This window comes from Candoia aspera, chromosome 1 (assembly GCF_035149785.1).
Source record: "Candoia aspera isolate rCanAsp1 chromosome 1, rCanAsp1.hap2, whole genome shotgun sequence".
In the NCBI taxonomy this organism is placed as follows: Eukaryota; Metazoa; Chordata; class Lepidosauria; order Squamata; family Boidae; genus Candoia; species Candoia aspera.
Genome location: NC_086153.1, coordinates 263,722,929 through 263,867,107, shown reverse-complemented (window position 1 = coordinate 263,867,107; position 144,179 = coordinate 263,722,929). Strand labels below are relative to the sequence as shown.

General features: G+C 39.9%; 2 protein-coding genes across 2 annotated transcripts; one reads left to right on the top strand and one right to left on the bottom strand.

Annotated features, from left to right (window-relative positions):
* Window positions 1-8,148: 8,148 nt before the first annotated feature.
* On the bottom strand, window positions 8,149-11,221 carry FJX1 (four-jointed box kinase 1). Its single transcript, XM_063289610.1, has one exon. It carries the CDS (start codon window positions 10,955-10,957, stop codon window positions 9,617-9,619), a length of 1,341 nt encoding a protein of 446 aa, XP_063145680.1. The 5' UTR covers window positions 10,958-11,221; the 3' UTR covers window positions 8,149-9,616.
* A 52,830-nt stretch (window positions 11,222-64,051) lies between these two features.
* On the top strand, window positions 64,052-143,604 carry PAMR1 (peptidase domain containing associated with muscle regeneration 1). The gene is made up of 12 exons (XM_063289609.1): window positions 64,052-64,210; window positions 80,514-80,690; window positions 85,920-86,048; window positions 93,220-93,334; window positions 94,304-94,521; window positions 101,152-101,259; window positions 132,150-132,320; window positions 133,315-133,527; window positions 136,079-136,145; window positions 138,186-138,418; window positions 140,321-140,613; window positions 141,927-143,604. Exons 1-12 carry the CDS (start codon window positions 64,135-64,137, stop codon window positions 142,458-142,460), a joined length of 2,334 nt encoding a protein of 777 aa, XP_063145679.1. The 5' UTR covers window positions 64,052-64,134; the 3' UTR covers window positions 142,461-143,604.
* Window positions 143,605-144,179: the final 575 nt, after the last annotated feature.

Genomic DNA, 144,179 nt, shown 5'->3' with positions numbered 1-144,179 from the left:
ATAAGCTTGGCTTAACCCACTTGGGTTTTTTTCCCCCCATCTTGAAGCCATCCCACTTCCTTTTATCACCCACTTTAGGCACTGGTCAGGGACAGAACATAGAGACAGAGAGAATGACATCATTTTATTCCTCAGAAAAGCAACAACAGAAAAGAACAGTTTTTCATGCCAGGGATAGATTTTTCAGTTGAAATCAGAGCAAGGGTGTGGATTAACTCATCTATGTCAGAGGCTCACAAGATTTGGGGGGCATTGGCCCTTTTTATATTATTTCAGTCCCCCTATTTTAACATCTCTTGGATGTCATTATCAGTGCAAGAGATGTAAATCTACTACTAATCTCAATTATCTGTTCCTCTTGCACTCTATTACTAAATTAATTATCTGCTGAGGCTCATTACATTCCTTTTATAAGCTGTCACTTCTAGCAACATGTGTAGTGTACTGAAGAGTGAGAGACTCTAGCTTCATGCAAGTAATCAGTCTTCTCTCCCTAGATTATCTTAAGTTGAAAGTGACTATTCAGGAGCTCCATGTTGAATGAGACCCGTCTTCCATTCAGTTTTTAAAAAATAAAGAATTCCTTGTATGGCAAAAGAAAAGGAACATAGGAAGATTAACTTCTTTTCATCTCTTCTGCATCACTTTTGTTTTCCTTACTGGGACAGACCTCTATGAATACATTGTTTTATCATTTAATTTAATTTAGTTAAATTTAATTCTTAATTTAATTTTTAAAAGTGAAAACTCCATAGGACTCTGGGTGGCTTAAAACTTTAAAAACAAGAAACAATAATAAAGGAACATAAGACCATAGATATTCAGAAAAAAGCAATCTGATAAAAAAAAATCCCACAAGGATTCAACACCAACCCTATCCCAAGGCTTGGGAATTGCTGCCTAAGGCTTGGAAACCAGATTTTCAGAGATTTCCAAAACATCATTAGGGTGGGAGCCATACAGATATCTGGGGAGATGCTGTTCCTGAGGCCTGGGGATGCAACTGAGAAGGCACGCTTTCTAGGTCCCATTAGATGACATTGTTTAATTGAAGGGATCTGGATCATGCCCACTCTGCCTGATATTACAGGACCAGCAGAAATTATCAGAGGTAGGTAGTCCAGCAAATAATCAAGTCCTACGCCATGAATGGCTTTGTAGGTGGTAATCAGCATCTTAAACTGCACCTGGAAGACTCCTAGGCTTGAGGCTCCTGCTCAAAGAGCAGGTGGTAGCCAGGCTTAGAAGGGCCTTTGCACAGATTCAACTTGTGCATCAGTTGTGCCTGTTTCTGGATAAGGAGGACCTACTCAAAAGCTGGGGAAACCACCCTCTCCTTCAGAGAGACTGACACCACTGTATGGGCCCAACTGCATGTCACCTCCTGTGCTGGTATAACAATCCAGAAGAATCATGGATCTAAAAATAGGTAGCCAAACTCACAGTTTGAAGGACTCTTCACCAGAAGCCACAGGCTCAAACTCAGTCCAGATAACCCCTCAAGACTGTGCCCTAGGCACCTCAACTAGACTTGCCAAGTCAGAATCCAACATCAAGCAGGTCTGCTGTTCTTGTGATTCATCCTTATCCAGCAAGGGTGAATCACCTTGAACACCTGGGCAGCTATCATTTGAGGGGAGAAATAACATTTCACCAGCCTTATCAAAATGATGTAATCCCAAGTATGGGCTCATAAATTACTCATGCTTGATTATATTCATTCATTGTCTTCCTCCAATGGTGGCCAGGCATCTCTCCTAGCATTTCATCTCCTTGAGCAACTCAGAAAACCAAGCAGCACTGCAGGATCAGCACACAGGGAAAAGCTGGATAGAGGTAATGCATCCAAGGCCTCCATCACCAGTTCATTCCTGGCTGTGGCTAAGGAATGGGCTCATCATGCCCTCAGGGAAAACCCCAAATTCTGTGTGGAACCCAACAGGGTCAGTAAGTTGCCTGGGGTAGACTTATGGATCTAATAGGCCCTGTTTCCCTGTAGGTCAATCCAATAGATCTTCCCATGGTTTGTTGTAACACCCACAATGACTGTGTTCACACAATATGCTAAACCAAAACCAAAACCACCATGACATAATGGTTAAAGTGGTGGATGAGAACCCAAGAAAGATAAGGACCACCTTCACCCAGAAGAAGCTCAGTGGGTAACTCAGAGACAGTCATGATTTCTCAACCCAACCCATCTCACAGAGCGAGAGGAATTACTACATCACCCGGGCTTTAGGAAGAAAAATAGGATATAAACAAAGGAAAACAAATCAACCATTTTAGCTTATCATGAAGTGTGAACCTAGACTATAAGATAAAGAACTGGAAGGGGACATTTAGGCCACAGAGTCCAACCCAGACAGATGGTTGTTTAGCCTTGAATTGAACACAAAAAATGAACACAATGAAGATAAGCTCACCACTTCGCTGGGTAATATACTTCTGCCTTTCCTTTGTTAACCACATAACAAGGAAGTTCTTGCCTGCTCCCTCTCCATGTTTTCTTAGTGCCCCTTGTCTCACATTAGGAACCCACTATGCTGCTGTTCAGTCTAAATAGTAGCTCACATACCAGACATACATGAGTGATTTAGCTCTCTTCCAGCTCCCGAAATCCATTTTCATACCACTATAGGAACAGCCCTGACAGGCCACAGATAACAAAAGAAGTACATGGCAGTTGTCCATGTACAGTTTTTTACAGGATGCAATAGCACTGAAGTGAGCTTCTGGGTGTTTCTTCATGATTAAAAAAGCTTCAAACTTTAACCATATGGCCTTCAGTAGAACTCTATACCTCATCTCTATCCTTTCAGGACAATAATGCCTTCTTACTTTCATAGTAACAGTCATAAGCATGACTGAATTAATACAAGTACAGGTAAAGTGCTTTGAGCAGTCATTGACTGGTGATGCAAACACCAAGTAGAGGGTTATGATGGCAATTCTACTTGATCATTGTGCATTGCTATACCTTTTTGTCAATTTACTTTGAAGACTTGTAAAACTGAAATCAAGGAAGAACAGAGCACTGCTGGTAACAATTCTGGTTGTCTGTCTGGGGTCTAGGATGGTAGCTGGCTGCCTGTAACCACCAGCTTCTAATGACCAAACACTGGATCATGTTATGAAGGCAGACAACTCTTTAGCCATGAATGCTAGCAAATTCAGGATAAAAAGCTTTTTGGGAGTCAGAAAGAGAGAGACGTCAGATGCTGATTAACATGCTATACTCTGTTGTAGCTGGAGATATTTATACAAGATGTAGTTTCTAAAGCGAAGCTAATTTTTAATAATATGATTCTAAGGTGTCAGAGAAATATAACAGGAAAAATTAAGCCTGAATGTCATCTCAAAGTCAAGTGGGGCCTGACCACCAAACATGCAACTGGAAAATAACAGTGGAAGGGACAACATTCAAAAGAAAACTTTTTTTTTTTGGTCCAAGTGAAAAGTCAAGTAAGCTATAATAAGATTATTGGATTGGGGTGCTAAAATTCAGACAACCACTAGATGACAGCAAGGGGAGAATGAGATCTTTCTCTCTCATCCCAAGGTCTTTAAAAAAAAAATAATAAAGTCAACAATTCAAAAATGACTTTTGCTTACATCATGGAGTATGGAAAAAGATCTTTAAATTCATGTTAGAAACATTTCCCAATGAAAATTAAAAACAACTTTAACAATCAGGGTGTAAGTTGTATGCGCTGGCTGGGTTCCTACATCACCTTAACCGTAATGTGGTTTGCATGGTTTGTTGTAGCATTTTGTGCAAGTACTGGCTATTGTGGTTTGTAAACTATGATTTATGGTATGGCGTGGTGTGTGAAACAAGCTACTACAATTTAATAGACTAGAGTTATAGAACTTGCAGCTTAGCACAAGTGCATGTATTCAGCCATTGTTACAAAATGATTTCATTAAAAAGTTGGTGGATGATTTCACAACACTTCATTTTTATATAATTATTTCAATGATCACAGAATATTTTTAAAGATTTTATCTGCACACAAGCAAAGGTGTGAATACAGCAAACTGTGGTTTATTTAAGAAGCTATAGTTAAGCAAATGATGTCTTAAACAATGTGTATGTCCTGCCCCATTGTGCTAAGCCATAAATTTTGTTCAACCACACACTAGAGGCAAAACTATTAGCCTTTTTGCTTCAGCCCTCCGTGAACATCCTCCAGTTCTGAGGAAGTTAAGACTGGAAAATTTAGGCTTTTAAAAAAAACACAATAGAACAGATATATTGCTCTTGCTTTACTTGTGAAAAAAGGTAAAAAAAATCCTGTACCTGATATGCTCTGCCATTTGTGCTCAAAGTAATTACTGACTTTACTAAAATGAATCCACTTGTCTTCTTGGTTTGGGTTAAAACTGGGTATAAAAAAGGAGCTGGAATGCAAGAAATGTAGCCAACAAAAGAATTATTTTGAAGTATTTAGTTTTAATGAAAAAAAACAAAAGAGTGGTCCTTAACTTGATAGCAATGCAAGGATTCATCTCTTAAGAGACACAGGATCCCTGGAATAGGCAGAAATATTATGCAGGAAATTTATGGTATTTTTCTGTAGCATTCAACGAGCCCATTTTAAACATGGCAATACCACTTGCAATAACCTTAATTTCATCAACTGGTTCAGAATGTATTTCTATACAGTTTTAACCATAAGACTATTAATGAATCTAGTCCCAAACATGATGTTTCATTTTTGACTTTCTGCTGCTGAATAATTTTGCGAAACCACAGCAACAACTAACTAACTAGGATCTAGTCTTACAAAAGAAAGCAGAATGCAATGCAACTCTTGTTTAAAACGTGTATTTTGGCCTTTGCAGAACTAAGAGTGTTTCCAGTTCCATGTCAAGATAGATTCAAATATAAGCAAGGCTAATCCTACCTGTCCTGTGTTGCCTGCCTGTTCCCTAAAAGTTGCAGAAAACAGTTGAATTATGCCCATTGTCACTAAGTCTCTCGAAAGCCTTTGTCCATCAAGAAACACTTCTGTTGTTCAAGGTGTTCTCTGAGCCTGAAACTGTATAAGCTAAGCTCATTAGTTACCTTAGAGTATCTTAGGCTGTGAAATCAGAGGAACCAAGCCAAGAGCAGGCAGTTTACTCAAACCTGCAGTCAGCTTGTAAGTGATACAGAGCATTAAGCTAGAACCATTTTTTCCTTCTAGTTTTCCAAGTAGAGATAATTTGGGGAGGCAGGAATATTCGGATACGTGAGAGTTCCACTGAAATCAGATGACAGAACACAAATACGCCTCACCAAGACCCAGGTTTCAACTGAAAGAGCAATTAAGGCTAAATGAAACATTAAGCAAAGGCCAAGCCAAATGGGACCAACAGAGAGAACAGGAACAGAGGGGGACAAAATGCACATCACTCCATGTTCTTTAGGTTTTGGCTCCGTATGCCACGATGGTTGTAACTGATGATTTATAGCTTCATGTTATGAGTATACCAGGGTACTATTTCTTATTCAATAACTCATGGTTAAAAGCAGAATTTTAACATGATGTCTGAACCAAGCCACTCATACTTCTGGCTGTAATAAAATCTTGGAATCCATACTCCAATCCTTATTCTCCCTTCTGAAACCATTTTTCCACAACGTGCAACTTTCTCCCTCTTTCTTCTCTGCTTTCCAAGTAGCCCCTCATTTCTGAACCTACTGTTGGTATATCATTTGAGATCATTACCAGTCATCAAAGCAGAAGCCCAGATTCTTTTGGGAAGGTGCAATTACCTGAGACTTAGCTTTGACACTGTGGCAAGGAGGATGTATCATCTGTTAAGCAGCCAAAGCCGTGAGCCGGCTGAGATTTCCAGAATGCTGAAGCAGAAATCTTAAGAATGTTTGCAGCACTGCTATTTTCCTTTACAGGTGGCTTTAAATTTATGCCACTGCTATATTATTTAAACGTATTTTGATTATGTGAATGCGTCTGAAGCGCTGCATCCGAGTGAGCTACAAAACTCATGCTGACATACACGCTAAAAAAATTACACAGCTAAATTCTATATTATCATGTAAATGGCCAAAGAAGCCACATGGGAGCCTGTGCTTTGTGCTGAGTGATAAAAAGCTGTGAGCTATAAATAAGAGTTAAATAAAGAACCTTGTCAGTTGAAGCAGTGGAGTGAAAGAGCCTTCTAGGGCAGTTGTAACGTTTGAGAAAAATAGTTAAGCATTCAAAGGTCCAATATCTAACTAAGGCTACCATAGCTGGGCTGCAAAAACATGGATTTCCACTAGAATAGCAGGAGACACATTAAACTCTTAACACTTTGCTACCATCTAGTGATGGTCCAGGATTTTGAAGTTCAGATGTAGTGCAATCATGTTCTTGATCTCTGAGGAAATTAAGATCACAAGGGTTCAAACAGATCCCACCATGGAAAAACTGTTTCCTGAAAGGCTGCAATTGACTAGAAGCTGTAGAACCCTTTTTATTCTTTTCAGCCAATGAAATATTGCACAGAAATTATGTAAAGGAGCTCAGGATTCTGTCCATCATTCAGTCAGCAAGATTAACTCTGAAAATGGAGCAAAACAGCAGCACATTTGGTGTGGAGGAAAAAGCTGGCAAAAGAAAGTCAAGTTCAAAAATGGGTAAGATCTGGCTGGGGGCTTCAAAGAAAAATGTTCCAGAAAAAACATGCCACTCAGTGCATCCCTACAGGAGAAGCACTGACTCAGAGTGTTGGTGACTGGTCCATTCTAAGTTCTCCACTCTTCTCTTCTTGGTCAACAGAGAAAAAACTTGAATTGGGAAATTCAAGTTTGGGAAAAGTTTACCATGCAAATGAGCATGTTTCCAATTAGCATATTCATCCCAATATCCATAGGCTGCAATATTTGATGTGAGGGAAAACAATGAAATTCCTGCTTCCCAATTTTTTAAAAACCATCTGTTGTTTTTTTCTGCAGAAAATTTTGACACCAGAAATTTTTCTGGCTCACATCTCTCCTGGTCACATGACCTAGATCAGCATATATACAGCCTGCCTTGTGCTTCTCAGGGTACACATACATACACAATCACACACAGCTGCCATACAAGAGGAAAACAGAAATTCTTTTATACCCCCTGCATGGTACCATTACACAGACAAAAATAAACATGCCAACTATGGCCACTGCAGGTAAGGGACTAGAATTCCAAAACCCATGTTCTGCATACTTTTTCTACCTTGTTACAGAATTCTCTCTGCCTCTAATCTATAACACTATATATGCTCTAGATGTGATAAAGATTATATTCAATCTGGTAAGCACCTAAAGTTGGTAGGGAATTAAAACTGTATTTATTTCCCCCTTCGCTTCCTCTTGTACAGAACTGGTTCTTCAAAACTGTCAAAAGATTTCAGCCTCAATACTATTTCTGACATACAGCATAAGTTAACAGTCCACCCCAGCATATGCATTATCAAAGATTTCTAAGAAATGCCATCAGCTAATTCATTGAAACTCAGAGGACTGTCACAAAAAAGATGGGAGATTCCATTTATAAGTCTCTTTTGCTGGATTGAAACACTGAACCTTAGCAAAAGTCATGATACTTTTAATTTCAGCTTCTGTACATACTACCATCACAGTCAAAAAAGAGGCTGAGCTAACATGAAGTCCTAAATTATTCTTGGCAGAAACAGCAGCTTAGGGTTTTTCATTTGTTACTGGTTTGCCAGAAACCAAAATGGAAAAGAAATTAACAGCTGTTGAAAACTGCTCAGATCAGAAGTATTCTGAGTTTTGATATTTCTGAAGGAAGACTTTTACACCAGTGAGAGAAACAGTCAAGAGTAGTCTGTGCTGAAATTTGAACTGACAGAATCAAATCAAACCAGAATAATTATTTGCTTGGAAATACACAGCCCAGTAAAATCTACAAGGTGTATATGTTATATAGCTGTGGTACTCATCTGATTTTGAATAAGATAATGCAGAAAGTCCATCTTCAAAAATTAAGTTTATATGCCAGATTCATCTCCCTATTGGGTGGAATAACTCTATCACAAACTCTATTGGGTGAAGAAAGAAAAATATCCATTCAAATTATGAAAAAAAAAGAAAAAAGAACTAGTGATTACTTCATAGAACAATGAAATCCAAAACCTGTATACAAAAGAGGCAAAACATTAACACATCTTTACTGAAATATCCAGTTCTTTAGTATATTACAGAAGGGCTTAAGAACATATATCATGTACCTAAAATGCAGACTTTTTTTAAATAACAAGATTTTTACATATATGTATATATAAAAAGAAAGTAAAGTGCAAGAAACTGATTTTTCCCTCCTCCAAATTAATGCATCAAAAATTTACTACACTGACAATACTATAAACCCGGAATTTTTTTCTCCCCCTCCCCCCACCCCCATTGCACTGTACAGTAGTGGGTTACATATAAAACAGAAATGCTGCGAAACCACGGTGTTTTGCCAAATGCTTCTCACCATTAAGGAATAAAAAGTATTAACAACAGTGACTTTTCTGCACAGTTCTTACTGTTGACTTTGTGGCTGTCCATGCTGGCTGGAGATTCACTAGAAAACGCAGTTCTGTAAGTGGGGCTACAGTACCTAAATATTAAATTAACAGTGTGTTATGTATTTTTTTTTAAGAGGGTGTGACAAAGAAACACGTGTACCTCTTGATGCCCACTGGAAGGACAAGGGAGGTGGTCTATTCAAACTCTGGCAATGGCTTTTGTCCAGGACCTTTTAACTTGAATTGTTAAGAGAAGCTCTTAACATCTGGTCAGGAAACTGGACAGAGCAAGCTAATTTTTATGTATAGATTATATCCAAGGAATGAATCATCTCTTAAACTCAGCAATGCTTTTAACTCCCAGCTACACTCAGCATCTTCACAGCAATTCTGACAAAAACTGCAGACTGGAAAGATATTTTTGGCCTTTTTTTGTAATAGATAATAGTGCAGAACAGGTGTAGCAGGGTCATAGTTACATCTAATACCGAAAAATGGGGGGGGGGATGTGACATTTTAATCCAGCTTTCATATGGCATCCTCCAGTTAAGTAGGATTACAACTCCTATCATCCTCAGCCAACATGCCAGCTGGGGCAGGATGCCAGTTGCAGTTCAAAACGTCCAGGACATGCCCAGGGTGCAGAAGGCTCTGTGAGTGCATCCCTCCCAAATATCCAAGCCTCTCCAGCTGTCACTGTTATTAGGGGGCAAAATTGGCAGCAAGGCGCTTTTTCTTCAGGAACTGGGAACTTGCACTAGGAGTGTCAGATAAAGAAGGCCCACATTCTGCAGATAGATTCCAGGAACAAAGCGTCTGGGAGCCAAGAACTAATTCAGCTACTGCTATTCACTCCTCACAAAAAAACTGAATCTTGTTCGTGTTTAGCTGGGCTTGCCACATATTCCTCTGTGAAATCTTGGTAACATTCTGTACCAAGAGGCTCCTGTCAAGCCCCAAGTGGGTTCCAGCCTTGATTTCCTTTAGGGATACTGATCGATAGGGCTTTTAATAGGGGGAAAGATCCCCTCCAGGCCCCCTTCTCTCCAATCTTGGATCTCTTCTACGTCCCATAAATCCAGGCAGTTTAGCCAGCCAAAGAGGATCACGGAGCGGCGGCCTTGGCTTTGCAGTGCAAAATGTGCTTGTGGACAAAGTCGATACGCTCCTGGAGCATCTGGGCTTGCTGGTCGGAGAGGAAGCCGAGAATCTCGGCCAGGGGCTCCCGAGTCCGGTAGAGCCTGAGGAGCTCGGACGCCGCGTTGCGCAGGCGGTGCAACTCCCGCACTCTCTGGGCGGTGGCCTCGCGGAAGACGCAGACGGAGCGCAGCAAAGGCTCGTTGTACTTGTCCCACATGGCCAGCAGCCGGTAGCCGTGCACCAGGCCGGCCTCGTTGTCGAGGAAAACCAGTCCCCCGCTCGGGGCCCGGTGCAGGTTGCTGGTGGCCCGATGCATGACGCGCGGGTCCCATTGCAGGCTAAACAGGTTGCTAACCAGCCGGTCGAAGTTGGCCGTGAGATAGTCGAAGAGAATCAAGTCGCTCCACTGCACCAGCTCCACCAGCTGCGCCTGGCTGAGGCCTCTCAGCTCCCCCGCCGCGAGGGGCTGCAACCTCCGGCCAGCCGCCGGCGCCCCCGCCTCAGCTCGCCAGGGGGCGGGAGCCACCACGTCGGTCAGATTGTCCACCCACCGCGCGAGGCTCACCACGGCCCCCTCGGCCCAATGGGAGCCGCGCAGCTCGTCGCGCACTTCCGCCCACTGCCCGCCGCGGGCTTCCACCCGGGAGAGCGCCAGCGGCGGCAGGCGCTCTTGAATGCCCAGCAGTCCGGCCAGGTAGTAGGAGAGCGCCTCGCCCTGGATCTGCTCCGGGTTGATGCCGTAGCGCACGCAGGCGCGGCTCCCGTCCGATAACCGGGCCAGCCGGTTGGAGCTGCGGCCGCAGCCGCCGCGCTCGAGCGACACAACGCGCGCCTCCCGGGCCGCCCGCAGCCACGAAGCGGTCTCCTCCGCCGAAAAGCCCGGCGGCACCTGAGCTTCCAGGGTCTGGCTCCAGAAAACCCCGCCACGCACCGGCAAGAAGGGAAACTGCTCCTCGGCGCCCATGGCTCCTTGCCTCTCCCGCCGAGGGTGAGCCGAAGGAAGCGGCGGCTCCTGCCCGCTTTCACCCGGCCCCTCCTGGAGCTCCGTGGACTGTCCTGGCAGCGTGAGCAGCGCTCGGAAAGTTTTCTGGGCGGCTTGGAGACGACTTGTCTGGAGGAGACGGCTTGGCGCTGCCGGCGCTCCTTGGATGCCGCCGAACGCCGAGACGGCTCGCTCCTGCGGGAACTTCGCTTCGATCGTTCTCGGGTCCCCGATCCGTCCACTCCACAGCCCCACCAAGGAAGCCAAACCGAGCAGCCAGAGCACGGCCACAGAGCCCAGCCCGGCCAGACCCGCTCGTTGCATTCTCCTCCCGCGGCTGGTGCTGAGCTTGGAGGCTGCCGCTATCTCAGTCCGCTGCTCCGGGACTCGGCAGCCGAGCTACCCCGCGGCTCGCCCGAGCGGGGCTGCCTTGGCTCATGGTGGCTGCGGATGGCCGGTTCCAGATCCCGGCAGGAGCCTGCCTAAAAGCCGGCAGAGAGGATCCCGTACGGCGAAGCACCCTGATTCCGGACGGACGCCCCAGCCTCAGCTGCGGGGCCGGTGTCTGTACCCAGACCCTCTAGCGATTGAAATTCACAAGAACCGAGACCACGTGGGGGAGCGAGGGGGAGCGCAGGGACCCAACCCACCGCCCAGCATGGTCTTCCGCTTAAAGCGGCAATGGCTCGTGAGAAGGTGGGCCCTTCACTGGCCGATGGCTCTCCGTGGCGGCACCTCCAAGAAACTGGGAGATCCTTCGGCTCCCCCCGAATGCTGGAAGTGCCCTTTGTGACGCCGGTTTTGGGGTCGTAGCCACGATGAGCGGCCTGCGCGGAGGGATGGGATGGGCGGCCGGCCATCTCCGAGCGCTCCTCCCTCCTCCCACCCGGCTTGGAAAGCACAAAGGATTCGGCCCGTTTAGAATAAAAGATGGGAGAAAGGCACATTGTGCTCCGGATTTCAAAGAGCTCTTTCTTTGAGCGGGAACGGAGTAGGAGGTAGCAGCACGGAATGGTGGGAGAGAAATTAGTCTCGGCGGCGATCTGGGGTTAGTTCATTCGTAATGAGCAAAGATACCTGAAGGTTGCTGCGGAGCGCTTAACCCCCGAGAGGGGAATAAAAATCCCGTGCGGCTCAAAAGACGTAGCTGGCATTTCTTTCCTCCCTTTTATCCGTGCAAATAGACACGTTTGAACTCTGCTTAGCATAACCGGCGTGCAGTGGGTGAATGTGGGTTACTTTATGCAGGAACACCTCGATTTAGGATTGCAGTGAAATCGGTAGAACAATCTAATCTCCCTCGGATTTTCTCCACTGTTGAGTTGAAGAGCTATCTAGCCGTCCTTCGGTGGGCGGAAAATAATGCCTGCGTGAAATTTGCTGCTTACAGTTGCCAATCCCTGTCCTAACCCAGTTCTGTTACTCTCTACTTCAAATCACTGGCATTCTGCCAGGGTTAGGTGACAAATGACAAAAACAACAGATTTTACATAGCTGGAGGCTGTCCTTGGATGGTGCCAAAATATGGGGGAAAGTACTGCTGTGTTACCAGTAAAAAGACAGACTTAAGACTATCTCATTCTTAGAGTGGGAAGCAGATGAAGGCAACAACAAGGGGACGGTGCAGAAAAAAGGTTGCAGTGGTTGGTTTGTATTGTGATCAGATACAAGTGGGGAGTGGCCCCTTTTCAGCAGGAAAAGATAAGCTCCAGTGGGAAGGTGGATCCACCCTGGAGCCCCTTCTAGGCAGAGTGAGGAGTTGATCCAGAGGGCTGGCCAGGACAGAAGCAGCACATCTGCTCTGCTCACCCCCCCCCCTCAAAAGACGACAGTCTGTTCCCTTCTGGTGTGGAAGAATCAGCCAACGTGGAAGCAAGATTTGACTAGTCTGGTTAGTTTCTGCAACATGAAATTGGGAAATGTTTCGTCCTTTGTCTCTAGCAGCAGCAGCAGCACCTTTGAGCCACTCATATTCCCTATATAATAAGAAAGCTCCACTATATAAAATTTACTGCTAGGAGTGCTCCCATTAGTTTAGGAGCCCCAAATGGAATGGGATGGGTCAGACGTGGCTTCAGAGCCCCTCCATTCTTTGAGGTAAGCTAAAGGTTCCCTTTCTTTTCCATCCCTGGTTGGCATGAACTTGTAGGATTTTGGAGGTGACTGAGGAGTGAAGCCACCCCAATTGCCTCCCTGTAGGGAATACAGAAGGGTAGTGTAGTTACAGGAACCGAAGGCCCAGTGAAAGGTCCAACAGGAGAAGAATGGTTATGCTGTATTCATCCAAGCCTACCGGAGGTTATTAATGGGAACAACTAATGTGCTTTCAGTCGTTTCATATGAAGGCCTGAATCCAGACTGAAATGGGTCCAGATAATCTGTATCCTCCAGAGGTTTTTATAGTTGTTGCCCCACCACTTTCTCAACAACCTTCCCAAGAATGGGAGATAGAGCAGTAGTTGTCCATTACCATTGATCGAGGACTGGCCTTTTGAACAAATGGAGCAATGCCTCCAAAGCCACTAAAACTTCTTCCTCCCTCAAAGTGGCATTGGCCATCACCTGGACCCAACTCCCAGTCCCATCCCTGGCTGTTTTCAGGAGACCCATGTGGTGGAGCTAAGATCACAAAAATCCTTCTCCACTTCCTCAAGATCCACGGGTTCCCAGGTAACATCACAAGACATCACCTTAGTCATACTGCAGTAGTTAAATTATAATTAAAAATGCAAATCTTTTTTAAAATACTGAAATGTGGGATATATGTGATAAATAAATATATATTAATAAACTAGGTAAGTATCATCTAACGTTAATGTTTCCTTCTCATCCTGCAGCCAGAGAAGCAGGTCCGTTCAGAAACCATGCCAGAGCATAAGAATTCCAAGACATTCAAAGTAACTTACATGCAAATTATGCTAGTGTATACATTCAATTGAGACTGGAGATGTGTGGATCTGGAGAGGTAGATTTTAGGTTCAAGCTCTTTTCTATGCTTCTAAGTCCAAACCTCGAGGTTACACATTAAACATCACAGTCATAGGTAAAACCATCATTCTGGCACTGTTGCTTCACAGGTATGGAGATATGAATGAAGAGTGCCCAGATGCAGATATTCTAATGTATGGATGTGCAAGGAGGGGAAATAAGCAACAATTATGATTGTGAATGATAGGTAAGTAACAATATCCAGGGGTTAAGTAAAGAACCTTCCAAGCATTGATCAATTTGCATGGACTTCTCTCTTTTGCCTTATCATATTACTCCTAAATCATGGGCATACCATGAGTGTCATAAAAAACACTACATTGCTTTGTAGTACTGATGAGCAAGTTCCAAAGATTATATCAACTGGAACCCAGAATCAAAAGATATTAACATAGAATTCAGAAATTTTGAGTCTAGGAATGGAGTTCACAGTCTTTCCTAAAAGAAAATGCTCTGGATTCTAGCAACCTTAATTTTACTTTTATTATTTAAGATAGGCTAGACAGTTATATTTTTGCTGGTACTGCTGTTAAATAGTTGGGCACGAGAAACCTTGCTTCTGTCTTGGATATCACCCAAAGTTCTAGTATCTCCTGTCTGTAGGGCTGTAATTCTTTGCTTAGTTTCTGGGCACCATGTTCCTCCGAACTTGTGAAACCTGGTTCTGAATAGATGGACTGTATACTGACAGCTCTAAAAGAAGGCACACGAACTGTCTAGATTATTCCTCCATCTCTTCTCCAACATAAGCCTTTTCTCATTTTTTAATATCCTGGTTCTCCTGTCATACTGTACTTCTGAATTTTTATATCAATATCCCTCTTGACCAGGGCAAGCTAAACTAAATATATTATTCCAAAATCAAATTGTAGTACAGCTGCATATAACAGTAATGCCTTTTCTCAAATCAAAGAAAAATGTATAGTAGGTGTTTATTAATGGGCCAAGTTCAATATATTACTGTATATTGAAGAACATCCTTGTTTGGGGCATTTCCACAGTGTTCAACAGTATACGTTTGCTAGGAAAATGCTATTAATTTCCCATTAGCAGTGCTATGCAAGGTAGTTACAAAATGACAGCCATATCTATGAGTGCACTAATTATTAGCAGTCCAAGTCTCCTTCAGCTTACTTTGTTCACTGATGAGGTTTTCAATTTTTTTAAAAAGAGTTAATCACTTTGTCCACAAAGCTTATAAATCAGTGATATATCATGGCAACCTTGCAGTGTTCCAGCCGGCCTTCAGCTCATCTGAACTGACATGCCAGAATTAGCCAATTTTCACATGGGAAATTTACAAGGGCTACAACATAAATTCCTGGGATCAGTTCAATTGCATATGAGTAAACACACATATTATTGTGCTGAACATCATTGAAGTATCAGGCCTTTCATGCTGTTTGTCACTAGCATGTCTGAATACAGAAGCAGGTTTGCATCATCCTGCCCTGAAATCAAGGTAATGCCAAAATTTGGAATCTAACTCAAGCTTAATCCAGTTGCTGTTACCAGTAAAAAATGGTCCTCAATTTGTTTAGAAAGTTTCATCCGTCTATATGAATATTCAAGAGTACAGACTATCTGCAGTTTAATTTCCTTCATCACTGATATTAAAATTGCATTATTGCTTCTCCCTGTCATATATTAAATGTATTAATCCACTAAACCTAATTCATTATTTACACAACTAATAAAAGTGTTTGGTATTTTTAATATAAAATGACAAGCTTTACAAGTCATTGGACATTGATATTATCTTGCCAGCATTGAGGGCTCCGCCAAGTGGAGAAAAGTGGGACTATATATAGGTTGACAGAATTAATCATACATAGGATATCTTTAATGTTTGAAGCTTCACACATATTATTAACATAATCTTTACAACACTCTGTTTAGGTAGATTATTATCCCCATGGAGGGGGGAGGGAAGAGCAGAAGGCAGAACTGATCTTGAGGTGGTAGATAGCTTGCTTATCACAAAGTTTTGGGAAAGATAGAGGTTGATTCAGTTTCATACTAAAAATCAGGAAGGGGAACCTGTAGCCATTTAGATGTTCTGAACTACAGCTCCCAGCATCCCTCACCTCTGGATATGTGGGATGACTTCAACTCATTCAGAAAATTGCAGGTTCCACCATTGCAGTACATGTTTCAAGTCTGAGTTGGACTTCTTGTGACCATGTAGATGTGTCCATGTTGTTTTCTTGGGAACTCTAGGGAAGTGGTTTTGACTTCCCAGATTAGTTTACAATTCCTAGGATTGTCTGGTAGTCTTCCATCCAAGTATTAACCAGGTTGATGCTGTTTAGTTTTCTGAGATCAGCACTGAAACTCTCAGGATAGGCTTTCTTTCAGAAAAGAATACAGAGGGTTGCAGGCTGAGTAATTATATTGTACCAGTATAGTGAATGCTGTACAATTCTTTTATTTAGTAAATGATTAAATCCTATATTTCCAATATAAATAGTGTCCAGGGGAATAACATCACTAAAATGCACGATAAAATTTAAAATCATGATTAAAACTTAAAATTGAAGGAAATAAAAACACATCTATAAAATAAGAAATTAACAACATTCACCGGATAAAAAATAGCTTCAGTAGTACCAGTCATCAAATGCTCTATTATAATGCAATGCTATTTTAAATGCTTTAGCATAATGTAATGTGAAATCTTTAAAAATGCATACCTTCCAATTTGATATTGGAAGGACAAGAGAAGAAAGAACCTCACATTTCTGCCATGTTAAGATGCAAAGAAACACTCCCTCTGTATGTAGAGTTCATGAGCAATGGCATATTTCTAACCAGCATAACTGATTTTTTTTTTCCTTCCAACTTCATAATTATCAGCAGAGGCAGTATTTTAGTTTAATTGCAGCACAAAACTGAGCCTCTAACAATGTCATGCTTACTCCACCTGCAGGCCAACAGTAACTTTACCATTAATTTCTGTGTGAGCACAAAATAAATTAAAAGTAATAATAAATAATAAAAGAATTTTAAAAGCCAGGATGGGGACATTAAACAGTGCCATTGAGAGCTTGATTTTTTCTTAATATGGACCTGCCTTTTTCCTGACAAAAGTGGAACAGACAGAAGGAGGCAAGAAGTCTAGTCTATGATCAGTAGAATAGCAGAGACACCCTGCCATGAAGTATTTCCTTTTTGTAAGGTGGCACGTTGAATCACCGCTGTGTTCCTTGGGGCAGGGGTTACCCCTGGCAAGTCGGCAGATATTTCAAATCACATATTTTTTCTTTTTGGCCAGGTCAAGACAGATGCCCTGTAAGTAGTGAATGAGCTGCATTTCAAAAGTCATGCCTCCTTGGAGCTGAGCTAACTCCTGATGACTTCATATATGCACTTTTCTTGTTTCTCACATTTGAACAAAGATTTCTACTTCTCCTGTTAATAGTCACAGTTCTTTTCATATTCTTTTCTACTTTGCAGATGTGCTATTATTTCTTTAGCACTATCAGCATACTAAGTGCTGGTAGTTATGAATTACGTACTCATTCCTGTTCGTCTCCAAACCTTTGTTTTCCTCTGGGTGATGATTATTTTCCAAAATCCAGGGTTTTTGTATCCAGCCCCTTATGATTTGGGTTGCCACTGACAGTACTGATCACAATTCACAATATTTGATAGTCATGCCATCACTAGGCTGAGTGGCTTATTACTGACTCCTAAAATGCCCTGTTTTTTAAAACTCATGTAATGATGCAGAACTGTCTTTATGCCAGACAAGACGGTAAAGAATGTAAGTTTTGAGACTGTAGTCTTACCAGTAATAGATCAAAGAGAAAGTCTGCCTCCTTTTGCAGAAGAATTATGTTCATAAATGATCAAATAAATAAAGCTCAGAAGTCCTGCTGGAAAAGAATTCTTGCCATTAATAAGTACAACAAATTAAATCTAAAGGTTGGTCCATTGTTATTTTCAACATAAACTTGTAGAAGCTGTTATACAAAAAGGAACAGAAAAGAACTTCCTATTTGTCACTGTGACTGGCAGTGTCTTTCATGTCAAGGGCAGGTGTTATTACTTGTCCTTGATTATTATTATTAATAATAATAATAATAATAATAATAACACTTATTTCCATGCTTGTTTACCCAGGAATAAATTGTACTGGGTTTCATGAGCATCCTTCTCAAATAAAGAGGCGTAAGCCTGCCCATTTACAGATTTGATCCTATGTTTATTTAGAAATGATCCTTACTGAATTCAGTGGGACTTACTCCCAAATAAAGAGGTATAAGATAGTATTTTTATATTTAATAACTAACTTGGCCACTGGACTAATAATTTGCACCAAGTTATGGTTTGTTTAACTATAGTATATTAAATAAACATCCTTGGCTGGGTTCACAATAAAGCAACTTCTTGCCACCCAGAAAATCTTAAAACATGTCACCTGACTTTTGAACGAGATACATTTTACAGCTCTACACCAGCTTGGTTGACCAGGAACTTTTGAAAACGGATCAGTCACTTTCTTTGTCATGTCATGCCTGTCATTTTAAATTGCTGTGCCTTGTTGCTGTTATTTCTCAGAATCTCTAAACTGCATTCTGATAAATTTCTCAGAAGTCTGTCATGGATCCTGAGTCGTCCTCTGGGAATGGCTGGGTGCGAACCATCTGTTTTAGGCCTCTTGCTGTTTCTAGATGCCAAATATTTAAGCACACATTTCCTTTCTCTGCTTCCTGCACTTAGTGTCAGTTTTCCAGATGGAACAAAGAATGACTGGATCTTCCAGTTACTGTAATATCTGTGATTTCTTAGGACTCCCCAAAGCATAAAGCAGCTGCTGTCATGCACTGAATGAAACATCTGACATATTATTCATTCTACAAATAAACTGTAGTAGCAGATATGGCTTAGACGATTAGCAATAATTTTGCCTGAAATAAAACAGAAATACAGATGTTAGATTTAGGTCATATAGTGTACTATCTAGTTCTTGCTGAACAAAATACTTTTAAGGAAGATTATCAATATGCTTAGATTAACGTCATAAACAGACACTACTCCTGAATGATTTGGTCCCACCTTTGCAAACCAACACAATTAATCAAGAGGAGGGGAGTGAACTGTTTCTTTCTCTTAGATTCATATTGAATCCCCCATCAATATTAATATTTTCATGTCAGATCAGAATCATATTTGTAGCAGAACAATTAAGATATAGCCATGAAAATCAACACCTCCAGGATGGTTTAAAGCAGCCAGGAAGCTTGTTCCCCCACATCTCTTATGAAACAGAAAAAAATATGGAGACAAGAATATGATTCTTTTTGAGATTCAAACAATGATCTCTTGCTGCTACTAACTTTATAAGAGTTGAAAGCTTTTTTGCTTACTTACTTTACTTCCATAAAATTGTCCAACCAATTGATGGACCTAGTTTGCACGTCATACTGTCATTCTGGTTAATGGATACCACTTTCTTACCCCAACCTGCATGGCTCTTTAACCATGATCAGTAGCTTTCAATTGGTCAAGTGTGTCTTCTAAACCCAAAGACTGAAAAATAACTGGTTTCTAGTGCTAGTTATGCTATAACTAGAAATGGTATCATTCCAATTTCAGGTAACACATTTAACCATTCACACACACACAAAATCACCAGTGATGGTGATTAAGGAGCTTCATGGGACAGGATAAGGATGCCATACATGAATGCATATTAATAAGCCAGAGTAGTTTAAAATGTTTGAACATGCTCATAATATGATCCTAGTTTTCTCTGAGTTGCTAAAGTGTTTCAGGCAAAATACAATAAGCACCTACAACCTATAGAAAGTACTTGTTTCCCAGATTTAAATGGCTACTCTTGAGGACTACAAGCTCTCATTTTTTGTACCTGAAATGCTTCATTGTTATAATAATAATAGGTAAAGGTAAAGGTTTCCCTTGACGTAAAGTCCAGTCGTGTCCGACTCTAGGGGGCGGTGCTCATCTCCGTTTCTAAGCCTTGGAGCCGGCATTGTCCATAGGACACTTCCGGGTCATGTGGCCAGCATGACGACTCGGAACGCCGTTACCTTCCCGCCGAAGCGGTATCTATTGATCTACTCACATTTGCATGCTTTCGAACTGCTAGGTGAGCAGGAGCTGGGACAAGCAACGGGAGCTCACCCCGCCGCGCGGTTTCGAACCGCCGACCTTCCGATCGGCAGCTCAGCGGTTTAACCCGCAGTGCCACCGCGTCCCCATAATAATAATAATGAGTCATTATTATCTGGAAACTCCAGTAGAATACCATAAATTTATTTCTAAAGCAATGGAAACATGGGAACTTCTTCAGTCACAGAAGCAGTTTAGTAGTAACTGCAACATTTGCAGGAAATAAATTATTTTTGGCATATCTCAGCATTATAGAGCATCTGGGTTTGTTACCTCTTAGGATGAAATCTGTTTAAATCTGTAAATGATGCTTGTATTCCACACTGGCAGAGACTAAAAGTATTTCCAAACAAGGTCTTTATGCCAGTTCAGAACTGGCTCTGGACCTATGCAATTAAAATATTCCCTGTTTTTGAGAGCTGAATTGTTATTTTTCAGCCTCTACTGTATTTTATTTGAAACTGGACATTGCTGGCATTTTCTTTGCAATGGAACAGTATATTTTCTTGCCCCAACTTGCCTTCCAGGCTTCAGCTGCTCTAGCAGGACCTTCAAGGAAAAGAATGTGTAACGGCTTTGCAGCTCCCTTACATAGGAACTGCTCAGATTTTAGTTATTTTCTGCATGAAACTGGAGAATTGTACAAGCATGACATAATGATATAGATGGAGTGTGTGTGTGTGTGTGTGTGTGTGTGTGTGTGTGTGTGTGTATTTCCCTGTACGGAGATGAGAGAATTTTTATTTCTCCAGATCCTGTATTACCTATAAGCAGATGTAAAAAAATTAATTCTTTACTGCTGCTGATCTCTCAGTGTTAAGTAAAAGGAACAAATTCTTTGTTCCTTTTACTTAACACTGTGAGATCAGCAGCAATAAAGATGATTGTAGCTCAGTTTCAAATTACTTGTGAATAATCTGGGGAGTGGAAATTATGGTGCTGTAGATATACAGGAGGTATAGTACATCCTTGACGAGACTGAGGAGGCTTTTGTAATTTTAATACATGTTTAGTTAAGAGATGAATAAAAAGTTAAACCAAAACTGTACAGTTAAAGAAAGTTAGCAGTTTTCAAGGTTTGTCTTTAATCAAAAAGGCATTCCGTAGAACATTAGACTGAACAGCGAGTTTGAGATATTTAGATCCTTCTTCCTTATATATGAAATTTCTATTTTAGAGAATAGAAACTCTAACCCTAAAACAACCTAAATGACTGTGCCAACTTATGATGGCAGTTGCGGCAGACCCAGTTGTCATCATTAGGTGAATCTTACAAGGTCACAGCTTCCCGTGATCACATGATCACCATTTGTGACCTCCTGCCAGCTTCCCCGCTGACTTTGCTTGTCAGAAGCTGGAAGTGAAGGTCTCAAATGGCAGTCACATGACCGTCGGATGCTGCAACATTGTAACTGTGAGCCAGTTGCCAAGCACCTGAATCGTGATCATGTTACTGCAGAGACACTGTAACGGCCACAACTATGAGGACCTGTCGTAAGTCCCCCTCAACACCATTATAACTTTGAATGGTTGCCATACAAGTAGTAATTCAATGAGGACTACCTGTACTATGTCATTATCTGGTAAAAATATAATGTTAAACGCAAAGCCAGTTTGGTCTAGTGGTTAAGGTGCTGGGCTAGAAATCAGAGACTGAGAGTTCTAGTCCCACCTTAGGCATGAAAGCCAGCTGGGTGACCTTGGGCCAGTCACTCTCTCTCAGCCCAACTCACCTCACAGGGTTGCTGTTTTGGGGAGAATAGGAGGAGGAAGGAGTATTAAGTATGTTCACCGCCTTGAGTTATTTTAAAAAAATAAAGGTGGGATAAAAATTAAACAAATAAATAATAATAAAAATAAAAACACACATAAACATCTGGGTTAGTTTTCCTTTTCCTGTACTCTCAGTTAAAAGAAGTCTCACAGTAGGTGACATCTATGGTATACTCTATAGCAATGTATTGAATCTCATTTCATGGCAATCCTCTGCCTATGTTCTACTTCTAAAATTGCCTTAGCTCTTTCTGTATATGATATATAATTTGCTATAAATTGGCAAAAGTACTAGCAGAACTGAGTGGCGCTGCGGGTTAAACCGCTGAGCTGTCGATCGGAAGGTCGGCGGTTCGAAACTGCGCGGCGGGGTGAGCTCCCGTTGTTAATCCCAGCTCCTGCTCACCTAGCAGTTCGAAAACATGCAAATGTGAGTAGATCAATAGGTACCGCTTCGACGGGAAGGTAACGGCGTTCCGAGTCGTCATGCTGGCCACATGACCCGGAAGTGTCTATGACAACGCCGGCTCCAAGGCTTAGAAACGGAGATGAGCACCGCCCCCTAGAGTCGGATTCGACTGGACTTTATGTCAAGGGAAACCTTTACCTTTACCTTACTAGCAGAACTGAGGTATCGCAAGATTCTTGAGAAACCCATTCAGAGGACTAGGTGATATCCTGTAAGAAGAAGCTCCTACCAAGCATTGTCCTTTGAGGCCCATTGGTATCTGCAAGTGCAAATGATGTCACTTGTGTGATGATGTCATGACATATATGATGTCACTGTGGCTGCCACAATGCCTGTAAACTTAATTCTTGGTGCACACCAGGCTATCTATTTTTTTACATCTTTAAAAATTATTTAAATTAAACCAATGGGATGCTAGTATCCTTAAGTTAAGAAATCTTCTTTCTAACCAATGATTAGCCATTGGTTAGGGAGGTGTAGTAAAGGAATTCAGGCTATTAGGTTTACAACACTTCTTACTATTGCCACTTCATATCTTCTTCCAAAGCAGCTTCAGTAGCTGTGTCCTGAAAAACCTGAGTTCGGTTTTCTGGTAAAGTCTATCAGAGAAAAAGGAAGGGAAGACTTCTGGGGGAGATATAGCAAACTGAAGACAGCTCTGCGAAAGCATAGCTGACGACCACAGCAAAGACCAAGGAACTGGTGTGTAGACTGATTCCTTGGAACCTTCTTGGATAAGGAGATGACAGGAGATTGCCCTCATGTGCTCTGGATGGCTGCTCCTCATGAGGAGACTGCAGGTCAGCAGTTTTCTGTGGGTTTGAATACCAGGAGACAACAGGATCAGTCATCTTGCTCACAATTATGGCAGAGCCTTTTAAAGGACACTAAGTTCACAAACCTCACTTTCTAATCACTTTTGGAATTTGCCAATTAACTATCTTAAAGCTATTAGAGACCTATGAAATGACAAGTTTGAAAAGTCTTTATGGGGTGAGTTAGAAAAATTAATTATAAGCTTAAGAACTTAAAGAATTTGAAATAAACAGCAAAAAGATAAATAAGATTTTGATCTAAGAAAGTTATAAATGAATTAAGGATCCAGATAAATTTGGAATATTGACTTTTATTATAAGATTTTGGAATTAATTTGAAAGAATAAACAGCTTCTCATGGGAAACAGGTTTGTTTTGGTTATTGCAAGATGAGAAAGATAAGTAATTTTATTATTTTAGAAATTGGATACTAGCAGGGACTAAAGTTCCTAAGCAGAGGAGAGGGAGGGAGAGAGAGAGAGAGATCTTGCTTTTGTTTTCTGGGACTTACAAAATGATGCAAGACACTATAACATTGAAAATATTAAAGGAGACTTTTGAAGAATGGAGCCAGAAATCAGTAGCCACAATATCTTCAGTGCCAGCAATATAGATAGATTATGTGCAAAAGATATTACTGAAGAAATGACAAAAATGACAGATGTTGAACAAATTTTGTCTGACAAGATGGAGATACAGCCAGTTTGGTCTAGTGATTAAGGTGCTGGGCTAGAAACCAGGCGACTGTAAGTTCTAGTCCCACCTTAGGCATGGAAGCCAGCTGGGTGACCTTGGGCCAGTCACCCTCTCTCTCTCAGCCCAACTCACCTCACAGGGTTGCTGTTGTGGGGAGAATAGGAGTAGGAAGGAGTATTAGGTACGTTCCTTGCCTTGAGTTATTTATAAAAAATAATAAAGGTGGGATATAAATAAATAAATAAATAAAGATGGTGCCAAAAGTGGATTTACAAATGAAAGACCAAGAGAACGATTTGGAAAAAAGATGCTTTACTGGATATACAAAAGAAACTGGCTGATGTTTTAAAAATCAAAAGGGAAATACAAATGACAAATTAAGAGAGTGACCTGGATGATTTTTTCTTACTGGATTTACAAAAGAGGCTTGTTAAAGCCTTGGAAGAAATTTGTGCAACGGGACAAAGAAGAATTGGAAAGAAATCAAATCCTACAACAATATTTGAATGAACTAAAGATTAAGACTGTTAGAAGTAAAAGGAAAGGATATAAAGTTGGCCTATTGGATCAAGGTTAAAATAAGATAAGTTGTTACAAACCTGGCACCCTTTATGGATTCTATGCTGATGAAAAGTTGATGCTTTATGGATTTGTCTATAGATAAAGGATGGGATATGGGAGGAAGAGATTTCTGTTTGTAACCTTATAGGGGGTGGAGAGCCACAAATTTGTGTATACTTGTGATGAAGGTTGGAAGTCACTTCTTTATATATTTCTTTTCTCTTTCTTTATTATATTCTCACTTTTTCCTTTTTCCTTGCATTTTTTATTCTTGTTTCCTATTCTCTTCTCTTTTTTAAAGTTTAGTTTATATTAGTTTTTACTATTATAATCATTTTTTTAATAAAAATTATGAAAAAAAAATAAAAAGGAAGGGAAGGATGAATAAAGGTAAGAGAAGGGAAACTGAAAAGGCAAAATGTAAAAGAAATAAAAATGATTATATCGAACACACAGCAACTCTTCTGTATATCCCAAGTTTACTAATTAGTAGTAAAAGATTACAAATAGTACTAGCTATCACAATTTTGTGAGTCATCTGAGTTCACATTAGTAACAGGTACCCACAGTTCAGGAATCATCTGGGCTGACCCTTTTGGTCTCTGGTGTTCTCAGTTTTGATCATTATATCCTGTCATTATACGCCAGGTGCTGTTAGAGACCAGTTTCCATTGATGAGAAGTTTTCAGAGTCAGGCCTTTATTTTGGATCACATATTTGAGGTGTCAGCATTTGCTTTATTGGCTTCTGAACCTCTCATTTCCCACAATGTCCTGTTTGTAATGTCTGAGAACCATACTGGAAATTTCACTGAAGTGATACACCATTGCTTGCTATCACATCTGTAGACACAATCCTTTTAGAATGCCATCTGAGAAAGATTCATGCATTGCTTTTCCCAAGCTGGATTATTAAAGTTTATGAATATTTGAAATACACGAGGCTTTACAGAATAGTATCAGAAGCAAAATTTTAAAAAATGTCCATATCCTGAAATGTTTAATATTCGACCTGCTTCTTTCATATATTAGTTTTTTATGGTGCTTCTCTCTATCTCAATACATTATCCTCAACCAATACCTTAATTGGCTTCTCAATATTGTTTTAGCAGCTCCCAATCCTGATGAAAAAATTGAATTGATTTGAATGTTTCTGATGACAATGAGCGAACTTTTGTCTTTCTGAAGTTACTCTAATATGGAGATCCTCTAAGATGCTCTTAGGGTGTTTTGTTTTGTTTTTTGTCTGTATGGCCTACAAATTTTTCTCCACTAGGGACCTAGAATGCTTTCCACGTCGTATATATGGGGTGTGGGTGTATGTGTATATATATACACACACACATATAGGAAACAAATGTCTTTTTAATCAAGAAATCTAAGCTCCAGATGTAAGACACCACAGCTCTATGATTTATGTACAAGAGAGTTTCATGTTACACAACATTTCATAGGTAACCATGGCCAGGAGCCATCTCTAACTTCAAACCAATTCACATGCTTGGTGCTTGGCAGGATTTCATATTCATCAGCTGGTTTGATGAGACACAGTTGCTTAAGAGGTTTATGCTCATTTCTCTTAAAGATTATCCACAAAGGTAAAAGAATATTTATATTTAGTCTAGTAGGAGGCACCAAAGGGTCTGCCATGTGTGATTGATTTGGCACAATGAAAAAATACATGGGGGTAATTCATTTGCATGTAAAATATAGTCTGGAATCCCAATCTAAAATTTATTTCTTTGGAGGCAAGTGCTCTGGATTTTTGCAGACCATATTTCCATGTTAAGTCTTTAGCCAACTTATGTAACCCATTTGGAATAGCAAGAATGCACATCATATGTGGATCTGGGTAGTGTTAATCCCATGGCTGGGTGATTAGGCAGTTGCTTCAGATACACTCATCTTGAAACTGAGCCATAATTATTCCATCACATTCCTGCAAATTTACTAAAAATGAAATAAGCTTTTTTGCAGTTAAGTATGGTTTGTAAAGTAAATCAGCGAGACTATCAATTCACCACATGCCTAGCTATATAATGCAACTTTCCTGATGTCTGGCCCATTGTATGATGGGGTGAGCAACAGGCTTGGGCCACAGGAGGTCCTCAGTCTAATTTCAGAAGCCCTTTGCTAGCAATCAGTTTTCTCGCAAGAGCAATGTCCCTTTTCCTTATTGCCTGCTGTGTGCAGCGGAATGAGAGAGAGCTGAAAGAGAATTTTAAGAAGCAGGGTGATAGGGAGGAAGAGAAGGAGAGAAAAATAGGTTCCAGAATGACAAAGAATTAATAATTACCCACACTGTTGCATGTGGCCCTATCTTCTCTCAGTATATCATGCAGCTTCCAAAAATTTACTCCTGTAGGAAAAAAGATTGCCCACCCTTGTAGTATGACTTGTCTCTAAAATCCTGAACTGGCCCTAGTAAGAGAATTAAAGGAAGCGGGTGTGTGTGTGTGTGTTTAAATATTAAAATATGGGTAAATAACCAAACACTTCAAATAACCAGCAGATCTAAAGTATCACATGGCTAATATAATCTAATACACCATTAACAACACAGAGTATTATAAGACATTTTGTCCTGACTAAGCAAGAACAACGCTGAGACAAGGAATAGGTCTCTAGTGCTTTATTAATGCTATAGTAGACAGAAAATCCTACCAAACTGAAGAAGCATGAGAAAACCCAGACAGATAAACCCCCAAAAGTCAAGGCGGGTCTGTTCTGTGTCTCTTTGAATGACAGCTTAAACTCTCTAAACTATGCATGCGTTTTTGCCCCTGAATAGGGGCCCCCTCCTGCTCACTATCAGTACTCATAACACATTTCATATTCAATTTCTAGTTGAAACACGTTCCTGTTGAACTTTCAAAATACTTAGTAAGCACAATTGAAATCAATTAAGAGGAAAATGAAAAGCAATTTATAATAAACAATACATTAAAGAATATTGTAGATATCATGTAGGCTATCTATCAGGTTGAAATATAAAATCTAGAACCCAAATTTGGGGAGTGGCACAATTCCATGTATAGAATTACAGTCCAAAAATGGTTTCCAAGTAAGACTGAATTGACAAAAAGACTTATTTTTTAGATACGAAGTTATTCTAGACATCAAAGCATACTCCCACAGTTTAATTAACCATTCTTCCATAAAGAGCAACAGAGATCTTTTCCAGTAAAAAGGATATAAAATTCTTGCAGCTGTTATCATATACAATGCCAGTTCAATATATTTTGAAGGAATGCGTGGTTTGGTGAAATATTGGTTAATAGAAATACAGTATATCAGGTTGGAATGGAATTATGGACTTTCAAAATTTGTTCCATCCTATGATGAATTATTATATTCATCCTCATTGTCCCTCTCTGTACTGTCCTGGATTCTCTGAATCTCTGTTCATGTGATGCCAAGAACTGGACATGGTATTCAAAATAAGGCCTGACCAGGGCAGAGTATAATATTAGTATTCCTTCATGTGCTTTGAAAACTATACTCCTAAAATTATATTTCACTTTTTAGCAGTCATATGATACTTCTCACTTGTAATTCAATTTGCTGCCAACTACACTTTCAAGATCCCTTTCAAACATATTATTTCCAAGGCAAAAATTTGTCTTCTGTAGGATTTCAGGGCCTATAATGCATACCCTGCATTCTTTTTGGTCATGCTGGTTGTGGACAATAAGATCTGAAATCTAGCACATCTGGAGGGCACTTGGTTGGGTGGATTCAACTTACTTTCTTTAAGCCAGTATAACATTTGAGAGTCTTTGGCAAGCCAGAGCCTAGGACTTTCTTGACAGGATGACATATGACTTTCTTGACAGGATGTTTCTTGGTTGGAAATTATCTCTGCAAATCTGTAAGTGGATGCCTCAGGTATGATATCAGGGGGTTGCTGTTACTTTTTCCAAATCATGTGATATTTTTGCCATTTCTTTCAAGAAGTAAACTGCATGCATGGTTTTTTTTTCTTTTCTTTGCATGACCACCCAGTTCCTCACTAAGAAATTCAAAATTTTGTGTTTTACTGTCTAAGCAGTTGCAAAGGTCTTTTATGCCAAGCAAGAAGCATGAAATATTCAAATTGATCGACAAAAGAGAGCTTATTGTAATGCATTAAGTTAATTTAAGTTACACACATTAAGTTACACACAGGAAATGGGCATGATCGTGAATGGAAAATCCATATCTGTGAGTTGCATTCCTGAAAAAAGTTATTTTTTCTGTGGGGAATTTTGAATGTGCAAAGTGACCTATGATGTCATTGAACTGGATAAACATTATTTGCCTGAATGTGTGGAGAGGGGTGCTTCCTGTACAGGCTGGTGAATGGTGAAGTTCTTCAGACAAGGGGAATTTTGTGAGACTTCCAAAACTGTAATTTACAGGTTTACCCAAAACTCAGTGAAACTTTTAGAGATGGTAACTTAATTCCACTAATGTTAAAAATGGTAATGCCCCATTAATACAGTGCACCTCTGTTATGAAAGGAAGTGATCTGAAAGTTCAAGTGTTCCTCTTTCCTTTGTTTCTCTTCCCAAACAGCATGCTTTTGTTCTCTTTGTTTCTACCTGTATGTGATCCTGAGTCCTTTTGAGAGAGCAGATATATAAATCAAATGAAATCAAATCAAATCAAATCAAATCAAATCAAATCATGGGACCCGCACCAATTCTTTAGCCCAGGAAGATCATTGCATTTTGTTCAATTTACAATAAATAAACAATGAGTCAGGGAGATAAATGCTACACAAATAATACCCTGGTTGGAAGCTGAGCAATCATTTTTGTTTTGAATTTGTGCATTTTATTTTGCAAATGGCTTTGAGCTGGTCCCTCAAGCATTCTGTAAACACTTTATTTAGAGTCATAAAATAAATCCCTGCAGAAGAAAAAAAAAAGGGAGGCAATAACCCTACATAGCATGCATAGCACAGACATGTGCTATGAATAATATGAGTTATAGTAACAGCTTTGTGATCACTATCACTAAAACCAACTATCCTCTGAGTCATAAAGAAGACAAACTGGGAGATTTTTTTGAAAAAAAGCAGCAGAAAGCAAGGCAGAACATTAGGCAGTCACCGAGAGAGAGGAAATATTTTCTAACCAGCTGATAGGGATTATAAGAAGAGTCATCCCAAATGAGAGGTGTCACTTTTAGAGCAAGCACATGCATTTAGCAAAAATGAAGCACTGCAGGAACAGGAAGAACTGCTTCAGTGTAGAGTGTACCTTTCATAGAGCATCTTCTCTTGTTTTCTTAGAGAAGCCTGTTACTGTAGTGGTCAAGCAGAGTTTGATGATGGGCCCTGAAGAACAAAAGGACTTAGGTAATCACATGCTGATAATCCCAACCATGTTGTTTTGGGCAGGAAGAGAGGACAGATTGCATGAAAGTGGGGATGGTAAGAACAGATTGGAAGAGGTAAAGAATAGATGGGAAGAGAGGGGGAAAACCCTGGAGTAAACCCTGAAATGGATGGAGGACAGGAAAGGCGGAAAGAGAGAATCTCTGCATGCTATCTGTTTACATTTCTGACAAGAGTAGGGATAGTGGGAAGTGCTTCCACATCATTGTTTCTGAGCTATGGAAGAAACCTCTGCAAAGAACTGCTTATAATCCTAGCAAAAGCAATCTGTCATTCCCACTAGTATCTTCCCAGCCCTATAACCCTATTGAAACAAAAAGCAAGGCAGAAGAAATAGTCTGTTTACCACCATCATGGTGCTCTCAGTAAAGTCCCACTAAGCCAACGAGGTCCTTGGTCAAAACCAGGTTTATCCTCTTTGATTTGGGGAGAACCAAATTTTCCATGGAAGTAATGTTGACATCATTTGCTATGACAATACGCTGGGGGAAGGCTCAAATTTGCAAGACTTCAATATGCCTGTGGAGGAGAGACAGCAGGACCTCTCAGAATGGACAGTCAGCAAACTGTCAGAGTATTTTGCCAAAATATTTCATTGCATCAATCACTGGATTAATTCATAGTTGTGTGCTATATTTTTTTTGCTAAAGATTCTCTATGCGTGTAGTCATCCCCTGCCCTGCCCTGCCCTGCCCTGCCCAATCTCTGTAGATGGACTGGGTTCACACATTGTAATAATCCCAAATGTGGCTTGATTCTGGCTCAACTTCTGTGGACCCAACCTGCTGAACCAGAATTAAACCACATTTTATAATTTGGTAATTGTAGCATTATGCAACCTCAGCCAATTATGGCGTTTAAACACACCATGATTAAACTAACTGTAGTTGAACACCATGTGAGTGCCCAGCCTCAGGTCTGTGAAATAGAAATTGTTTACCACAAAGAAAGATATTGGAAATAGTGCTATAATGTCATATGCTCCCAGAAACATGCTACTGGTTTATATAAAAAGATTGGACTTTTTATTTTGGATTGAGATCAGCATCACTCCCCATGTCCCTGTGAATCTGTGAGGTTTGCAAGCAGCTGGAGCTGCAGGGTGGGGGGGTTCCCCTGGCAAAACTCCCATTTCATCCTGCCCCCTGGCTCTGGGGATTTCCTCTTTCTCTCCTGTAGCCAAAATGCCATGATGCCTTGCCACCATCCCCTTACACTGTAGCTGGTTCCTGGGGGGTGGGGGGTGGGGTTTAAAGCATTTTTTGTCCTTGCTGCAAAAAGCTGAAGGGGGACTGTGCTTGGCTGCTATTCTTAGTCCTCTCATTAGCCAGCAACACAGGAGTACAGTGTGGGAGAATAACTAGGCTGGTGGCCAAGGGGAAGTGCCCAGAGTCTGAAAAAGAAAGCCTTTCAGCTGTTGGATCATTAATAGCTCTTTGTTCTTAGGTACCATTTTATCTTTGCTCCAAGCCTTCAACATTGGAAGGGCAGGCACCTGAGAACTGAAGACCTTAAGAGGCAGAAGGCCAGAGAGTCACTGGACTATACAAAAAGAAAGCAATACTCTGGAAAAAAATTGATTAAAACATGGAATTCTGTTTTAAATCCTCATTCGGCCATGAATTTAATATGTTCTCTTGGGCTTATTGTCATCCCTCAGCTTAGGGTAGTTGAGAATGGGATAATCATGTCTATTGTCTACAACTGCTAAAAGGAAGAACAAGATAACTGTTTAAAACATTACAATAAATACAATCTTGAAATTCAAAAAATTATGGGATGCATACAGGCAGCAGCAAAAAGCACTTTGCAAGGTTGTTTATAGTGTTTCTGGCCACTCATGCAAAATTTTCCCTAATCAAACCAACCATATGTTTTGTTTTCAAAACCTGCCTTGGTTGTAAACATGGTAGAGCAGCTCTATTCCTTTAGAAAGTTAGAATGTGACGCCCCAGACATTAATCTCATGACAATGCATGAACATGTGGAAAGGAAAATATACTCAACTGTCCTTTGAGCTCATTATGTAAGATCAGCAGCATGTTTAATTTGTTGTACTCAATTTAATTCTCAGCAGGAAAAGTACTGAAGGAAACATCAGTGGAATCTCTGAGCTGAACAAGATGCTCAAGAAAAGAAGGCAGATAAATGCCTCTTTAGGATGAAGCCCAAGACATTTTGCCAGGAAGCCTATCTAAAGCCAGGGACCACTTAAGAAGCTTCTTAAGGCTTCTTCTTAGAAAATGTTGTTATTGTTTGGTATATCTCTCTCCATCACCCTGTGGTCTCCCTGATTCCTTTTGGTATTTTCTTTGGGATCTAAAAGCCAGGGGAAGCCAAAGGGGCTGCAGAGCACAGGAAGGATGGGAGAAGGTGTTCACATACAATTTTGGCTACCTTGTAACTAAGGTAAGAGCAAAAACTACAAATTTCATCCATGAGAATTTCCCTAAACCATTTTATTCTTTGAAAATGAATTCCAAAGATTTTTTTCCCTATCAGATGGAATGAAAATGTTTTTAAATATGCAAGTGAAGCATCTGTATAGCACTAATTCTAATACTGATGCTTCACTCGTTCATACTAATCTTAATTATTACCACTCCCTTCTCTTGGCTGTAGTAGACTGAAAGGTGTTCCTCCAGATTATAGATGCACAGTGCTATAGATAAGCAGCACAATGAACTTTAAAGAAGCTGATGGTTTCTCTATACTTTTGCTTTTGTTCTGCCTTGTCTCATAATGCAAGTTATTTACATCACCCCCACAGATGGGATTCCATTATGTTCTGGAAATAAAGCAACCATCATGAGATTCCCACCTACTGCTCCTAGTTGTTTTATTAGTTTAAACTGTCAAGGTGGAAGCTGGCTATTATCATTTTAAAATTGGATATGCAGTATAATAGCAGTAAAAAGTGAAACACAATAGCATACCATTATGAGAAGGATAAGTGCATCTTCATATTGATTCTAATATCGCATATTCATCTGCTAACACAGCCAAGGCATTATTTTCTCAAATGAAACCCTGTTGAATAATCATCTTTTGTTATATAAACAGTTTTGATTTCCACTTCTGCGAAGTTGAATTTTGCTGTGGGTGTTGATTTTCTTTGTAAAGGCAACACATGAAATTACCTGTAATGCAAATTGAAATAAATCTGTAATAGCAAGTCTTAAAACTGTGGTAAATCTTGATCATAACAACCTCAGTTGCATTCTGTGAATAGTTAACACTGCTAAATATTTCCTCAGTTTTCAAAGCCACACCACTTTCTTACATGTGTCACACAACACATAAAAATGGAGTGGGGTTTGATTCCACAGTTGAAGCTACCATCTTGACTTTTTTGAGCTGAGCTCCCCAGCATCCTCCTTGCTGCCAAAATTTCAGTTTTGGATATTCACATTTATCTTGGAGTTTACTAGATGTTCGGCTTCAGTGCCCTAAGAAGCAAAAAAGCCTGAAAAGGGTAGGGTCAATACTTTGAGTGAGTGTTAATTCTGGGAATATTTTGTGCCATCAGCGCAAGGGGCATTACCCACTTCCATAAAGAAAGCTTTATGTTCCAAGGAACAACCTGTATTTTAACTGACCGTTGATTGATTATGTGCCAACAAATTGGTGTTGACTATCGGCAACCACGTAGATTTTCTCCAGGACAATCTATCCCTAACCTGGTCTTTCAGGTCTTCCAATGGTGCACCCATCACCACTGTAACTGATTCCATCCATAGCTGCTGGTCGTCCTCTTCTTCTCTTCCTTCCACCTTTCTCCAGAGAGCTGGGTCTTTGCATAATGTGTCCAAAGTAGGATAATTTGAGCCTGGTCATTTGTGACTCCAATGAGAACACTGGGTTGATTTGTTTGATGATCCCTTTGGTCTTTTTCTTGGCTGGCTATCTATGGTATTCTCATGAGTCTTTTCAATGCCAAAGACCATGGTCATACATCTGTAAAAAAAGGAGCCAGGAAAGCAATTGGAAGCAGAATACTGGCTTGTTGGCAGATTGCTGGGAAAGCCTTTGGCCCAGGAGAGATCAGAAGAATCACACACCAGGCATTTCTATAAAAATAATTTATTTACAGAAAGCAAAACGAAAGCAAAACATATTTAAAGGACTTGGCTCTCAATGAGAGCAGCCTGGCTCACTACATGCCTGCACAAAAAGAAAAGAGGAACTGAAACAAGTCTGGGCAGGTTCCTCCCCCCAGGTGCAATAATTAACATTCGAAAAGGGGGCAGTTGAATTCAACCTCTGCACCGGCCAAAATGATTAGATACAATAGCACCTTAATCTGTTAGTAGGAAAACCATTAACATGGCTAACTATTCAACTGCCTTCCCAAAATAGCAGTCATTACTGGGCTAGTAGTCTCCTGTAATTTACTTGGGAACAGATGCTGCTACTTGCTCTATGTCTACTAAGTTCCCCACAGTGTGCAAAAATCTTGAAAACAAAGCCCTGAAAAAAGTCACTTTTAAATATAAGGGTCTTTCTGAGCTGAATTACTGCTGTGATGCAAGAAATGGAGCGGCTTTGACAAGCCTGCACAGCAACTAAAGAATTCAAATTGAACACTGACATTTTTTGTCATTCAGATAGTCTGATGCCCTTTTTTCTAGAATGCAGCAATAAGTGAGAGCATGTCCTTAATTGGAGAGACGTACAGTCTATCTCAGGCAGACCTCTGAACATGCCAGCTCTGAATAAAATCAATTCTATTGCCAATTGCAATCTTGTTTTTCTTCCTAGGAGTCTTCTTACTTCCAACAGGGTTGGAAATACATAATTAAATGGCTCTTGCTGCCTGCTCCCAATCCAAGGAGATGCTCCTAATCCAAAGAGAAAATGAATGTAAATAAACAGCACCATGTTGTAAAAGAGTTACTTAGCAGTAAGTCTGTGTGTATTCAGTGGGGCTAACTTATAAATAATTGTCCATAATATTGCAGCTAGAAAACTAAATTATTTTTCAAAGAGAGTTTTCAGAAATATAAGGAAAAGTATAAATGAAGTTAGAATGAGAACAGAAATTGGCAACAGAATTTAGCATTTTGAAAGTGTTTTAATGAGTCGGGTTACTTCAGATACATTTATTGGTTGAATAATTGATGAGGGGCCTTTGCCCACTTTATTTAGACCTTGGGCCACCAGGGCAAGCTAGCTGCGTCCTTTGGAGCCAAGGGGAGCCTAGAGATATTCCCTGCCTACCAATGGATCAGCACAATGTCATTGGGAAATCGTGTGATGGTCTTCCAATGCTAAGGCAGTAGGAAACCAATGATCTGCTCTGTGCCAATCAAATGATCTACCAGAAATTTTAGCTCATGGAGAAAATACCCTTCTGCTTTTCCTATAAGCTGGTCGAACAGCCTGATAGGATGAATAGTGGGATTCCAGTTGTCTGGGCTTGGCCCCCAAATCTGCAGTGAACAGTAACTATTATGAAAAATCTACTGCATTTGTGTCAGCCCCACTAGGTAAACCCAACCAGGAAATCAACTCTACTGGAAGGTTAAAATTACTTTTATTGAGATTGGTTATAATAACAGAATCTTCCAAGTCTGACTGTGCTGTACCACCTCCCCTTTCTTATACTTCTGTGAATTAGGGAAGCATCTGCCTGAGCCACTTCTGAATCTTATTTTGTAGTTCTGGACTTTGAAAAATGCTTCAGCCCCTTTTGTCTAGGCAATGAATCTTGCATGTCTTCATCAAGGTCATCTTCCTTACTCTCTACAGTTTATTCCACCATAGTTACAACTCTTCAAGGAAAATGGAAACTGCACAGTAGTGCAGGCTTGTAATTGTGCATGCACTACTACAATCCACTTGTACATTTTCTGTGTATATGGACTGCTGTGCATGTGTTTATATTAACAAACATTATTTTTATGGTTAAATTCTATTTCCTTATGGTTTGTAATCTATTTAGGATAGGACAAAATTCTCAGAATATGAAGAAAGAAATGTTCAAATTTGGTACATTGGGGATCAAACTGACTATAGACTGTGATGGTACTTTGGTTTTAATAAGACCCATGTAAGAGTGTGACACTGGATATTTATTTATTCATTTATTTATTCGTTCCATTTATATGTTGACTGTCATGTTAAAATGGTGGGGGGGCTAATCCTTGGTGAAGACTTTGTAAACTGAGAGTAAACTGAGGGTGAGGTCTTGGGCAGAAAAAACCATACACTTGCTCAGGATGCACAGTCCTTAGAGAAGCCCAATTTAATACCCTTTTTCATAATACTATCATTTTCCTTCATCTAGCAGAATACCAAATTCACATGGCTTCAGGTTTCCTATTACACAGATGTTCTTTTGGAACTGCACTTCGCACCCTCAAAAAGCATATATTGTATGTCCTTGCGTATTAAAAGAACTATGGAGCAAAATTCAAAGAACTAATATGTATAAGTGGCAAAACATTTGAATTGATTGAAGTGTTCATCATAACTAATTGCACTACTGAATAGGCTAGTTACTTTGGATGACCTCTTCACATGTGATGAAAATGCTAACAATTACTATTTCCTTCTATTCATTTTCCCTTTATGATTTTCATTAGAACTGAACAGCTACATGTAAGTAAATGTAGTAATAAACCCACAGAGTTCTGGACCAGTTTAAGAAAGCAGTGTTTGGGAATCTTTTCAATTGTTGTTTTACAGAGAACCTTGGTTGAACCTGCATTCAATCAAATAGACTTTTTTCCCAAAAAAAAAAAATTATTGAAAGCAATTTTAACTTCCCCCAAACCCATTTCTTTTTTCTCAGTTTTAGTAGCAAGCTATTACTCCATTTTCCCATATGTGGATTTCTCTAATACTTGGAGATCCCAGGGCAGACTTATTGCTGCTGTGCATTCAATCATCATTAGCTCCTGGATAGGCTGCTTGCAAACCTGAAGCAAACACCATTACTTCCCTGAGACATGACACAAAATATTTTTGCTTAACCAAATCAGATTCTATGATCTGAGATATCCATATGGGTTTTATTTAAATAGAATCTGGCAGAATTATTTGTTGCTCCTTATCAGTGTAATAAGGAAAGCATTATTTCTAGAATTAAGTGAAGATTGCCCTGAACAAGCAGCCAAGGGGTTTATGGAAGTTCAGCTGATAAAAGCAAGCAAACAAGGAACTGGACACAAAAATACCTTCTTTCATAGATGTTGAAATATGAGCTAAAGTTCTTTATTTTCTCTGTTAAATATAGTAGAAGGAGAGCCAAAAAGTAATGCCTTTTCAGACTAAGAAATTTTATTAACAGGCATAAGCTTTCATGAGCTACAGCTCACTTCATGAGATGAGAAGCTCAGAGATAATGTCTTACCAAGAAAGGTTGAAGAAGCTGGGTCTGTTTAGTCTGCAGAATATACAATTAAAAGGTAATATGATCTCCCGTTTCATATACCTGGAGAGCTATTGCATAAATGGTGGAACAAATTTATTTTCTTTGCAGGCTTGTTACCATCAGTCTTGGACTATAGCCCCTATAAATTTCCATTATTGTCTATGCTAGTTGACATTAATAGAATCCATAGTCCACAACTGCTCAGTGCCACTAGGATGGCTACATTGCTCCAGAAGGATCTGTAAACAGGCCTTCATTACACTGAATGAAACCTCAACTGAAGACTAACTTCCTTAAGGCATGAGCTATTCAGCTGCAGAAACTGCATTGAGCATGGGCTAGAATACTCAGTGTATGATACCATTATTCTAACTACTAACTGTTCTTCAGGGACAGAAAAACAATGTAATATCCATTATGCAGGATATATAAATACAATCTTTATTTTCAGATAATTTTAGCAAGTAAGCAGACACTTGTGCGCTCTTGAAATTCAAGTTGTTCTTGGCTTTGAGATACTAAGAAACTGCATGGAAAGCACGAGAATCGGACTTGCACCTTTCCTTCTTTGATGACAGCCTCCACAGGTGCAAGCGGGTGCAACTCTTCGTTTTCCATACATTCAGCAAAACAGGTTGCAATGATGAAACTCAGGACATAATTATTTATCACACAGACCGTTTACAGAATACGGTATACTTAACTGTGTCAGTGGGGGAAGGGATTTGTGTCTCACGAGAATATGAAAAAGAGGTCAACAAACTGCCAGTCTTTCCATGGAGTTCAACAAACTCAACCCAATCTGTTGGATCATAAGCTATATAACTGATATACTCAGTCGTTCAATTAAAAAAAATGGAAAGAACACAGCTGAAAAATTAAGCCTTTTCATTACAAGACTCACTGCCAAAGTCTGGCAGCACAGGGCACACTCTTTTTTTGACATGGTTAATTGGTTTATTTATTCATTGATTACATTGATTTATATGGTCAACCATCTTGGAGATGTGACTCTGGGCAACTAGCAACTTCAGAAACAATACAAAAGCCGAAATCGATGAAACATAACCTACAACGATCGCCGAGAACCAACCCAATAAACTCTCAACAATATAATAATATCTCATCCCATCTAACCTCTCATTTGGCTGCCATGGCTGTCCTAACAACCAGGAAACACACTGAGACAAGGAACTGGTCTCTAATATTTATTGCTAGTACTTAACAGGAATCCTAACAAACTGAAGAAGCGTGGGAAAACCCAGACATATAACCCCCAAGGGTTAAGGCGGTCCCGATCTGTGTCTCTTTGAATGGCTGAACAATTCATCAGTGCTACGCATGCGCTTGACAGTCTGGATGGGAGCCCCCTGCTCGCCATCCTTACTCATGACAATGGCTGAACCAAGCCTAGCGCTGCCCCCTGGCCAATAGGGAATGAGGTAGTGGTGTCATTAACCCTTGCCAATACTCCCCTGGGAATGGTTCACACCCATCTCATTCATGGAAATTCTTGGCCTCTGATGACATACACACATAACTGTGTCATGAGCACAGTTAGTATGGCAAGTGACCATCTAAAGTCCAGCCACCTGTGGAGTTACAGAGGTTTAGTTTTCATAGGAGTAGTACCACTAGTAGTAAATTGATTTAGCAAATGCCTATAAGGGCAGTACAGACCCAGGATAAAGACAGCAAGTAATGCTATAGCACACTGTGAACAGTTGTAAATGTGTACGGCCTTCCCTCAGTCAAACTGCTGATAGACATTCCTCCTTCAAACATTTACAACCCACAGCATCTCCAAAAGAGGGAGAGGAGGATCAGCAGAGCTTCTCATGCCTAAGCTCTAAAAATATTCACATTTACTCCCACAGGCTCCCAAATGAGCATAAACAACACGTTGGAGCCTGCTGTCACATTGTCCAGGGTCTGACACTCCTTGCTGGATGTGGTGGGTTATTTACAGCCCTGGAAGTTAGAAAAGACTATTTCTGCTCTCAAGCCCAACCCCCAGCTTAGGGAAAGAATCCCAGACAGCAGCTCTCCGGCTTCTGCTTAAATATGTCTGATGAAAGGGAGTCCACCACCTGTCTGGTTATGGTATCTGCAGTCTTGCTTTTACTCTTCAGAAATTTTTTCTGGCCTTCACCTTATGTGAGTTCCTCTCACCCATTTTCCTCCCCTTATCTTCTGTCCCAGGGAGAAAGCCATGTTAAAGCCTTGTTTTCTTTGCATGGTGTGTCATCATTTTCCCTCTTAGAGGCCAGCTTGGAAAGAAAGAGTTCCTCTGGCAGCTCATCTTCTGCCCACCAGAGATGTGTTGGGGAGGAGGAGGAAATATGTTAGGCTAGCCAGGGGCTGATGATGCCCCTGGGTGAGGGAACTGGAGGAGAAGGGAGTTGTTGGAAGGTGGGATGACAGCATGGATAGGCAGCCAAAGTGAGTGGGAGAGGTTGTGTTAATGGGGGCTTGGAATGCTGCCAGTCCTGGTTTTTCCCCTTCCTTTTCCTTCCATATGCATTGCTGTCTGCCTGATCTGTACAGAAGGGGCTGGTGATGTCATGAAACTGGGTCAATACTCTCCTGGCACCAGAGCCTGTGGATATCAGGCATTTCCTGGAGGAAGTGGCAGGTGTTCTGCCTTTCTCAGATGATTGTTTTTGATCCAGTATGCAGCCTGAACCTGAAAGGACATTTGACTGGGTTACTGGCTGCCTGGCTTAAACAAGTGGTGGGAGCTGCCTCAGGACATGATAGCTGGTTTTCCAGATAAAAGCATCTTTGAAAATAGGGTATCATTGAACAGAAAAACAGCCAGGAGAGGGAAGGGCCTTAGTGTGTTTTTTCCACTACTTTTCTACTTCCAAAATACTTTCCCACCCTGTTAGATTCAAACATCTGATTGAGTCATGCCTGAAAGTGCCTGGTAAGAAAAATGAAGAACCAGCTGGTGACAATTTCGACTACAGATGTTAAGAAAAGGATTAAACAGCCTTCCTCTCTGCCAGGTCTCCACTAAATTCACTCTTGATGTTGTTTTTGCCTGGCAAAAAAGTACTGCCAAACTTTTGTTGCACAATATAAATACATGCCAATTCTATCTTAAAGAAATTCTGTTAGGGCAACATAAATTTTGGGCATGGCAGAACAATCTCTGAGTGATTCTGGATAGAGAAATGTTTCCCTGAAAGGACTTGGTTTTAAGTTAACATCAGAAGGCACCAAAGTTCTAAGTCTGCTGTTTAATCTATGAGGGCTCAGGCATACACAGCAATAGTCAATGATAGTACAGTGAGTATGAGACAAATAAATGAATATTAATATATACATATATAATCCATGGATTGCTCCCCCCACCTTTCTACATTTTTATCCACTTCATGGCATTTATATGGCAGCATATAAATGCCATAATAAATAAATACATTGTTAGCAATTCAGCAGGAAAGTTGTTCAAAATAGGGTGGAATCCTGGGAAGGAATTCCAGCCCCCTTTTTCTGGGGAGGCACCTGCTCAACGTCCTGCTGAAAATTGCCCTTTTCACTGAGTTTCATTAGAAGGCACAAACACTCAAGATGCCATAAAACCTGGGCCTGGGACCAAGGAAATACTAGTCTATGTACCCTCAGTGACTCTAATAGGGCAGCCTTCCCCAGCCTGATGCCCATCAAAAAATATGAGGACTACAACTCCTAGAATGTCTGGCCCTCAAAACATTTGGCTGTCTGGGAATTCTGGGTTTCATAGTCCCAGTTTATCTGGATGGAAACAGGTTGAGAACAGCTATTCCAGAAGGACAAAGGGACATCTGGACTGTGTCTTGATGACTAATAGAGCTTTTTCTGCGGCATGAGTCAAAGGGGAAAAGTTCTGGATGTAGAAATGTTTTGACTTTTCTCGATAGGGTTGGGACATAATACTTGCTGGATTTTTTCCCCTTTTTTTCCTTTTCTTGACGAAAGTATCCAGTTTAGATCAGTTACATGGGAGATTAAATTGTTTCATTCCTTCTTCTATCGCTAAACATAACAGCCTAAACCCTGCCCACAAATTCTGACTGGAAGTGATATTGTTAACCTCAGTTAAAGAGCTGGAATCCTTAGTCTGAATTGGTAGGACAATGTGAAGGGATGAGATGAAGTGGACTGAAGAAAACCCTGCAAGAAACACTAATTACTATGACAACAGAGAAAAATAAACAAAACTTAAATTAGAAAAACACTTTTAAGCAATCAAGGCAGAACTGCAGTCCTTTAGTTGCATAAGCTGAAGAGAGAAAGATCCAAAGTATAGCTTTATATGGAAAGGAATTATATGTCTTTTGATGGTGTTTTGGAATGTTACAAGGTGAGGAAGGGTGATTACACACACACACACACACACACACACATTTCCCCCCCTCTTACACATTTCTGTGGTGCTTTGGAGCTATTCTGGCTGGCCATTCTTCTAATTTGAAAAAAGTCCCACAGGATGAGTTCTCCTGTAAATCTCACTTGGAATTTAACTGAAATGTTAAATATAGTTAGATATACTGTAGGTCCTGGGCTACATATAATAAATGACTAAATTCATTCATTTGTATGTCATGCATATTCTGTTTTCTCTCAGTATGGAAGGAGGTTAGGTAGGGAACCTCCAAGGAATTATATTTGATCACATAATTCATTCTACTTTTCTTTTGCCATTCTCAAAAAACAAAGCTGTTTTATTGGGTATTGATCTATATCATAATGTTTGCACGCCTGTGCACAATCTTCAGCAATAGGGTTCCATGCACCACAGAATCATAGAATTTGAAGTGACCATAGAGGTCATCTAGTCCAACCCCATTTACTGCAGGATCTACTACAGCATCTCTAGCAGAGGACCACCCAGCCTCTATTTGAAGACTTCTGGCAAAGATGGATCTCACCATGTCATGTGGCACAGTGTTCTGCTGGCTGGCAGTTTGTATAGTCAGGAAGTTCTTCCAGAGGTCTAGCTTAAACTTTCTTTCCTGTAAACAACTCTTTGTAAACCTATTGGTTTAACTCTTCTAAAACCAAAATGGTAAAAGAAGAAATACATGGGGAGTAGGAACGTTAGCTGTGTCCAATTAATTTTAATTATAGGTAGTTCTTGCTTAATTATCACAGTTGGGACTGGCACGTCCATCACTAAGCAATGTGGTTGTTAAGTAAGACATCATGTGACCGCAATGGACTTACAACCTCATTTTGGTTGCAGTCATTAAGTGAATCACCACAGTCATTAAGTGAGACATCACATGACCATGACTTGCGATTTCACTGATGGCTTCTCCATTGACTCTGCTCGTCAGAAGCCGGCTATGAAGGTCGCAAATGGAGATCACACAACCACAGGACACTGTGACAGTTGTAAACGCCTACTGGTTGCAAAGCACACAAATCACAATCACGTGACCACAGGGATGCTGCAACAGTTGTAAGTGTGAGGACTAGTTGTAATGTTATTTTTTCAGCACCATCATAACTTCAAACCATTGCTAAACAGGGCAGTCGTTAAGCAAGCATTACCTGTATGGTCAATATATATTTGTCTTGGCCCTACTCATTTCTTTATTCTGGCTTCACCTACATCTCATCCAAACATTAACCTTAGCCTTCAGCTCAACCAAAGTTGCTCTCAACTGATCAATATGTTTTTTTCTTTTTTTAAAATGTGGTTGACAGTCATAAACACAGGGCAAATAAGCCATGCAAAAACTGCCTGCTTGCCAGAAGCAAAGCCATTGCATCTACCAGGGATCATTAATCTGGACAACAAACCAGCAATCCAGGCCAACATGGAAAGCCTGAAGAAGGCTTGATGACAAATGATGCTTAGCATCATAACTAAGAAACCAAAAGGTGGTTGTGATTATGGATTAATAAAACTTTTTTTAAAAGGCTCATTTTTAAAATAATTACAGTTTTACTGGAGTCAAGACAAGTGCCTAATTACTTTGAAATGAGTAAATATTCCCTACAGAAATACTCCTAATGCTCTTTACCTGTGTAATAATTTAAATGCACCTTTTAAAGTAAAAAAATACATATCATGATAAGCTTTCCATGTTAAATCATTTGCAACCTAGCAAGGTATGTTCGTGATTTATTTGTATAAAATTGCACAAATACATGTTTTCCTTATTTTCTTACGGTTTGGGTTGGGGGGGTTTTAGTAATTAATTCATATCCTTCCCCATACCCCCCAAACTTGGTTTGATTCCTTACGATAGTACAGTGTTTTAAAAGATTATATTTTGACTATGGAGTTTTCTTCCTTTTCCCTTAAGCCTGTAAAGAATTAGAAAGTGGCCATGTATGAGCTACATTCTCTGGAATGGCTGTTGCTGAGAGATTTAATGGGCTACTGGAATACACAGATTTTTCCTCAGATTTCAGTGGACATACTGTAAATCTTTTAAATATATTTATTTTCCTTAAATCATGTGGGCATGAAATGCAGAATTGAAATAAATGACTGGCACTGTATATAACCAGTTACAATCCAGGCAAAGGAAAATTCCTTTGAACCTCATAGGTTTCAGTAGGAACATAATGTACATCTTGCAATTTAGCTAAATGGTGTCAGTGGATTCATCTCATGATGGTTTCACCAGTAAGGTAAAAAATTTGACAAGAATACCTTCCCTGCAATCTCCCTGGGCAACACTGAGTCAACGGATCCTTCTCCCTGGTCTTGCCCTTTATATAGTACAGGAGTAGCAACTCACCTGTTCATGAAATAGGATATCCCTTTTTTTTAATAAGAATTTTATTAAGTTTCAGACAAAGATAAAAGCTGCAGAAAAAAACAAAAACTACAAAGAAAAAGAAAAAGAAAAAAGAAAAAACTAAAAAGTGTGAAAACACAAGATATTTTTTTTTAAGTTACAAAAAGAAGTGACTTCCAACTTTTAACAGCAATGATATACAATTTTCCCTAATCAATCCCTTACTCCATATTAAACCAAAATCACATTATTTCAATAAATCACTCCATTGGCACATTATACAAATCACTAAATACAGTTGCTCCATCCCCTTTTATTAAAAGAAAGAGAATATATATACACACACACGCACACACACACACACGATACACACACACATGGTCCCTCTTTTGGGGGAGATGGGCAGTAATTAAATTTGAATAATAAATAAATAAATATATACACACACACATATATATACACATACACACATACGTACATGCATCCACACACATACTTATATACAGTGTGTGTGTGTATGAGTGTGCGTGTGTATGTGTATATATATGTGTGTGTGTATATATATATATCCCCTAATCAACTACCCCCTCCAGAATAACATTTATTTAATTATTTCCTTCCTACTACTATTCTATACATTCCTGTCTACTATAATAAAGATCAAACTAGAAAGCATATAAATTGTCTACCATTATACTTAATAATTTAACAAGTTTAATAATCTCAATCATATTGAACCCAAAACCAAATATTTTTTATAATTTAGTAATCTTAATCCAAATCATTAAAGATAAATGAAATCAGCAAACCCTAAAAATAATCCAGATAGATATTCTTAAATCCTTATCCCACATCAAAATAGACCAAAGTATTTACATGTCCCCACAATACGCACAGAGCTTTTTTCTTACAGAAACCAGCAGCCCAACTGCCCCCCTCAAAAACTCTGACTTCTCCTCAGGAAACTTCCCATACTGTATGTAATAACCCCTTCTTTTCCATGGCATTCCATCAGAAGATCAGTTTCACTTATGGCTTGCAACTCGATCTCTCCCTTTAATTTCTTCAACTCATATACTTAAATATATATATATATATATATATATATATATATATAAATTGGGTGATGTAAAAATGGTGTGGCCAGTCTTAATGTCCCTTTAAGGCTACAGTGTGGCTTGCAAAATGGTGACATCCCAGTCTCCCAGCAGTTCTTACCAGTCAAGCGCGAACACTGTTTACTATGTCCTGGCTGCAAGCCGCCATCCTGGAGGACAAATGGGGTGATTCCGAGCATTTTCCTTTCCCAGTAAAATGCTCCTGGGCTTCAGGAAAAACCTGCCTGAGCCCCAAAAAACCTGCTGCGTGGTCAGTTCTGCCCACGGAGCCCGTGAGCACGGCTGTTCAGTCCACCATGTCCCCACTGGAAGTCTGTGAAATGGGATATCCCTGACTGTGGATATAGCATTCAAAAACTTCTATCCCTCCCTCCCTGCCATCTCTGTCCCAAGTTTCACCATTCTATTAATTTGGTAATTTAATATTTGCTCATAAGCTTGTGGGATCATGGAGAATTTGGGCTATTCAGGCAGCACTCTGACATACTTTAAAACCTGGGAAAGGAAGAGGACAAAACAATCCTTTGACGTCAACCATACCAGGTAGTCCAGACTAAGAGACCAACACCATACAGGTCAGGACTACTTTTATTGTAACAGCTACAGTAACAGAATCTTGCAAGTCTGAATGTGCTTCCTCGTTCCCTCACTTTATCTTTGTGTGAACTAGGAGGGATTTGTCTGAGATGTTTTCTCAAGTTATTTTCTTGGCCCAGCCTCAAGCCCCTCTTATCTGACCATTGCCTTGGTAGCAGCTCTTCCTCCCGTCCTTCAAGGCCAGTCCCTAAACCCTCTACGCTTGGCCTCAGAAGTTTTAATCAGAAGCAGATAATGATCCTAGACCACCCCCAGATGGGTAGGATCAAAATATTATGTTCCATTTGGATGCTTAAGTGGGAAAATACCCCGTCAGATCCCCCCAAAGAGGGATTTCACTGAAAAAATGGGGGTCCATTTTTGTGGAGAAGTGTCAAGGGGAAAAAAACTTCAGCCCCCAAATATGTGGGGGGGGGAGGGAGAAACAGGTCTGGATTTTCAGTTCTAGACTCTTGGTGGAAGTCACATGTCACCAGATTTGCCCCTTGTATCGCTTAGGCAGGACCCAAAGAAAACTATGCTGCCTTGGGCCAAAATTAAAAAAAAATGTCCACCCTTTTGCTGTGGACCTTACTTTCTAAAGCTGTGATTTGTTTCCCTTTACTCTGCCTTCCACCTTCCTTCCACTGGAGGGAGGTTGGGGAGCAACAAGACTTTCTGTGAATCTTGCAGCTGAGGTCTTTTTATAGCAGACGTTTGAAATAGCGTATCTGAAATTTATATGATGTTGGTTTTGTTCTAAATGGGTATGCCATTTATGCCAGATTTTGTTGGAATAACTATAATTAAGTATATTTTAATGTACAGTATGTGTGGCTTATAATGTACTTCATACAGATGGTATTCTGCCAAAAGAGTAATTAAAAATCCATTTTAGACCCACTCAGGGTCAGATAATAGCATGTTAATGTTTGAGTTCTCCAGAGCTTTTCATTAGGTAAGATGTTGAACAAAGGAAAGGGGATGGAGGGAGAAGAGTGGGGTTCAAATTACAATGTCTGTTAAAGACTAAAGTGGGCTAAAAATGTTGGGTACAATATACAAATGGAACTATGAGAGAACATGTGGATGAAAAGGCTGAAATTTACATTATGACCTTAAAGAGAATTTTTATAAAGTGATGTATCAATGGTATTTATCACCAGGAAGATTGTCAAAAATGTATGATGGGACTTCAAATATTTGTTGGGAATATGAACAACAAGAAGGGACTTTTTATCATCCCTGGTGGACACGTAAAAAAGCTTTAAAAAATGGACTCAAATACATATATTAATCCAGAAGATTTTAAAGATTAATATACAATCAAAACCAGAGATATTTCCTTTGGGACTGATGGATAAACAATTGGAAAAATCATATGGAATTTTGTTTTCATATACGATAACTGCAGTGAGAGTTTTATATGCTCAAAGGTGGAAAGACTCGATCTCACCTACAATGGAAGAATGGATGGTAAAGTTGATGGAGTTGGCTGAGATGGTGAAATTGACAGCTTTGATTAGAGAAAAGACATTGACTAATTTTATGGCGAATTGGAACCCCCTTTTGGACTTCTTGCGTGAAACCGAATAGAATGAAATTATGATATACGGATTTGATGATTAATATTATTAATTGACAATAGAAAAAATAGACGCTATGTTGTAACCTTAGAGTGAGAATTAATGTAAGTTTTACTTATATCTGTTGTAAAAGAAGTTGGGGATTATTCCTTGTTCTATTTCTTTTTCTTTTTTCCCCTGCACTTCTGTTCTCTTTCTCTTCATTCGTTTCTGTTAGATTTTATCTCTTTGTTTCAAATTTTAATAAAGTTATTATTAAAAAAATTACAATGTCTGTTACTTTCTTATGTTAAAGTTACTCTCTTTAAATGCAATATGGTGGGTACCAGAAGATGTCAAATTATGCTGTCTGGAGTGCTGAGATGCTTTTTTCAATTGCGCCTTGGATTTTGTTAAAGGCTGCTGGGATAAACAAGCAGATGAGAGAAAATGGTAGAAATCTTATTGAGCTTTCAGTCAAAGGCCAGTGAACGAGAAACGTCTCTGGTAGATAGTAATCAGAAGGAATCCGAAAAGCTGCATTCTGCCTCGGTATCTGCATCTTCTCAGACAAAATCCCTCAAAGGCCACTTAAGGATCTAGGTAGATTTGTGCAGAAAGAGGCAATTCTTCAGGTATCATGTTCACAAGGGTTTTACAGTTTCAGAGGTAAAAAGCAACTTACTGAAGTGAGTCTGGAAATGGATGCTGTTTCAGGACTGAGTGGAATTATTCCACCTGTCTGGTCAGCTGCCATAATTGGTAGTGAATATAACTTATCGAGCATATCAGCTCTCTGTTATTCATTAAAGCAGTCCCAAGGCAAGCCGGCAAGCCTGAAAAAAGGTGCTATTCTTCAAAGAGCTGCATTAATGGAAACAAATAGATTTCTTAAAGCAGCTGTGTCTTTTTCTTTTTTTTTTTAAGGCTCCTGCAGAAGGCTGAAAGAAAGGGCATCGGCTTTAATGAGCAGCAGGGAAGTATGTGCTTATAGGAGGTTTGCAGCAATTTTTCTGAATCATTTTGGAAGTGTGCACGGGTCTGTTATTTAATGCGTCATTGACTCATTTCCTATTTTGCCTGGAAACATATTGCCCAATATTGGTGGTTGTTTAATGTGTTTTTCTGTTTCTGAGCAGAGTTCAGCGGTCACCCAGATCTGTCATTTGACAATCTGTCTGCATATGGACAATAACGTGAAATGCTGAATTCTTTTAGCTGATAGCTTGTTGTTGTGATGTTGAACACACCAGTTTGGATGCAACTCAGTATGACTTGACATCTACTTTAAGTTGATGTATTTTGGAACAGGCTGTGTGCTCCATCTCTTCAGACCTCTCAGTCTGGGTTCAATTTATCAGATGCTTTAGGAAGAAGTGACATCCCATGCCAAAAGAGTTACAGCACTTCAAAGAAAGGTCTGCCATCACAGTACTACTATGTACTATGTTCTACTTTAGTAAAGGTAAAGGTTTCCCTTGACCTTAAGTCCAGTCGTGTCCGACTCTAGTGGGCGGTGCTCATCTCTGTTTCAAAGCCGAAGAGCCGGCATTTGTCTGTAGACACTTCCGTGGTCATATGGCCAGCATGACTAAATGGAATGCCGTTACCTGCCTGCCGAAGCGGTACCTATTAATCTACTCACATTTGCATGTTTTCAAACTGCTAGGTTGGCAGGAGCTGGGACTAGCAACAGGGGCTCACCCCATCACGAGGATTCGAACCGCCGACCTTCTGATCGGCAAGCTCAGCAGCTCAGCAGTTTAACCCGCAGCACCACCGCGTTACTACTATGTACTAAATATACCAGTCCATTATGAAGATGTTGGTTCAATTGCTATTCTTTTCATTCACAGTTCTGGAGGTGATTTCACAGAATCTTTAACATACATTAAAATTATCCCTTTACAGTGATAGGGTTTATGCATCATGCTAAGCCATAATGTGGTCTGTTTTTGGCTTAACAGGATGTGTGAACTCTATCAAATATGATTTATTAAAAAGCCATAGTTAACACAATTGTGGCTTAATGCAATAGGTGAATACAGCCATGATGTGAATTTCCCTCTTCAAGGCATTCAGATAAATTTGATACTATTAATAATTAATGTGTATCTTCAAATACTATATGTTCAAAGTCCACTAACGTTTCATATGCACATTTTTATTTGAATGCCATAAGGAGCAAATTCATATAATATTTCAATCCAGCAAACTATTTGAATAAGCAAAATAATTCCTAGGAATATTTTGGGCCACATACTGTAGTGGCCTAAATCCGTAACACATTAACCAGGATTATGATCTAGTTGGAGTTGAGTCCACAACTGGAGTTCTTATGTCCTAAGAAAACAATGGAACTCTTACGTTACTCGTCAGATATGTCTTGTGGCTTTCAAAAAGAGTCATAACCATGATAAATGTAAGCTTGATCTGAGATTAGATTATCAGTTTTTTAAAAAAAGTTATCCTTAACTAAACAGAAATTTAGATGTCCACTAAATAAAAACAAAGAGATAGAGAAAATGTTAACGCTTTTAATGTCTCCTTTCTAGTGGCTCCCTGGAGTTTGGCAGCCCAGATACATTAGCACTACCCTAGGATCATTTCTAAATACCTCCAAGCAGTTCAGATGAAGTTTCTCATTACCAGCCTTGAGGCAGCTGCATTTTGGAGCTTATGAGACAATGACTCTTCATGACCATTTTTCACATGCTTGTGATTCCAGATGTACTAAAACTGCTTCCTGCAACAAGGCAAAAAACAAGCATTGATTGTTAGTAGTTCTGGCATTGATTTGCTGATGATCAAATCTGTATAATGAGAAGTAAATAACAGAAAACAATTTTTAAGCTATTGCGACTGCTGCTTCCGGTAAAAACATCCAAGACTTTGAAGAGGAAAAGTCCCCCCCACAGACACACATTCAAGGCATTGCCTTTAATTCATGGCATAAGAGGTGATGCATTTCAGCTCTAAGATGCCAGCTCCTCGTGCCAACATCAAAGCTGATTAAGGGAAAGCATAACAGATAGTTTTTTCCCAGTTGTAGGCTACATTCATACAGCATGACTGATGGATTTTGCTGAGCCAGAAAGTCAGGTGACTTTCCTAAGAACTTTTGAGCTCTATCTGTGGTTTCCCAGTTTGCGTACAGCAGGGCAAGTAGGAGCTACTTTTTGGTTTATAAGTATATGACTTCATTTCCAGTCTGTTCTCAGAAACACTGTTTTTCCTCCCACATACATAGACTACCTACCTATTTCTGATCTTGTTGGCTTGTCTGGTCTACCTCACGTTATCTTAAAAAGATCACCTCTTTCTGCCTGTTTCTCTATCCCAATCTTTCTCAGCTTGGTGCCTGTCAGATGTACTGGATTTCAATTTATTTATTTGTTTGTTTGTTTGTTTGTTTAGGTGCCTTCAAATCAGTCTTGACTCCTGGTTATTGCCTGGACAAGTCCCTGTAGTTCTCTTGGCAAGATTTTGGAAGTGGTTCCTAAGGCTTCCTAGGCTGAGAGAGAGTGACTGGCCCAAGGTCACCCAGCTGGCTTCATGCCTAAGGTGGGACTACAACTCATGATCTCCTGGTTTCTAGCCTGATGCCTTAACCACTACACCAAACTGGCTCTCTTTTCAATTGTCAGCTGGCAGAGCTAAACAACAACAGTAAATCTTAGGCATCTCTGAAATGGGCACAGCAGAACAATTTTATGAGAACTGGAGCTATAGAGAGTTGAACCCAGCTATTTTTCTTTCTTAATATTCAAAAGTCACATTTAAATCCCTTATTTCATCCATATTACAGAAAAAGTGATGCCCAATAGTATTTACTAATTAGAAATTAGAAGTGGAGCTATCCTTTGGGATGATTACTAGATATCTAAAGACTGTGGCTTCTTTAGAGTTAATTTCATGGAAAATTTAGTACTTATTTACTCAAGATGCACATGGTTTGGAGCAAGATGAGTCATTGTCATAAGCAAGCTGATTCCATGAACCCTCCTCCATGGGTTTATGGAATCTTGATTTCTTTCAACAACTTCATGTTATGACAATAACCAGCTGTGCTAACTTCATTTAATGAGAAAGCTATGACCCTTATTTTCTTTATTATCTTGCGTTGGTCATTCATGCCTCTGTAAACATGAATATCAGTAGCCAAACATACCAAAGCAACCTTTTAGCTTGAACATTTTTTCTTTTTTGCAAAATCGCAGAACAGATGCTGGATTACATTCTTTGATGACTGCAGCAATGATGTCTCTGCAGTAAACCATTAGTACCCCAGCATTTGCTGTAGGATTTGACAGCAAAAGGCTGTAGAATTAAAAGGTTGCTTTGGCATGTTTTGAGTATTAGAGTATAAAGTATACCTTGTTGGGAGTACATTCTAAAGACTCAGACCATCTCAATAGGGCATTACTATTACCATACCATCCATATACATACAACTTTCCAGAGTACAGAAAAATGGTTCCTTCCTAGTAATTTGACTCAGGAATATTCTTTAAAGCTTGCAAATGGGGAGAAAGGTAAAACAGTGAGAAGCAGGGGAATTACTTTTACAGGTAAAAATATTAGGTGTAGTTACTTTGGTGTCAATTTTTGCTTTTACAATAGTCTTTGTGCAAGTACTTATACAGATATGAGCATTCTTAATTTTGAATACTAATACTATACTTAGCATTGATATGATGGCATCTACCCTTTATTTTTTCATTCAAGTTAATCATCTACACTCCTTATTTCTCCTAACAGCCCCTCCTCCCCTGGTGGCTAAGGCATTCTTTAAAACATGCTTTAAGAAAACAACAACAAAAAATAATAAACCAACTAAGGGGAGTGAAAATGCATCTGAGGTTTTCTGGGATTGCACATATTTATTTCTTATTATTGCCGTTATGTGCAAAAAGCCAGTAATGGTCCTGTTACACAGATGTTAGAAATATGAGAAGAGGATTAAATACAATTGATATTCTTAAGGCCATTTAGTCAGTCCACAGCTGTGGTGGCATTCAAATTTAGGACTTCTTGACTTACAGTACATATCTCATATGCTTAAGTACATTATACCAGCTCCTGACATCATGTGTCCTCTGACTTCTATTATGCAGAATTGCATGATAAAGCACATAGAGGATTTCTGGACCACTCTTCTGCTAATTCTATCAAATATTTCTCTTTCCACTTCAAGAGAAAGAAGAAAAATTAGAACCTTTCTTAGATTCTACACCAATCACTTGAGATGTTCGCATACACCAGGTTTGTTCTGACTGAATATATCTCCTTTGCACAACTTTTTGGGGGAAGGATCATTTCTACTTTCAGTTTATAGTGCCACCCAGCCATTGCTGTGGCTATGCATTATTAATGAAGGCACACATTATATTATCACAGCAATGGCTTGATGGCACCATATATTGGTAACACAGAATGCACCAAACATAAAAAAGCAATGTGACTGCAAAGATTATACTTCCGTAAGAGACGGTGGCGGTCTGAATAAAATGGTGTTTCTTCATAGGGTATGATTAAAGATGATAAGAGACACTCTTCGCTGGGAAGGTTACCTGGTATAAGTCCAAGGGGATTTAATATAGTTCAATTTCATTTCAATGGAAGTTGAATATGAGAAATCGTTATATGTTCTTTGCAAAGCAAACCTCTTGGTCAATCCTCAGGTCCAAAGTATCTCCATTCTGTCAAGGCCCATCAAACCCTTACCTCTTTGGAGATACAAGGCTAGGATTCAGAAAAAGTCAACCATAGAATTTGGCAAGAAAACTGGTGAGAGGCTCCAGTGTAGCATTTCTTTCTCTGAAGCAGATACCTGTCTCTTATACAGCCACAAGAGTACAACTTTATCAATGGCCTTGTGCACGTGATTGCTATTTCCCCTCAGAGTCCAAAAGATCTTGGAACTACAATATGTCACAATGTCCTTATAAAGCCCACTGAATGGGATGTAGCTTATCTTCAATCAATGGGAATATTTCAAACCATTAATAATAAACATTGTCTAGATCTAATCAGCATTTTCCGTTGTGCAATATTTCCTACCAAAATATGTACGTATGGGGAAATATATTTGGACAGAGGCCTTCCAAAAACTTCATTGAGATTTCCATAGAGATTATCACAACATCTGCAGGGTTGCCAAATTCCAAAACAATCGTTCTTTGGCAGTTTTCTTCTTCTCATTCATCTTGTTCTTTGTCTTTGAAATCCCAATTGCAAATAGATCTTACTATGAGATTACTATCTGCCAGTATCACATTTTCCTGCAGGCCAAACTACAGGAAGTGATCAACCTCTTGGTTTTTCAGACATGTCATGAAAGGAAGTCCAGCCAATTTAGCCAGGAATTAAAGCAATCTCCCAATCTAATCCAGTATATTACACTACCTCCTGCATACTGATAAAGTATTCATTTACCGAAGAATATTCTGTTATGTGGAAATTATTAATATCACCAAAATTGGTCTTACAGCTTCTATAATGATGTATTTTATGTATTTGTATTGCATTTTTTAAAAGTTTTATTAATAATTACAGGTCTATGTATTTTATTGTTGTGTTTTCTGAGGTTTTTTTTTTTTTTTGCTCTTACAGTGCATGTTTATATAGCTCATAATACATCCTTTCTGACTCTGGCAAATGGCTTTCCCTTTGTAGCTGAAATTGCGAAGACATGCTACATTTGTTTAATTGGTTGGTTAGTCTGACATTTCTAAATTGTTTGGCTTGCGGTTTATGAGGCAAGATTTTTCCCCCAAACAGTTGGGCATGGTAGTTTGGTTTCCCAATAGCTGAAGGAACCTCACGATATGCCTTTGTAAAGAGCACATTTACATGATGATGTCACAGTTTGGGGAAAGGTGTAATGTGCAAATTGAAGGCAAATTAGATTGCTAGAATATTGCTTCTGGGAATGAAGTGCCCATTTTAAAGAAAGCCTGAATTAGTCCTCTATGAATGGACAGCCCACCATCTAGCAGCTTTTTTAAGTACGAATGGGAGATTTCCACCCAATCATAAAGCATGTTCAAAGCAACTAGTTTTGTCAGGATTAGAGGAGACAAAACCCTTTCCTTGCCTTTGGTAATTCTGATAATGGGCAGTTCCCACTCAGCTGTAGTTGCTATTAAGATTTTTTAAAGACCAATATCTAGTTTGTCCCTAAAGCTGTAAACAGCATTGCTCCAAAATAGAAATGCCATATTTATGTATGACGTGTTTGTCTATCCGGAGCTTCAAGCACCCCCCCTTTTTTTTTACCTCCAGGATAAAATGTGAGCTAGGTTAGCCTGAGAGGTGACTGAGTATAAGAAGGTATGAATCTTAGTCTTCCCAGTCCAAAGCCATCACCCAGCCCAGTGTTCCTCAGTGTTAGCAACTTTAAGATGGGTGGACTTCAATGCCCAGAATTCCCCAGCCAGCTGAAGTCCATACATCTTAAAGTTGCCAAGGTTGAGAAACCATGCCCTAACCACTATACCACAGATGCAGTTCTACAACCTATTATGTGGAGGTAGCACTACCAATATAAATGTAAATTTGATGTTGGCAATTTTAGCTGCCAACATCATCATCATCACAATACTTGTAGTTGGAGAGAAGAAGAGAGAATGAAGAATGGAAAGTTACTGTTTATAATTATTCCCATTTTGTTATGGTGCTTCAAGTAAGTCTTGACTTCTGGTGACTACATAGACATATCCATGTGGTTTTCTTGACAACATCACAGAATGGTCTGCTGCTGGCTTTTTCTGGGATTTTTTTTTAAACGTTCCCAGTCTAGTCTATAGCCCTAGGATTTCCTGGTGTCTCCCATCAGAATACGACAAGTTTCAACCCTACTGAGCATTTTTGATTCAGGTTAGCAGGACAATATCACATGCTAGGAAGCAATGCATGATATACTTGGAAGGAAAGGAAATGCCATCGTGCCTTTGCCTAAGCAACACACTTTCCCTCCATTATTTCACACTGACTCTTTTGAGGAGCAATCAAGAATGGATTTGTCTCAGAGGCTAGAGTTTGCTTTCATCCAGAGTTCTCTGGATGCTTAGAGCATTCTGTAATATTTTATTCTCTTCAAAATATAACCCAAGATAAGCAGATTGCATTCCTTGCCCTGGATCATTTCCTATATAGTTTTTCCACTCCCTGTAAGATAACTAGGGAGCTAGTTTGGTGTAGTGGTTAAGGCATCAGGCTAAAAACCAGGAGACCGTGAGTTCTAGTCCTTCCTTAGACACAAAGCCTGATGGGTGACCTTGGGCCAGTCACTCTCTCTCAGCCCTAAGAAGGAGGCAATGACAAGCCACTTCTGAAATCTTGCCAAGAAAACTGCAGGGACTTGTCAGGCAGTCTCCAGGAGTCAAAAACTGACTCAAAAGCACCCTCCCTCCAAAAAGATAACTACATACCATATTACCATCTGAACCTCACTTTAAATTGAACAGAGAGAAATGCTCTCTGGTAGCTCTCCCTCGTACGGAGACATTCCCCTTCCTCCACAAAGCACCACATGAGGTACTTTGACATGAAGGAAGGCACTGGTTGGGCTGGAGTGCCTTTTTTGCATCCCATGGTTGATCAGCTGTATCAATTCAAGTGGTGTTCTCATGGTTTTGAGTTCAGCAGCAGTGAGAATACATACTGAGCAGCTTTAAACTGTTTCATTAGGTTTGGGGGATGGAAAGCATGGTGTGGCAATGTCCTTAGGTTTTACAGTCTTCAAAGGCTTACAGATTTAGGGGTCTTACCCCTGGCAAAGGGTTTCCTTAGCAGCAGTCACTGGTATTAAAATGGCAGGCATGACTGGGTGGTTGAGGTGCTGCCCCTTTTTATGCACGTGTAATGCATGCAACACACATTTGGGGCAGGGCCTTGATCACTTGTTATGCTTACCATCTTGAAACCAGAAGCCCTGATCAGGCTCCTTTACATTTTCTGACTCACATAAACTCCTTTACATTATAACTGGGAAGAATGAATCACCCCCTTTTCTTCTCTGATCTCTCCCTCGGAACATTCCAGCTTGAACCAATATTCAAACAACTATATTCTAACAATAATCTGCCAATTGTCAAGGTCATGGCCAGATGCTGTTTTAGGACAAACCTGCAATGAGAGTCTAAAATAGCATCATGGCATAACACAATGTGTGAACATTATTGTCCTGTTGATATTGTTTCCTGTTTCCTATGCATAAATAGATGACACTTTCTAGTTCTGTCCTTAGTTATCCCTGAAGCTGCCTAGAAAAATTTCTGATATTAGAGAATACTGTCATGGAGAAGATAATTGAAGACTCTCTATTAAGGGGAGTTCCTGAAATTCCCCAAGAATCAAACCAAAATGCATTGAAAGCTATATATGGTTTGTTCAATTTCATTATGTATTTATGTATGTATGTATTTATTTATTTACTATCCCACCTTTACTGTTTTTATAAATAACTCAAGGCGGGGAACATACCAAATACTCCTTCCTCCTCCTATTTTCCCCACAACAACCACCCTGTGAGGTGGGTTGAGCTGAGAGAGAATGACTGGCCCAAGGTCACCTAGCCAGCCTTCATGCCTAAGGCAGGACTAGAACTCTCAGTCTCCTGGTTTCTAGCCTGTTGCCTTAACCACTAGACCAGACTGGCTGCCCAGAAACTGAAATGAGTTAAATGTTAAACTAAGGTGTTTAACCCATCTTTTTCAGAGACCTACAAATAAAGGATAGTCCTCATCACCATCATTAGAATCCACATCTACCTTCAGAAATACATTGTATCAGATTATTAAAATGTTAACATTCAGTTCTATTCAGATCCATTCTGAATTCTGAAAAGGAACATGGTGATTTAAGATGGTGCCCAGTAACTCAAACAGTTGCCAAATGGAGAGCATTTAGAAGTGCTCCTGGTACCTCCAGCCAACATGCACAGCTTGTCATGCCCCTAAGGGATTTTATTTCATTTTATTGCTCTGGGGTGAAGACAATCTAAGTGTCAAGCGTTTGCACATGAACAAAGATGCTGCCACTTGGGGGGACAATTTAAATAGCATTAGTATGACAAATACCTTGTATGCCCTTTTTTAAAAGGAGGAGGAGGAAGAGGAGGAAGAGATGGACAGATGACAGTCTCCTGCGGTTTGAGGCACATGAAGCTCAGCGTACTGATCTTGCTTTTTAAGTGCTCCTGGAGGAATGTGAGTAAGACTGAACAAAGCTTCATAAAGACTAGATTTTGCATTGTGTGCACATATGGTTGACCTTTCAGCTCAAACGGCAGAGGATACTCTTTGTTTCAATCCTCCAAGTAAATTATAAAATTGTTCATCTGATGTTACAGATGAAATCTGGTATTTCCTTGAAAAATGTTTTTTTTAAAAAAAAACCAGACATACACTTTGCTAATTTATAGAAAGAATCTCTTATACCAACAATAACACACTGAAGGAGAAATAAAATGTAGTGATGAAGTTTGCATTGAACCATTTAGGGCTGACCCTTAGGGCTGAGTTTCATCTGAATTTAATTTCTATTCTGAGATACAGCTATGCTCCAGGCTCTACGTAATTTGCATTTTCTCTCTTTGAAAGGAAAAAATGACAGAACCATGCTGCTTTTGGCACTTGGGATGGGAGCACCATAATTTCATCTTAGGTAAATATTGACCAACAGAATCAATTCTCTTCGATTAGAATCAATTCACTAGGGACTATTGGTTACAGAAACTTACTTCCACTCCAGGAATCTGTCCAGTTTCTTCACACTATGCATAATTCTGTGAAGTTCTACACTGACCTTTCCTTATTCCCTTGAAAGCCCCCAAAACTCTAACCTTCCATCGAACTTTGTGTTATTTTAGGCACAGTTCTACTATGAAAATGATGTTGAGGAGAGCTTCAGCTACTATTATAAAGAATTAGACTTGTGTAGAACACAACAAGGAAATCTAAGCTGCCCAAAAAGAAGGATTTGGTCACCACAACCAGATTTGCTCTTCTGGGAAGAGCATAGCTGGAACACAATTAGGCCCTTGCACTGAATTCAGGACTGCAATTCCCAACTTTCTCCTCACATCAACTTTAAAAGAAGAGTTGCCTTCTTCAAAGTACTGATATTAGCAAATCCTGCTTCAGTGAACCTCTGAAACATATTTCTTTCATCTCACCTGTCAAAATATCCTGTTTATACCCACTCAGCAGTTCAAAGAAAAAGTTTGCAATGCAACTACTGAGCAGAATGGAATTTTCAGATGTGCCTCTGAATTGCCTTCCTATAAGAAAAATCCAGAGGCAAACTTAGTCCTGGATGGGGTGAAATATAGTGCTCCAAAATATAGTGCTCCAAGTATTTAAATACTTCTGTTTTGGAAAGAGAACATCCCTGCTAAAATAATTGAATGGAATGATCAGCCTCATCATGGTAAACTTTTGATGGTAAAAATGAATTCTGCCCTACCACACAATCAATTTAGGCTCAATTAATTAAAACATCTCCTACTTAGTATTTGCTTGGGTAACAGGAAGACCTGTCTCTGCGGTTGACATTTGGCTAAAGAAACTGCTATTTTCTAGAGTGCATACAAAAATATGGTAGATACCCCTCATTTTACTACAGTTCCAAGAATGGTACTGAAGGCAGGGTATCATTTCCTTTGGATAAGGGAGAAAATTAAGGTCTTTCAAGGCTTATGTTATATTCAAATATACCAGCATAGCAGGCAGTAAGTCACTCATGCAGCAGATTCCTGGAGATCAACCTTTGCAATCTACCCAGACTAATTTTAAATCCTAGTCAGCCAAGTGCAGCTAGAAAAAAATGCCTGTGTCCATGTCATTTGCAAAACTGCTGCTTTGGATAGCTTTCTACCAAAAGGGGTAGGGGGGAATAGAGGGGAAATCTATTGCCCTCGGGCCCTTCCTCATTTGCATGGCACATATGTGCCCATTTTTTGTCGAATAAGTTCCCATGGTCCTATTTTCATTTTGACCTCTGCCTGTGGGTAAGATGGCCTTAAGTCATCCTTAACTGTACCAGTCTTTAAAGTGCCATTTCCCCCCTTATTTTGACAGGACAGGCTCAAGGGGTATAAAATCTATTAGATTTTTGTCACCTACTACCATAGAGAAAATCAGGGGACTAGAATGAATGTCAATAAAGGCAGGATAGGGATTAGCAAGGTAGACAGCAAATTTCATGCCAATATAGTTTTCTGCTGACTCACGATGGCATGGAGAGCACATCAGCTAAGCAGGAAGGAAAGGTCCTTAGACATTAGTTCTGTTTACTGAAATAGCCATGTTAACCTGCAACAAATAGCTCCATGGAAAGAATTTCAGTTGAAATTCTAGCCTTGTTTTCTGTGAGATTGCAGTATCTACAGTATAAAGCAGTAAAGTCACAGCTTAAAGATTGCTGGAGGGGGCAACATCTGGCTGAGTCTGGCCCAGCTAAGCCCAGCCTGACCACCCAGAACTTGGATGGGGAACCACAAGGAAATTTCAGAGCTGGAGGTAGTCTGGAAAGTTTTGGAAGGCAATGGAAAATCATTTCTGTACTGTCAAGAAAATAACACAAAAATGTTCATGAATTCATCAGGAGTCAAATTCAACTGACGGGCAATTTCACCTTTTTTAAAATGTTAAACTACTTCAGGGTGCAATTAGGTTTGTCACTCACCTTAAATATCCCGGTAGAATTGATTGTACAAATTCAAAATATATCTTAGAAGATGCTAAGAAGCATCACAAAAGTTGGAGGCATCTTAAAGGTAATCTAGCCCAACCCTTCTCACTGGAGGATCCATCAGAGCATCTCTGACAGATGACCATCCAGCCTTTGTCTGAAGACCTCAGTGAACAAGAACTCCCCACTTCACATGACAACTTGTTCCATTGGCTGAGAGCCTGCATTCAGGATGTTCCTGATCACATCTAGCCTAAACCATTTTCCTCATAGTTTTAACCCACTGTTTCTAGTCCTGCTCTCTAGATCAGTGTTTCTCAACCTTGGCAGCCTGAAGATGTGTGGACTTCAGCAAGCATCTGGGGAGAATTCTGGAAGTTGAAATCCACACAACCTCAAGTTGCCAAAGTTGAGAAACACTGTTCTAGAGCAATAAAAAATCCACTATGTGATAACCCTTCAAATATTTGAAGACTGCTATCATATCTCCCTTCCACTGACTTCTTGGTAGACTAACTACACCCAGATCCTTTAACTGTTCCTCACAGGATTTGGTAAACCTCCTCTAAACTTGCCTCAGTTGGTCACTGTCCTTTTTGAACTGTGTGAATACAGCATTCCAAATGGGCCACAACACAGCAGAGTGGAACAATGATGTCCTATGCTCTGGACTCTATTCTCCCGCTAAAGCATCCAAAAATAGCATTTGCCTTTTTAACAGCTGCATCACACTGCTGGCTTAGGTTTAACTTGAAGACAAAGACACTCAGATCACTTGCATATGGAGAAGACCTTGTATTCTTCTTCAGTTATATCCCCCCTTTTTCTGTTTCCTATGCATGTACCTTTTTCTCTTCTGTATTTTAGAGAGCTTTGCATGTATCCACACAGGCCACTCCCCCCGCCCCCTTTTTCATTCTTCTAGGAATGGTTTGCAACTGTACCTTCAGTGTCTCATTGTGTAGGATTTTCCATCCTTCCTGGTCATTTTTCTTCTTTAGGATTTCAAGCCTTTGGATCTGACCTGCCTTCCCTACATAAACCAAATTATGTTGGTTTAAAGCCCACTATGGAGCTCTGACTCTTCTCTGTACCTTTCCTCTGAATATCACAATTCGAAGATAGCATGATCACTTTCCAACAAACTCCCAGTCACCTTCACTTTTTCAACCAATTCTTCCCTGTTGATGGGGATTAGACCTTAGACACCACCCCCAACCCGATTTTGATTCCACCTTCTGATAAAGTTGCCATCAACTCTGGATGAGAATTTGTGGGAGCTCTGAGTCTTGGCCAAATTACAGGAGTCCTCGCTTAACAACCATTTGTTTAGTGATGGTTCCGACTTACAACAGTGCTGAAAAGACTTATGACCAGTGCTCACACTTACAACCATTGTAGCATCCCTGCAGTCACATGATCACAATTTGGGTGCTTGGCAACTGGTTTGCATTTATAACTGTCTCAGCATCCCATGGTCATGTGATTGCCATTTTTGACCTTCCTGGCTGGCTTCTGGCAAGCAAAATCAATGGGGAACAGCGTGATTCACACAATGACCATGTGGTTTGCTTAATGCCTGTGGTAATTTGCTTAACGACCGCTGCAAAAAAGGCCATAAAATTGGGTCAGATTTGCTTAATGACTGCTTCGCTTAGCAACCAAAATTCCATTCCAAGTTGTGGTTGTTAAGCAAGGACTACCTGTAGACTCCTAGGAGGTATCAGGATACTTGAAGTTTCCTTTGATCACTATTGCATGCCTCTTTGAAAAATTGGTCATCTGACATAAGAAGCCCACATCTATTCTGTATCTTCTGTCTGCATTTTAGTATAAACTCCTATGATAGTATTATGTTAGTTTCTCTCTTTTATTCTTATCCAAACACTTTTAAAAGATTTTCTCCACTCCAATTCTTAAACTTCTGAACAAATGTATTTTTATTTTACATGCAGTGGCTACCCCAGTTTTTCTGTTGGACAGGTCTGTTCCTTTTGAATAAATTGTAACCTTATTGCTACACAGGGCTACACAGCAATCATAGCTATCGTTCCACAAAATTTCAGTGACAGCTATCACATTATATTCATTTTCCTAAGTTAGAGTTTCTAATTCTTCCTGTTTATTTCCAGTATTCTATGTATTAACGTAGTGGGGTTTAAGATTTAAAATGGCACCACCTAATGGCCTCTGTTCTGGTTTCCTGCAATATTCCAGCCTCTGCCTCCCTTCTTCCTCTGTGCTCTGCTTTTTTGGCACAGCCCTTGGCTGCATATTCAGTAATCAGGGCCTTTTCCATTGTCCTCCTTTTGTTCTAGTTTAACACCTGATTAGATTGATGAAGTACCAGCCAAACTTTTCCTTCCCACTCTTCATAAGATGTAGCCTATGTCTTCTCAGAAGTCCTTCACAGAGATGGCATGTGCCATTGTCAAAGAATAAAAACATTTTTGACATCTCTACCTATGTAGCCAGTTTTTGACTTCTAGGATCCCATTTTCGCTCATTGTGCCCTGAACCGCAGCTGGAAGGACTGATGAAAACACTTTCAGTTCCTTCACCGTCCTGCCTAAGGACTTGCACTTTCTGGAGATTCCTTCAAAGTGTCTTCTGGTATGTGATTCATCCCTACACGAATTAAGAGGAAAGGATATCAGTCAACAAGTTTGAACAGTTGCGTGTCATGTCATATGGGCACCTGGCAGAGGAGACACCTCTTGTCTGTTCTTTTTTATTGGACCTGCAAACAGCCATCTCAGTTCTTCTCAGTAGGAATTGCCTACCACTATGACACACCTCTTACAGGTGGTCCTTCTTTAACAACCACTCATTCAGTGACCATTCAAACTTACAACAGCACTGAATGAGTGGTAGTTACTACCAGTCCTTGTACTTACAACCATCACAGGGTCCCACAGTCATGTGATTGTGATTTGCAACCTTCCCTGCTGGCTTTGCACAAGCAAATTCAGTGGGGAAGCCAGCAGGAAATCACAAGTTGCAGTCACGTGAAGTCCTTGCTTAATGACCTGTGCAGTCCTTACTTAACCACGGCAATTGGGACTGTCATCGCTAAGCAGTGTGGTCACATGGTTTTTCAACATGACCGCATCGCTTAACAATGGAGTTTCCAGTCCCAATTAGCATCATTGAGGACTACCTGTATTTCTCAAGATGGCTCCTGGCTTCGATCCATGGGAGCCTCCTGATCCACTTGTTTCTTTGGGTCACCTGCATTCATGCTTTGCCCCTGCCAGAGGGAGTCTCTCCTGTTCTCTAGATTTTTCCCCACTTCTCTGCCTCTTCTGGAGAGCTTTAGGTATCCTGTCCAGGAATTTCTCCACTCTTCCCTCATTTTTTCTTCCAAATTTGCACTTGCAGCAGGTGTCCTCTGGATTTACTTCAGGCAGGAAGACAAGTACTGCACATACCCTGGAGATCCCAACAGTGCTTCCCTTGCTGTCCATGAAAGAGCTTGGACTCTCCCCTGCTGACTCCCCCAGATGAATTTCCCTGCAAAGCTTCCCTCTTTTCTTTGCAGGCTCCCAGAAGCTGCCCTTCTGATGAGAACTACTGTAATCTAGACCAGCTGAAAGGAATAAGGGGGGGGGAAAGTGCCTCCTTCTTGATCTCCATTCCACTGTTCTCTTATTTGGTCTGCCTGTTCACTTATTCAGTGATCTTTCTTTGGAAACTGGTTTCCGTTGAGCTGCTTAGGCCAATAGGATGCTCCAGTTAGGAACAATGGATAATCAACCGCCCTCAAAAAACAATCCATAGTCAAGGAGCAGCACTCAGAAAGTGTCAGCAGCGACAGTGTCTCCCCCACCTCGGCTGTTCCTCTCTTTTCTTCCTTTTCCAACACCTTTGCCAAACTCCTGTTTGTGCTCCCTGTTCACTCAGTCTCTGGGGCCCTTTTCACTCTTCTCTCAGATGCCTTTGGAATGGTTATGGAAAGGAGTGCCATGATTTGAATGGACTTTTCCATCCACAACGACCATATAGGCAGAGAGGCTGAACGGATCCCTCGATGGCACCGGAGTTAGCTGAATTAAAGGTAGAGCCAGCCCTTCCTAAGCACCCTTCCATGCCATTCGCGGTGCACTCTGCACACGACCAAACGGCGCGTTCTTCTTAAACTGCACTCTGCTCTCGGATTCATAAGGTCAGGATCGCTTCCCAGCAACGTTTCCCCTCGGTAACACAACGCGTTGCCCACTCTTTCCTCCCCCGCTTTCTGTCCCTTGGAGTCTAAAGCTGCTCTAGACTGCTGCTCTGTCTCTGGCTGGTCCTCTCCGTCCAACCCCCAGACGGCTTTGCCCGCGTTGACAAAGGGTTAAAGTTGCCGCTGAGTAGTTGGGGGGAGGGTGACGTCGTCGTGTTTTTCTGGCCGTCTGACGAGCCTGGAAGATAGTTCCTTCTTCGAAAGATGAGGGGAGCCAGCTGAGGCTTGAAATCTGAGACCCTTCATAGAATCACCACTTGGTGAGATCCCAGGCGAAAGGACTCGGCTCGGCTGCCCGCGCCCTCCTGCTTTCCTCTCTGGAAACAGGCGCGCGCGCTCTTGCAAAGGGCGGCCAGCAGCAGCAGCAGCAGCATGGACCCAGCTCCCTGGAGGCATCTAGGACTCGCAGCCCTCCTGCAGCTCCTTTTCATTTCCTGTCTGCCAAGAGGTACCGTAAGTTGGCAAGCTGCTTTCTATGCATGCTTAAAAGAACGGATCGCTCCCTTCCCGTCTGGAGAGGGCAGAGTTTTCTTTGACCTCGCAGGAAGACCTGACTAACAGAAGCAGCTCTATTTTCTTGCTGGCACGGCGGGCAGAAAGTTCTTTTGGCTTTGATTTCCAGGGAAAGAAGAAGAAGAACCGGACCATATATTTGTTAGCCACAGTGCTGCATATACACACTCTCTTGTTTTTCATTTTCTGGTATACAGGAAATTCTCCGTCCAAAATGGTAAAGGGAGGGCATGACTTTTTGAAACTTCTTAAAAGAAAGAAAAAGAAAGAAAAGAGGCTGTGTCTTTGGCTCCTAGGGGGAAATGGAAAAGAATCAAGGATGACAAATGCCACATTTGATTTCCAATTCATGCATATTTCTGCTCATTCTGTATTACATCAAAAGGAAAATAATGCTAAAATTAAATGGGTCAAATGTATACAGGTTGTGCTTTTTCTTTTAATTTTGGCAAGCTAAACCAACATAGGTAGTTTTCTTTGATGTACTTGTCCATTCTGTTCCCCCTGAGTATAGATTCACTGGGAAATCTTCAGTTTTCATATGCACAGCTTAGCAAATGCACGTTTGCCCTGCTGTTTTATGATGACAACTAACACATCAGAAACCGTGTTCCTCCTCCCAGAAGCTCCTGGCACTTCTCATAGAATTACAGCCCTGGGAGACATCTGGGGATGTGACCACAACATTTAAAAAATAAGGAATTGCTTCAAGCTGTGAAATCAGGAATAAGACAATCCTTAATGTCCTGTGGATATATACAGAGACAGTATAGAAATAAAGTATCTGTTCTATTCTGTGGGGTGGCTGGGATTATGGAGTTATGGAGTAAGGGTTGGCTTTTCAAAATAAGGAGAGAGGCAGAGAGAAGTTGTCTGGGTAACAACTTGTTTGGGTTGCTTTCCTCAGACTAAAGAAGATGGTGCTTGTAAGAATCACATGTAGTAAGTAAATACTGTGGCATTCCATGTACTGCAGCTCACAGTGTATATAAGTATTTCCATATGTAGCATCCTACTTGGGATTTATTGCTCTATTTAAAAGGACTAAAATAAAACCAAATGAATTTCCTGGGCAAATCCATGAGGATGGCATGCTCTAGTTTGGGCCTATCACAAGTCTAAGAGCAGTATTTGTGGTAGGATCCCATTGGTAGCAGGTACAAAAAACTAGAATCATTTGGCTCCAGAAAGGAGATAAGCAGTTCCCTCTTAAGGGCGTATTTACACTGCAGACTATTTTATCCCTGAAGTAGAGCAGTAGGATAATCTTTTTTAAAAAGAATTTTATTAAATTTCAGAAAAAGATAAAAGATACAGAAAAACAAAAAAACCTAAAAAAACTTAAAAAGTGTGAAAACACAAGAGAAAAATTTTAAATAGATTACAAAGAGAAGTGACTTCTGACTTTAAACATCAAGGATATAAAGCAATTTCTCATAATCAATCCCTTACTCTATATTAAACCAAAATCACATTATTTCTACGAATCAACCCCTTAGCACATTATAAAAATCACTAAATGCCATTGTTCCCTCCCCTTATATTAAAAGAAAAGAAAAAGTATAAATCACCTAATCAACTTCCCCCCCAAAATAACAATTACTTAATTATTCCCTTCCTACTACTATTCTATACATTCCTGTCTACTATAATAAAGATCAAAAATAAAAACAAACTTGTGAATTTTCTGCCATTATAATTAATAATACAAGAAACATGAATTAATATTTTTAAAAAAACTTTAATAATCATAATCCCAATCATTAATGATAAATAAAATCATCCAAAGCCAAAAGATGATTCAGATAAATATTTTAACCCGCTTCAAAATAGAACAAAACATTTACATATCCCCATAACAAACACAGAGCTATTTTCTTAAAGAAATTGCTCCCCTCATCAACACAGGCTTCTCTTCAAAAAACCTCCCATAAATAATAACCCCTTCTTTTCTGTAACATTCCATCAGAAAGTCAAATTCATTCATGTCTTGCAGCTCAATTTCTCCCTTTAAGTTTTTCAATTCAGCATTGTCAATTTCATTCAGGATTTCAACAGAAGTCCAAATCTCACTCTTGGGAGAGACATTTCCATAGCTGTTAGATTCTTCAGTTCCATCCACAACATCCCCAACCAGATGGCACATTTTAGACCACATATTTTCCACAGTGCTCTGAATATCTTGCATAATAACTTGGCAGGAATCAGAAAAAATCTGCTTAATATCTGCTTTGATATCTTGGTGAAAGTCAGAGAAAGCCTGGTTAAGATCCTCCATGTCTGAGGCAGTAAGTTATGGCGCCCCCTAGATACTTAACTGGCAGAAGTGAAAGGTAATGGAAAATTTCCGAACTGAGTTAAGATAAGATCACAGACAGTTCCCAGCAGCAGGAAAGTAAAAGTTCAGAACGGCAGATTCAACGTGTAGGAAAAATACAAAAATCTTAAAAATTAGCGCAAAAATAATAACAGGGCGATGATAACGTACTCTCAACCCTCCTTAGTATTGGGTGGAAAGCAAAACCAAAGCTTAAATTTTTTTTAAAAAAAAATCACAAAAATAACGATAAGCTCCAAGACAGATCATTTCTCCTTAATGTAGAAAGCCTCTCTCAGGGTAAAAATACTTTTTAAAAAATAAATTGGATGCTTTAGAAATGGGGTGGCTGGACTTAATGTCCCTTTAAGGCTGCAGCACAGCTTGGAAATGGTGACATCCCAGCCTCCCAGCAAAGACTTACTCATCGATTGTGAATGCTGTTTACAATTTCCTGGTTGCAACTTGCTGTCCAGAGGAAAAATGGGTCAATTCCGAGCATTTTCCTTGGTCTGGAAAAATGCTCGTGGGCCTTCAGGAGGAACCAGCCTGAGCTCAAAAAACCCACCACAATGCCAGTTCTGCCTGCAGAGCTCGCAGGTATGGCTGTTCAGTCTGCCATGTTCCCACCAGAAGTCTCATAGTAGGATAATCTCAATTTTGTCTTAACCCAGTTGTTTCAGAAACAGCAGTGCGCCCAGCCAACATCACAATATCATGCCGAAGAAAACAGACAGAAAACTTCCACTTTTCTGCAGAAAAAGGCAGTTAGGAGAAGTGTGGGAATGGGGATGAGGAAAGAACATTGGAAGAGACCAAAGCACACTAGTTAGCAGTTAAGTAATAGCTTAACTCAGATTTCCATCTGCAGCTTAGTGTCATTTTGGGTTTGCAGGAATATTTGTTCTCCTCGTAGAAAGCTAAAAAAACCCTTCGGCTCTTGGTCACACTTTACCAGTTTCCAGATGTTTTCAATGTAGATGCTGCAGATCAGCGGTGAGCTACATCAATTGTAGTTGTAGACAGTGGATATTGATCAGAGATAAGCCTGAACTCTTTCCAGCTCAGTGAGAAAAGTAAAGCTCCCTGGATAAGAGTGCATTCTGGTGGAACATCCCTGCATTTCGTTTCTTCCAACGCTTATCCATGGGCCTTTTATAAAAGGAGCTTCTCTGCTGGGGAAGACAGCTTAGTTCCCACAACAGCAGTTGTCAGAGATCAGCAGTTTAGTCTTCTCTGGTGCAGCTGTGGTCCTAGCACATCGGCTGCTCTCCTGAGATGCTGGGACTACAATTCCTGCAATTCGCAACCAGCCTTTCCCGTACAGAATTTGGGGAATTGCAGTCCTAGCACACCTGGAAGACACCTAGTTGGAAAAGTCTGGATTAGCTGTTAGATAGGAACCTCTTTCTGCTGGCTTTGTGTGTTCGCTTCTCTCACACACGGCAGTGGCAATGGAAACTAGCAATCTAACGTACCTCACAGTGATATACTCCTGACTTTCCTCTCCTCTTTGTCACATTTTTAGTATATTTGTACTGTAAAGTATCTATCAGTACCCCGTCCATACCTCCTAGCTGGTAGGATGCAGGGGACAGTACTTTGGCTTGTATGTGGTCTCTTGATTAAAGTTCCTGACTTGCATAGAACAATGTGAGCATACTTGGGATACAGCTGGGTTTTGGTTGGTCTTGTGGCCAAAATATGCCCAAACTGACTGGTATTATGCCCTTTCTGTTAGCAGGCATGCTGCATGTGCCACAGGTACAATTAAAGCTGATAGCCTGGTCCACTTTTTCTCTGCCTTGCTGAAAAGCATTACGTGGAAGCTTTGATTGGTGACAGCTGTGCTGGGTGGCAGGTCTCTGGAGGTATCTAGTGACTAGTTTCAGTTAGATTTTTCTTCTTTCTTACATACTGCCTATAATTACTTCTGCTTAACACTTACTCTTTTTCTGTACCTTTGTATCCCCGACTTGGTAGAGCAACTCCACAGGAAGGCTAAACTACTTTTATTGAGATTGGCTATATTAACAGAATCTTGCAGGTCTCATAGTGCTGTGCCTCCTCCTCCGTTTTATACTTCAGTGAATCAAGGAGGCATCTGCCTGAGTCACTTCCAGATGTCATCTTATTTCTCTGGACTTACTTCTCTGCCTTTTGCCTATGTATTCTTCTTACATATTTCTGTCAAGTCATCTTCCCTACTCTCTACAACCTCGCATAATGTGGCTTACCCAGAAAGGGAATAGCATAGTGGGGAAAGGCATCTAACTATCATTATTCTTTCTCAGATGTAGTTCACAGATGTAGTTCTGTGAGAGAAGATGTTTCTCACCATAACCTCATAATGCCCAGGTTTTTCACAGAAAACCATAAGTAAACAATCCTAGAATTAATCAGGGAGAACCCCAAACTTCCTTCTGTAAGAGGTGGAGGGTGCAGTAGTATCCTGCTTTATTTTATATGCAAATCCTTATTTTTACATCAAAACCAATGCTGAGACAGACTGTTATCCTACCTTATGATTATGTAAACCATTTTGGGATGCTTGTGACATCAAAATGAATAACATTTAAAAAGTAGAAGATCTGGCAAAAGTGGTTTAAATCACAGGAGCTATCTTTCACAGTCTGATGCTTTCCAGGTGGCCTGCGTTACAAGCAGTAACTACATGGTAGGAAGTGATGGAAGTCATAATCCAACACAACTGGATAATCACAATTGGACAACTTTGCTCCTGACTTCACAACCAGGAATTTTCTTAAGTATAGTAGAACCAGTCAGCACACTCCTGATAGACTGAGGAGGCTGTAATGATTGACCTGTTATAGACAGTTCTCCCAGGTTCCCCTAGCAAATGATAGGAGGATAGTGGATATGTATGTCCCTGGATTTTTGGAAAGGATGGAGCACTGGACCATCTTCCCATCCGGTCACTTGATTCTGAGTAGAACCCATAGATGAAAATTCTGTTTTGGGCGGCAGTTTGGCTTTGGACCTGAATGGATGAAACCAGTTTGGACAGAATAGCTGATACGGGCTATTAGAGAGCATAAGCACTCAGTATGAATAACTGGGTGTAGTGCAGCATTAGTATCCTTAATAACTGTGACTTTCCCAAGGCTTCATAATCTTGTTCTTAAGATTCAAACAAGGATCAGCTTTAGCACATCTTTTCTTCTACTCTTGTTCTGTATTTGTAGCCTTCCAAGGAATCTCTTTGGAATGCTTGTGATCTAAGGAATGACTGGGGTATCGTAAGCCTCTTTGGGGCATTGCAATAATGTCTTATAGCAATAGTAGTTTGGGTATTCCCAGAAACATTGATGCACTCCTACAATCCTGCTTACTTAATATAAAATATATATATATATATATATATATATATCTGTAGTAAAGCATTTCTCTGTCTTTTATCACACCCTTATGTACTCAGCCTGTTTGGCGATACTTGGGAGGTTTAGAAGATGATTCATAGAGAGGAGTTCCAAACAAATAACTTTGTACCACAGACTAAAGTATCTGTGCAGAGGCACTTTCTATATAATGTCTCTACCAATCTTTTCCCAAGAGATGAGTCACACTTGCAAGATAGAAAACAAGTAACATCTTCATGTGCAGTAAATACTTTATACTAATTCTTTGTAAGTACAGGGTATAGAGGCAGACTTGTTAAAATAAGCATTAAAACAAAAAGGACCCTATTCTGATTAAAACTCACTTCAAATACACTGGCTGTTTCCCATGCTTGGGAGGAAAAAGCCTGTATCATAGATATAACTGCAAAAGTATGTTACATGTCTTCTCTGCCAAGAAAAATCTCAGAGTTTTCTATATTGCTACAATTAAGGGAAAGTATCATATGTTTTTCATTGTCCTCTAAAAGGAACGTAAGAATGAGAGTTGTACCAAGCCAGAAAGACTCATGAGACTCAAAATAAAACTGGACATCATATTAAGCATATGACTACAATCAAGGTACTTTGTTTGTTTGTTTGTTACAAGTAATAGCTGTAGGAATGGGTGGAGGGTTTTCACATCTTAGATTAGGCACTGGGTGTGGTGAAAGCTTAATTGTACAGTATAAGGTCTGCTTCCAACAAGAATTAATGATGTAGTCAGCAAGTCAGTCAAGGAATCAGAGGCAAGCCTGTTCATGTCCTAGTTGAGGTTCTTGATGGTAAAGACAAGAGAGTCTAGACCACAGGTCTAGGCAGCAAAATGTCAGTCTGCTAGAGAAGTCTGTCAGAATTCAAGAGTAGGTAACCATACTTACTTAAGTACAACAGCAGTGCTTCTGATAATGAACTACTCTCAGATGAGAATTCATACTAGGAGCTATTACTACTCCACCCTTACTCAGATGTTGCTTATCGAACCTGATCTGATTGGAAGATCATCGAGGGGTATGAGTGGGTTCATCTAAACTCCACTGGTTTTCATCAAGCTGGATCTTGCTGCAAGATAATAAAATCTGCCTTTATTCCCAAGGTTGTCTCTTGATAACCAAATACTTTGGGACTTCTCTGCTTTTTGAAGTTCTCCTTAGTGGTGCTGTAGTTCAAGCAGGCCTGGAAAACATTCTGCTAAGTCTAAATCAGAGTTCTTGGTAGAAGGTCTAGGGCAAGGGGGAACCGATTTTATTCTGGCTCTTGAGTGGACACCTGGTTCATCTAGTCCAGAATGCTCATTAGAATCATTTGGCCCATCTTCTTCACATGAGGAATCTTTCTCATCCCTGCAGAGGACAGAGAGGGATAACAAATTTTAACTTTCTCTGCCTGCCACGGTCCACATAAAAGTTGCCTCTATGAATTGTTATTTACTTTTCAAAGGAAGGTAATTATGTTTACTCAATTTATTTGACATTGAAGAAATAAGAACATAGCTATGTAACAAAGGGGCTGTACTGATTCTCCAAAAAGGCTTACAGCATTCAAAAAGTGTTCAAATGCAGATCAGGACTTTGGAATGTCTTTATTGTCACTGCTGTGTTATAATATTCATAAAAATCCTTTAGTTCTTAACTTTCTAGAACAGCTTGAGGGGCATCTATCACCATATGTTCCTTAACCTTACAGTTTCACCAGGAGATGTGTTGAAGATTTGGCATCAGTATTAGCCAGCGACTCATGCATTGGGCCCAGACTATCACCCTAATAGAAAAAGCACACTTTTATGTCACAGAAGACTATTTAAAAATAGCTGCAGCACAGTTTGTGGCATGCTATGCTCATTAACTTATTTTTTCCATTAAAAGAACAAGATACTTCAGAAAGATGAAATGGGTTTATTTATTTATTTATTTTCAAATTTCTTTCACCACCCATCTCCCCCAAAAAGGGGGACTCTGGGTGGTTTACAGTTAAATCAGCAATTAAAACCATAAAATATATAAAATTACAACATAAATAACTGATATAAATAGAGAATAAATAGATATAAAATCCAAGTAGTGAAGATCTCATTCATTGGGGAGGGCTCTACGGTGCCAGCCACCCCCGGAAGAACTATTGCCCTTCCCACCCAGGCGAGGTGGCAGAACCAGGTTTTCAAATTCTTCTGGAAGGCCGGGAGCAAAGGGGCCTGCCTCACCTCCGGGGGCAGAATGTTCTAGAGGCAGAAATATAGGTAGGAAAGTAGAGTAGGCCCAAGATACTATGCTACCTAATGTAAAAGACAAAACTTTATTTGAGTCCTTTATTTGACCTATAGAAGTTGACTGCTGTTGAATCTCACTTTAGTATTGATGAGACAAAATGCTCACTGTAGGGCAGGGAGCTAAATGCTGTGGCTTATGGTACTTTCCAGAAACACAGAGTCATTCACCAGAAAGGAACAGTGGGAGACTACTGTTGCATCCCCACCCACTCCGTACAGAGTGATCACCCAACTCTGCCTAATCCTTCTGGGAACAGTATATTAGCATCTTTACTTTCTCAAGACCTGTGCCTGCCAAGAGTAGTAGTCTCCTTCTTATAGATCTGATTTACTATGCTTACATGTAAATAGATTCTGAAACCAAATGCATGCAAAAGTTAAGCAGCAAATAGATTAAGAATCAAGGCCATGTTTTCCATTTTAAAAAATCTGATTGCTGTTAGATAGTTTTACTGTTTCATTTAGACAAACTGAATATTGTGACTTTCTGTAGAGAGAACTAATATTAATGGGGGTATATGGCTGATATTTAGGTCATAATCACTTGTGTGGAAGATCTACCAGTGAAAGGATGCAGCAGGAACATGGCAGGTATACAAGTAGAATAGTTCAGGTAGAAGAATTTGTCAATAGAACCACTCCAGTAGCAAAACAGTATTATTACATTTGGAGTCTTAATTATCTGTGGGACATGGGAGGTACAGGAAGGAGTCCATTTATACTTTTCTCTTTCAGTTCATAGCTGCCCCCAATTTAGATGTTTACAAAGAAACTTTCCTTCCTTTCTATCCACTACATCCTTGTTATTTTCAGTTTAACTCTGAGACAAATGATGTGATTACTTCTGGGAAAGTTCAGTTCCTAATACCAGTGAACCATTGTTCTTTTCTTACAAGGTACAATCAGAATTGTAATTGTGTTTTCCTTTTTAAAAAATTTATATTTATTAAGAGTTTTCATATGATAAAGACAACCAAAAGGAAGGAAGGAAGGAAGGAAGGAAAAAGAAAAAGGAAACTAAAGTTAAGAAATATATAAGTGACCTCTGACCTTCTTTTCAACAGATAAGTACATTCTTATTGTCCCTCCTCCCGCTTAAATATTTTACAAATATCCTCACTCCTTTGTTTAGTCCATGTTTCTTAATGTTCAAATCCATAAATCATTGATTCATTTTTTTCTTCTTTCAGCAAAAAAACCATATAAGGTTTCCAGTCTTTCATAAAAGTTTTTGTTGTTTGTTCTCTGACCAAACAGGTCAGTTTCACCATTTCTGCAAGTTCTGACATGTTCACAAGCAATTGTGTTTTCCTATGATTACTGTAACGTTGACCACTGATGTTGAAAAAGCTCAGTAGGGTAGGCCAGGCCAGAAAACAGACACAATAAAAACTGCTGGAACTGTTGAAGGGCACAATAACAGAACCTTGACAGCCTGACAGATTTTCTCTCCCCTCTCTTATACCAATGACAACGCAGGGGGTCTTGAGTGTCTTTGTCACTTACTTCTCCTTTTCAGGGCTAAGGTGCTGTTTCCATAATGACTGTTGTGTATCTTCTTCAAGGCTACCTCCATACTCCACTATACTAGGAGACCTTAGTCAGATCTTTAAAGCAGCCATGCTTTTTCCCAGGATCAAATGGCTGCTATATGGCTGCTTTAAAGAGCAGCAGACAGGGCTTGCTCATGCTCCAATGCCTTCCAAAGCACCTTTTGTAATGAATCTTAGTGCTATATAGGCCTAGTATTTTATTTATATGAAAAAAGCTGGACTTTCTGCTCTTTGGAAAAAAAGTGGAACCAAGGAGAAATTATAGGATGAGTGTTTGGATCATGGTATTTGTATTTCATAAAATATGGCTGAATATGGCAATTCCATTGTAAACCTTTAGTAGTGAGGACCTACAAGATATCCACTGAGCCTCACAAAGCTTTGAAATATTTGCTAGGGCTGTGTGAAGCTTTGAAGGGATATTTCACTTCAGTGAAAGCACCTCAAAGCTGCTTTGTGAAGCAATATGGCCCCTTGGTGATTATGTTATCATTCTTCCTTGGAGCCCCTCTCAGTATTCTTTTGCAGAACTTGAGGATTGGGAGAAGGCTGAGAGGAACTTCTGCTGTAGCAGTAGCCGATGTGATTTCAGGCTGGGTGGCTTTGGTAAATGCCCACAGTTTGAACCAAAGGCAACCAGCCTGAAACCTTCTCTGAACCACTAGCTCTAGGTTTTCTGGTTTGGGTTGCTCTGACAATGTGTCATGGACAATCCTAAAGCCATCCAGCCTAGAAGCTAGAGCTGCAGTGGAAGGCTAAGAGTAGCCTTCCACATTACAGCCTTCTCCCACACCCTAATTACTTGATTGAAGTGAGTTATATCTCCTCCATGAGAGAATCACTTCTTCAAAACCAATCAGTGTCATTTCCCGCAGGCCTTCTTTTGTAGAAAGGTGTTCCTTTAAAGGTCTCTAGTGTTCATTCAGAATCAAATTGCACATTTAACTGTTCTACATTGCTTTAAAATGAGAGCATTAATTGTCTGTAATAAGTATGAATAAATCATTTCAATGGATTGTGCATGCCATATCTCATTGCAAGCTCTATGTGGACTATCCTAGTTGTAGAATCATTGATTAGTTAAATAATCCCATCTGGCCATAAAAGCTGTAATGAAATCAGAGTGGATCCAAAACAAAGTAATAATTTTTGAAATTATAATTAGCACAATTGTTTTAATAACACTTTATACATGATGGATTTCACTCTCAGTAAATCTTATCCTTTCCTTGGAGTAGTGCTTTATTATATAGATTACCAATCAAATGATATACGGATAAATTAGGCCACCAGCAGATCTGCTAACAGAAGTTTCCTGCTAGAGTTCAGTTCTCTTTTTTTTAATGCCAAGATTTTGCCTACCCAACCCAGTAATACTTGCAGATAAGTATGTTTCAATAGAGCACAATGTATTAGGATTAAGTGTCTGGGAATTAATGTAAAATTTTAAGATGGAATGCCCTAAAGCACAACTGTGCCTAAATTATTACTATCTTGCCTCTCCTAGTACTAGAGTATGAAGTGGTTTTAGTTACTAGCACTACTAATCATAATGCTTCTACAGTATTAATATTTATAACACTGCTCTTTTTCCTAATAGACCAAATAATTAGAAATATTTGGAACATGTTTTACTTTTTAAATTGCAAATATCAGAGCTTGAACTTCAGCCTTAAGTTCAATTTCTTCAGTTCAAAACACATGCACATATTCTGTCTGTAACAGCTAGTGCATACAGGGACATGGTCACATGGTCATTTCAGATCCATTCATTTCAGAAGAGAAAATCAGTGCTTGGGGAGATTCTGAAGTATTCTTGCTTCTGTGTCCTCCACTGAGTGCAGGAATGCAGAAGCTCCAGATAGGTGTGAAATAGCCCAAATGGCCAAAGGCCAGCTGACCTGATATTTGGTAGTTGGAACTGCTGAATCCAAATTCCTCTTACATTATTTTTTGGCTGCCCCATTGAATTTCATGTGTTGGAAATTATTTTGGACTTCAGAGGTCTTTTCCTTTAGCTCTCAGCCTGGCCTAATTTGATGGTAGTGTTATGATGACTCTCTAATCTACTTGGGTTTGGACATAAGATAACTTGGTTTCCCTTTCCTGTTTGATGGCTCTTTTGCCAGTATAGTTCTGTTTTACTGGCTGAGCTTGGAGGCAGCTAACTGAAAGCAGTTTCAACTGACAGGTATCCCATAGACTTGGGTGCTCTTTCCTATGCCCTCCAGCCTGCATATTTTTTAGTCTGTGTTGTCCTTCAAACTGGACCCAACTCTCTGTGAATTGATTGATTGATTGATTGATTGATTGATTGTATGGCATAGCAGTTTGGTGTTCATGCTGCTTCTCTTGCTAGGAAATCCTTGTGAGGTCCAGCAGCCAAATGCATAGACTATGCATTGACAAGTCACATTGCCTGGGGTGCACCACGAGGAGGCTAGTCTACATTGCACCAAGTTGGGCTGAGAGAAGGTGACTGGCCCAAGGTCACCCAGCCAGTTTTCATGCCTAAGGCGGGACTAGAACTCACAGACTCCTGGTTTCTAGCCCAGCACCTTAACCGCTAGACCAAACTGTCTCTCTGTGAATAGATAAGAATGTTTTATAGTAGTTTTATTGTTTTCAAGATGCTTCCTTCTGCACAGAGAAGCATAAGTAGAAATAGACTGACAATGTCCTTTTTCTTCCCAATATCATGCTAGTAAGAAGTACTGTCAGAAACCTGTTATTAAGAAGAACCACAGTTAAGCTCACTGCAGTGTGCTCCTGCCTATGATGCCCGAAGAACCAATGAAAAAAGAAGTCTCAGGGTACACACATGAACTTTTCCTTCACCTTAGGATCACTGCAATTATAAATGGCAGTTAGGCCTCACTAATTTTATTGAGACTTAATCCTGTTGAGATATGGCCATTTTACTAAGTAGTCCCAGGTTAACACTGATTTCAAGAGAAGAGAAGATAACATTGATTTGCTATACTGAACATAAAGCAAGAAATTAAGACTCAGCTAGGGTGAAAAAAACAAAAGAATCATGCTACTTTCCCTCTCAATTTAGATTTCCTATAGTTCCCAGATTGCTCGGCTCCAAAGAAGCAGCCCTGATGTATGTCTGTTGGTTTAAGAGCATCCTGACAGCAATGTCATCTCATTAAATTCAATTGTTTTTTCTGAATAGAGATAGGAAGGAAGGAGAGATTTGCTGAATGACTTGAGCTGTTCTTCAGAATGGGATTTCTTAAAAAGGAGCTGGTAGGGTTTGCTTAGCTGAAAATCTTACCTACTTTAAACAATAATTATAACAGAGTGAGTTTATAATATTTGTGTTAGCAATAATATTTATAATAATAAATCCATTTAAGCTATAACATGAAATACCAGAATACTAAACAAAAGATACTAAAATAATAAACACTCATGCAATAGGAACAACTTAATTCAACATCTATATGATTTCATTACCTGTAATTTGATAGTAAAATATGTCTACAAATCCAAATTAGCCATTATTTTCTCATTCTAGAATTTGGCTAGAGGTGTGAATCTAGCTTCTTCTGTTGGTTGCTCCATGCTGAGTTAATCATATTAAGCAACATGTTGATATTATGTTTTAAAATATGAAATGTCATCTTCCAAAACTTTCTGCTACAATAGATGCTTTTAAATGATAAACACAGTGTAGTGCACCTAATATATTTAGGATTTCATAGCTTGTAAGAACCCATTCTTAAGTAGACTACACTCTCATCATCAATAAGTACTGTAACAAACCAAGTATTTTTTATCTAGGTTGGCCACAGCAGGAAAGAATGGATCAATCCTTCATTGGCTTGGCTTGGCTTGGCTTGGCTTGGCTTGGCTTGGCTTGGCTTGGCTTGGCTTGGCTTGATTGGGATTGAAGATATGGTAACTGTCAATTGGTATACGGTATCTTCTGGAAGAAGCTAGTACCACTTGTGAGCTATAAACTAAGGATAGCCATGACTCATAAAAACATCCACCAGTTTTATTAAATCGTATATTTTTGGTACCTGCTTGAAGCTAAAATAGGAGGCTTGTCAAATACTTGGCTGGGATCACAAACTGAGTACAATTGTTTTAGAAGTGAGAATCTCCAGATTTGGCTAAACCATCCTAGTAGCAGCTTGTGGGAGTTGCAGAAGACTAGCATTTAGAAACTCAAGGAAAGCATGTAGAAAATCATCACTGATCTGCTTTCATTATTGGAAGATGTTTACTCTCCATGCTGTCTGCTTGGTTCTGAAAAAAAAATCATGAATTAGAAGTGATGAGTTTGTATAAAATGTCCTACCATTTCTGTTACCTGAAGATCTACAAATAATAATATTTGGATCAGATACTAGATTCTCTGTTGAAAGGCCAACTCTCCTTCCTTTTTTGCCAACCAAAAAGTTTTTGCCTGCCAGTGAGTTTTTGCCCATGCTAATGTATATCTGGACATGAGGATTTATTACTAGTGGCAGGTAAAAGGGGAACAAGAGCTGAAAGGCCAGTTGTTTTAATTAAATATTTACTGCATGAATCAGGCTCTTAAATTGTTATTTATCTGTTTAATTTATAACCATATTTCTATTCTGATTAGTACTCAGGGTAGCTATCAATGTTTAAAAAACAGTTATAAAAAGTTTAAAATATTCATTAAATTTGCAGGAAAAGGGGTATTAAGATCACTTAACAACTGAAGGTATATAAAAAAGGATGTCCTCTCAGTGTTTCTAAAACTGAGTGAGTGTGGGCAAGACTCAGCTCCCGAGGGAGAGTTCCATAGCCCTTTCCCATGTTCAGAAAACAGACTTTGGGGGCTTTCCACCCAGCTGAGTTAAAATCCTAAGTATTCATCCTCGAGCTGACAAAAGGTTGTACTGGCATGAAATGTTCTGCTTCCATTGCCAGCCCTCCCCTTCCTACTTTTGTGGCTGTTCTGACTCACTGCCAGATCATACTGTCCTGATTTTGCACGGGCAGCAGGTGATAAGCAGAGCGATTTATTGATTCTTCCAGCTTTGCCCGCCTTCCTCTTCTGCACATAAGCCAGCCAATGGGAAAAAGGCTTGCCAATCAGATCACTGCTCTAGAAGCAGGGTGTGCCTGGCTACTCACTTTTTCATCTGTAGGTGTTTCCTGTCTGTTCTATCTCAAGCTGAACGAGATAATAGCAAATAAATAGAGTCAAATATTTTATTTATTTTCCTCCCCATCCTTTTTTAAAAAAAATATAGGCTACAAATATTGCTTTCCAGATTTCTTCTGTTTAGGAAGAAACTGGGGGAAGAGTTTCATTATTTCAGCCATAGAGTTAAAGCACTCAGAGTACTGGCAGCTAAACAGTCTAATGCAGTGTTTCTCAACCTTGGCAACGTTAAGATGTGTGGACCTCAACTCCCAGAATTCCCCAGCCAGCCATGTTAGGCCACCAGCACAGTGCTGCTGTGTCCAGTTCTTTAGGGAGACAACAGCAGTGTGAAGGCAAATCAGACTGACCAGGGGTCAGAGAGAGAGGGCGTGCTCTGCCCACATCAGCTTGAGATGGTGAATGAATGCTGCTCAAATCCAACCTGTTGTTGGGCTTCTGACTTCATCTTAGACATAGGGGTGATGAATCATAACAAATCTTGCACAGCTTGTGGCTGCTGCTGCATGTTGTCTGCTTAAGGGGTAGAACATTATTTTAACACTAGTACAGCTGTACACAACTTATGGCTGTCTCACTCAGAGGCTAGAAAAAAGATGAAGGAAATATCAGAGAGACATGGCAGAAAACAGAAGTTGCCAGCACTGTGGTGAGCTGCAAGTGGGAAAGACCCTTTGAACTTGGGATGCTGAGGAGCAACAAAGTTGGCTGTTGTCATGCAAACTGGTGACATTCCACTTCCGAATTCTGGATGATCTTCCCCTGAGGTTCCATGTAGATGTTGAACAGGATGGGGGTCTATGCGGTTGTTTGTGGCGTGTGAATACGATCGCTACCCAAAGAAAATTGCTCTTATTCCATTGGCCTGAAAAAATGACACGTGGGGTGTTCTGTGATTTTATTATATTTTGAATTTTCAGACACAACTTATTTATTTAATTCCTTGCATTAAATAAAGATCCAAAAAGGATTCAAAATGTAGGGTATTCTGATTTGGGGAACATTCTTTCTGGATTCAAGACATAATAATTTGTTAATAAATGAGGCCTTGCACAGCGTCTTTATTCTGAGGAAGTGGTATAAATGAAAGATGACACTCTTGGATGAGGGCACATGCTATGTTGCACCAGGGAGCCATGGCGGCCTCTTCCAGTGGAATGCCCCTTTTTATGAAATAAATTGCAGCCATTAAATGCTGGCAATTTAACTGAACAGTAGTTCATGCTACTGTTCCTAACCAGAGCTTCTGTTACCCCTCAGAAGGGAGGCAGAGGGGAGCATTCCATTTTTCCTCTGCTGGGATTTTCAGTTAGTAGCACAGCATGGACAGTTCTGACTGAGAAAATGACACACAAGAAAGAATTGAGTAGCCCACTCCCACTGCTCAGTTCCAATTGGCAGACCCTCTCTCCTCCAGCTTAATTTTATTATAAAAGGAAACATCCCAGGTCGCCTGTCTAATATGTTGTCTGCCTTCCAGTAACAAGGACTGTGTTCTGCCAACAGTTAATTCTTCTTTCTCATATAACTCTCATTTTGTTTTCTGCAGAGTACACAGTGATCAATGAAAACTGTCCAGGTGCTGAATGGAATATCATGTGCCGGGAGTGTTGTGAATATGACCAGATCAAGTGTGTGTGTCCTGGACAGAAAGAAGTGGTGGGATATACCATTCCCTGTTGTAGGAATGAGGACAATGAGTGTGACTCCTGCCTAATTCACCCAGGTCTGTTGATTTACTGCTTTAATGTGCCCAGCTGTACTCTTTTATTTACTGTATTTATTTAATTTACATGCAGTAAACATGCTCGTAGCTAGGTGGAGCATGCAGCCTGTTTTGTCTGCTAGATTTCGATGATGAATAGCTTCTTCCTCCTTAGAGATGGATGAATGCGAATACAAATGCTGACTGCACTGATGAGAGTTAATGCATATAGCATATTAGTGTTAGGGTTGTCCTTTCTCTAGCAATAGAAGCTCACAGTTCAGGACTTCACCATGGATGCTTGGAAGCTCTCCAGAAGGTAAAGTCATAGTTGGCTTCAGTACTACACGGAGGTTATAGTTCCGTCTCCAAGGCCTAGTTTGCACACTGCCTTCTTTAAAAAGATGATAAGAATTATTGTTGATTTGAAACTCAGCTGAGGAAAATGTTAAAAGTGGAAGGTAAAGGATATGAACTTCAGCAAAGGATCGTTACCTTGTCGTGGTGCTGGAGCTTGAGCACCTCAGTGAGGCCATGAGCTAAACCGTGAAGGGCCATCCAAGACGGGAAGGTCATGACAGAGAGGTCAGACTAAATGCGATCCCTGGGGAAGGTAATGGCAACCCACCCCAGTATTCTTGCCGTGAAAACTCAATGGATCAGTACAACCAGAGATATGTCGGTATACCATTGGAAGATGAGACCCCCAGGTCGGAAGATGGTCAAAATGCTACTGGGGAGGAACAGAGGATGAGCTCAACTAGCCCCAGACGTGATGACGCAGCTAGCTCAAAGCCGAAAGGACGGCTAGCGGCCGACGGTGCTGGTGGTGAAGGGCGAATCCGATGTTCTAAGGATCAACACACCATTGGAACCTGGAATGTAAGATCTATGAGCCAGGGCAAATTGGATGTGGTTATTGGTGAGATGTCAAGATTAAAGATAGACATTTTGGGCGTCAGTGAACTGAAATGGACTGGAATGGGCCACTTCACATCAAATGACCACCAGATCTACTACTGTGGACAAGAGGACCACAGAAGAAATGGAGTAGCCTTCATAATTAATAGTAAAGTGGCTAAAGCAGTGCTTGGATACAATCCAAAAAACGATAGAATGATCTCAATTCGAATTCAGGGCAAGCCATCTAACATGACAGTGATCCAAATATACGCCCCAACTACAGATGCTGAAGAAGCTGAAGTAGAGCAGTTCTATGAGGATCTGCAGCACCTACTGGACAACACGCCTAAAAGAGATGTTATTTTCATCACAGGAGACTGGAATGCTAAGGTGGGCAGTCAAATGACACCTGGAATTACAGGTAAGCATGGCCTGGGAGAACAAAAGGAAGCAGGACATAGGCTGATAGAATTTTGCCAAGACAACTCACTCTGCATAACAAACACTCTCTTCCAACAAGCTAATACATGGACTTCACCAGATGGACAACACCGAAATCAGATTGACTACATCCTTAGCAGCCAAAGGTGGCAGACATCTATACAGTCGGTAAAAACAAGACCTGGAGCTGACTGTAGTTCAGATCACGAACTTCTTCTTGCACAATTTAGGATTAGACTAAAGAGATTAGGGAAGACCCACAAATCAGCTAGATATGAGCTCACTAATATTCCTAAGGAATATGCAGTGGAGGTGAAGAATCGATTTAAGGAACTGGACATAGTAGATAGGGTCCCGGAAGAACTGTGGACAGAAGTGCGCAACATTGTTCAGGAGGCGGCAACAAAATACATCCCAAAGAAAGAGAAAACCAAGAAGGCAAAATGGCTGTCTGCTGAGACACTAGAAGTAGCCCAAGAAAGAAGGAAAGCAAAAGGCAACAGTGATAGGGGGAGATATGCCCAATTAAATGCAAAATTCCAGAGGTTAGCCAGAAGAGATAAGGCATTATTTTTAAACAAGCAATGTGCGGAAGTGGAAGAAGACAATAGAATAGGAAGGACAAGAGACCTCTTCCAGAACATTAGAAACATCGGAGGTAAATTCCAGGCCAAAATGGGTATGATCAAAAACAAAGATGGCAAGGACCTAACAGAAGAAGAAGAGATCAAGAAGAGGTGGCAAGAATATATGGAAGACCTGTATAGGAAGGATAACAATATCGGGGATAGCTTTGACAGTGTGGTCAGTGAGCTAGAGCCAGACATCCTGAAGAGTGAGATTGAATGGACCTTAAGAAGCATTGGTAATAACAAGGCAGCAGGAGATGACAGCATCCCAGCTGAACTGTTCAAAATCTTGTGAGATGATGCTGTCAAGGTAATGCATGCTATATGACAGCAAATTTGGAAAACACAAGAATGGCCATCAGATTGGAAAAAATCAACTTATATCCCCACATCAAAAAAGGGAAACACTAAAGAATGTTCAAACTATCGAACAGTGGCACTCATTTCACATGCCAATAAGGTAATGCTCAAGATCCTGCAAGGTAGACTTCAGCAATTCATGGAGCGAGAATTGCCAGATGTACAAGCTGGGTTTAGAGAAGGCAGAGGAACTAGGGACCAAATTGCCAATATCCGCTGGATAATGGAAAAAGCCAGGGAGTTTCAGAAAAACATCTATTTCTGTTTTATTGACTATTCGAAAGCCTTTGACTGTGTGAACCATAACAAATTGTGGCACGTTCTTAGTGGTATGGGGATACCAAGTCATCCTGTCTGCCTCCTGAAGAATCTGTATAACAACCAAGTAGCAACAGTAAGAACAGACCACGGAACAACGGACTGGTTTAAGATTGGGAAAGGAGTATGGCAGGGCTGTATACTCTCACCCTACCTATTCAACTTGTACGCAGAACACATCATGCGACATGCTGGGCTTGAGGAATCCAAGGCTGGAGTTAAAATCACTGGAAGAAACATTAACAATCTCAGATATGATACCAGTTTGATGGCTGAAAGCGAAGAGGCACTGAGGAGCCTTATGATGAAGGTGAAAGAGGAAAGTGCAAAAGCTGGCTTCCAGCTAAACTGCAAAAAAACCAAGATTATGGCAACCAGCTTGATTGATAACTGGCAAATAGAGGGAGAGAATGTAGAAGCAGTGAAAGACTTTGTATTTCTAGGTGCGAAGATTAGTGCAGATGCTGACTGCAGTCAGGAAATCAGAAGATGCTTAATCCTTGGGAGAAGAGCAATGACAAATCTCGATAAAATAGTTAAGAGCAGAGACATCACACTGACAACAAAGGTCCGCATAGTTAAAGCAATGGTGTTCCCCGTAGTAACATATGGCTGCGAGAGCTGGACCATAAGGAAGGCTGAGCGAAGGAAGATCGATGCTTTTGAACTGTAGTCTTGGAGGAAAATTCTGAGAGTGCCTTGGACTGCAAGAAGATCCAACCAGTCCATCCTCCAGGAAATAAAGCCAGACTGCTCACTTGAGGGAATGATATTAAAGGCAAAACTGAAATGCTTTGGCCACATCATGAGAAGACAGGACACCCTGGAGAAGATGCTGATGCTAGGGAGAGTGGAAGGCAAAAGGAAGAGGGGCCGACCAAGGGCAAGGTGGATGGATGATATTCTAGAGGTGACGGACTCGTCCCTGGGGGAGCTGGGGGTGTTGACGACCGACAGGAAGCTCTGGCGTGGGCTGGTCCATGAAGTCAGAAAGAGTCGGAAGCGACTATACGAATAAACAACAACAACAAAGGATATGAAAAAGCAGCTTGTGACACTGCAAAGAATATGTATCAATTAGGGTTGTGCCTGGTTTGAAACTTGTTCAAAAGATGTGCTTCAGAACATATGGGATTGTCAGTGCAACATCTCATTAAAACAACCATGTGCTCGTTTAGACTTCCACATAAGCCTAAATAAGACAAAGCTGCTTTAAGATGTTGATGCATTAAAACATTTACTATGTGACATAGTAGCTGGTATTGTTTCAGGCTCACACAGAAGCCTGAAAATGATGCAACTGGCTTAAAGAAGTGCTGCACTTTCTGTGTTCTGAAGTACCACTTCTAAATAATTTTTGAAGGACATATAGCCCTCCTTTTTATTACATTGGTATCCACATCGTTTCCTTGGTTTTGAATTCAGGTTTCCATTATCTCAATGCAGTATTTTTCAATAAATCATTTAATCAAAGTCAAACTATATCCAAGAAATTATTTTGGGCAAATCCTTCAATTTCAGGCAGAAGCCTCATTGCCTTGAAGCCAATGAACTCTAAGTAGACTTTGATCAACTGTGCCTTTCCAGCCAGGGTGAAACAAATTCTTAGTCTTTTATTACTGGTATCTGGCCCAAGCATTGTATATGATATCCTGTGACCTCCACTGAATTTTCTTCTTTGTTTATCCACAGATGCAAGGCAATCCTTCATTGAAGCTTAATGTATATTAACAAATAAATCTTCTGATAGTTTAGATATGTAGTAGACTTAAATTTTGGTTCACTTACATTTAAAATTTATTTCATATGGATTTCAATGGATTTTCAAACGTATCAAGAAGTATAGAAGTTCTACAAATATATTTCTCAATCATACGGCTGAAACATCTGAATAGTCATCTGCTAATGTGTAAAATGTATTCTTATATTATATAATTTATTTATTATTTATTTAAATATTTATATTTATCAATTCTAAGGCAGAAACTAGTACTGAATCCTATCTAATCTTTGGCCCGTTGTTGGGGCGTTACTGAAAGTAAGGGTAAAGATCTGACTAAGGCGATATAGGATGTTCAGGAAGTAAATTTCACTCAAACAGGAGGATTTTCAGGAAAAGGAGGGTGAGATCAATAGGAGAAAGCCCAGCTGCTATAACTGTAGGCATCTGTGGGGGCTGGGGAGAGGGGCCAGATGAAGAAACATGCATTGTGGTATCATAACACAAACTCCATGCATCTTACATTAGGATACAAGTATGAAAGGATTGTGGTTGGGTTGTCACATCACCACATATCATTGCTTTTTCGGTCATTGTGGCTAGTTGCAGATGCCTATGGCCATAATATATAATTACAGGAAAATTCATGATTATAACTCATTGCCTCCAGCCCTCATAACTGTATCTATATTATCTCTCTTTACGTTTGGGTGTGTTTGGCTCAGATGAAGCATTTTGCCTGAAAGGACTTTTCCAAGTCACATTTTATACAGTCAACACAAAAATATTTGCTAGATAGGCTATAGTTTGCAGCTACTTATCCAAGAAAACCAAATGTCAGCATACATACATAATGAAAAAGTTTCCCTCTTTTTTCAGGTTGCATGATTTTTGAGAATTGTAAGACCTGTCGCAATGGGTCTTGGGGAGGATCGCTAGACAACTTCTACATCAAAGGCGTTTATTGTGCAGAATGCCGAGCAGGGTGGTATGGAGGCGATTGCATGAGTAAGTATTGTCAGAGATGAACTTCACCGTAAGGAGAGCTGCGGCTTTGGTTTGGAAAGAAAGAAGAGTCCTTGCAGCTCAGTCCAGGAATGAGCTGCTCATGTCAAAGCTACCACATTAAAGACAAATTCTTAATTATTGCTATGACCATTGACACTCATTTTGAAAATGTAAGATAATATAGCCAAAGACATTTTTTTTCAGGGGTTGGGAAATGATGTCATATGGAAATACTGGGCCTTTATAGGCCAAAGTCATCCTCCAGTTCTTTTCCCAGGCCCCCATTCTATTTCCTGGAGCTGTAAGGGCCCATCAAATGTAGATTGTTATAGACAGTGCTTAGTTTTCTGTAACCCTTTGCTGCCATCTAATGGTTATCAGATTTGTGCAGCCCAGATCTGGTACGCTAAGTCCTAACCAGAGCACAAAGTATTCTGTAGAATACAGCCATTGCCAAAGAGAGAAGGAGGGAGTTGGAACAGGCTTTCTAGGCTATCATACAGAGGGAGGCAGTTTATAGATCTCAGCTTGATCAAGAAATTGGAAGGTAGAACACTGTCAGGAGATGAGTGTTCTGCCACTCTTGAAGACTACTGGTGAAGAAAAGCTTGTCTCAACATCACACTTACAAGTAATTGGCTTTTATATTATCATTCCAATTTTCTAATTTTCATTAAAATACCTTTCCTGAGGGAAATAGATCTTTATACCTATTCTGAATATTTTGCAGAGATTTTTTTTGGGGGGGGGGAGGAGACATTATAGCAACTTGGTGCTCCCTTACCAAAAGATAAATTGGCAAATACTTTTTTTTCAGATGTGGGTGGATAAAAATTTGTGATGGGCAATCAGCAGGAATAGCAAATTGAAGAAAGTGAAAGGAGAATGTTCATTGATGGGTTTATGCATAAATGTATATATACCTTATACCTGCATTTGCAGAAAATTAGACTATATGGGCTGAGTGAGGATCAAAGAAAAATATGTTAGTGTAGGTCCACAATCTTTTGTACTTCTCAAGGCCTGGAAATCCTTCCCTATCTGTTTATTCACTATCTTTTGCTTGTATTACCAGGATCTATCCGGTAGGTGGTGCACATGAGATCTGCCAGGACAAATAAGAATATAATCAGATTTTTTAGAGTGGGGGAGAGTAATTTCTAAAGATATCTTGTTATGGATTAATGAAAAATCACTGCATGTGTGAAGACTAATGATGATAATATGCAAAATTTCATAATTGCAGCATTTTCAATGTTCTACTTTTGAATATGGATGCAACACTGAGTGAATGAAATTAGTTCTGATAAAAAAAATCCTTCATTGAATTGTGAAGGCTGTAACTGGAACAAGATGGGAAGGGAATGTAGGGTTAGAGAACACATTTGTTTATGGGTGAAAATAAAGCTTGGATTTTTATAAATGTTTAGGAATAACAGTTCACTTACAGTACAATGTACTTTGAAGTCTTTTTTGTTCTAATTGCCTTTAATTACATTCTTGAGTTTTGGAGACATCTTGATCTGAAGAGTAGAATGAGTACAAATATCTGACTCTTTCACTGCATGCCTTTACTGTAAAATGCATCATTTCTAAAAAAAAAAAAGGTTGCCTTTTTGCTGCCAATAAAGGCACTACAGTAATAGAGCAGTCCTATACATAATTGCCAAGAGTGTGCCATTGAATTAAATGGATCTTAATCTTCATATGTGTGAATAGGATTGTGGTGCTGTTATCGATTAAAATAGGATAATCTAAAGTTAAAATTTACATTATATACAGAGTAGCACTTGATAAAGTAGCAATGAAAGGTCGTAGAAAAGGTATTCAGATGTTGTGATGTGTCTATACCTACAAAGATCAGAAATTAGCAGGCAGTGGTTTTCCTTGTGACACCCTTCTGGACTCTCCAGAAGCAAGATAGAAAGAACATTGATGTTTTTGAAAGTAAGTGTTGGAGAAGATTTATGAGATTCTATGAATTGCCAAGAAAACAAAGAAATGGATCATAGAACAAATCAATCCAGAATTCTCACTTAAAGCACAAATGACCAGGCTCAAATCCTATTTTGGACACATGACCCTGTTCTCTTGAGAAGTCTATAATGCTGGGAAAGATGGAAGGGAGGAGAAGAAGAAGATGACCAGCAGTAAGGTGGATGGACTTGATTACAGCAGCCATGGGTGCACCAAGTTGGGAATAGATCATCCTGGAGAAGATCTATCAGTGGCCTGTAAATTCAGTACCCCATTTACACAGTCAGTTGATCTTCATCTACATATACCAATAATTCTCCATCACAAACAGACCACTCTGTTACAAAGAAACCTAGACACACCCACACATTCTCCTCACTCCTTCCAGAAAGGGTACCTTTGAAGATGAAGAAAAAAGAACAGGATGGAGGTGGGTTAAAGAACAATGACAATGGAAAGAAAGAGAAGTGGAGTATCAACTATATGTAGATAAGGCATATTATGTGAAATCATATTTTCACATTTGAGGTCATTAAGAATTCTCTCAGAGGGCTACCATCAGTATAGCCATTTATTGTCAATTTTTTGGTAAGATGTAGAGAATTTCATCTTTGATCACTAGTATAGCCTCAGTTCCTCCAGTGGTTTTCATGAAACTAGTTTCAGACACGATTGATTTATTATGTGTCATCAAGCTGTTGTTGACTGTTGTTTTCTCCATGATGATGTGTCCCTAACCTAGTCCTTCAGGTCTTCCAGTGGGGCACCCATTGCCCCTGCAATTGTCTCCATCAGGCACTGGTATCTAAGCTATATCTGCTGTAATGAAGACCGGTACAACTAAATCCTTTAGCTTGTCATCCAGTAGTTCAGCTACATCCAAAAATGTTTTGTTACTTGTTTGTTTTTTATATACTGTACCTCATGGTGTTCCTGTTATAATTAATCATAAAGTTACTAGTATTATGCTTCATATTAAACATATGAAAAGCATATGCAAATCATGTTTTGCATCCTGTATTATCAGTTTGTATTTCTTTTGTGCATTGTTCTTTTTGCTCCCCACTCAGGCAATTGAATTTTCTGAAGGAGCCTTTTTTCCCCCTCTGATAGCTACTGTGACAGTGCTCATAAATCATTCTGATGATCCTTGGATTTGGTGGCATCTTCCTGTGGAATTCATTCTGACTATATTTCTGTAACTGTCTTTCTGAGTAATCCTGAAGTATTCTAAAGAGATTTGATCCTTGACTTTTCCTTTTCTTTTTACCAAGCTCCTTACTTAAAGTATTGCCTGTTTTGAAGTGATTATGTTCAACTTTCATGAACCTTTTTCATATACAAATAAATTAAACTGATAAGTCACTAGTGCTAATTGGTTCAGCCATATAAATACCTCATACTAAACTCATATATAAATATCCAACTTACTTCTTCATTTGGGGATAAGCAACATTCTGCAAAGTGCCCCAAAAGTGTAAGTAGTCAGCAAAAGGCCCTAAAGGCAGGAGAAAAGAGAAAAGGAAATCTGACTAAATCTGGTTCACATCAACACCATTCGCTATACTCTCCATACCTCTCTTCACAAATATCCTTGCTTCCCTCATCTCTGTACAGCAATTTATACTGTACATTGTCTTTTGTTCTTTAAACTCCCTAACTTCCTCCATCCAGCCACAACTTCCTCTAAATCCATTTACTCTTTCTTTATATATACATATACATATATATCGTATTTATATTTATTAGGTATTATATTTATTCTGTAGTTTTATGGGGTTTTTAATCTATGTTTTTTGTAAACCGCCCAGTGTCCCTTTCCAGGGAGATGGGCGGTGATAAATCCAATAAATAAATAAATGTTTGTTTTGGATTCAATCCTCATTCTGTCTATATGACCAAACCTCTTTGGTGAACTTCCTTTGGACTGGTCACTGACTTTTGTGTTCAGTCCATATTTCTTCATCAACCATTCATACTGCACCATATTTTATTGTGCGGTCTTCTCAAGTAAACCATTCCCAGTGTATTCAGCTTACTTTAAAGTTTCACCTAACGTACTCAACTCTCACTTAATTTACAAGTACATGGTTATACACAGCGATTTTCACTGCTTTCAGCTTTTATAATTTGTGACAGACCACATACTATCCACTTTCTACTACTTTCTACCAGCATTTACGAGTCTTATTTTTTTTTCTCCATCCATTTTCCTTTATTTTGCAAGCATTCTACCAAGATATGCCTGTTTATCCACGTGTTGTCTTCGCCCATAAGTAACCTGCAACATTCTCTCTGCTTCTCTGTCACAGATCCATCCTCTGTGTGGCATCAAACAGTTTAATGTTTGCTGCAAATAAAATAAAATAAAATAAAATAAAAATAAATAAATAAAACTGTTTGGGTTCTCGGCCAAATACATGGCATTGTCTACACACATTGACATCACAAACCAACTCACCTCTAATGTCACTGTATGCATAATTATCCATAAGTATATTAAACAATCAAGGGGATATTGCACACCCATATCTTATTCCCAGTTGAATGTTGAATAATTTACTCAGCATGCCATTTATTCCCAGGCATGCTTTTCTTCCAACTTATACTATTCTTATTGCACTCAGTAACCAGCATTCAACCCTCAACTTCTGGTGCTATTTAGGATTAAGTCTGTGCTCTGTCTTTTATGGTCAATGTCATGGACACCTGTTTAAGAATATGGTTATTGATCATGTTTACAAGTTTTTCACCTAGAAACATTTGTTTAAATGTTCCAGTTACTGTATTTCTCTAATTCTTTGGCTTCAGGCAAAAATTGTTTATGTTCCAGAAAAGTTTTGCCACCTTTTTTAGACACAAAAAGAACAGTAATGCTGACAATCTTCCAGAATTCTTTTCTTACTCTCTCCCCTCCCTAAGTACCCCCCTTCCTCCTTCAGGACAAAGCAGGATTAATGTTCAGCATTCAAATTGTTCTTGAAACTTTCCAGGACTTTCTCTCAAAGCTTCAGAAATAAAAGAATCTTTTGATTGGAAGCTGCTTGTCTGATAATGAATATCACAGGATGGGAAGGTATCACGTGTACCTCTCATGGATGAATTAGAAACAGAAAATGAAGATCAGATCTGACCATGTATATGTTTCATGCAAAAATGGTCTGTGGCAAATATGAGCTTGTTTCTTTGGGACATTCTTTGCATGGCTCTCTCTTTAGCCTTTGGACCACCTGCTTTGTTGGCCAGTCCTATTTCCTTGGCAGAAATGTTCCACAAGTTCAAATTGTACTGTTCTCCAAAGAAAGGTGCATTCAGTATTCCTTGCACGGCATCATCTCTTTGCACCCGTTCTTTCTTGTCAATGACAGGAGAAAGAAAGGAAACTCAAAAGCCCCCTTAAAATGAAAAGGGAATGTTCTCTGAGGTGATTCAAGGACCTTGTCAATCCTTCTGAAGAAGGTTTCCTGCAGCTTTGTCTCAGGTTGTTTTGAGATAGGAGCCAGCAACTGTGCTATGTTTCCTCTCCCCAGTGTGGGAAGCTACATTACTTTGCAGCGGATCCTGGCATATCTCAACAGAATCCTAATGACAGCCATGGGGGCAATGCAATTCATTCTCCAGCTTTTCACATCAGGAGCCAACAAGCCCTGGTGTGGAATGAAACACTTATGATGGACCCTTCTGAGCTTGTTTTGTGTTTTATCGGAGTCTACGTAGCTGAGGGTAACTGAGGGTAAACCAGCAAAAGGATTTCATTTATAAGAATGGACAAATCTTAGCAAGGTAGAACCATGCAGGACACAGGAAGCTCTGAGATAGGACATTTGGCATGTTATTGAAGATGGTCCAGCTACACCACTGTTCATTAGAGCAGCCTTCTCTTATCTGTTTTCCAGATGTGTTGAGAATTCAAAGAGTTTCATTGCAAACAAATCTTGGAATGGCACCATTCTTCTTAATGACCACAGTTCCTTGAAAGTTCTCCTGATCAACCCTTTCTGAAATCTTTAGGAGCTAAGCAAGAATGCTATTGTGCAACAGTTATTAGCAGCCAGTCCCAAAATAGTAGTTTTAAATTCTGAATTGTCTTTAGGCTCCCTGTATTTTTTTTGTGTGTATTAGAAATTAAGACTGAAAAAACTGTTGTCATTCCTCTTGTCATTTAAATTTAAATTTAAATTATATCCCCCAGCTCCCAGCAACTCTTGAGTGGTTGATGAACCAAGGATGGAGGGAACATTGGCTCCTTCAATCTGGAGGAGAGGAAAAGGGGAGGAATCACTGCTGCTGATCCAGCTGTGTCTTGCTCAATAACTCTGTACAGGCATTGGCTGAACAAATGTAGAATTCAAAACTAGGTAGAGAAAGTGGATGTCCAAACAAGCCCATCCATGCCTCTGTTCAGCCACATATGTTTATGTGGGAGGAACTGACTTGAATGAAAGTAAAGCTCTCTGCATGATCCAGGATTCAGTTAAACCAAGGTTCTAGATTACAGTGATAGGTGACTTGCTTTCAGGTAAAGAAAAGTACAGATCCTATTTAATCCTTCAAGAGGAACAGATGGAAACTGTAGAGAGAGAGGCAGAAGATATACCTCGCCCCTTTCCTCCCACTTTCAGTTTACCCATGCCTGAATGAGGCTGGTCAATGGAACAGACTGAGATGTACACCCACCAAAAAACCCCATGGACTCTGAAATGTTGAAGATTACTTGCAATTCTGTGTAGAGCTCACAGAAGCAAAACAATGGTTTTTTACGAGCCTTCCATTTGGAAGGACCTACAATGTTCCCCTGCTTGCATGATGAGTACAGCAGAAACACCACTGTCTTTAAGTTAATGTGCTCACTGAGCAGTAGTTGTGGTTTGAACAGGGACCTCATAGGTGAAACAAGGGTTGACTGAGTTCTCTGTAGTTTCAGATAGCCATAGTGGACATGTCAAGGATCTGCTAGAAGTTTTGAAAACTCCATTCAGGAAATAATAGGAGGTTTGGGGGCTCTTGATAGGATACCATGTATGTCTAGGGGGCTGCATTCAGGTTGGGAAGACCATGTGGTGCTCAGGCTACATTAGTACCTAAGAAGAAGGTTTTCTAACATGTGCACATGACTCATAACTTGCCTTTTGGCACTGTTCCTGATATAAATTTTCTATAAATATCTACAGATGTTTTTTTTTCTTCCCCTTAGGATGTGGACAGGTTCTCCAAGCTTCAAAGGGTCAGATTTTATTGGAGAGCTATCCACTGAATGCCCATTGTGAGTGGATTATACATGCCAAACCTGGATTTATTGTTGAATTAAGGTAGGTTGGAGATGAGGATGTTAATACAGTGAATTTTCTTTTTATGTCTGGAGAAAGATGTGTTGAGACATCAGACTAACATTTCAAACCTGGCACCAAAGGAATTTTTACTGACTCCTCTCCAGGGCCATCAATCAATCAATCAATCAATCAGTCAATGCCTGTCTTCGCCTTTCTGTGTCAGCTTAAACACATTACAAATAAATGCATCTGGATATATTTTCAGCTTATTGGTTTTATTGTTGCAAGATCATTCCAGGAATGAACTCGAAACTTCTTAATGCAAGGCATATTCTCTACTATTGAGACATTGTTTCTCTACCTCCTTCCCCAGTCTCAGAATGAGTCCTCTTGTTGTCAGGAATTATGAGGAAAGCTGAAAGAGGGTTGTTCATATTATAGAACCTTCCTGTAGACTTGAAAGAATGTGGGAAGTAATTCTACATGTCTATGTTGTTGTGAAAAAGGGACGTGGTGGCGCTGCAGGTTAAACCGCTGAGCTGCTGAGCTTGCTGATCGGAAGGTCAGCGGTTCGAATCCGCATGACGGGGTGAGCTCCCGTTGCTAGTCCCAGCTCCTGCCAACCTAGCAGTTCGAAAACATGCAAATGTGAGTAGATTAATAGGTACCGCTTTGGCGGGCAGGTAACGGTGTTCCATGTAGTCATGCTGGCCACATGACCACAGAGGAAGTGTCTACGGACAAACACCAGCTCTTCGGCTTTGAAACGGAGATGAGCACCGCCCCCTAGAGTCGGACACAACTGGACTTAATGTCAAGGGAAACCTAATGTTGTTGTGAACTTTGTTTTTGTGTAATTTGCAAAAATGCAGGTCAAAAACCTTTGAAAGGCAGGAGAGCATAGAAGCAAGGAAGAAGTTCAGTCCCATAATGCAGATAACACAGATACAATTTTGGCATCTGAGATTGTCCTCTATTTCTTACTCTGTCTCTTTCTCTCCGGTCAAGGTTTGCCATGCTGAGTCTGGAGTTCGACTACATGTGCCAGTACGATTATGTGGAGGTCCGTGATGGGGACAGTGTTGACAGCAAGTTAATTAAACGCTTCTGTGGCAATGACAGGCCTCCCCCAATACGAAGCACTGGCTCCTCGCTTCATGTCCTTTTTCATTCAGATGGTTCCAAAAATTTTGATGGATTTCATGCAGTTTTTGAAGAAATTACAGGTAAAGAGTAAGAAGATTCTTTTCAACTAGAATAGCTTGATCTCATAAATTCTTTCACTCTTTTTAATGCTATTAAAACGCTTTAAACTAAGGTCCAGATACAAAAGCAACCTTAATTACAATAGTAAGAATTGTGATCCATGGCCTATTTTATCTACCAACAACCCAATTTTTCTAGTGGTTTCTTCATTCCCAGTTCCCACCAACTCTGTAAAGCTAATAATACAAACAAGCATTCTTACCTAATCAGACCAAATGCCTTTGAGGTCATCTTTAGGCTGACTGTGATGAATGAGTTACCCATACTTTTCAGTAGATGAAAAAAGAGAATACAATCCATTGTGTAGAAAAGCAGCATTGTTGTTGTTGTTTGTTCGTTCAGTCACTTCCGACTCTTTCTGACTTCATGGACCAGCCCACGGCAGAGCTTCCTGTCGGTCGTCAACACCCCCAGCTCCCCCAGGGACGAGTCCGTCACCTCTAGAATATCATCCATCCACCTTGCCCTTGGTCGGCCCCTCTTCCTTTTGCCTTCCACTCTCCCTAGCATCAGCATCTTCTCCAGGGTGTCCTGTCTTCTCATGAAGTGGCCAAAGTATTTCAGTTTTGCCTTTAATATCATTCCCTCAAGTGAGCAGTCTGGCTTTATTTCCTGGAGGATGGACTGGTTGGATCTTCTTGCAGTCCAAGGCACTCTCAGAATTTTCCTCCAGCACCACAGTTCAAAAGCATCTATTGTCCTTCTCTCAGCCTTCCTTATGGTCCAGCTCTCACAGCCATATGTCACTACTGGGAATACCATTGCTTTAACTATGTGGACCTTTGTTGTCAGCGTGATGTCTCTGCTCTTAAATGTTTTACTGAGATTTGTCATTGCTCTTCTCCCAAGGATTAAGCATCTTCTGATTTCCTGACTGCAGTCAGCATCTGCAGTGATCTTTGCACCTAGAAATACAAAGTCTTTCACTGCCTCTACGTTTTCTCCCTCTATTTGCCAGTTATCAATCAAGCTGGTTGCCATGATCTTGGTTTTTTTGAGGTTTAGCTGCAGGCCAGCTTTTGCACTTCCTTCTTTCACCTTCATCATAAGGCTCCTCAGTTCCTCTTCACTTTCAGCCATCAAAGTGGTATTATCTGCATTATCTGAGATTGTTAATGTTTCTTCCAGTGATTTTAACTCCAGCCTTGGATTCCTCAAGCCCAGCATGTCGCATGATGTGTTCTGCATACAAGTTGAATAGGTAGGGTGAGAGTATACAGCCCTGCCATACTCCTTTCCCAATCTTAAACCAGTCTGTTGTTCTGTGGTCTGTTTTTACTGTTGCTACTTGGTCATTATACAGATTCCTCAGGAGGCAGACAAGATGAGTTGGTATCCCCATACCACTAAGAACGTGCCACAATTTGTTATGGTCCACACAGTCAAACGCTTTAGAATAGTCAATAAAACAGAAATAGATGTTTTTTCTGAAACTCCCTGGCTTTTTCCATTATCCAGCGGATATTGGCAATTTGGTCCCTAGTTCCTCTGCCTTTTCTAAACCCAGCTTGTAGATCTGGCAATTCTCACTCCATGAATTGCTGAAGTCTTCCTTGCAGGATCTTGAGCATTACCTTACTGGCATGTGAAATAAGTGCCACTGTTCAATGGTTTGAACATTCTTTAGTGTTTCCCTTTTTTGGTATAAATTGTATAACTTATTTATGAAATGTTCATATCTATGCAATTTAGAGGCTGCCCAACTCCAAAGCAATTCTGGGTGGCTTACATTAAAAGTAAGGAAGAATTAAAAAAAAAACACTAGAAAGGAAGATCCCACATGTCCAAACACACTATATTTTCAAACAGAAAATATAACCAACAGGGCTCCATAACACCCTACCCAAGGTCTGGGAGAAGAACCATGTCCCATCAGGCTGAGAGCTACATGGCTTTCTACAGGGATAATCTGGGGAAAAAAATCACAAATAATGAGCAAAGTTCTGTATATTTTCCTTTGCAAGCTGTACAACTAGTTGGAGTCCTAAAAACTCACATGTATGCATTCATCGGATTCTTTGAAAACACTTCCTCTTTATTATTTTCACTTCCATACTACCACTGTTTCTTGTTCCCCACCCCTTGAAAAGCACTGTGAAACTGATCTGTGATTGTTGCTACCAAACTTGAAATGTAGAGAACAGCATTACAGTGACGCAAAAGTGAGTGAGGGAAAGAATGGGAGGAACAAAGGCAGAGTGAGACCCTGCTGAAGAAGGAACAGAATGCACAGATGCTCTATACAGCACCTTAAGAGAAGAGATTGGATTTGTTGAGGTTTTACATACATTCAAGCAGGGCTCATCATAAATCAATCCTGTTCCTGGATTTGTGTCAGTGTTGCAAGAGCAGATAGGTCTGGGGATAATTCCTAGGGATTATAAATATGAAACAGTGAAGTACTATTTAACTGGTAGTGTTATTCTGTGTTTGTCAGTACAGTGCATGTACTTCCTAGTTGGTGGGATATGGGCAATGGCATGTTGTTGGCCTGCAAGGATTAAATAGCCTTAGATTAGGGATCCTAGCCTGCATAGAATTCCATGAGCATGATTGGGATAAAACTGGGCTTTGATTTCCCTTCAACATATTGACCAAAATGTGCCTAAACTGACCAGTACTGTCCATACTATTATAAAGGACTGTTGCATATGGCATGGGTATGACTAATCAGTATCTTCTCTATCTTACTAAAAATGCTACATGAAAGCTTTGAAGGACCGAAGCCTTGATAGACAATGGAGGTCAATATCAATGAGCCCATCTGGTGTTGGAATATAGAACACGGTGACTTGTGAATGTGAGAGAAGTAAATGATAAAAAATTGTGAAGTAATAATTGAAAAGACAGAAAACTAGATACGTTATATGCCTATGAAATTAAGAGAAAAGGAAAGGATGTAAACAGATCTGGATGATGGTGGCCTGATCTTATGTGGAGTTGATGAATACACACAGGCAGTGTGCTCTACATGGGGCTTTCCCTTGAGGACCACCTGGAAGTTTCAACTGGTCCAGAATGTAGTGGCACAGGAATGCCTTAGTATGCCCATGTAACATCCTTGCTTCACGAGCTGCACTGGTTACCAGTTTGTTTCCAGGTGCTGGTTATTACCTATAAAGCCCTACATGGCATGGTGCCTTGTTACTTGATGGACTGCCTATCTCCCATAGCATCGTTCTGGCCAATTTTATCCAGCAGGGTTGGCGTGCTCCAGGTCCCTTTGGTTAAACGGTGCCATCTATTGGGACTCCAGAAGCACAATTTCTCTGTAGGTGAGCCTACCCTCTGGAATGAGGTTTCCTTCAAGATCCAAGTGGCCCCCATCCTGCTAGTGTTTTGAAGGGCATTGAAGACCTGACTTTTTGGCCAGGCCTTTGGTGAGGGTGACTGAAGTCCTTTTTTAGGTTGTGTGGGTCTGGGTTTTGCTTCTGTCCAATTTTGTCATCTTTTATTCTTTTTCATTCTTGCACTGTTTTATTGTAAATCACTCAGAGTCATTGGGAATCAGGCAGTGTACACATTTAATAAATAAGAAAAAGAAAATGATGGTTGTAAAAATGAGGAGAGAGATATATAAGCTGTATATGGAGAAAAAGAAAGAAATTAGACATAGAGAACAGTCAACAATAAACGTTAACAATAGGCAGAGAAAAAGTAGTGCAATTTTGATGGAAATAAAATATTATTTTGGAAGTGGATGAAGAGGGCTAAACAAGGAACCTCCACCAAATGAAGGGAATTTAAAATAAAAGTAATGAAATTATTTGGAATGTAACTAAAATGAGTGAATATTTGAAGTGTTTTAGAGATTTTTATAGGAATGGTAGTGATCTGCCAAAGAGTAGAATGTAAGAATGTTGAAAAATAGGCTGTAGGTGTAGATGGTATAACTGAAGAAATGTCAAAATTTAGTCAGCTTATGCAATGGTTGTGCTTCTTGTTTAATGCGTGTGTGAAAATTGTGTCTGAGCCTGACAATTGGAAGAATGCTGCTATTGTTCAAAGGGAACAGCAGTGAGCATGGATGCAAAAACTAGAGGGTGGGAGAAGTTTAAGGAACAAAAGTTAGTGTATGCAGTGGTGGAAGCAGGGTGGTTTATACTGAAAGAGAAGTAAAGAAGTGTAGTGAGTTGTTTGGAGTAGACTAGATTTGGCTATAGTTCCTTTTTCTATCCTGTAATACCAAATATTGATATTATTTATAATTTTATTGAATTTTAAATTGTTTTTACTGTGAACTGCTCAGGGTCCCCCATGTGGGGGAGATGGGCGGTGATAAAAATATGATAAATAAAAATAAATAAATAAATTTTATGCCTTAATTTATTTGGCTTGCTATTCCTTACACTTTTCTGTGCTTTGCCTAGTGGTGTTTACCCCCAAAGAGAATAGCATGATGTGTGGCTGTGCAAAGCAACACTATGTTGATCTATGGTTATAGTTCTTAGTGGCCTCCTAGGTGAATTGGTTTCTCTTTCAATTAATACTTCCATTTTATGAAAATTGGACAGAGAAAAATTGCAAGAGAGTTCCGTGTCAAAAATAGCAGAATAAAGTATTAAAGAGTGACTGTAGCCTCAGTCCCACACTTAGGGCTGAACTCAAAGCATACTTTTCTATTTGAAACAAGCAGGTAGATCAAGAGTTGTTATTTAAGCCAGTGAATCTAGTCGTTTCAAGTCCATTCCCAAGAATAAATTCAGAATGCGGGATTTCTCTACCCATTCTCATTTGTTGGAGCACTGACAGCAATGGACAAATAATAATAATAATAATAATAATAATAATAATAATAATAATAATAATAATAATATGTTGACCGGATACAGGACGAAGATGGAGTGTGGGGGCGGGTTCAAATGGCTTTCTGCTGGAAGGCCTTTGAGAATCTTGAAAAGGTCTTGAATATTTTCCTGCTGCTTCACAGTCCATTGCTGCGTCTACTTTAGATTGTGTCCCTATTTGATCTGCTGGGCATGATTTTTCCCTCCCTTGTTATTACATAAAGTACAAACAGTACCAACACAGTAGCTGCTAGAAGGAGGGCTGTGTTAATTAAAGGCTCTATAAAAAGACAAAAGTTGATTCCATGAAGTGGGACTTGATGTGGGGTATGTTGCAGAAAGGCCTCCCACCCTCATGGACTAAAACATTTCATACAAGGGGGGATTAATAGTGCTCGATTCTTCTCAGTGGGAACCGTTGGGAATTCTGCTGCTGCCACCACCCCCCTTCATTTCCGCCCCAGTTTTTAGCAGCAATTATGGAGATATAAGGTGGGTGCTACTTGGGTAATCTATGCAGAGCAGCCTCCAGTTTGATTGTGTACTTTGCTGTGGCTCCATCTTGGCCGAAAGTACAGCTGGACTGAAAAACTTTTAAAATGTTCTCCTTTGCAAAGCGTTAACCTGGCCCCTGAAACTGTTGATGAGAAAGGATGTGCTTTGCATGATGAGCGAAGGGGGGGATTTTGCTTGAGCTGTGGGACAGAGACCTCCAGCAGCACAAACTTAACAAGCTGCCGCTGTGTGAAATCTTTCCCAGTACAAAAGCCTTGAGAGTAGCTGAAGGTCAGTGTAAGCAGAGGAACAGAGTTTCCTTGGCTCTCCTCCTGTGTTTATTGTCAGGAAAAGGTTTATGTACTGAAAGCCTGTACAGTGGCTCAAGAGGAAACTGGTATTTTCAAGACCATCTTCTCCAACCTGGTGCCCTCCAGGTGTGTTGGGATTGCAGCTCCTAGAAGTCAGAGCTAGCATGGTCTTTGGTGTATTGGCTGGGAGTTTTGGGAAGGCTTTTCTAAGGTGGCAATTCTAAGTGTTGTTATTTTTAACCTTGTTGCTAAGCATTCTTTGAAGAATAAGGATAATACTAAGAGCAGTAGTTAGATATTGTACATAACCAGTGTGAAGACTATATTGTTTTATACTTACTAATATGTGGGATTCTTTTTCCTCCCTCTGGCACATTTTGAACCCTTTGGCCTCACATCACCTTCATTGAAAACCTTTCAGACAGCTTGCCGTGTTCCTAGATCTCTTCATTGACATTTCACTTTTATTTGATCTCTGTAGGCTCTTTTGCTGTAATTACGGTTGTAGAGTTCTTCTCTCCTTCTTGGCTTCTTCCCTGCTGCTTTATTCCTAATTCCCTAAAACTCTAAAGGATCATGTTGTAGTTATGACACATAAATACTCACATACATTACTCTGAGATCAATTGGCTTTAAAAACACAGATTGTGTATATGAAAATGACAAGCTTCTTGGGAGCTGCTTCAGTTTTAGAAATAGTTGTTTTAGCATGGAAATATCTCATCTTCTCAATCACATCTCATTACCTTGGTTTTGAAAACATTTGGGCCACTAAATTTGATTCACAAAAAGGATTATTAGGGCAGAGGATGGGTTAGGCAGAAGTATTTTTAACATCATTGTCTCACAGCTTCAAAGATATACTGTGTTTTATCACATGCCCCAAAATACCCCCTTTATAAATGTCTTTCACTAGGAGAGAAAGGAGTATAAAGGAGAAAAAAGAGGTGAAAGAAGCAGTCTGTAAAAGGAACTAAGGTGTCTTATGCATTTTCAGGTTGCTCTTCATCTCCTTGTCTACATGATGGAACCTGCCTCATCGATAAAATTGGTGATTACAGATGCGCCTGCTTGGCTGGCTATACTGGAAACCGCTGTGAAAGCTGTGAGTACATCCCTGTAGCTGTGAATATGCATAAGCATGTTCAAAGGTTCTGGATTTTCATTCATTCAGCTACTGTTTGGCATTCTCAATTACAATGGAATGGGCTTGGAGGACATGCTTGCACAACACCCTTAATACATCATGGGGCAGAGAGATATGCAGATGTTCCACTTAAGAGCATCTCATTATTGCATTGGCCTGGTCAACAGAGAAGGCCTTTGGTTTGTCCTCCACATAATAGAGTTCTCTCATCACTTCTGATGCCTCCAGATGTGTTGAGATAATTTCCAGCCTCTCTAGTCAGGACAAAACATCTTAAGACTTGCCAATTTCAACTCTGAGCATTTTTAAAAGGAAGTTCTGTTTTAAAGCTATGATGGCTTTCACCCATCAAGGATAGACTGATAGGGGTAATATTTTGTTTTTATAATTTTTTTGAGGAAAAATATTATACTGTTCAGATAATGCAGTTGAATATATAAATTATCATGACCATAACTTCTTTTCCATAACTCCAAGCAATTGAGGCCAAGTTGCACTTTTGCTATTTTTAACACAGAGTTATTATGCCTTTTTAAAAAAATTATTTACTTGGATAAAGTTTGGAACTAAATACTTCATTCCCTATATCTCGTGATACATATTTTTAAACAAGTCTCGGGCTGGAAGGTTCATCAAATAGAGAATGCCTTTAAATAGGAAAAATGTTATTTGGCAATCCTTTATGTTTTTCTACTGGAAAATATGACCGATGGCCATTTCAGGAAGTGATTAAGAATAGAGCCTTATGTTTTTAACATTCAGATGCCAAGTCAGAATTGGTCCTAAAGTATCTATGTACATTTGTAAGTGTATGATGATGTTGAGTGATACAGTCATTACTTCTTGAGGTTAAGTTACTAATTCAGTATCAGAAATTCCATGCAATTCTAGAGGAAAGGAAGTAAACTGGTTATGACTGAAAGCTTAGATTGCCAGACCACTGCTGAAAATATGCCATATAGTACACCTATATTTTCTGTGTCTATGTAAGCATTTCATTATTGAAAAGTTCTATTTCATATCACACTTATCAGAGTTTACATGGCAGTATTTGCACTGGGCAATTCTTGCACAAGCTCCAGATTCGTGGTTGCATCCTGCTGCCACCTTCTTGATGCCTCCTTAACTCAATCTTATATTTTTGTGGGACTGAGAGGCTACACTGGGAGCCCAGAAAAAGGTGCACCTTCTTTAAGGAGCTGCTGGCAGGCAAAAGTGCATCCACTCTAGATTTGAGGCAATTTTCCTTCTTTGGATCCAAATAACTGTCCATCCTTATTTCATATTCTACCACTATTTAATTGGAACTTTAGTGAATCCGAAAGCAGAAAATTTCCATTTTTACAGGCTCCTCTACCATACCATCTTTGTGGGGGGGTTGCCATCATTGAATATAAAAATAAAGTGTCATGTAGACTAGAGATTGAAGCAAGGAATTTGGAGAGTTTGAGAAAAAGAAAACAGGAGAAATCTAAAGGTCAGGACTGACAAATTCTGATGGTGTATATACTGTAAAATATAGTAGATCATATTTATTTACTGCTTAGAATAGTGTATTTATAGCCTGCACTTTCCTGGTATAAACCAGCCTCCAGCAGTTAACAATGTAAAGTTAACATTGTAAATAAAATCCTAACACACTCAACTGCATTAAAACTTTATAATACCATCTATACATTTGTTTGTTTGTTTGTTCTTTCATTCATTTTATATAGCCACCCATCTCAAATGCATGACTCTGGGCAGCTTACAACAATTAAAATCTACAAAAAGAACAAAGTACAGTCTTAAAACATATAAAAAGTATATAAAACCAAATACAAATAACAGAATCCACAGTTGAGGTCTAAAAAACAATCTACATTCAACATAACCACTGTATACAGTAGGCTCTACTGCACATCCAGATCCCCACATCTGGTGGTATGGGGATTTATTTAACAACAATAAATAATCAATAGAAAATTCACAGCTACAACTATAAAATCCCTGGTGGCAATTTTAAAATCAAGAATCTTAGAGGGGAAGCAGGAACTACAATTAAACTCTTCTTAAAACAAGCCAAGGATGGAGCAGTGTGCACAATGTAGACCCAAACCCACATGCATTCATCACCCCTGCTATTGTCACTATCACTCCCTTACAGCTTCTCTCCCCATTTCCTCCCTCTCCCCATTTCCTCCTTTGATCCTGGCAATGCATGGCAAACCTCATTCCTTCTTTGCATTCACACAAACACATTCCCATAGAATTGCATCCTTAATTCTGTGCCACTTATTCTTACTAATGGCTTGTGCTACTGCATCATTGGCAACTTATGGAGTGTTCACTTTTAATATTGGTGAATAGTTCAAAGTTGGTTTAATTTTACACATCTCAATTATTTATCATCATCGTCATTGATGACATCATTGTTATTATATATTTTGTGGGCTTACTGTACAGTTTACTTTCATGCTAAAGAAGTAGCTTGAAAATATGGTACAAGTAAATGGAACTGCAGCTACTTCATTCAATTTCTTCTCCCATCCCATTTTCCTGCAATAAACAGCATCCTATGACAACTGAGTAAGTAAATGTTCATCTGACTGTTCTCTTCTCACCAAGTTCTTTGTAAAGTTCTTTTTGTACTTTGGCAAATGTTGGTGTCTGCTGATCTCCCTAGTTTGTACTTGGGCATTGCCATCTTAGTAGTAGGATTCTTCTCATAAAATTTGGAAACCAGTCCAGCTGAATGAATCCTATTTTGAAAGGAAGAGCCTTCTGGCTTATATGAAAGAAAGTTTTTAAAAATAATATTTAGTTCCTTGTGTTCTTTTAAGAGAGAGTGTGGGGTACTTCTGCAAATGGAACTTGGTAGTAAAACATTATTGCATAGTCTTCAATGGTTGGCTCCAGAGTCTTAATCTTCCTTTGGACTTGCCAAGAATAGTTTAAATATTCCTTTCCTGGGAAGTCTAAAGCAATACGCCATCCTCCCCCACCTCCCCCCAAACAACAGGAAAACAACAAAGCAGGAAACAAGGATTAATAGGAGACTTCTGAGCAGTCTGGAAAGAGAGGGGGATAAGAATTGGATGGATGGGCAAAAAGCTTACGGTAAGAAGCTAAGATAGAGTTGTCTCATGTGGCCAAGGCAGCTCTGGATTTGTGACTCCTTCTCATTCCTAACTGAGAGGAGGCAGAAGGTAGATTGGATAGGAGAAGCTTTAGCTGCACCTACTTTTGTGAGTTAGAGGGCATTTCCTCTGCCTTGATATTGAACTGTAGCATAGGCCCTCTTCTGTGATCCAAATAAGTAAGGCAGTGGGGTAGCCACTCAGTGGAAAAGAAAACATCTGCAAATGCTTGGAAGAAAAGACTGTTATCCAAAATAGATTCTGAGACCAGTTAGCATAGCTTATGATACTTCTTCCTTTTCTGTATATTAGTGAAGTATTTAATTGTAATTTGCCTGCTTCTACAAGCAATCATTCCAGATGAGAACTGAGTGGGAAATAATGCAGTACCATGCTTCCATACTTCCACCATCATAGGTGGTTTCCCCTCCCTCTTGTAAGCTTATATAAACAGTAGGAATTCTACACTTTAGAGTTTAGTTGGCTACTTATTGCCACTTGTAGAACTTGCAGTGGGTGTCAGCCCTTTCAGGTAGGCCAGGTCAGGTCACCGCAAGAACAATTTGAACTCTGTTGTTAAAGGATATAATAACAGAATCTTGAAAGCTTGACAGAGTTTCTCTTTCTCTCCTCTTATACCAAAGAGAATCAAGATGGGTTCCTTTCCCACTACCTCCTCTCTTTCAGAGCTAAGCTGATGTTTATGTAAATGCTTTTGCATTTCTACTTCAAAGTTATCTCCATATTCGTCCCCGGTGGGTGACTAAGCTCTTAGTGAAAAAGGAATACAGGGAGTAAGGAAAATGTAGAGCATGACATGCACGCTGCATGGTTCACTCTAGTTTTCATTGGGATTATTTAGGTTCAGCCTGGCCCTTTTTTGCTGAGCTGTTTTATGCTACCACCACCTCTACTTGCCCACTCCTGGAATGTAGTCTATGCATATGGTATCTTGCTCACTGCTAAAACCAAGCAGTTACTCAGTCCATAGCATGGCAAGCATGCAAGATTTAATTAGTATGGTTACATTTGCATGGGCAAACCTTGTCTAGATGGCATATGGAAGTGGGCCTAATAGATTCTATGTGAAGAATCACATTGGGCCACTCATGTTTCCGCTTTCCAGAAAAATTAATACCAGGTATGGCACTATTAATCAGAAAAGGCAGTTAGTAAAATGATGACAATGACTTGAAGTTGAGCTGCAAACTTGAGAGAAGAGTGCTACAAGAAAAGCAAGATGTTTAGCTAACAGTAAGAGGGAGGTGCTCTGTTTCCATGAAGATGCTTCCTTTTGGACTGCCTCAGTTGCTCTGATCTTCATCCCTTCTGCCTTTAACCATATAAAGCTTGAGAAAAGGGGGAGAAGGACTGTTGGTGCCAAACTGATCTGTGGAGTAGAGAAGGGAAACAGTCATTTACAGGCAAAAGCTCCCAAAGTTATTTCATACAACAGTTTCATCCCACCCATAAATTTAACACATGACTGGCAAATAAATGAAAATATTAAAAATGTAATAGATTCCTCTCTGCTTTATCTTAGAAAGAGAGAGAAGAATTCTAGCCCCAACCTCTGTTTGATTAGGCAAAAATGCTTCTTCCCTTCCCTCACTCCTTTAAATTTGCCCTTATTTTCTGACATTGGACTCAGCATTCTGGCTCAGTGGGTTGTCGCATGGAATTGCTGGCCTTCAGAATGAGGATCTCTGAGCAATTTTTGCTCCGAGACTTCCTGCCTCCATTGTCTAAAACAAAGCCCAGCAAGCCTCAAGTTCTTGAGTAAATGCTGGGATTCTGTCTTGAATGGGGAATTCATTGCTTTGATCCCACTTCCATTTCTGTACAGCTTCTCAGAAGACATTGTTGCCAGCCCTGCAATATTTATTTGGAATTCTAATGAAGTGTTCTTTATTGAGCTGAATTCTGGCATTCTGGGCCATCATTAATAGTATTAGATTGAGCCTGTGAAATCATAGATTTCAGTTGTCCTGGGTACTTAGTATATTTGATGCCTGCTCATTTTTAAGAGTTATGTAAGGATTCCTTGTTCCTACTATCTAACTCCCATATAAGGAGGCTTTTCTTATAGCTCCTGACAGCGATAAAAGTAGTAAATGGTAATATTATGAGGCTGGGAGATTCTATTATAGGGGGGAGGGGGTTCTTTATTTTTATATGTTAAAGGCAACTTTTCATATTATTACTTGATTAAATTATTGAACACACAGTAGTTCAACATATATTCTTAATATCTGGCAGGATATTTAAAAATTTGATGTTTTGCAATGTGAATAAGTCTAAATTGTGTAGTAGGCTATGAGCGCCATTGCAAAAAGCTTCACTTGCCAAAGATTCTTTGAAACATTAATGTCAAAATATGTATCAGCTTAGAATGCAACTCTTCCTTCATGGAACATTTCCTGCCTGAAATACACATTTCAGAATTACATAGTTCATTATATGCTGCCAAAATTATTAGACAGAAATTCCCAAACAATACATATCCATAAATAAGAACAAGCGGAGAGAGTCCAGCATTAAATGCAAATTCAATGTATACCACCAACCTGTCCAAATCAGTAGGATTATTTAAGTTTTATGACTTGTTTTGTTTTGTACAAGTTTGTATCAGGATCTATGGCATATTCTCTTATACCAGATATAAACAATAAAAAACATTATGTATTAAATATAAAATATAACTCCAAGATAAAATCCCAGACACCAAGGGCCAACCAAACATGTTTAAAACAGAATTGTTCAGAATTCATAGAAATCAGTGGCATGTAGGTAGGCCAGCAACAAATGTAGAAGGTTTCTCCACCTTTGTAATATCTTCCATTGTTGCTCTCCTCAGTCACTTCGAAGTTGAGTTACATACCTTGTCAAGTGGGACTACCCAAATTTTCTGCAAGTGGAGCAAGGTGGGAATGTAAGAAAACAACAGGAAACTGAAAGAATATAGAAGCTGCTATGGGTAGAGTTAGATCTTGGGCAGTTCATAGAGATTGGTAGTGACTCTTAGGAAACTCAGATGGGGAACTTTCCCAACCCTATATGGAATATTGGGGATGAAGTCTGAAATCTAGACAAGGAACAGGGATTCTCTGTTCTCTTGCCCACTCTCCTTTGCTGCCACTTTCTCCCTCTTCCTTCATGATTCATCCTGCTCTATCACTTCTGCTACTCTGCCTTGCATCACCCTGGTTGCTTCTCAATTGAATTAGGCATTACTCTAGGCATGTTATATATAGGCTGCAAAGCTCCAGATGACCACAGCAGAGATACAGAAAACTCCTTGCTGTCTAATGGTTGTCCAGATTTTTGCAGCCCCAGATTGATATGCCTGCATTAAGCTCAGGGGTATTTTAGGGAACTCAAGTTGGTAGAATTACATGGAGCACCTTCTGGTGCTTCACTCAGCAGCAGTCTACTTGCCCATCTCTAGCCGTTAAAGAAAGAGGAGTTTATTAGCCCCATTCATCTCTGAGCCAAGTTCTCATGTCAGGCTTATTTTCTGCCAGGTGCCTAGTCCTCATTATCTGCCACTGTTTCAGGTGGTTATGTGGGATTGATTTTTAGACTACAGACATCTGCCTGTAATGACATCAGGACTTTTCTCCTGGAAAGCATGTGCTGTAATATGGAGAGATGAGCCTTGCCAGATCTTCCTTTGCTGTAGAATATTTCTCTCTCTCTCTCTCTCTCTCTCTCTATGAGAGGGAAAATGAGAACTGTGCTCTGAGAAACTTGACTTCAAAGAACTATTTCATATTACAGTATCTGACTGAACAATTAGAAGAGGCCTACCTTTGAGAATAAAGAAAGAGAAATGACAGGCCCGTTTCCATGCAGAAACATTCACATTTGAAAAACATCTGTTGGTCAGCTTTGAATGTGTTGCTTGGGATCTCTAAATCCTTTTTAATTGAAAGAAAAAGAACATATTCAATGGCACTTTTAGAAGGATTTTTTTAATTACAAAATGGCATAGGCTTTCTTAGGTAACAATGCTGAATTAGAAATAGAGAAAGTAAGATGGAAAGCCAGTTAAAAACTGAAAAGAGTAAGTATTTTAAGTTTTTAAAAGGAAAGTAAGAGGTACACATTGTGCAGCATCTTAATAATGTGCAGAGAAGCTGAAATCTCTGGTAAGCCCCAGATAAATAGAGTCACATTTGTGTAAGAACATTTACCACTTTATTGAATATTTGGGTAGATACTGCAATTGCTTTTCCAGAAATAATTTAACTGAATTTTGTAATGAGTCAGCATGGCTCATTCTGTTTTCTAAACTGCAACTTTTTAAAATAGTGTTGTTGCTTGTTAAAAGAAGATACAATTTAGATGATTTCTACATTTGCTAGACGATTCCTGGCCCAGTACACTTGAGTAGAAATATTAAATGTGTGCTGCAATAGGTGTGTTTTTGAAATCTAAGCAGAGGAACAATAACCAATGTAAATATAAATAAAAAGGCACATTAAATATAAACAATATATCAACAGCACCAATACCAATCACTCTGAAATCCTCCTGAAACAGCCAGGTCTTTACAAGTCTCCAGAAGCCCATGAGAGGAAGGACTAGCTCTGCTTCAAGTGGCAAGCTGTTCCAGAGAAAGAGAGTGTCAAGAGAGAATCCCAACTCTCATGATCTCTCCCATTGCCCTTTATAAGAGGTGGGGACTTTCCAGTTGGGCAGGTGCAATCTATCAGGGAAAGTCAGTGTCATAGATAACCAGGCCCTGAGCCATATAGATGATTGTGGTAATGACCAGCTCTTTGAATTGCACTTAGAACCACCCCAGCAGCCTATGCAGCTATTGTAGAAGAAGTGCTCATGGCAGTAATGAGATTGCCCCATAAGCATCAGGGCTGCAGCATTTTACCCCAGCTGAAGTTTTAGATGGTCTTCAAGGGCAGCCTTATTAAAAGCAAATTTCAGTAATGCAAGATGATGAATGACCACCTCAATGCCTCCTGCTCCAGGTAAGGCCACAACTGGCCTCCAAGCCACAGATAGACAACATATAGGGTTGTTCTCTTGCGATTTCGTTCATAGGTAGCTTCAAGATTAGGGGAAGGAGCCTCAAATTGTTCTTTTATAGCCCTGCTCTTCTTGCTAGGTCAGGCAACATACTCATTAGGCCTTTAAATTCATTGGAGACAGCAGGTGCTGAATATAGGGGAAGATAGCATAGTTTACTTCAGCAAAGTATCGTTACCTTGTCGTGGTGCTGGAGCTTGAGCACCTCAATGATGCCATGAGCTAAACCGTGAAGGGCCACCCAAGATGGGAAGGTCATGACAGAGAAGTCAGACTAAATGCGATCCCTGGGGAAGGTAATGGCAACCCACCCCAGTATTCTTGCCGTGGAAACTCAATGGATCAGTACAACCAGAGATATGTCGGTATACCATTGGAAGATGAGACCCCCAGGTCAGAAGATGGTCAAAATGCTACTGGGGAGGAACAGAGGATGAGTTCAACTAGCCCCAGACGTGATGACGCAGCTAGCTCAAAGCCGAAAGGACGGCTAGCGGCCGACGGTGCTGGAGGTGAACGGCGAATTCGATGGCAAGGACCTAACAGAAGAAGAAGAGATCAAGAAAAGGTGGCAAGAATATATGGAAGACCTGTATGGGAAGGATAACAATATCGGGGATAGCTTTGACGGTGTGGTCAGTGAGCTAGAGCCAGACATCCTGAAGAGTGAGGTTGAATGGGCCTTAAGAAGCATTGCTAATAACAAGGCAGCAGGAGACGACGGCATCCCAGCTGAATTGTTCAAAATCTTGCAAGATGATGCTGTCAAGGTAATGCATGCTATATGCCAGCAAATTTGGAAAACACAAGAATGGCCATCCGATTGGAAAAAAATCAACTTATATCCCCATACCAAAAAAGGGAAACACTAAAGAATGTTCAAACCATCGAACAGTGGCACTCATTTCACATGCCAGTAAGGTAATGCTCAAGATCCTGCAAGGTAGACTTCAGCAATTTATGGAGCGAGAATTGCCAGATGTACAAGCTGGGTTTAGAAAAGGCAGAGGAACTAGGGACCAAATTGCCAATATCCGCTGGATAATGGAAAAAGCCAGGGAGTTTCAGAAAAACATTTATTTCTGTTTTATTGACTATTCTAAAGCCTTTGGCTGTGTGGACCATAACAAATTGTGGCAAGTTCTTAGTGGTATGGGGATACCAAGTCATCTTGTCTGCCTCCTGAAGAATCTGTATAACGACCAAGTAGCAACAGTAAGAACAGACCACAGAACAACGGACTGGTTTAAGATTGGGAAAGGAGTATGGCAGGGCTGTATACTCTCACCCTACCTATTCAACTTGTATGCAGAACACATCATGCGACAAGCTGAGCTTGAGGAATCCGAGGCTGGAGTTAAAATCACTGGAAGAAACATTAACAATCTCAGTTATGCAGATGATACTACTTTGATGGCTGAAAGCGAAGAGGCACTGAGGAGCCTTATGATGAAGGTGAACGAAGAAAGCGCAAAAGCTGGCTTGCAGCTAAACCTCAAAAAAACCAAGATTATGGCAACCAGCTTGATTGATAACTGGCAAATAGAGGGAGAAAATGTAGAAGCAGTAAAAGACTTTGTATTTCTAGGTGCGAAGATTACTGCAGATGCTGACTGCAGTCAGGAAATCAGAAGACGCTTAATCCTTGGGAGAAGAGCAATGACAAATCTTGATAAAATAGTTAAGAGCAGAGACATCACACTGACAAGAAAGGTCCGCATAGTTAAAGCAATGGTGTTCCCTGTAGTAACATATGGCTGCGAGAGCTGGACCATAAGGAAGGCTGAGAGAAGGAAGATGGATGCTTTTGAACTGTGGTCTTGGAGGAAAATTCTGAGAGTGCCTTGGACTGCAAGAAGATCAAACCAGTCCATCCTCCAGGAAATAAAGCCAGACTGCTCACTTGAGGGAACGATATTAAAGGCAAAACTGAAATACTTTGGCCACATAATGAGAAGACAGGACACCCTGGAGAAGATGCTGATGCTAGGGAGAGTGGAGGGCAAAAGGAAGAGGGGCCGACCAAGGGCAAGGTGGATGGGTGATATTCTAGAGGTGACGGACTTGTCCCTGGGGGAGCTGGGGGTGTTGACGACTGACACGAAGCTCTGGCATGGGCTGGTCCATGAAGTCACGAAGAGTCAGAAGCGACTAAACGAATAAACAACAAGCATAGTTTATCATAAGCATAAAACATAGCTTGATTTAGCATGCAGTATATTCCAAGAGATGCCATCATGATCTGGAAGATGAAATGTGTTAAAGAAGCATTCTATCATTCCTAAAACTGCTAAAAATGTCAGTTGGCAAACCTTTTTATTGGCAACAAAGGAGGTCAGGCTTAGAATGATGCAGAGGGAACAGTACAAATACAAGTTTCTTAAATCTGGAACTAAATAATAGTGTGGCATTGAATTAGATCATTCTAGATGTATTATCCCCCCATCTGTGAGGGGGAGAGGATAAGGAAGGCTTGCATTATATTTTAATAGCTACTGTGATAGTTAATAGCTTCATCCATATATTTAAATATGCTATGAACAGAAATATCCTGTAGCTAATCTGAAGGAAACTGGTGCACCAGCTGTGCCCCCCCAAAGAGAAATTGGACGTTGTCATTCAAAGCCCAGTTATACTGAGATTGGATAATTGTAGCCTACTCTGGATGAGGCTGGCTCTGAAAAATGTCCAGAAGCTTTTATTATTTCCAAGCACAGCTGCTAGAGTACAGATGCATATGAGGAATTTTGATTATATTATCCCAGCATAGTTTAAGCCAGAGGTTTTATTTACCTTTTCTGATCACTCCAAACATTCTATATGGTAATATTCTTCATCTTGACATAGCCAGACTTGCCTCATTCACTCATAAGAGGTCCTGGCAGTAGGTCTTCTCAGAGTGACACAGATTTACTTCACCAAAGCAATCTGAGCCATGAAGGTGACTTGATTTGCTTCACCAAAGTGAAACTACCTAGTGCTGAGGGAGGAAGCTGAAGTAGCCTTCTCCTCCTGTGCTGGCATGGGAATACTGAAGGTTTTCCTTGCTGGACAGTTTCAATGAAGCAACTGAAAGAGCCCAGTCTTGAAGCACCGCAGCCACTGTGAGGAATTTGGTATTCATCAATGGTGGAACCTACCTATGTTGTGGGATATGCTGATCAGATGTAAAGATATGCTCCTTTTTTGTTTCATATCAGGGTTAAGTGAAAGCTGATCTCAGTAAGCAAATTCTGTTTACCTCTTGTATCATTGCCTCCTCATAAAAGAACAACATGGTGGGGAAGGCTGAGGGAGCCCTTTCTCCCAGAGCTGGCCTAGATGGCCCTGAAGATCTTCCTCTGCAGAAGAAGGCTGCTCTCCAACTTCTCTCATAATACAAGCTTTGTAGGAGAAAACTACAGGGGTTTCAGAGTGAAGCAGTGAACTTGTTTCATGATTACAAGCAAGGGGACCATGTTTGGTTCACAGAGCAGCTTTGAGGTTGATTAGAGCTGGGTGTGAAGCTTCACCCAGCCCTAATCAACAGGCATAAGAAACACCTTAAACATTTCCACAACTATCTTTAAAAACATTCTAAAAGGATTAGTAAATAGCATGAGTGTGCAAGCTTAGTAGCCATAGGTAACTGACAAAAAATGAGGGGCACTAGAATGGAATGAAATACTCTGGAAAAAAAAAAGACAGGGCTGGGTGAGATCTTGAAAGAAATACTCTGCATTGTCTCTTTTAGTTACCAGATATGTTTTCAGGTTTTCCAGCTTCTGAGGGGCTTGTTTGAAGACAAAGAGGAACCTTAATGTAGCTGTCAATCCTCTGCTTCTCTCCTTCTGCAAACCACCAAGCTTTCTCTTGACATGGTCCTCAGATCCATTAAGTTTCCTACTTTTGCCCTACTCCATAATAAAATGTGATCATTTATCTCTCTGTTGGCTTAGCATAATGTGTGAAGAGGGATAAGTCATAGAAAGGGAATAAATTATGGGATAGAGCAGTATGACCCATGGTCTGTATTAGGGTTAAATACCCAATGTGAACTCATGGGATTTTGTGTCTTATTGACTGGAGCTGCAGTTCAGTACTGTGCATAAATGGGGATCTGTGGAGTCCTTGGTGCTCTGAGCTTGGTTGTTTGCTTGCAGGTGTTTCATTGCCTGACTAGGCAACAACTTTAGTGCTAGAAGGGAGTGGGGTTTGCTCTCTTACCATGATAGTGTTGGTGGGGGTGCTGTTCTCTCCTTGGTAGTCCCTTGATTAGGGTATTGTATACTGCTTGATTTTTCATCTGGTGTTAATCTTTGCTTATCTGGGTGTTGATTGCTGGCAAGGAGGTGTTCTGGTCTTTTTGGTTCCTTTTGAGCTTTTTTATTGTCTCTTTTGAATGGTATGTAAATGTTGTTTACCTCTGTGTGCCTGTTGAACAGAACAACACTCCCACCAACACTATCAGGGCACGCTACTGTATATAAACAGAGAGCAAACCTCATTCCCTTCTAGCATTGAAGATGTTGCCTAGTCAGCAACAAAACATCTGCAAGCAAACAACCAAGCTCAGAGCACCCAGGACTCCACAGTCCAACCCTGAGCTACAGATATTCTCCTCTATTAGTATAAATGGGGATGCATGGTCCACTGATCTTGTTCATTTGCTAGACTAAATCTGGTTTGTTGTTTATTTGTTGAATAAAGTATAGTTGATGCAAATCCTGGATGCATGAGGAGTGGCAATAGTAACTATTGCATTTATATTATATTACATTACATCAAATTTAATTTTAATTTTCTACTTAGCCATGTCCACTTCTCAGCCCCCCAATACGTATCTCAAAGGCCAAGTGTGGGCCTTGGCCTGGAAAAGTATACTATATGGGTTAGCATATATAAATGCAGCGTACATGTGTATTTTTACCCTAATCTTACTCAAAGCAGTAAGTGAATTGACCATGGTGAAATGGAAAATGTGCTGTTCTTTGGACTTAATAAGATGGCCCCATTATGTTCCATTGCCTTAAGGGTCTAAAAAAATTAAAAGCCATTGGTATACAGTATCTTTTTTCTATTTATTAAAAATATTTTACTTTTCTGAGCTTTGTGACATGTAAATTTCATACCACACAAGGGTCACAAAGTTATATCATGCAAAGAGACTTACACAGTTTATTTCTGGGATGGACCAAATGCATACTTGTTTATAAATATTTCTCCCATGTCCACTAGTAGCTCATTCTCAATCTGATCAGTTATAAAAAACAGATGGAAGATATATTGAAATAGCCTCAAAATGATCATGGTGTTCATGAAGTCCAAACCTTCTAAGACATTCCAACACTATCCTTGAAATCACATGTACCAGCTGTAGCTGGAAGTTTGATGGGTAGCAGAGTTAGCAATGAACCTATAAAATCTTATATATATTTACAATGGCCAGCTCCAAAATGGGGAGGAAGGAAATTTCCTGCCTGTGGCATAAAGAAGAAGATACATGAACTTGAGGAGAATGGAAGATGAGGAATTCATGATTCCATTTGGTGCTTCTGATTCCAATTTGTCAGGCAGAGATTTACTTGTAGCTACTACCACAAATATCATCTGTAATCCTACCATGAGCTCAGTGAAGAAAATACAGGGTACAAATGGACATCATTGTTATTAGACAGAAAGTCTGCTCTCTTATTCCAACCTTTCCCAACAAGAGGCCTTCCAGATGTGCTAGACAACATTTCCAGAATCCCCAGCCAGCATATTCAAGGCTGCCTCATTTAAGAATGTGTGCACTATGATGTTAAACTTGCATCCACCAAGGAATAATATTTGGAATTTACCCATATGATTAATATTGGAAACAGAGTGGACAGTGAAATGGATCTTTATTATATGTATAATGTTCATTCCACCCTTGACTTCTAAAATTAAATGAGCTAACCAAATAACTGGAAAGGTTGGTATCCAAAGACACAGCTTTCTAAAAGTCTGGAACAATGCTGATAAAGATCAAGCGGCTAGTTGTAAGCAAGAGCTTCCAAATTGCCTCTGGATGAATGCATCATAGCAGCTGACCCAAGCATATTTTCACATGGTTACTGTCTCATTCACAGAAGCACAGAGCTGGAAAACATCAGGGTGGGTTCCACTTGGCTGAAAAGGCATGAAAAGATTTTCACTGCCTGTGGGATGACATCATTGTCCTATTCTAATTATTCCTGGCTGATGGGACGCTTGCAGAAAAGATGCTTTGCTTAATAAAGGGTAAAAAAACAAATTGAGAGATGTTGATGAAAGCCTAATGCAGAGGTTGATAGTCATTATAGCATTTGATTTCATCTTCATGGAAAGAATGCACAAATCTTACTGAACTGAGGGTGAAGGCTGACATTCTGAAGGTGAATTCTGACACTGGGTGAATTTAGAGTGAAGACCAAGATTCCAAAGTGTGGCAGAAGGACTTAGAACATTCATTGCTGCAATCCAAACCATTTATTATCAGTGCTGAGAACACATGTTCCAAACAGTTCTGCAAAAATACCTGTTTTCTTCCTAAACAGACTGCAAGCAAGCTTTCAGTCTAATAGAGGCTGTGGGTATGGGAATGCTTCAGAGGTATCTAAAATCTTCACCTATTGCTGCTGTCTTCACCTCCCCTGTTACATCTGTCACATTCTCCTTCTGTAGTTGTCCTACTTTCTTCCTGGCCCCAGAGTGTCCCCTCTAGCCCCTTTAAACACTTAGCACATTTCCCCTTTTCCATCTTATTGGATATTCCAATTTTCAGTGTCTGGGGCCCTGCCTTTGGTATGACAGGAGGGCAAAGGCCTAGACAGTTGCAGTGGGATCAAACAACAAATTTTGATGGATCTACCACTTTAAATGTATTTGATTTAGTTTCTCTGTCTCTACTGTGGTGAAGGCAGCTTACAATGTTTATAAAACACAAACTGTATATTAAAAAAGAGGTTAGAACTAACAATAAAATGCATTGTAAACTCATTTAAAATTAAATGCTTAGTAAAAGACATGCATCTTCACAAATTTTCCTAATGCTGAGAGTATAGGAGCTGGACACAATTCCCAAGGGAATGCCTAGGGGCAACACAGAAATATCCATCTCTGTGTCTACTTTAAATTATGCCCAGTAAGCAAATGGCAACCAGTGCAAATCTTCCGGTGACATGCATAATATGATTCCCATACCTTGCACATTGAGCACCAGCTGCACTTTCTGGATACCCTTTAAATGTAGCTCTCTGTAGCTACATAGATTTTGCATAACATGCAAAGCTACATACACTGCAGCTGTCAAGGCAAGATTGTAACCGAAGTACGGACAAGCATAAAAATAATAGAGGCGGGATAAAAATAAAATAAATAAATAACAAATAACAAATCTGACCCATTCAAGAAGGCAGGAAGAACATCTACCCAAAAATGTGACCAAGAGGGAAAAAGAGGTATGCAACTTATTTGGCCCCCACAGCCTGTCAGTGTTACGAACAAACCCTTCAGCTGATTGGGCTTAGTGTTTGTGTGACACACTGACCTCACTCATGAGCCAGTTAAGTACATGGTACAAATACATCCTTTGAGTTTCCAGAGGAAGGCCTTGAAACCTGGTCTATGTGGTCCTCTTTTAACATTTTAACCAGTACACTATTGAACCCAGTACTAGCTTAAGGGTTAAACCTTTCATTTCCAACCTATGTTACTTTCACATGTATTCTTACCAGTAAATACATTTATATAAAATCAGCATTTATTAAGTATTTGAAATATTTTCTTAATATCCACATTACATATTTGTTATGTTATTGCAATATTTGAAGAAACATGAAATTCAATAAATAACTACATCGATTCTGATCTCTACATTACAAGGTATAGATCAGGACAATTTCCCCTTATTTTTAAGGCCTTTATAGGCTGTATTTCAGAGGTATAGGTGGCAAACATCAACACTGAGGTCGTACTGAAGCTTTTTTTTTTTAAAGTGTGACATAAACCTATCAGTTTTACCAGGAGAAGAAAGTGCAGAAAAAGAAAGTTGGATTTATTTACGGGTACTCCTCGACTTACAACCACAATTGGGACCAGAATTTCTATTGTAAATCGTTATGGTCATAAGTCACCATGTGACTGAACCTGATTTTATGACCATTTTTATGGTGGACATTAAGTGAATCATGGATCGTTAAGTGAATCACCATGGTCATTAAGTGAATCCAGCTTCTCCAATGGGCATTTTTTGCCAGAAAATAGCAAAAAATGCTGCAAAATGAGATAACGTGACTGCGGGATGCTGCAACTGGTTGTAAATGTGAACTGGTTGCCAAGTGCCCAAAATGTGATCATGTGACTGGCAGGGTGGTATGACATTTTACGATACTCAGAAGTGCTTTACAGACTGTAAAGCACCCATTCCAAGGCCATTATAACTTCAGACCATCATTAAACAAATGGCCGTAAGTCAAGGACTACCTGTATGGAAGGAAGCAATGAATCATGTGCAAAAACAATCAGAATTTGAAAAAAGGATTAATAGGAGAATGTTAAAATAGGTAAAATGCCTTAAATAGGTAATCCAATTTTTTCTAAGTGACTGAGTAAAGAAATGGCAAATTATTCAAAGCTGAGTAATGTCATCCAGACATATCTGTGGGAAAAAAAATGAAAATCAGTTCTGTGTTAATGATGCAATATTTAATTTAACAATTCTGATCTTCTCTCTTCATTTATTCCAGATTGTGTGAGTTCTATAAATAGAACACAGGAGATACTAAATATAGTTCACCGTAGACATTAAATATAATTGAATCATTATCCCTCTTGTTCTTTCTCTTTCTATAGTTATTCCCTGATATAACTATAGAAAGAGAAAGAAGAGGGATAATGATTCAATCATATTGCAATCAGCACTCATAGATATTATACAACTCTGAGACTTATTATGATCCTCTTCTTCATTTTCCACCTTACAGAGTTAAAATGCTTGATAAACTGATAGGTGCTAAGTAGGCTTCACAACAGCAATCACAGTTTTTAAAAAGCATCTAGGCTAAAGTAGTTACGTCACTTCCAAAAACAAAATGTGTCAGTTTGTACAGAAATTGGGTTCTGAAGGATTACTCAGCCTAGAACTTTCTGTACTGTAATGGACATCTAAACGTTACACCACAAATCTATTTGTACAGGATTGCAGCCTATCCATATCTGATAATTGACAGGAGACGGGAAAAGCAACTGGAAATGTGAGAAGCTCTAGCGACCATAATCAGGGGTGTGCCAATGATAGCAGTCACATGTGACCCACATATAGAAAGAGGGAGTCAATTGATCATGACTGATATGGAGTCTCAACTCACCTCCACTCCATAAGATAACTCCTTAATAATTACTGGCTGGCCCAGATATCTCCAGGAGAGTGTTCGGACACGGTATCTAAAGTCTTCTACAAGCATCCAGGCCACAGTGGCAGTGTATCTGGTACTGGGATGGGAGAGAGGACCTCAGTGAATCCTACAACCCTTTGGCCAGCAGATGAAGAGTATAAGTTAAGGATGGGAGTTGTCATCTAGCTTGTCACCTAATTGAGGAAGAAGGTTTTCAGAATGTTAGTATTCTTTCCTACGATATGGACATTTTGATTCGGGGTCATCTCATGTTGTCTTTTCTTGTCCATTCAAATGTCCCTTCATCATAGTGTCTTTCATGCCATTCCAAAGGTATGAAGATTTTGTCACTGCTGAGCTCTGCCCTGTATCAAGGTTTTTGGGCATAAACTATATCAATGTGTTCCCTTCATGGAAGGGAATTAGAGCTGTGCAGAAGTATTGATGGTTAGGTTTGCCTTCTGAAATATCTCCTCCTGTGGGATCGGCTCTCAGGCTACTGTCACTGAGCTGAATAGGCTAATGTGCACAATAGAACCTTACTAGATGCTTTTTTTTGATGCAAAACAACTTCAGAAAGAGAATCGGGGCAGAGGGAATGATCTGTTGGGTGCCAGCTGAGAATTCTAGGATCTGAAGTCAAATTTAAGTGGCTGTGGAAGACTGACAATTCTTTCACCATTTTTCTAAAGCAATTCTACTATTTATTTCCCATGATACTTCAGATGCATGGTCATTGTGTTTGAATACCCTGTCCTATACTGTGGGGTGAAAGGAGCTAAGAGAAGAGCTGATTTTACTTCTTGTTTCATGCAAGCAGTTGTGGTAGAACATGGGCAGGGATGTGTATTTCAGTGTAAATCCATCCCCAACTACACATCTAAATGCAACTGGCTTGGAAATTCTGGTGCAGTTCCTCAAAAATTCAGTTATGCGTGCATAACTAACTCAAAATTAAGCATGTCATCTTTCTGCATACAAAGTTGCCCCTTCGTTTTCTGGAACCTCTTTCAGGATGGAGTGGCAGAGGCTACTGCCAAGATGAACTAGGAAGGGGGGATGGTTACAAATTTAAAATAATTTTAAATTTAAAATAAATATCTTACAACAGAGCCTGAAACTCAGGTGCATGTGCTGTGGAATCTGAAAGGGAAAAGCATCAGTCAGTTTCCTGTTCCCAATAAGCAACTGTTCACATAATGAAGGAAAACATCTTCATAAAGCCCACAAGTTTCTAATATTAATTTCAACATCATCTTCACAGTTTGTTTATGTAATGCAGGAATGAAGTAAAAAAAAGGGATAAGGCTGCAAGGAAACTGTGCAAGATGCTACAGGAGAAGGAAATAGGTACTAGACAGCCAGGGGCATCTGCCAGGGGAGTCAAAAAAGTCAATAGGACAGTTGTTATTTCAGACTCAATTCGATTTTTTGGACACCCTGCCCCAGAAGACAGGTTTGATTGCCACCATTCATTTGGGTAAAAAGGTGCTGAAAACAGTTGCTGTTAAAGAAAATAGCAAGGCAATGTCTCCCATTTTGCTTTCAAGTCTGGTCTTACATTTCTCCAGATGTATGTGCTGTTCGCACATATCTTGGCAAACGTGAGCCCTCTTCAGAGAAAATTAGAAGTCTGGAAGCATCTGAAGTCTTTATTATGTTACAAGGGATTTTTGTGGATTAGACTCCTTTGGAGTAGGCATGTGGGGTCTCATTAGTGAAGGTTTGCATTTATTAAGCTTTAAAACGTTTCATGTCTTTTTGGCAGTAAACTATTAGAGAACACCAGCGATGCTTTAATACCACGCAAATCAATAGGATGAGTTCATTGCAGGCAGTATAAAAGTTCTATTGATCTCAGTTTAATATAATTGGAGATAACTGTCTCTGGATTGGGTTCGGAGATCTTACACTGAAGAGATCGCTCTGTAAAAATTAAATCAATTGGATAAGATAGAGGCTTCTCTTTTCAGATGTTCTTTTTATTTCTGTCCCAATTATTCAGCCAAGGCAATCTTCACTACTTGATACAAACCATAAGTGAATAAAGCCTCCAGCTGTTCCAATGGAAGGAATATATAATATGGAGCAAAAATTAAAAGCTTCAATAGTTATGACACTGCTGTAAAAATTATATTTGTGAGTGTTTTCATAAAAGCCATCTGAGCATACAAAAGCCAATAGATAGCATTTATGGAATTTGTTTTGGCCATAAGCTAGTGAGATTGTGGTGTTTTCTTAGTTGTGGCCATAATTTCTTATGTACAAACGTGTGCAGGCACACACACGCTATTGTGCTATCCCCTTTTAGGAAAAGCAATGTTATACAAAGTGCAGAAAAGTGGTCAGAAATAGCAAATGAAAGGAATTAAGACCGTGAAATGAGAAAAGTTTACCCCAATCCCATTCCCCATAACTTCCCACACTTTTCTGTTCTTCCACCAAGTTTTCAAACACTGCTTTTTGTTCTTTAAACTTCTAGCCTCTTTCTTTTTGAAGATCTCATCAACTCTAACCACAACTTTCTCAGTCTTCCCTTTCCTTTTGATCCATTCAGTTTTTCTTCATATGCTTGTTTTGTGATTCTGTCCCCGTTCAGTCTCACCATACGATGTTACCACTTCAAAGTACTTCTTTTGTGCTATTTACTCACTTTTGTACGTAATCCTCCTTCAATAAGTACCTATTCATTCCTGACCATACTTATTTTTGTTTTACTACACACAGTTCTTAAATAACATTCACTCTGTACCCAACTTCCATGTTTCTCCTGACTTATGGAACTTCCATTTTCACATAGAAAGTGGGAAGTAGCACACACCCATACACAACAATTTTAGTTCTTTAGACTAACATTCATTCATCACAACAGACAACACACTACCTATAACCTTCTACCAGCATTTGCACATTTTAAAATTTCTTCATCCATTTCAGTTCTTTAGTCAGCCTTCTACCAAGATACACAGATTAACCTACGTTCTTCAGTTTTTCACCAAGTATGTATAACTTTCAATTGCTTGCTCTGTTTTACTTGTCAAACACAACTACCTTGGCCTTGGTCTTGATACATTAATTTTCAGATACCTACTCATTGCATCATATAACATTTGCTACAAATAAGTTGGGTTTTCAGTCAACAATACATTATACACACACACACACACACACACACCTGCCCCAACCAACACTTGTACTATTCTCTTCCATACACGTTTACCCATAAATGCAAAGGCATGTCACACATCTTACACTCTGCTCAACGTTGAAGCATTTGCTAAGTATTCCATTTGTTTATTTTCATGTATATTTACTTTCATCATAGGATACCCTTTTCACATTCAGCAACAACTCTGTACTCCATATTCTCACAAAACACCCCATAATTCAAGCCTGTTCATACACTTTCTCCAAATCAACAAACACAGTAAGCTTTCTTTCTCAAATTCGTATTTTTCTCAATAATCTGCTGAGAAACAAAAATCTGGTCTGCTCCCGTAAAGCTGTCCTGCCCTTCCCAGATTTTGCTGATTCTCTCCTCTTGCACCCTTTTGACCACAATTCTATGAAAGCTGTTTCCAGGCATACTTAATCCCCCTGTAGCTTTGCATTAATTCTTGCTACCGTTCTCTTTGTATAGGGAACAATAACAACATTTTTCCAAATATCAGGCATAACTACAGGCTTCACACACAAACTAAACAACTCACACAGGAAGTATCTAAGTAAACAACATCTATATTTTAACATTTCTCCACTTACACCATCTCTACTTATGGACTCCACCATTTTTTAAACATCCCCATAGCACTCGTGACTTCCACTTTATCATTTTTTCCTTGAACATTAACAAGGTGCAGTGGTTAAAACTGCTGGACTAGAAGCTGGGAGGCTGGGAGTTGTAGTTCTGCCTTAGACATGAAGCCAGCTGTGTGATTTTGAGCCAGATTCTCTCTTAGACCAAGGAAGTAGGCAAGGGCAAACCACTGCTGAAAAATATTGTCCAGAAAACTGCATTTGGACTTGTCCATGTAGTTGCCAGGAGTCAAGACTGACTTGAAGATACACACACTAGACTCCTGACTTGAAGATGCATGCACACAAACTCCAAAAGCCATGTATAATGTTTGAGTTCTGCTCTGAGACATAGTACTGTTATTTCCATACAAATATCTAAAATGCTTATTCCAGTATTCTTTCACTTCAGTTTAATGCCAAATAATTTCTCTGCTTTTTCATTTCAGTTACTGTGTAGAATTCCATTCACTCTTCCATTCACATTTTCCCTGCCTTTTTAAATCTTAACCATTCCTTGCTCTCCTTGAATACATTATTTGAAAGGTATTTTTTTATCTGTATACATATTACACATATCCTCATTTTTGCAATCAGTTTCTTACATGCATTCTTTTCTCACCCATAGCCTCTTTCACTTCATCATTCCTCTAAGCATCCTTTCTCACACTTCCAGTTAATCCTATGGCATTGTGTTGTAAAATTATGTTCACTGTCTCAAGCAGCTTCCATAGATGCTTAATCCATCTTCTAATACCTTTCTGTACAGGACTTGTACTTGTACTCTTACTGCAATTATTCTAATTTCACTCTGGTTTCTTTCATTTTTTCTCCTTCAGTGCCTGTTGTTCCTCAAGAACCTCTTGTAATACTACCAAAACCTGGTCTGTCCAAATTCAGAACCTTTCATGATGCTCATAATCTTTACCAATTCTTTCAACATTACATCACGATCAAAACAATAAAACTTTTAGATTTATATTTGTTCTTTTTGTGTGTCTATATATATATGAATAGAATGAATAGATTTATATTTAAGCCACATGCTTGAAAGAAGCAGACCTCTTCCTAAACAGATAGTCACCAGTCACCATTCTCATTCTTTGTGAAATTCCAAATGGCCCAATCACTTTTTCTGTAATCTCTCAACTTGTTCCACCCACTTGTTCATGTAAGCTCAGCGTACTGTGCTGAAAATTATTTCTGGCATGTGGTTGCTCCATCATCTGTCACTGAGATGTTTTAGCTTAACAAGGGAAAGATGACTGAGTAATTTGAAGCCCCTGAAATCCACTATTTCATATTCTAGATACAGTTCAATCAAAGGGAAGTGTTTAAATCTCACCAGTTTTCATGAGCAGAATGTATACCAAAATCAAAGAGAGGCAGAAGAACCCCACTTTTTCTGAATCATCTCAAAGATATTCTTCATTTAACAGCAGAAGTTACTTTTGAATCTCAAGGATATGATTGCTATCATATAATAATCTAAACTTAATAGTAATAAGTAATGCACCATTTTTTGAATCTTTGATGCTGTTGGGATATCTGGCACTTAACTGAAATCTCTGGGTAGAGAAAGGAAACCATGGTACAAGTAACAGCTTGATTACCACATACTCATAGACATCTGGTACAAATCTCAGTAATGAAAAAAAGAGAGAACATGTGTCATGATGCAAACTCTGGAATTTTGTATAGATAGTCTTCATTTAGTGACTGCAATTGGTTCCGGTAACTCAGTTGTTTATCGAAGCAGTCACTAAGTGAAAATCATGTGACCACGACTGTGCTTACAGTTTTACTTCAGCTTTCCTTTGCTTCTTGCAACTTCCTTCAGCTGAACTGGGGTTCTTTCTCTTTGAAGATATCTTGGTATGGGGTAAATAAGTGAAAATAAGAGCAGGTTATATATGTATTGCCATTAATCTGTATTTTGATGCTTACTTTAGAATTTGCAGGACAGATACCAAAGAACAAGAACTTTAAGGGAGATGTCAGGATGGTAATAAATCTTGAAAAAGGTTTATTAAGAAATTGTCCCTAAATATACTTACAGTTTCAGAAGGATATGACCCCAAACAGCCAGGTGAGCCCAATTGGTGATGTTTTCCAGAACTCAACTCACAAGGAAGCCAGGAAAAAGGGCACGTCTTACAGCCCTTTTTCCCCACTCCCCCACCCTTTGGAATGCTCATCCCACTGCTGGGATAATTAGCAAGACGAGAATTAATGTTTGTATTTACATTCACTGGAGAGAAAGGGGTTATGAGAGAGTAAGCAGGCACACAATGAGGAATGCACATTGCAAGGAATGCGCTAGCACCAGCTGTTTCCCTAGCATACTCACCACAACTGCTTAGGAGGCACAAAAAAAGCGTGAGTGTGAAACTGATTGGGGTCTTGTAAGTTTCAGGCAGCAGTTGCAGGCTGGAGAGTTCTAATCAACTAATTAAGGTCACAGAGCTGAGCTTGTTAACTGTGGCTGTGTCATGTTCACTGATTCAATGTAATTTATACATCATAACGTTTCACATGCCATGTGTAATGATTGCCTATTCTAAACACCATCAGACTCATAAGCAGGATCACAAAGATATCTGATTTATTAAAGAATAGTATACAGGTTCACAAAGAAAGCTGAGAATGGAAAAAGCGCGCCAAATGCAAACTAAAAAACCTTCGGAACAAACAAGATCCCTCCCCCCATAGAATCTTCCCAGGCTCACAATCCCAGGTGCTCCCAACGGCTTCTGATGGTCTGCAGGAAAAGTCCTTGAGCAGAGCACATAACCCAAACACATTCCATTGAAATGAACATAGATACAGAGCTTGGCACAAGGTTTCACAGAAGCTCCCTCCCAACAGAAATGCGCGTCAGCACCATGGCATGTGAAACGTTACGATGTACAGTGCACATTGAAACAGTGAACATGACATACTGCCCCCCAAAAGAAAGAAAGCATTAAGTGGAGGGTTTTAATGGGTAAGCCAAGTGGAAATGGTTAACTAAATAAGGAGCATTAACGTGGCAAGCAGGCACCCATTCAGGATGAGGAAAGTGTTTCCAGCGGATCAGGTACTGGAGGGTGCCCCGAAGTTTGCGAGAATGAACGACCTCCTTGACTTCAAAGTGCTGTTGCCCGTCAATCATGATCAGAGTAGGAGGAGGAGGTTGGGGATGCCAGTGGGAAGAGTGGTGGACAGGCTTGAGCAGGCTGCAATGGAAAACAGGGTGCAAGCATTTCAAATTGTGAGGCAGGTCCAACTTAACAGTAACTGGATTGATAAGACCAACAATAGGGAAAGGACCAATGAACTTGGGAGCAAGCTTTTTCGAGGGCTGTGGGGACTTGATGAATTTGGTAGAAAGATACACTTGATCCCAAATTTTGAAATCGTGTTGCAAAGAACGACGTATATCGGCTTGAAACTTGTAAGCAGTCTGGGCATCAGCCAAAGCCTATTGAATCACCGGCCAGGAATCAGCCAGCTTAACAGCCCAGTCAGAAGCAGAACAGGACTGGGGAGGGGTTTGTGGCAGCTCAGGGATGGGAACGAAGTCGTGACCAGAAACCACACAAGAAGGGGTTTGCCCGGTGCTCTGATGGACAGCATTGTTGTAAGCCACCTCAGCAAAGGGCAACAAGTCCACCCAATTGTCCTGATGGTAATTTATGTATGCTCTAAGGAACTGTTCAAGGGCAGAGTTCAAAACCTCAGTAGATCCGTCAGTCTCAGGATGCGACGATGTGGACAGCACCTGTTTGGTGCCAATCAATTTTAAAATGATTTCCAAAACTGGGAAGTGAATGGTGTCCCGCGGTCGCTGACCAAACAGGAGGGGCTACCGTGGAGACAGTAGATGTGGATGAGAAATAGGCAGGCCAATTGCGGGGCCGACGGGATGGACACACATGGAATGAAATGGGCTTGTTTGGAGAAAAAATCTTTTACAACCCAAATGACAGTTTTCTTCTGACTGGGGGGTAAGTCCACAATAAAATCCATAGAAATCTCATCCCAGGGACAGGATAGGCTGGCTACTGGCTGCAGAAGCCCCTGTGGTTTACCCCCTTTACGCTTTGACATGGCACAAACAGGACAGGAAGCAACATAGTCTTTTACATCACGCCTTAAGGTTGGCCACCAAAATTGATGGCGAACCAAATGCAAGGTTTTGACAAAACCAAAGTGTCCAGCAAGTTTGTCATCATGGGAACGCTGCAAAACATCAGCCCTTAAAGTGTCAGGCACATAAAGGTGGTGTTCCATCCATGCCAGACCATTTTCAAAAGAAACATTGTCTCTGTTAGCCAGCAACCAAGTGTCAGATTTCAGTGCCTGGAGAAAGTCCTTCTGTAACTGACAAGGAACTTGCATTTTCCGCTTCCCAGACGGGGCTGGGGGCGGGGTTGCCTGCGCACGGGTCTGGCTCTGGGTGACGGCAACCAAGCCTAGTTGTGGTTCAGTGAGAACAGTCCCAACTATATCTGCCACATGGTCAGAGTCCTGAGGTAAACGTGACAAATCATCTGCCAGAAAGTTTTTCTTTCCCGGAATAAATTTTAACTGGAAGTTAAAGTGACTGAAAAATTGAGCCCAGCGAATTTGTTTAGGACTGAGACGCCGGGGGGTGCAGAGGGCTTCCAAATTCCTGTGATCAGTCCAAACCTCGAAAGGGCATTTAGCGCCTTCCAGGAGGTGATGCCCGGCTTCCAAAGTGGCTTTTACAGCAAAAGCCTCTTTTTCCCAAACATGCCACCGGCGCTAAGTTTCAGAAAATTTTCTGGACAAATAAGCACAGGGTTTCAAGTGATTTTCAGAATCTCTCTGTAACAATATAGCCCCAATTGAGGAGTCAGAAGCATCAACTTGGACCACAAAGGGGCGTTCAGGATCAGGGTGCTGTAAAATAGGCTCAGCAGTGAAGAGGGTTTTTAACTTCTCGAATGCTGCCTGGCATTCAGGTGTCCAATTCAGCACAGCCCCAGGGTTTTTTACTTTGCATGTCTTTCCCAAACCCTTGGTACGTAGCAAGTCAGTAAGGGGCAAATCAATCTCAGCAAATCCCTGGATAAACTGCCGATAATAATTACTGAACCCTAGGAAACTTTGTAATTGCCTCCGGGTGCGGGGACGTTCCCAACTTAAAATCGCCTGAATTTTTTCAGGGTCCATCTCAGTGCCTTTGTTAGATACCCTATAGCCTAGATAGTCAAGTTGGGTTTTGTGAAATTCACATTCGGAAAGCTTGGCATAAAGTTTGGCATCTCTAAGTTTACTTAACACTTGTTTGAGAAGGCGTTCATGTTCCTCCTTGGTTTCAGTGTAAATGAGTACATCATCCAAATAAACCAGGACCCCTTTAAACAAATGATCATGTAATACTTCATTAATTAATTGCATGAAGACCCCGGGTGCCCCTGCTAACACAAAAGGGAGGACTTTGTACTGAAATGAACCCAATGGGCAATTAAAAGCAGTTTTCCAGTCGTCTCCAGCTCGTATGCGAATGCAAAAATAGGCTTCACGAAGGTCGAGCTTGGAGAAAATCTTGCCCTTTGACAAATGGGCTAACATGTCTTTCATTAGTGGTAGAGGGTATTTGTTGCAGATCGCAACGGAATTTAACCGATAGTCCATACAGAGCCTAAGCGTGCCATCTTTCTTTTCCCGGAATAGCACAGGGGCCCCAGCTGGGGAATTTGCAGGTTCAATAAACCCCCTTGACAGATTTTGGTCGATAAAGTCCCGTAATGCCCCAAGCTCCTTCTGAGTCATTGGATAAATTCTTGGCTTGGTCAATTGAGAGTAAGGAAACAATTCTATGGCACAATCAGTTTTCCGATGGGGGGGTAGCTGATCTGCTTCCATTTCTCCAAAAACGTCTGCAAAATCTTGGTATCGATCAGGCAAGCCTTCTAAATGTGCCAAACTAGGGCGCAGCATGGCAATTGCAGCCCTTTCAACCCCCACGCTTGAAGCCCTCTCCGTGGTAGGGGCTTGGTAAAACCCATCCTTAAAAGTCAGAGTTCTGTGTTCCCAATTTATATGGGGGCTTCGATAGGTCAACCAGGGAATCCCCAGAATTACCAAAGGGTTGCCAACAGGTGCTACTATAAATTTTAAAGTCTCACCGTGGCTGCCCATTTGCATTGCGACAGTTCCAGTGAAATGGGTCGCTGCCCCCCCCCCCCGCCATTGAACCATCCAACTGTGTGAAGATCAAAGGCTGCTGGAGGGGGAAGCTAGGCAGGTCCAAAGCAGCAACCAGATCAGGGTGAATCAGACACCTGGAACACCCAGAGTCAACTAAAGCCCAGACCTCTGTAGTCTTTGTGCGGGAGCCCAATTTCACTTTCACTGCTAGAGTGGGACAGTCAGCACTCACCATAGCATCCTCGCACACATCCTCTTCCACCTGCCCGCACGCGCTTTTCATGGCAGGTGGCTGGTGTTTCCCGCCGACTCCTTAGAGTCATCTTCAGCCTCTCCCGAGAAGTAGGGTACTTCTTCAGCGTCGGCCACCCCCTTGGCTGCCATCATCCACCACGATGGGGGCGGCAATTTGGCTGGCAGTTTGCCCGCTTGGTCTCCAGCCTTGGCTTTTGGGCAATCAACTGCTCGATGCCCTTCCTTTCCGCATTGGAAACACTGACCCCTTACATAGCACCGATCTCTCTCTTCCCAGGCTCTATAACCTGGCCGGCAGCAGTTGCGGCACTTCGGGGTCCCCTCATGGTGGCTGGTTGTTTTTCAGGTCATCTGGTTTGCATGAAGGTATGCTGGGCGTGCTCAGCCTGTCCGGCCAGACAGATCCATTCGTACAATGACTCTGGGTCGTCCCTACACAACGCCCAACGTAGGACGTCCCTGTTGAGTCCCTCCTTAAACCGTTCTATTAAGGTTGACTGAGACCAGTCGGGGATTTTCCCAGCTAAAGCCTTAAACTCCATGGCATAATCAGCTACAGACAGTTGGCCCTGGGTAAGATCCTTCAGTGCCTTTTTAGCCCTTGCCTTGGCTAGAGGATCCTCAAAATGCAGCTTTAACACCCACATGAATTCCTCAAAATCCTCAAGCTCAGGGGAGTCAGCCTCACTTAATTGAACATACCAGTCAGCCGCTCATCCCTTCAGCTTGGTGGCAATGGCAGTTATTTTAGCTTCTTCGGAAGGGAAGTATGGTCCAAACTGCTTCATATAACTTTTAGCATTAGTGAGAAAGAAAGACAACTTAGTTGGATCCCCATCAAACTTGACAGAAAAGTCTTTCACCCCCACTCCTGTTGGAGCTGAATTAGCAGCTGCTTGAGTGGTTGGGCCCCAGGTTATAGTAGTTCTCCTGTCTCGGGGTGGGTACGCTGATGGTCGAACTCTGCGGGGTGGAGATTCATCCCGGCGCCATCTCCGGCCCTGCTCTGCCGGTGGTCTGGGTGAGGGGATGGAGGATGATTGTGTGGAGCTGGAATCTCCTTCGCGTCTCGGCTGCCTCCCCCATGACAGACAGGTTTTTTAGCATATACTCCATTGATTCTAATTTGGCCTCTACCACTCTTAGCCTTTCCGGGGTTTGGGATTCCTCCCTCCCTCGCGTGTTAGGCTGTCTCCCTTCTGATACCGTGGTAGATTCTACATTTGGGGTCAGCGGGAACCGATACTTCCAGGACGCCTGGGACGTCCCTGGCTGGGGTTCTCCCATTTCATCCCAGGTGATCAACTCTGCGGGCGATTCGCTGGGTGCCAGTTACTCTGGTGCTCTCCCATCTTTGGATTCCTCTCCCTCAGGGCTGGAACTTGAATCCTGCCGTGAACCTGAAGGTTCTGGGGTCAGGCTCAGTTCTCCGCTCCTGACCGTTGACTCGGGCATCAAGCCAGTTGGCTCCTCAAGTCTCCCGGTCCTGGATTGGCCATCGTTAACTGTTTTCCCGCACAAGACACTAATCTTGGTAGGAGCTAACGGTACAACTTTGGTGATTCTCAACTTTATGTAATGATTGCCTATTCTAAACACCATCAGAGTCATAAGAAGAATCACAAAGATATCTGATTTATTAAAGAATAGTATACAGGTTCACAAAGAAAGCTGAGAATGGAAAAAGTGTGCCAAATGCAAACTAAAAAACCCTCGGTACAAACGAGATCCCTCCCCCCGTAGAATCTTCCCAGGCTCACAATCCCAGGTGCTCCCAACGGCTTCTGATGGTCTGCGGGAAAAGTCGTTGAGCAGAGCACATAACCCAAACACATTCCATTGAAATGAACATAGATACAGATCTTGGCACAAGGTTTCACAGCAGCTCCCTCCCAACAGAAACGCGTGTCAGCACCATGGCATGTGAAACGTTACGATGTACAGTGTACATTGAAACAGTGAACATGAGACCATGGCGCTGACGCACGTTTCTGTTTGGGAGGGAGCTGCTGTAAAACCTTGTACCAAGCTCTGTATGTGAAATCATTACAATGGGATGTGTTTGGGTTATGTTATCTGTTCAAGGCCTTTTCCTGCAGACCATCAGAAACCGTTAGGAGCACCTGGGATTGTGAACTTGAGAAGATTCTACGGGGGGACGGATTTCATTTGCACTGAGGGTTTTTAGTTTGAATTTGGTGCACTTTCATCATTCTCAGCTTTTTCTGTGATCCTGCATCCTTTAATAAATCAGATATCTTTGAATTCCTGTTCATGAGTCTGACAGTGTTTTAGAATAGGCAACCATGCCAGGCTGGCACTTTTAGGGAAGCAGCTCAGGAAAAAAATAGTTTGTTTAAGCAATCTCTCTGCTCTCCAGGGGAGGCGAGGAAAAAACAGGTCAGACACAGGACAACACAATACTGTACTAACGGACTGTAACAGCAAACACATGACTGAGAGGGAGACACTGCAGATATCATAAATGTGGGCATTGGTCGCAAAGTTGCTTTTTCATCACCATAATTGCGGTCACTGTCCAAGGCAGTCACTAAACGAGAACTGCCTGTACTTGCATCCTAATGTATAAAAAGTACATAAAACAAGGTCTTTATTAATACATTAATAAGCTTGAGTTTTTTAATGTTTTATGAAATACCAGCCTATTCTATCTGTCAAGCTGTTTTATTTTATGCCAAACATTTTGATTATATCTGTATTTTGCCATTAGGGTGTTTTGGCCATAATAAACATGACATGACATATATACTGTATGTACATATGCCACAGTGTTTGCAGCATGATATTCAAATACACATTTCATCATTTCCCATCACCTCACCTGCAGACACTTATGCACACAGTGGCTTATTTATGCTTTCAGTCAAGTCTTGATGCAATGATCTGTCAAAATATGAAAAACCCATCAGCACCTATGAAACATTTTTAATTGAATTAGTTCATTTTCTTATTTTTACTTGTCTCTTGTAACTCTTATAGTGTAATGTTTTAAAGACATTCTTATTAATCCTAAAACAGTCCTGTTTTTGTAATAAAGTGGATTTTTCTGAAATATCTGAACTGTCAGTGGTGATGTGTAGGACTCCAGGTAATCCTGCTCATGGCTTTGTGGAAGGAGATGACTTTAAATTCGGGTCCCAGGTTTACTTCAAATGCAACACAGGTTATATCTTAAAAGGCAGCCATGTTGCTTACTGCCAACTAAATGGGAGCTGGTCCACACACCATCCTGGATGTGGTAAGGATTCTTTATGTTTCTTCCATTGCTTTAAGTTTTTTATTTCCCAGAAATAAAAGCAAATAAACAGCAAAAATGTATTTTGAAGTTAACATATTGGTTGTCTGAAATAAACTTTAATTTTAATAAATCTTACATTGATGTTCATGGTTCTCTATGGAAAAGCCTCCCTTTTGCTAGCATTGGCTTCTAGTTTTGAGGGCTAGTAGAGGCACCTGCTGTTAAGCCTTGCCTGTGTAGGTGGGAAGCAGAAAGCGTTGCAGCCTATCAGTCTTCTGCATCAAAGGTCCATGGATCCACAGAAGGACTCGGTTTATGGACAGAAGGGAGACCTTTGGATCTGGGTTATGGCAAATGTGGTTTTTTCCTTGTTCTTCTCAGCTTTCTTCAATTCAAATTAAATTAAATCTTAGTCAATCAGTATTAAATAGAACGAGTGCTTTATGAGTATTGCAGTTTGATAGATGAACTAATAGAAAATTTGTTCCTAAACTCAGACAACATTTTCATTTTCAAAATGAAACACAGGTCTATTTATTTATTTGTTTCCTAAATATAGGATTTGTATCCTCCTTTCTTAAAGCACCACACAATCCTAACGTTCTAAAAATTATTATTAAAAAATCCAAAACTATACATTAAAACTGCAGCAAAGAATTAATTAGTAAAAAATATCACAACACAGATTTGGAATTCACCTATTGTGGATATGCCTGGGAGGAAAAATAGTATAGAAATAAATTAAATAAAAATAACATCTAGAATGTGATGATCCAAGAGAACAAAAGCTGCAGCTGAAAGTAGCTTCTTTGTACTAATGTGAATTCAGAGACATTTTAACAGTTCTAATGGGAGATTCATGTAGTGTTAAATGCCTAATTTAAGGTTAATGACAAAAGTTGATAATATTATTTGATTAGTAAAGGACTGATTTATGTGATGTTCAGTAAAACATTCTACTTCGGATAATAACAACAACCATTTCTATTACTAGTCATGGAAGACAGAAATTGCTCTGATCCTGGTGCTCCACTCAATGGGTACAGGAAACTAATGGATGATACTGCCCTGATTAATGGCCATTATGCAAAAATTGGAACAATAATTACATTCTTTTGCAATAACACCTATACTCTCAGCGGTAATGAAAAGAGGACCTGCAAAGACAATGGTGAATGGTCAGGGAAACAGCCAATCTGTATAAAAGGTAATTGATAACATCACTTCAACTTAATACTTGGAATGTTTTTTTATCTATATGTTATGGTGCGTATTGTACCCATGGAATCTATGTTGATTCCCACCAGAATCCCTACCCCATCTAATTCCTTCCATATTCCTTTAATTAACAACAAATTAACAGGAAGCCGGACTGTACAAAATAAATGGATAGTCTCTAGCACCTCCTCTCTATTCAATACATCTGGATCCAAACTTTGCCCCACAGACATTTACTGATAAACCAGTTTGCCAAAAAAAAAAAAAAAAAACCCACAGTGGTTAACTGGAGTTGGTTGTGAACATCTTAGAAGATGAGGGTGGATGGCAGTGAACAACTACACCCATTTGCCTTCTTAAAAAAAAGGATTCTGAGTACCATTCAAAATGATTGCCATGGGTAGGGTAAATTCCACTCATGGCAATCAGTTTCTAAGAGTATCAGTGACATATTCTCTAATTTCTACATGAGTCCAGCAACCCAAACAGATTGCCAACTTATTTTATGCATCCTAACAAATATGAATGCTAGGACTATTGGCACCTGATACAGAAGCGAAAAGTTTTTCCAGTCCTCTGACCATAAACTAAATTGAGTGGAGCATATGAATGTTAGAATCCAATTATCTGGAAAGTACCTGATTGTCTACTGCTGGTTCTGGGTACCCTAATAACTGTCCCCATGGAATTCTTACTTCAAAAGAAATTAAAAATGAAACGCTGATACACTACAAAACAAAGTGCTGTCCTTCAATATCATCTTTATTTCCCAAAATGCCTTGAAAGCACTGTGCAGCTTTGCTGATAAATATGCCTACCTGCCCAGAAAAAAGTCTTGGCTAAACAGAGACAATAAGGAGGTATAATGCTCCCTGATCCAAACTGGGATTTAAGGAACACTTGTTTAGAGCCAGTCCAGACTGGGGAACTAACCAAGGAAGAGAAGCTAGCCAGAAGAGAAAGAGGGGAGCCAATAATAAGAAAAAGTGTAATGCTAGGCAGAAAAGGCTGAGTCTCTTTTGGTATTAATAAAAAGTTTTTTGCAGCACATCACTGGCTTTGGCACCCTTCTCCAATAATCTGCAAAAGATACAAGAGGAGTGGGAAGCAGGTGAATCTGTGATTTGCACTCTATGCTCCCCTGGCAACAATTTGTGGAATAGACACGGCAGCTTAGCAGTTATTTTGGAACAACTATTACAACTTGTGTTCAAAATTGTGAATATGCCCATCAGGCCAAAAAAGTTAAGAAACTTGTCCTGTTGTATAGAATTGGAGCCTAATGCTTCATGTGCCTCATCATCAAGATACTTTTTCCCCCCCTCTGATTTACTGGATGAGCGAATTTAAGGAATTATTAAGCTGAAGCTGGACAGTACAGAAAAAACTCTGCTTGGTTATAGAAACTAGGACAGTAACAAACTACAGAATCAGGCTGCTAATGCACATTTTCATAGGTTTGGAATTAAACAGGCTGGAGGTAGAAGAACCTTCATTTTTGGAAGAATCCAGACAATGTCTATGAAAATGGGGAGGGAAACAAAAATAGTTGAAAAATGTTAATGAAAGAGCATATGGCATAAAAATGGATAATCTGTTTCAACTCTAGTTTTCAGATTGATGTAGACTACTCCTTTTATAATTTTGCATAACCATGTCAGAAGTACTACCCTCAGGGGCATCTATAGCAAGCCAGGATCAAAATGACAAGTTGTGTGTTGTGACATCATGACACCATATCTACCACTTACATCATAATACGAGGACAGATTTGGAGTCATGTCGCCCCACATGTCTTGTCACTGACCCTCCCTCCTTGCCTCTCTATAGATATTCATTACTATCCTGTTGTTAGGCAAGTATTTTTCTTGGCATTAACTTTAGGCCACTTGAGCTCCTCAAGGAGACCCAAGATAGAAATCTAATAAATAAAATGTTTAAATCTTTCACAACCATATAGTGGCTTGTCTTGCATTTAAACTGAATTAATATTGTGTTTAATTAATTTCATAACGGTTCATCTATTACCTGTTTCTGCTCTCATTTATTAAGCATGAAAAGTGAAGATAGAAATCAGATTTGAGAAGGCAGGAATGAGGTTTGTGGAACTATTAATGACCTCATGTCTCATCCAAAATATAACAGGGTCTCTCTATACTCTTCCTCCTAATAGGGGACATATATGATCTATGGACCAGCTGGATGATTACTGCCTGGCTATAATTATGCAGAAGCAGGATATAATTATGCAGCTCCTACTGAGATATGTGGAACTTCTGAGTAAAGAAGCACTGGATTGCATCATTTCAATGGTTTATGAAATGCAGCCATCTAAAGCTTAGGCTTGTTTGCAATGTTTTAAGAAAACAGAACTAAAAATTATCCTTAAAAAAACTATGCAGGATCTATCTTTTAACAAATTGCTTGTCCTTCATCTTATATCATTTCTGTTAGTGCCAGGAAAGGATCAATAGAGATACGAACCATACATTTGATCTTGGAAGGTTTGCACAATATTGTATATATGTATTTTTTTCTAGCCTGCAGAGAACCAAAGATCTCTGACCTGGTGAGACAGAAAGTACTCCCAAAACAAGTACAATCAAGGTAAGATTGCAATGCCTTATGTTAATGAAAGATGCTATTGCTTATTCTTGTACCTCTGTGCCTGGCAGTGCAATCATTATCTGGAAGAAAATGCATAAACCGTACCAGTTATTCTGGAAATAAAAATTGCTGATTTGATCGAAGTCTATTATGTGGAAATTTATAAGCCAGCATGGTCACCCAAGAGATAATCTATACGTATAAACACCCACAGGCAAATATATTGCCTGATGTAATCTGTAATGCAATTTCTGACAGTTTATTCCATTATAATGGACTACAGACACAGATGAGCAAATCCTAATTGATGAAAAGATAAGAGAGATCTTCTATGTAATCTTCAAGACAGGTGTGATAAGAATGGTCAAAATATGTGCTGTATAACTCTTGCTGCTCCAGTGATTGCACAGAATGGAAGATATTCATGAATTCATCACACATAGGCATCTACAGGAGGAGGGGTGGCAAATGACAAAATATACGTCATAAAGTTGCCTTGAAAACTCTGCCTCTTATATTCCTGGGTGTGACACTGCAACAAAGCAACAAATGGCAGAACTTGTATCATGATATCACTATGCAGATTTCATCATTTTGGCATGATAGTAGGAACTGACATCTATGTCATCCCCATAGAATAAGGAGCTATTGTCCCATCTTTTTGTACCAGATCCCATTTGTCTGATCTCTGCTGGGGCTTTTCCAAAATATAACCCTTCCTTCCAAACCTCAGCATTTGTTTGTTTAGTATAACACTTAGCCAGCCTTGACTGATCTAGCAAGCTAAGCAAGGCCATCATGAGTACTTGGATAAAGAATCAGGTTCTAGGCTAGACTAGGATGTCAATTATTGCTACTTCCATATTGTTGCCAAGAAAAAAATACGGTTGTATCCATGAAATCAGTATGAGTCAACCTTGATTTGAAAGAGATTTTACTTTTTGATATTAGAATGCTGACCTTAACATAATTAGATAAAAATAAATCTCTAGTCAAAAGCAGCATAAACACAGCAGGGAACAAAATTAGCCCTTCCCTAAATTAAGAACACATATTTGAACAGCTATTACACGAAACGTATGCAGTGCTGTAGTAATGACTTACATAATCATAACACAAGAGCTGCCCATTACATACTCTGCAAATCTAAAATTCCTAGCATTGTGCAAATTTGTTTAGATGCAGTTATGCTTTATTGTAGCTTCCACGCATTAAAAATATGCACAGAGGAAAGAGTTGCATGTGTGAGAAAATTTTTCCCTTTATTTATCCACATACAAGGATGGGCTGAAATGCCATGAGAAATCTTTTTGTGTTGTGCAAAAATTTCAGCATTTCCCTAGCAATTTTGTAGATGTAGATGATGGAGATGTTGATGGAGATGTAGATGTGAAGGCCAAAGTGGCCCCAGTGGCAGTAGGAGCAGTTGGGGCTGTGACTCCTGAGCTGGGAGAGTGGCTCCAACTGATGCCAGGAAGAACATCAGAGCTCTCTGTCCAGAAGAGTGCAGTGCTAGGAACAGGTAAGATACTGTGCAGAACCCTCAGACTCCGAGGCCTCTGGTAGAGGATCCAAGGTTGAGGAAGACACAGACCACCCATAGGGGTGAGAAGGGAATTTTTTTATACATACATACATACATACAATGAATCAGACTATTGGTATATATGCCTAAGTATACTTTTACTAGTAAAATCCAGGACATCAGACACATCTTCTTCCCAACCAAGCCAACTGGAAAGACAAGGGACTGAAGTTGGAGGTACTTGCTTATATATTCTACCATTAAGCCTTGCCCCTTCCTTAATCATATTTAGACAGGAGGATGCTGAGTTTTATTGACAGTCTAGAAAGTGAAATGGTCCCATGGGCTGTAAAGTTTCACTGGATTATAATCCTAAAATATTAGTTTATTTGTAATTTTATGTTTATTTGTAATAATGCTTTATTCCATACTGTTACTTAATACTGTGAAAGTTAAAGACGTAAAAAGGTTTTGGCTTGTTGATTATAATTCCATGTTCTCTATAAACAAAACAGGGAGACTCCCTTGCATCAACTTTATTCATCCAGATTTAGCAAACAGAAGTTGGAGGCATATCCAACTAAAAAACCTTCACTACCATTTGGAGAATTGCCTCCAGGCTTCCACCATCTTCACACACAGCTGCAGTATGACTGTATTTCTCCTTTTTACCATCGCTTGGGAAGCAGCCGAAGAACCTGTCTGAAAACAGGAAAATGGAGTGGGAGGGCCCCTTCATGCATTCCAAGTAAGATTGTGGTTATTGGACATACAATATTATGCAACATTGCCATGCCAGTATAAGTAGTAATATGCTTTTCACATGCTCTTAACCCAATCCTTGGCCCATCTCTAAATGAAAATTGATTGAGGAACAGGTTGTTCAAGTCTAGGGAATTTATGTACAGTTCTCTGTAATAAGGTGTGGTATACAATTAGTTGCGAAGATGATGATGCAGCCATTTCCACAAAATGTCACCATTTTTTCATAAGAAACCCACTTTGAAAGGGAGGCAGATTGATAAATGAGGAGAGCAGCTTATTTTTTGCACATTTTCTAGCACTTGGAAAGAGTTGAGGACTCTTTTTAATGAATTTAATAATGTTTCATCAGTAGTTAGTGTTAATTGTGGCAAACCAAAGGAATCACTCACCAGAAGATAACCATTGATCAACATACATATTAAATGAAGTAGATATCTTAAATGAAGTAGATGAATGCAACTTGTAGGCCAGGAAATAGAACTATTATTCAAATATGCATTGACTATTATTCAGTACACACTGCTTCCTTCCAAGTTTGGAGGAAGTGGGGTTGCTCCTGTTATTTCTATTCAGTGTTCACTTATGCAACTCCAAACATAAGGATATCCTTCAAAGATCTTCAACTGGAGGAACATAACTGTTCAAAGATCTTTATCTGAAAGGATGTATTGATAATAGCAGCAAAGTTCAGAAAAAGCTTCAGCCAATTGTGAGACAGATCAAGACCCATTCAACTCTCTCAGTGGGATTTACTTTTCCCTCAACTAACAAGCCTTCTCTGCCAATCCAACATATTTTGAAGCAAAAAAGCTTGTTTCTGTGAAAAAGGAAAGGTCATTGGCACTGGGGAAGGTTGACTGGAAATGAGGCCAAAGCAGGCCTTATCCTTAAGTGGAACATACAGGAATGTCACTTCCTGATAAGATACTTAAAATTTATAGTCTCAAATGTTTTAGAAAAAGAGGATTTGTATTTCCTTATCTCCATTGCCTTGGAGACAAATGGCGATGATTATGGCGATGATGATGATGCAGCCATTTCCACAAAATGTCACCATTTTTTCATAAGAAGAAATCCACCTTCAAAGGGAGGCAGATTGATAAATGGGGAGAGCAGCTTATTTTTGCAAGTTTTCCGGCACTTGGAAAGATTTGAGGGCAATTTTTAATGAATTTAAGAATATTTCACCAGTAGTGAGCATCAATTGTGGCAAACCAAAGGAATCGCTCACCAGAAGATAACCATTTATCAACATACATATTAATATGCAAAAACAATATTGAGCCCAATTCAAAAATATTAAACAACTTTAATTTTCACTGATTTAAAAAGGAGAAGTTTAAATTTGTGCTTGCTTCTTGCACAGAAATTGTGGGATTTTAAGGTATTAACTCTGGCTAGATTGACGTTAAAGACAAATGATGACTAATTCTCAACAACTTGATTACTAATTCTCTTCCCTTTAGATGTATGTGCTTATTGTGCAGACATTCATTTATATTGGTCTGTATAGTATCATGCAAATAAACTGTCTATGAGAATGGAAGAAGGCTCTATTTCCTAGAGGTTAGGGGTTTGACAACCCACAAAGTATACAGAACAGGCTTTTCTGTTCATTGATGTGACCACTTCCCTGATCTCTAATAAAGCTAAGGCCATTTTTTCTTGTTTTGTTTTATTTATTATTAAGCTTCTATCCCACTTTTCTGTCTGAACACTCAAGGAGGCTTTCTCATATGACTATGTAATATGGCTTCTAGATAAAATTTGCCTTGGACTCAGTTTTTATTTAATTACTAATAGCCTAATAATAAAATTGATTTTATATACTTTGTTTTATGAATTAAAAAACCATTTTTCTTCCTTCTCCCTCCCCTTTTGGCAGTCTGTGGAAAGATAGAAAACTCTACACTTCACAAATCATCCACAACCAGATGGCCATGGCAAGCAGCCATCTATCGGAGACCTAATGGGGTGAAGTTTCCCAGTCACAGAAAAGGGACTTGGATACTGATTTGCAGTGGAGCTTTGCTGAATGAACGCACAGCTGTTGTGGCTGCACACTGTGTCACCAATCTGGGGAAGGTCACTGTTCTCAAAACAGCAGACATCAGAGTTGTTCTTGGCAAGTTCTACAGAGACGATGATAGAGATGAGAAGATGATACAAAATCTACGGGTGAGTTAAGTCTTTGGGATGAATAGATGAGTGCTAGGGTCTTCAGTAAATCATTGGTTCCTTTTCTGAGCTCTGCGTAGGAAAGGACTTTGCGTGCACACACTGTGGATAGGGAGGCTTTATAATGGATAATTATTTAGAGAAGGGATATGCAACCACTTATGCCTGGTAGCTGCACGTGACTTAAGAATGGCATGATGGGAGCTACACTCCAAAAAGTAGTGAATGAAACAAAGACAAAAACTGAACTTCATTGATATTTCTATTTCCTTGAAATTAAACACAGTACATAAGATCCCTTTCAAGTCAGGTATTTAAACATTTTATTTTCTTGCACCATTCAAATTATACTTTGGTAACCTCTTTTAGAGTTTTCTGGTTGGCCATACCTGAGGCTTTCAGGGGTTACTTGCAGCCTGGAGCTCTCAGGTTGGGCACTCAGAGGTAAGTAGTCAGTAGAAATAATTGCAATTAATAGGCTGAGATGGGAGTATCAGTAGCCAATTGTTTATGATAACAAAGATAGATAGATAGATAGATAGATAGATAGATAGATAGATAGATAGATAGATAGATAGATATCCTTCACCTTTACTGTTGATTCCTCATTAATTTTTTTCTTGTATTATTGGACTTTTACAAAAAAATGCTTTGAAGTCTCTAGCAGACAATTAATTAAATTCTAAACAAACAGGTCAATAAACTCCATCACACCTAGGTTCCATTGATGTCATGAGCCCCAATAGGTAGACCAGAAAATCAAATCCACAGGAAGGCTGAAGCTACTTTTATTGAGATTGGCTATTAAAAACAGAATCGTGCAGATCTGATTGTTCTGAACCTCCTCCTCATAGTTCAGTCAATTAGGGAAGCATCTGCTTGAGCCGTTTCCAAATGTTATCTCATTCTGGACTTTAAAAAATGCTTTATCCTCTTTACCTGGGCAACAGATGCTTCATATTTCCATCAAGGTAATTTACCTTATTCTCTATACTTGAGTATTGTCAGGTTTGTAGTCCTTTGGTTTCTGATTTAATATTGCAGCCTACAGTTAGATCTTTCTCAACCCACCTTCCTCAGTCCGAGGCTTTCCAATTGCCTTGGGAACCCAACTCCTAGAATTCCCATCTAGCATGGCTATATTCCAAGATATCCATGGCTTGGAGAAGGCTGTTATAACTAATGGTAGTAGTCAGTAGGAAAAACAATGACTGCTAGAGATGATTTGGGATTTAATATACAATGTTAAAGTGAATAGGATAAAATGTATGTAACATGTGAATTCTTATACTGCTGTTCTGGATTTCTCCTAGATTTCAGCCATTATAGTTCACCCAAATTATGACCCTATATTGCTTGATTCTGACATTGCTATCATTAAGCTCCTGGACAAAGCCAAGATCAGCAGCCATGTCCAACCCATATGCCTGGCATCAGCACGCGATATTGATCCTCCTACAGATGATTTGCAAATAGTCATCACCGGCTGGAAGATCCTGACAGATGTTACAGATCCAAAGTACAAGAATGATACAATTCGAAGAGGGACTGTTCAGATAGTGGATTCCCTTCTGTGTGAGCAGCAATATGAGGAACATGGAATCCAGGTCAGTGTCACTGACAGTATGTTTTGTGCCAAGCAGCACCCCACGGCAGTTTCTAACATCTGCCCTTCTGAGACTGGAGGAATTGCAGCAATACCTTTGCCAGGAAAATCTCCTCAGTTAACTTGGCATCTCATGGGTTTAGTGAGCTGGGGCTATGACAAAGTGTGCAACCTAGAACTTTACACTGGCTATACCCGAGTAATTCCTTTCAAAGACTGGATTGAGAAGAACCTGAAATGAAATGCTTAGCCCAAAACTGGTTCCTGAAAAGGTAAATATATTGGCTCCTCTCTCTGATACTTCAGGTTTCTCATCTACTGATGGACAATTTCTGGGATGAAGCTAGAGCAGGGCCCTCACTAATTTGTCAGAGTCTCGCTATTCAATGAGGCCAGATGATGTGTACCAGAAGCTCTGAATGTGACAGATGGATTATCATGTCTCAGATTTCCCCTTTCTTCTGATGAGAACAAAGTATTTACATTATGGACACAGTACCAAAAAACATGATGGCCAGAAGCAGCTGTATGCAGTCTGTTTTAACACTTCTCTGAATAAAAAGATTGGAATGTATTTGCACAAGTCTGAGAAAGATGAGAGAGTGGCAAGGGTTTATTAGGAAGCTGGATGAGTTTATTATGGACTAATTTGGCTTTTTTGGCATATTTTATATTGTATTCTTTTCCCTCCTAAATATTTTACACATTCAAATAAACAAAGGTTTGTCATAAACCTGCAAACCAAAATTTGATCATTGATCCATCTCATTCTATTCCCCATCTATTGTGTTCCATTTAAAAATATATAGCTAGAACTAGAAAATGTAGAATAGTAATACATTTATAAATGGTGTAATTTAGCACTTTTCATATGTTCTGTGTCCAGGAATCTCTTTTCTCACTGACTTAACCACCAAGGCATATTTGCGTTTCCATCACAGAACTTCTGAAAATGGATAGATTCTGTGTTTAGGAAAATGCATTCAATACACGTGGAATGCAAGCTATGTCTTCTGAGTTTCTGTGTCTCTTGAGTTCTCCAGCATTTTCCAGAAGCACTTTGAAAACAGCTGCCATAATCCAAATAGTAAATCTTCCACCAAAAGAAGGAACTAGCATGTACTTTGTTGTAGCAATCACTGTACAAAAATTTGTTCTCTAGATCTCTACCAGGCATGCAGCGATGTGGTAAGCAAGCAGCCTGAAAGTTACGGAAATGTTATAAAATGCTGGAATTCAAGGATTTGGTGTTATTAGGCAGTGTTATAGAATAAGACCTACAGATGTGTTCACCAGTCTGAAAATTCCTTTGTGGCTTAATTTTCCTTGAAAATAATGGCACAAGTAAATTAGAAATAAAATATAGCTCAATTTATTAAAAACAACCGACTTACTGAAATACGTTATTTCCTCAAGCAAAGCTCACTGTTATCACAAAAACAAAGCAAGAACGCAGTATAATAAAACCTAACAGTGGGATGATTTTCCCATCCACTGTAAACCCATCTCTTGGATTTCAGAATTCAGAGGCCCCATTTCTCAACCTTGTGCACTAAAATTGTGCCTACTTCACTGACTATTTGGTATTGGCTTATTCTTCCAAAATTATTCACACAATCTCAACCTACATAAATTACTTTTCAAGTTTCCAGGAAATACTTTCTTCTAAAAATTCCCTTATTCACATAACCACAAAGTCCAACTATCTGTTGCAAAGTTAGGCGTTCCCCTGTTTTTACCATCTTTCGTTAACTGCAAAGTTTGGCCAGCTGGTAGCAAAGTTAGAAGTTTTCCTGTTACCAAAAATTCTCCTTCAATCATTGTAGCTAACACATCTTTCTTCCCAATTGCTGGTTCTGTAAGGATTGCCTATCATAAAACACCATCAGACTCATAAGCAGGATCACAAAGATATCTGATTTTTAAAGAATAGTATGCAGGATCACAAAGAAAGCTGAGA

What these genes read in the sequence shown, in the direction of transcription:
- FJX1 (XM_063289610.1), bottom strand. Translation starts at nt 10,957, where the DNA reads ATGCAACGAGCGGGTCTGGCCGGGCTGGGCTCTGTGGCCGTGCTCTGG.
- PAMR1 (XM_063289609.1), top strand. Translation starts at nt 64,135, where the DNA reads ATGGACCCAGCTCCCTGGAGGCATCTAGGACTCGCAGCCCTCCTGCAG. An exon ending in CTCCTGCCTAATTCACCCAG is followed by an intron (nt 80,691 to 85,919) that starts GTCTGTTGATTT and finishes CTCTTTTTTCAG; the next exon opens with GTTGCATGATTTTTGAGAAT. An exon ending in TGGAAACCGCTGTGAAAGCT is followed by an intron (nt 101,260 to 132,149) that starts GTGAGTACATCC and finishes CTGAACTGTCAG; the next exon opens with TGGTGATGTGTAGGACTCCA.